Source organism: Elephas maximus, chromosome 26 (genome assembly GCF_024166365.1).
Source record: "Elephas maximus indicus isolate mEleMax1 chromosome 26, mEleMax1 primary haplotype, whole genome shotgun sequence".
Classification (NCBI taxonomy): domain Eukaryota; kingdom Metazoa; phylum Chordata; class Mammalia; order Proboscidea; family Elephantidae; genus Elephas; species Elephas maximus.
The window spans coordinates 655,314-787,762 of NC_064844.1; the positions used below are offsets into that span (position 1 = coordinate 655,314).

General features: G+C 41.7%; 1 protein-coding gene and 1 long non-coding RNA gene across 3 annotated transcripts; one reads left to right on the forward strand and one right to left on the reverse strand.

The window, feature by feature from the left end:
- Positions 1 to 70,369: 70,369 nt before the first annotated feature.
- LOC126068031 (uncharacterized) lies at positions 70,370 to 76,511 on the reverse strand. The gene is made up of 3 exons (XR_007515525.1): positions 75,872 to 76,511; positions 75,081 to 75,126; positions 70,370 to 72,080 (listed from the first exon to the last, which is right to left on the reverse strand). It is a non-coding gene; the product is annotated as an uncharacterized LOC126068031 (long non-coding RNA).
- A 1,354-nt stretch (positions 76,512 to 77,865) lies between these two features.
- Positions 77,866 to 121,247, forward strand: XPO1 (exportin 1). 2 transcript variants are annotated; one of them, XM_049870241.1, is made up of 25 exons: positions 77,866 to 78,592; positions 81,155 to 81,286; positions 86,107 to 86,208; positions 89,742 to 89,814; positions 103,517 to 103,578; positions 103,808 to 103,852; positions 105,866 to 106,047; positions 106,949 to 106,997; positions 107,080 to 107,199; positions 108,395 to 108,523; positions 109,219 to 109,377; positions 111,388 to 111,585; positions 112,735 to 112,873; positions 113,057 to 113,238; positions 113,323 to 113,479; positions 113,558 to 113,721; positions 114,004 to 114,138; positions 114,475 to 114,658; positions 114,966 to 115,072; positions 116,557 to 116,751; positions 117,588 to 117,756; positions 118,296 to 118,430; positions 118,511 to 118,670; positions 118,762 to 118,858; positions 120,213 to 121,247. In XM_049870241.1, exons 2-25 carry the CDS (start codon positions 81,161 to 81,163, stop codon positions 120,357 to 120,359), a joined length of 3,216 nt encoding a protein of 1,071 aa, XP_049726198.1. In that variant the 5' UTR covers positions 77,866 to 78,592; positions 81,155 to 81,160; the 3' UTR covers positions 120,360 to 121,247. The 2 variants fall into 2 exon arrangements, with proteins under 2 accessions (XP_049726198.1, XP_049726199.1); XM_049870242.1 differs by lacking the exon at positions 77,866 to 78,592 and adding an exon at positions 79,227 to 79,449.
- The last annotated feature ends 11,202 nt before the right edge of the window (positions 121,248 to 132,449 follow it).

A 132,449-nucleotide genomic window follows, 5' to 3' on the forward strand; every position in this document is an offset into this window, starting at 1 on the left:
TTCTTTGCTTAAAAATGGTTGACAAAAAAGAATGAACCCCCCAACATGAATGAACCTTGAAACATGCTAAATGAAAAAGACAGTCACAAAGGACCACATATCGTATGATCCCACTTATGTAAAACGTCCAGAACAGGCAAAGCTGTAGAGATAGAAGGTAGGTTATTGGTTGCCTAGGGCTCGGGAGTGTTGCAGAGAGTAGTGTGTAACGGCCAGGGGCTCAAGTTTTCTTTTTGGGGCAATGAAAACATTTTAAAATTGGTTGTGGTGATCGATGCTGAGCTCCGTGAATACACCGAAAGCTATTGAACTGTACACTTTCAGATGGGTGGGTTGTGTGTTGTATGAATTATATCTCAGTAAAGCTTTTGTTTTTTTTAAATGAACTCCCAAATCTCTGAAGAGAACAACCAAGTAGGCAGAGGTAAAATTTATTGAAATAGAAGCTTCCATTTCCAGTTAAATAACAGGCTATGTATCTAGACTGACCCTCCTGTTAACAACAACTAAAATTCCTTAAATATAAGAACCATCTTCTTAAAAGCAGCTTTAAGTATAGTAAGGAAAATATCAGGCTAAGATGTTAGTGAAGGCAGAAACCACAAGAGGTAAGTGGAGCACTGAAACTGCTTTTGAGGAAATTTGCCACAGTTGGCAAACTGGAACTTCAGTTTTCGTGGAAGACCAAGTCCAAAGTGAGCAGTCTGATAGGAGATCCTGCCCCAGGATGTCTGGATCAGAAGTAAACCTTCCCCAGCCCTACCCCAAGCGGGCAGCCAGGAGTCACCAAGCGGGGCAGGGAAACTGTCCCCCAAGTTACAACCACAGACCACCCTAGAGTGACTCGCAGCCCAAATTTACACCACCTGGGTAGTCCTATACACGTCATGCTACGAATTCAGTTCCAAGTGGCCTGTCAGTGACAGACGGTGGCAGGAGTGATACTGCGTCATTTCTGAGGCCAGATCACAAAAGCTTCCATCTGTTCCTCTTGGAACGCTCACCTTCAGGACGTTCCCTCTCAGAGTCCAGCTGCCATGATGTGAGAAGTCCCAGCTGAGCCGAGCCCTGGAGACATTCCAGCCTGGGCACCAGGTATGTGAATGGAGAAGCTTCTAGATGATTTCAGCTCCCAGCCAGCTGAGGCACTCTGGGTATTCGGATCTTCCCAGCTGAGGCCCCAGATGCCGCGGGATAGAGACAAGCCTTCTCTGCTGCACCCTACTCACACAATAAGCAAAATAAAACGGTTATCATTTTATATCACTAAATGCGAGGCGTTTGGGATCAGCAGTTATAATCAGAACAAATTTTTATTACCTGGAAATGGGATGCTGCCATGACAAAATCCTAAAACATGCGGCATCGGCTTTGAGACCAGGTGGCAGGCAGAAACTAGACGAGACTGAGATAACTGTTAGCAAAAGCCTGACAGGGCTCCAGCAGACCATCAGGCGAGGCTTAAAGGAAAATGAGAAAAATTCTTGGAAGCTGGAAGAAAAGGGACTCTTTTTTTTATTGTGGTGAAATATATGTAACAAAATATTCGCGAATTCAACCACTTTTACATGTACAATTTGGTGACATTATTCACCAAGCTGTGCAGCCGTCATCGCTCTCCATTTTCAAATTTTTTCATCATCCTTAATAGAAACTCAGAGCCCCAAAAGGGGCTCTTCTGATGAGGCGTTGGGCAGTCCAGCAATGCCGTTCCTGCAATAACACAGAAAACAGCAAACGTACCTAATAAACTCAGTGATCTCGCTAAGGAGATTTCTGGGCAGTGTTGAAAGTGTGATCTGGTTTATTTTCACTGTAGTGATAAGATCTAGAGACAGATGAGTGTAAAAAAAAGAAAGAAAGAAACAAAATCTGTAAGAACTATAAAGGAACCAGGACCTGCTGGGTTTGAAAAATAAAATCATTTCTTGTTCCCAGCTGCTCCAGGGGGCAGAATATTCTCCAAATTAAAAAATGATTTCAGAGCAAAGATTAAATCTTACAGGGTAGGCCAGGAAGATCCCTTCTTAAGACTTTAGAAAGACCGAAGGTGGCGCCTCATAGAACCTTTCAGGTAGACAAAAGAACTTCTGGGGACCTTAGCGGTGGGCCTTCTATACCTTCCCTGTTAACGTAAGCAGACCTTGTAATATCATCATGAGCATTGTTCTCAGCAGCCTAACTGAGAGCTCGAGATAGAGAAGGGCCTGTCCCAAGAGATTTGTGGGTGTGACTTTTATCTGATAGAGTGAACCTCAATAAAAATCATAGAGAACCCACAAAGCCGTGAAGTGGGTTTGACTAGTGGAAACACTGCACCCTAGCAAGGGGCAGAGAGACACGACAAAGACAGCACCCAGCTGTCATCACGCTGACGCTGACTCACGGTGGCCTCACAGAGTTTCCAGTGGCTGACTTTCTGGACGTAGATCAGCAGTACTTTCTTCCAAGGTACCTCTGAGGAGACTCAAACTGCCGACATTTTGGTTGGCAGCTGAGCACCACCTAGGGACTCCAAAAGAAGTAGCGATATTGCAAAAATGATGAGGCCTATAAATCCCCAAACTTCTATGGGTAGGAAGCAGGCTGAGAAAAGTTCTCAACTGAAAACACAGGCTTCTTTGAGTAGAAAAAGGAAGGGTCACTCTGGCGGCAGAGCAGAGGACCACAGAAAATCACTCCCGGGAGCAGGGCTGGTCTCTAATCAAGGAAATGGCAAAGAGCACCCAAATGGATTTCAGAACCACCTGGACTAAGACTAGGAGTCCCTGGTGGTGCCAATGTCTGGGCACTCGACTACTAACCAAAAGGTTGGAGGTTTGAATCCACCCAGAGGTGCCTTGGAAGAAAGGCCTGGCAAGCTGCTTCTGAAAGGTCATGGCCTTGAAAACCCTACAGAGGACAGTTCCGCTCTGATACACAGAGTCACCATGAGTTGGAATCAACTCATGGCAACTGGTTTGGTTTTTGGTTTATGGACCAAGACTGCTAGGCACTTCCCTTTCCCCCTCTCCGTCTGACAGGGTGTCTATTGGAGATATCCTATCACCATTGTATGCTGGGTACGTGTAGGGTCAGGTAGTTTGTCTCTGGTTCAGAGGTCTCAGATGGAGAGGAATTGTACTCAGGGAGATGTACCAGAAGACCCTCACTTGAGAGCCCAGCCACACCTAGACTTGATTTAAGTGATGAGATCCTGGGCTTGGAGCTGATGTTCTAATGGGGTGAGACTTTGGCGGGGAGGGTACCTGGAGGAGGAGTGACTGTATTTTACATGTTCCTTATGTATGTTATTGTTCGTTTTATAGGCCTGTCTAATCTTTGGTTGAAATGTGGACTTCGGGAGTGGCTTCGGTTCTGAGTTAGTAGGGTGTCCAGGGGCCATAATCTAGGGGGTTCCTCCAGTCTCTGTCAGACTAGTGAGTCTGGTCTTTTTTTGTGAATTTGAATTTGGTTCTGTATTTTCCTCCCGCTCTGTCCGGACCCTCTATTGTGATCCCTGTTCCAGATGTGAATTGTTGTGACCAGAGGGCACACTGTGGCAGAATGCATCTTCCAAAGATGTCCACAACAGTATCTCCCAACCCACAGGCTCATCTGCTATGTGGCCTTGCTGTCACTCCATCAAGAGGCGGAATCTACGACACCTAAGATGCATCTACTGGTCCCACCCCATCCCAAGCACAGGAGAATGAAGAAAACCAAAGACACAGGAAAATATCAGTCAAAGGACCAATGGACCACATGAATCACAGCCTCCACTAGCCTGAGCCCAGAAGAACTAGACGGTGCCCAGCTACCACCACCACCAACTGTGACAAGGATCACAATACAGGATCCCAGACAGAGGTGGAGAAAAATGCAGAACAAAATTCAAATTCACACACACAAGAAAGACCAATCTTACTGGTCTGACAGAGACTGGAGGAACCTTGAGACTATGGCCCCTGGACACCCTACTAACTCAGAACTGAAGCCACTCCCAAAGCCCACCTTTCAGCCAGTAATTAGGCAGGCCTATAACACAAACAATAACACATGTAAGGAACATACCTCTTAGATCAACCAAGTACATGAGATCAAAAGGGCAACACCTGCCCAAATCAGAGACAAGAAGGCAGGAAGGGACAAGAAAACTGGACGAATGGACAGGGGGAACCCAGGGTGGAAAGGGAAAGGGGGAGAGTGCTGACACATTGTGGGGATTGCAAACAATATCACATAACAATTCGTGCATAAATTTTTGAATGAGAAACTAATTTGCGCTGTAAATGTTCACCTAAGACACAATAAAGAGAAAAAAAAAGAGGTGGAGTGTGGCATGGCCCGATATCTCTCTTTAACCAACAGAATGTGGCAGAAGTGATGCTGCCTGACTGCCATGTCTAGGTCAAAAAAGGCCATGCTGCTCCTACCTAGTTCTCCTGGAATGTTCACCCTCAAAGCCAGCACCAATCTATGAGAAATCCAGGCCACGTGGAGAAGCCACACGTAGGTGCTCCAGTCGACAGGCCCAGCTAAGACCAGGCTTTGCATCACTCTTCTCAGGCCCCAGACATGAGTAATAAGGCCTTGAGATGATCCCAGTCCCCAGCCATTCAAGTCACCCCCAGACCCCCAGCATTTGTCTACCCGGCTAAGGCCTCAGACGTGGAGAGGAGTTGGTGATCACAATAAAATGGTTGTTTCACACCACTCCATTTGCTGTAGTTTGGCTTACAGCAATAGGAAACATGACGCATTCAAACACCTGAAAGAAGGTGCTGAGGCAGATAAAAGTGAGCAACTACTGTATACGGTCCACCACCGGCCTCTGAGTTTGCCGCACTGGGGGGCTTCGTGTTGCTGTGATGTGGAAGGTATACCAGCAGTACTGAAAATACCAGCAGGTCACCCGTGGTGGACAGGTTTTAGCAGAGCTTACAGACTAGGAAGAAAGATGGGGCGATCTACTTCCAAAAATCAGCCAATGAAAACCTAATCATTGCAACAGGATATTGTCTGATAGATTGCTGGAAGACGAGCCTCCTGGGCTGAAAGGCACTGGAAGAACACAGTGACCGTGAAGATGGTGCAGGACTGGGCAGTGTCTCGTGTGTTGTACTTGGGGTCACCATGAGTCGGAGCTGACTAGATGGCAACGAACAACGACAGCACTACTGTGTGCTTGAAGCAACAACCATCTTTGTCATTTTCTAACATGAGACATCAAAAATAAATTAAAGAAGAAATCCCAAGACTCCCTGAGACAGGTGTGGTTGGGAAAGTTATGGAGATGTGGCTCACACCTCCGTAAGTCCTAAAGAAAGCGGAGTGTGTCACTCATTTCAGTGTTCAGGTGCAGAGAGACATGCAGAGGCCTCTGGCCCCGCCCAGGTCTGCTTACGCCAGACTTCCTCACAGAGCAGTACCCAACCAAGGCAACCCCCAGCTCGCCCCGAGTGACACCCCAGCAGGTGTCTAATGTGGCCCTCTGCATGGCCTGGTCTGGCTCCTTGCTGAAAACAGACAGTGCTGCAAACCCTGAGGTGAGGGCTGTTCCATCCCACCACCAGCAAAGCCGTCTCTCCACTGGTGGCTCTAGTTGTCTGACCATTGTCAGTGAGAAAGGAAGACATTCTCCATAGTTTCCTTTGGCCCAGACATGGTTCCCCATCCCTGGGGCCATTCTCCTCCAGCGGTCACCAATTTCAGGGACACACTGCCATGGCCCACTCTGCCCTGCATTGATTATGTAGCCATGCAGGACTTGTAAACCAGGAAACATTAGATCTTTAGGTTGTTTGCACATGGTTTTTACTCTGGAATGCACTGGGGTGTAGGGCAAAATGCCTGCCGAAGCCGTGTTTATTTTTTCAGCTGGGAATTGAAGTTCTGGTCCAGTTATAATAGATGGAAATGCCAATGTCTGTCCATTTTCAGCTTTATTGCTTTATTTAAAGTTTTGGTTGCATAGGGGTCATATTTCTACTCTCAGCACGTAAAATAAAAGCTCTATGCCTGTTTCCAAAGTAAATATCATGTTTGCTCCCCGCCTTCACCCCATAGAACTATTTTAAAAAGACATGAATACATCTTCAAATTTCTGGGGAATATTATTAATATAAGGGTTTTGTTGTTGTTGTAAAGGCTTTCTAAATATTCCATCCCATAATCTGTGAGCACTATCCTGCTATAGTATCTTGTTGTTAGTTGTCTTCGAGTTAGCTCATGGAGATCCCATGTACAACAGAATGAAACATTGCCCAGTCCTGTGCCATCTTCATGATCGTTGGTATATTCGAGTCCATTGTTGCAGCCGTTATATAGTGACTTTCAACCTAGGGGGCTCATCTTCTAGCATTATATTGGACAATATTCTGTTGTAATCCATAGGGTTTTCATTGGCTAACTTTTGGAAGTAGATTGCCAGGCTTTTCTTCCTAGTCTGTCTTAGTCTGGAAGCTCCACTGAAACTTGCCCACCATGGGTGAGCCTGCTGGTATTTGGAATACCAGCGGCATAGCTTCCAGCATCACAGCAACACGCAAGCCACCACAGTACAACAAACTGACAGACAGGTGGTAGTGCAGTACCTGACACCTCTCTGAACCAGTAACAGTGTTCCTTTTTATACATATTTATTAAATCATTTAAAAAATTGATTGAGTGCCTACTATGAGCCAGATATTGGGGGTACAAGGATGATCAGGATAGGCAAAATGAGGTCCTTGCCTTCATGTGGCTGCCATTTGGGTTCAGGGAGACAGACAGTAAACAAGTAAATAAAGGGTAATTTTACAGAGGGAAACAGCTTTGAAGAAAATAAGAAGGGGCAATGAGCTACCAAGGAGCCGTGGGGCGCAGTGGTTACGTGCTCAGCTGCTAACTGAAAGGTCAGGGGTTTGAACACACCAGCCGCTCCACAGGAGAAAGATGTGGCAATCTGATTCCGTAAAAAAAAACCCAAAGATTCCCAAAAATCCATTGCCATCGAGTCAATTCCAACTCATAGTGACCCTATAGGACAGAGTGGAACTGCCCCATAGGGTTTCCAAGGCTATAAATCTTTAGGGAAGCAGACTGCCACATCTTTCTCCCACATCTGTAAAGATTACAGCCTTGGAAACCCTATGGGGCAGTTCTACTCTGTCCTATAGGGTCACTATGAGTCGGAATCAACCTGGCAACAGGTATACCTGTGGATATAATTCCATTTGGCAGTAGGGTTTTCTTCATTAGATTAGTGAGGCCATATCAGTATAGGATGTGTCTTAAACCAGTCACTATTGAGATATAAAAAGAGCAGATTAGACAAAGAACCAAGCACAAGCAGGGGAAGATAGACACCACATGAAGATCACTGGGAAACCTAGGAACTGAAGCTGACACAAAGATCTTTCCCCAGAGCCGACAGAGAGACTTCTAGAGCCAGCACCCTGAATTCAGACTTCTAGAGCTGGTGCCCTGAATTCAGACTTCTGGCCTCCCAAACTATGAGAAAATAAATATCTGTTCACCGAAGACACCCACCTGTGGTATTTTTATTTTTATACCTAGGAAACCTCATGAGCTTCCCTGTTTTACCAACAGAGTGATATGATCAGGCTCATCTTTTTAAAGTATCACAGCTGACTTTGGAGCCCTGGTGGTGCAGTGGTTAAGAGCTCGGCTGCTAACCAAAAGGTCAGCAGTTCGAATTCACCATCCGCTGCTTAGAAACCCTATGGGGCAGTTCTACTCTGTCCTATAAGGACACCATGGGTTTGATTTTTGGTTTAGCTGGCTTGGGCTGTGAGGAACGGACGGGAGGCTGGGTTGGGGAATAAGAGAAGCTGAAGGCCAGTTAGAAGAATAAAACAGTTCGTAAGTAGAGGCTTTTCAGGCTGTGGTCACAGATCCTTGATGGTTCATTCACATCCCTTGTGACAGAGTTGACCAGTAGGTGCTCAGTTAACGTGAGCAGGCTTCCCTTCTCCTGCCATCATTGGTTTTGTGTCTCACCTGCTGAACAAATCATCACCTTCAATGCCTGAAATGCAATAAACACATTAATTCAACGCATCAAATGTTTTTGAATACCTGGTATGTGCAAGGGACTGTGTTAAGATTTGAATATTCACAAATAAGTGACAGCTGGTTCCAGCTCTTGGGAAACCACAGTGTGAGAGCAAGTAGGCAACCTACCAAACCAGTTGCCATCAAGTTAACTTTGACTCATGGCGACCCCACGTGTGTCACAGTAGAACTGTGTGCTGTAGGGTTTTCAATGGTTGGTTTTCAGAAGTACTTCACCAGGCCTTTCTTCCAAGGCACCCTGGGTGGACTTGAATCTTTAATCTTCTGGATAGCAGCTGAGCACGTTAACCATTTGCACCACCTAGGAACTCCCGCAGCCTAGGAGAGGTGAACAAATAAGTGACGAGATGATGCTTAGCTTTCCTTGGGGACATGAAAAAAACCAACCCCTCAGAACCTCGGGAGCAGAATGGCTCTCATATAAACCTCTGCCTGGGTTGGGGAGAGAGGAATTAGAAAGACTGAGCTGATGTCAGAAAGGAAAACAGAAATTTTATCTTCAACGCCATTTAACCTCAGTAGCCCTCCCCTGGAGTGGACCCCCCTCAAGTGCTTTGCTGGCAGGATTTTGTTTTTACTTTCTGATATCTAATATGGTAGAAGCCAGTGAAAAGGAGGGTTTCTGGCTTCAAGGAAGGTTTAGAGTTAGATTGTTCATGAAAAAAGTGACTTCTTTGATCGAGCAAAATATTTCCCACAATGCAATACCACATAACCCTTCACTTGGAAAATTAAAACAGCTTCCATGAATCACAACATTTACTCCGTCCTGTAGGGTGGCTATGAGTCGGAATTGACTGGACGGCAATGGGTTTGGTTACAAATGTTTGGGAAGCTTCTTGAGAAACCAGGCTCCTCCCCGACCCACCGCAAGTGAGCTGAGATCTCGGGCGCCTCCACGTGCAGATCTCATGCAGAGCAGAGCCTTGCAGGGGTCTCAACCCTGGCCACACCTGGAATCACCTGGCAAGCTTTAAAAGAACTTCACATTCTTAAAGGAGCCAGACTTCCAGGACCTATTGAGGCTGGAGGAGTCCCCGAGACTATGGCCCTGAGTTACTCTTCAAACCCTGATTTGAAACTATCCCCTGAAGCAACCTTTAAATTAAGTAACAGTCTAGCTCAAAGAGTAAAGATTGTCACCCTTGAGGTGGGTTTTGCTGTGTCTATTTCCACCAAAAATAAAATAAAATATTAATGAAAAAAAATTGATGCCTTGGTCCCAGCCCAGAGAGTATTATTTCATTGGTTCGAAGCATGCTGGCCCTCCAAATGACAAGTTGCAGCCAGTACTGGGGACTACTGAGAGGCTACCTCCTTAAGGAGGAGTGTTTAGGGCAGTGCTATAGACTCACAATACAGTGACTTGTTTCCACAGACTAGATCTGGTTCACCAGTCATGCACTCCCATGGCTACTGTACTTTCCTTCATAGTATGTAGGTAGTTTGTGATCATAAGTGTGTGTGCGATTGCCTGACTAACGTCAGGCTCTCCTTTAAGTTTCATGAGGGCAGACGTCTGCGTACTGAGGCAGTATATCACTGCAGTTAAGAACAAACGTTCCAGAGTCAATCTGTATTGTAATCCCAGTTCCATCACTGGCTAGCTATGGGGCCTTGGGTAAATTTCTTAATCATCTATGTCTTAGCCTGCTCAGTTACAAAAGGGGACCATTAAAAATTAGGGCCGTCATGAGAATTATGGAGCCCTGCTGGTACAGTGATTAAGACCTTGAGTACTAATCAAAATATTGCCAGTTCAAATCCATAAGGTGCTCCTTGGAAACTCTATGGGGCAGTTCTACCCTGTCCTATAAGGTCGCTCTGAGTAGGAACTGGCTCGATGGCAATGGGATTGGTTTGGGATTGGTGAAAATTATGAAATGTGTGGTTGTTTTGAGATAAATTATTCAACACTCTTCCCTCCAAAACATGGAGTGAATCTTCCTTCCCTTGAGTATGGGTGGGCTTAGTGACTAAACAATCAAATACCACAGAAGTGATAGTGTATGTCTTTGAGATTAAGACATAAAATGTGTTGTGTGGGTTGGCAACCACTGTCACAAAACAATATATGTATTAAGTGTCTAATGAGAAAGTAATTTGCTCTGTAAACCTTCATCTAAAGCACACACAAAAAAAAGGCATTATGACTTTGGATCACTTGCTCTGGGGTAGTCAGCCATCTTGTTGTGGGGAGCAACTGAGGCCTCCTGCCAACAGCCCTGTGAGTGAGTCACCTTGAAAGTGGGTCTCCAGCCCCAGTCAAGCCTTCAGATGACTGCAGTCCTGCCGGCTTCCTGACAGCAACCTCGCAAAAGATCTGAAACCGGAACCAACTAGCTAAGCCCCTCCTGGAGCTCCTTACTCATAGAAACTGAGGTAATAACTGCTTGTTGTTTAAACCCTGAGTTTGGGGGCAATTTGTTACCCAGCAATAGATAATCAATACAAGAAGATAGTGTAACAGCACTTAAGGCACATAGTAAACTCTTAGTAAAGGTTAATCATTGTTGTCACTGCTATGTTTTCTTTTGTATCCTTAGCACCCAGCACCTGCTACCTTGTAGGAGCTCAATACTCAACATTCGAATGAATAAATAAATGAATGTGCACACATAGTAAAATGAAGGGCTGAGGCAATCATCCGTGGCAATTGTTTCTGAAGTTACTTGAACAAGGACTATTTGCAAAGGAAATCTCACCCCATGTTATCAGTCAGGGCTGAGTCAAGAAAACAGAGACTAGGTATTTCAGAGGAAATTTAGTGCTAGGAATTGGTTACACAGGCAATAGAAGAGCTGAGAAGCCAAACAGGACAGAGAGGCAATCAAGAGACTAGCCAGAGCAGGAAGTTGTCATTAATTATAGAGCTGAGCAGGCAACGGGACAGGGGTGCTACCAGAGCCCAGAGTTGGGGCCATCTGTAGCATGACCAGAGAAGGAGGGCTGTTGGGCAAGAGCCATGGAGAGAAGCCACCTGTCTTAGTTATCTAGTACTGCTGTAACAGAAACACCACAAGTGAATGGCTTTAACAAACAGGAGCTTATTCTCTCACAGTCTAGTAGGCTAGAAGTCCGAATTCAGGGCGCCAGCTCCAGGAGAAGCCTTTCTGTCTCTGTCAGTTCTGGAGGAAAGTCCTTATCGTCAATCTTCTCCTGGTCTAGGAGCTTCTCTGTGCTGGAATCCTGGGTCCAAAGGACACGCTCTGCTCCTTGTGCTGCTTTCTTGATGGTATGAAGTCCCCACGCCTCTCTGCTGGCTTCTCTCTTTTATGCCTCAAAAGAGATTGATTTAAGATACAACCTAATCAATCCTGTAGATTGAGTCCTGCCTCATTAACTTCACTGCCAATAACCTCACCTCATTAACATCATAGAGGTACGATTTACAACACACAGGGAATTCACACCATATGACAAAATGGTGGACAATCACACAATACTGGGAATCATAGACTAGCCAATTCGATACACATTTTTGGGGGGCACAATTCAGTCCATAACACCACTCAAGGCAGACACAGAGGGAAAGAAAAACCTTGGCTTCTTCCTTTCTCTTCCCCTACAGTCTTCCCATTGGCCAAACATACCTGGAAACCAGCTGGCAAGGGAGCCTGGGACATGAGTATAGTTTCCTGTGAAACAGAAGGATGAGGCATGGATCTGGGAGCAAAATTATATATACATAATTAATGTATATGATTATGTGTGTGTGTGAATATATAGAGAAAATGATAAAGTAAATATAGAAAATGACCAGCACATATCAATAAAGAAAAGAGATAAAACATTATTTTGTTTTTCTTATAAGTTAAATGTAAAGCATTTATACATATTGCACAGTTCATTGTGAAGAATATATGTTAATAAACCAGTAGTCTCTGGTGTGTTAAAATCTAATATGTTGCATATTTGAATGAGCATATAGCTTTATTTGGAAACCCCGTTGGTGTGGTGGTTAAGTGCTACGGCTGCTAACCAGAAGGTCAGCAGTTTGAATCCACCAGGCAGTCCTTGGAAACTCTGTGGGGCAGTTCTACTCTGTCCTGTAGGGTCGCTATGGGTCGGAATTGACTCGATGGGAACAGGTTTATAGCTTTATTTTTCAATAAAATCCTTGATTTTGGAAACTATTAACCTAGGCAATCAACCAAAACAATTTTACCTCTAAAATTATTATTTTTCTTTTGCCGTAAATGACAATGTTAACATACTTGATGAAATTTGAATAAACTCTTGATTAAAATAATAGTATTGTATAAATGTTAATTCCCTGATTTTCATAAGAGTACAGTGGTTATATAAAAGAATATCCTTACTTTTTAGGAAATATACACTGAAGTATCCAGGGGGAAGGGACACCATCGTGTGTGCATCATTTTTTTTAACATTTTATTGTTATTTAGGAGAAAATTTACATAGCGAATTAAGTTCTCCTTTAACAATTTCTGTACATATTATTCAGTGACCTTGGTTACACTTTTCACAATGTGTCAGCTTCTCATTATTTCCATTCTGATTGTTCCGTTTCCCTTAATCTAGCTTCCTTGTCCACCCTTACGGTCACATCTTTGGTCTAAAGTAAATGATGACCGTTAGGTCTCATTTAGATGATTGTTCAGAAAAGCACAGTACTCACGGGTGATATTATTTATTTTATGAGCCACTCTGTCTTTTGGCTGATAAGTGACCTCCAGGAGTGATTTGAGTTCCAAGTTTAAAGGATATCCCAAGGCCATATTCTCAGGGGTTCCGCTAGTCTCTAGTCGTCCATTAAGTGTGGCCTTTTTTAGGAACTTGAGTTTTGTTCTACATTTTTCTCCCATTCTATCCAGGATCTTCTGTTGTGTCCCTGATCAGAAGGACCAATAGTGGTAGCTGGGCACCATCTAGTTCTGGTCTCAAGGTAGGTGAGGCTGCAGTTCGCGTAGACTGTCATGTAGATTAGTTTCTTCTTTGAGTCTTTGGACTCCTTCTTTTTTCTCTTTTGCTGCAGACACAGAGACCAAAGTTGCATCTTAGATGGCTGCTCACAAGCTTTTAAGACCCCAGATGCTACTCCCCAAACTAGGATATAGAATATTATCTTTATGAGCTATGTTGTGTCAATTGACCGAGTTGCCTCCTGAGACTATAGCCCTGAGCCCTCAAACCCATTAACCCAATCCCACAAGGTATTTGGTTATGTCTAGGAAGTATCCATAACTGTGCCCCCATGTGCTTTATTTTATATGAATATATATGCAGCACACACAAACACGTACATACATTTGCCTACAAAAACACCTGTACATGTGCTCCCATACATTCATATATGCTTACCTATACAGATATAAACACACATATCTATCTATGTAACCACATCCATTTTTTTGTTGTTAATACTGTTGTTGCAAAATTGTGTATGTAGTGCATTTACCAAAATCATCCCTTATTCTCGTGTACTTCTTAGCGTCATCTTTTACCTTGGTCAAGCTGTGTTGACTTCACCCTTATTTGGTATTGCCTTACACATCACCAAAACTAACAAGTGTCTGCTATCTAGAAAGTGAATCCCCCTTCCTTTCCCTCCCATCCCTGGCAACCACCAAAGAATACTGCTTTCTGTATGTATACTTATTCTTATCTTTTTGTAACAGTGAGATCATACAGTATTTGTTTTTTGTGATTGACTTATTTCACTCAGCTTAATGTCCTCCAGGAGGGACCAGTCCCTGGAGAAGGAAACCATGCTTAGTAAAGTACAAAGTCACCGAAAAAGAGGAAGACCCTCAACGAGATGGAGTGACACAGTGGCTGCAACAATGGGCTCAAACGATTGTGAGTAGGTGCAGGACCGGGCAGCGTTTCGTTCTGTTGTGCATACGGTCACTATGAGTTGGAACTGAATCCATAGCACCTACAACAACGATGTCCTCCAGATTCATCCACGTTATAGTATATTTTGAGAACTCATCGTTATTCTTTATAGCTGCATAGAACGCATTTTGTCTATGCACCACATTTTGTCTATCCATTCATCTGTTGATGGGCAGTTAAGGTTGTTTCCATCTTTTTGCTATTGTGACTAATGCTGCAATGAACTTAGGTGTGCATATATCTGTTCATGTCAGTAGTTTTAGTTCTCTAGGTTGTATATGTAGGAGTAGGATTGCTGGATCATAGTGTATTTCTATTTCTAGCTTTTTGAGGAAGCACCATACCATTTTCCATAGTGGTTGAACCAATTTACAATCCCACTAGCAGTGGAGCACGGTTCCAATCTCCCCACAAACTCATTAGCATTTGTTGTTTCCTGTTTTGTTTTTTTTTTATCATTGCCATTCTTGCAAGGCTAAGATTGTATCTCATTGTAATTTTGATTTGCATCTCGCTAATGACTAATGATTGCGAGCATCTTTTCCTGTGTTTGTTGGCTGCTCCAAAGTCATCTACAGTGAAGTGTTTGTTCATGTCCTTTACCCATTTTTTAATTTGGTTGTTTGTCTTTTTGTTGTTGAGCTGTTTAAGTTTTCTATATATTTTAGAGATTAGACCCTTATCAGACATATCATTCCCAAAGATTTTTTTCCCTATCTATAGGTTCTCTTTTTACTCTTTTGATAAAGTTTTTTGATGAGCTTAAGTATTTAATTTTTAGGAGGTCCCGGTTATCTAACTTGTCTTCTGTTGCTCATGCATTTGTAGTCGTGTTTGGTAATCCATTACTGAAAAAAGTAGGTCCCATATTTCTGTTTTTTTTTTTTTCATATATATATTGTCTTCCAAGAACTTTATAGTTATAGCCTTAACTTTTAGGTTTTTGATCCATTTTGAGTTAGTTTTTATGTATGATGTTAGGTACGGATCCTGTTTCATTTTTCTACAAATAAGTATCCAGTTTTGCCAGCACCATTCATTAAAGAGACTGCTTCATCCCCATTGAACGGACTTTGACCCATTGTTGAAAATCAGCTGCCCATAGATGGATGGATTTATTTCCGTGTTCTCAATTCTATTCCATTGGTCTATGTGCCTGTCATTGAACCAGTACCAGGCCGTTTTGATTACTGTGGCTGGATAGTATGTTTTGAGATCAGGAAGTGGGAAGCCTCCTGCTTTGTTCTCCTTCAGTATCGCTTTGGCTATTCAAGGTCTTTCCATATAAAGTTCGTGATACGTTTTTCCATTTTGGCAAAGAATGTTGGAATTTGGATTGGGATTGCATTATATCTACAGAGCACTTTGGGTAGAACTGACATTTACACAATGTTAAGTCTTCCAATCCATGAGCATGGAATGTTTTTCCATTTGTGAAGGTCACTTTTAGTTTCTTGGAGTAGTGTTTTACAGTTTTCATTGTATAAGTCTTTTACACCCCCAGTTAGGTTTGTTCCTAAGTATTTTATCCTCTCGGGGCTACTGTGAATGGTACTGTTTTCTTGATTTCCTTTTTGTAGTTCTCCTGGTTAGTGTGAAGGAACCCAACTGATTTCTGTGTGTTGATCTTGTATACCGCATGTATGCATTATTTGTATCAAATTATTCAAGAAAAATTATCTATGAAGAGAGAGAGAAATGATAAAGCAATTGTGGTAAAGGGAATTCTTTGTAACTACTCTTGCAATGCCTGTGTAAGTCTGAAATTATTTCAAAATAGAGAGTTAAAAATAAATGAAAACACTTCTGCCTTAAATTGCATGTGACGGGGTTGGGAGAGATTTGGGAGTGAATGATTAATAAACTAGTTAAGAAAATAAAAGAAAAAAGACAAATTTCTGGCCAAATCTGAAAGTGTGCCAGCACGGTCTCACCCTTCTGGCAAGCTGCAAGGTGCCTGTAACCTGCAGCTGATGGCATCCGGGACGTGCCCCCAGGTGCGTGCATCTTCAGCTCTCCATTCACAAGCATCAGGCAGGTGAAGACGTGAAGTAAGAGCCTGCCAGGATTTGCAGAGTATTCTTACACAATCAGCTTCCCTCTCTACTGGCAAGTCTTGAAGTGAAAGACATAAGATTAGGAAAAGAATTTAGAAAAATGCAGGTTATTTGTAAATGTAAGAAAACGGAGGGAATACCTGAGAAGACAGCTACCTGGCCAACCGACTGGAAGAGATCTATATTTACGCCTAGTCCCAGGAAAGGTGATTTCACTGAATGAGTAAATTATCCAACAAGACCATTAATATCACACACAGGTAAAATTTTGCTGAAGATCATTCAAAAGCAGCTACAGCAGTGTATCGACAGGGAACTGCCAGAAATTCAAGCCAGATTCACAAGAGGATGTGGAACCAGGGACATCATTGCCGATGTCAGATGGATCCTGGCTGAAAGCAGAGAATACCAGAAGGATGTTTACCTGTGTTTTATCGACTATACAAAGGCATTCGACTGTGTGGATCATAACAAATTATGGATAACATTGTGAAGAATGAGAACGGCAGAATGCTTAATTGTGCTCGTGAGGAACCTGTACATAGATCAAGAGACAGTTGTTCGGACAGAACAGGGGGATACTGAGTGGTTTAAATTCAGGAAAGGTTGAAAAGCAAAGATCACCTTGAAGACTAAGATGCGCCTGACCCAAGCCATGGTGTTTTCAATCGCATGATATGCATGAGAAAGCTGGATGATGAATAAGGAAGACCAAAGAAGAATTGACGCCTTTGAACTGTGGTGTTGGTGAAGAATATTGAATATACCATGCCAAAACAATGAACAAACCTGTCTTGGAAGAAGTACAACCAGAATGCTCCTTAGAAGTGAGGATGATGAGGCTGTATCTCACATACTTTGGATATGTTTTTAGGAAAGATCAGTCCCTGGAGAAGGACATCGTGCTTGGTAAAGTATGGGGTCAGCAAAAAAGAGGAAGACCCTCAACGAGATGGATTGACACAGTGGCTGCAACAGTGGGCTCAAGCATAACAACGATTGTGAGAATGGCACAGGGCAGTGTTTCGTTCTGTGGTACATAGGGTCCCTATGAGTTGGAACCGACTCGACAGCACTTAAGAACAACAGCAATAAGCTGTGAGAGAATAAATTTGTTTGTTAAAGCCATCCATCTGTGATATTTCTGTTATAAGCAGCACTCGATAACTAAGACTTGGGTTTTTAGTAACTGTGGATCACCAAAAAGTATTATGTGATAAATTTGTGGCTTAAAACTCTGTTAATAAGAAATGACCTATCCTACAAAGGGAATTGATTCTAAAAAAGAAAAAAAAAAGTCCAGCGCATCAATATAATACTTTACCAGGCATGATGTCTTTCTCCAGTCCCTCCAGATAACACGTCCAAAGTACATGAGGCGAAATCTCGCCATCCTTGCTTCTAAAGAGCACTCTGGCTGTACATCTGCCCAGATGGATTTGTTCGTTCTTCTGGCAGGCTGTGGTATAGGCAGTATTCTTCACCAACACCGTAATGCAAAGGCATCAATTCCTCTTCAATCTTCCTGCTTGGCAGACAAGAAATTGACTTTAGTGAACACCTCTGGTGCTGCATCTATTTGTCAAAGCATCTCAATTAGTATTTCGTCAGCTCCTGAAGCCTTGTTTTTCACCAATGCTTTCAGTGCAGCTCGGACTTCTTCCTTCAGTATCTTTGGTTCTTGATCATATGCTATCTCCTGAAATGGTTGAATGTCAATCAATTCTTTTTGGTACAGTGACACCGTGTAGTCCTTCCATCTTCTTTTGATGCTTACTGTGTCTTTTAATATTTTCCCCATAAAATCTTTCAATATTGTAACTCAAGCCTTGGATTTTTTCTTCAGTCCTTTCAGCTTGAGAAATGCCTAGTCTGTTCTTTCCTTTCGGTTTTCTAACTCCCGGTCTTTGCACATTTCATTATAATACTTTACTTTGTCTACTTGAGCTGCCCTTTGAAATCTTCTGTTCAGCTCTTTTATTTCATCATTTCTTCTGTTCACTTTAGCTACTCTACATTCAAGAGTAAGTTTCAGAGTCTTCTCTGACATCCATTGTGGTCTTTTCTTTCTTTCCTGTCTTTTTAGTGACATTTTGATTTCTTCATGTATGATGTATTGATGTCATTCCACAACTCGTCTGGTCTTCAGTTATTGGTGTTTGATGCATCAAATCTATTCTTGAGATGGTCTCTAAATTCAAGTGGGATGTACTCAAGGTCAGATATTGGCTCTCGTGGACTTGTTCTAATTCTTTTCAGCTTCACCTTGAACTTGCATATGAGCAACTGATTATTATTTCCACAGTTGAGCCCTGGCCTTGTTCTGACTGATGATATTGAGCTTCTCCATCTCTCTTTCCACAAATGTTGTCAATTTAATTCCTGTGTAGGGTGAATAGCATTGCAAAATTTAGCAACCCTATATCAACTGCAATATTTGGGACACACTTATACTAAAAAAAATTATTCACTTTATCTGAAATGCAAATGTAACTGGGTGTCCTGTATTTTATCTGGCAACCCTTCACATGAAGATTTGCACGTGTCCATCACCCTAAGAACACACACCAAAACAATCTTAATTCGTCATCCTCCTCCAAGTGGTACTTATCAATCCCACCATGCCCAAGCCTCCTTCCACCGGAAACTGTGACAACAAAACCAGACCTACATCTCCTGTTGCCCTTGACAGCTGTGTTTGAACCTGGTGTGATCTGGCCCCTTCCTATCCCTTGCCACCTCCACAGCTGATTGGCCCTTATTCAAGGGTGGACCAATCCCAGGTTGACCCAAGGGCTTACTACAACTGTCACCTCTGATCCCAGAGCCTATCCACTCTTCCAGCTGAATTCCAGCAGCCCCACAGCTGCAGCAGTGTCAGTGGGCCAAGAGACCCAGCACCCGAGACCCAGGGTCCATCACTCTTGGTTACTCTGTGGTTCAAGGGTTCCTAGAAGTATTGAACACAGCCTCTGCTCAACGGTCTCAGCATTTCTCCTTTGTTACCCTGACTATCATGGGATTCATAAATGGGGGTGTAGGGGGACAATGACCTAGGGTTGCTGCCATAGCCAGTGAGGTGGGGCATTGTAGAAGTTCTGGAACAAGGGAGCTCATCCGGCATCTTAGGTAATACAGTGTTTCACATCTGTCTCTCCTAGACTTTAGAGCAGAAGCTATCACTTTTATGTGGTATGCTGAAAACTATGAATGAATGAATGAATGAACCAACAATCAAATGGCGTACAACAGGAGATAACTAAGCAAACTGTGACACTTCAGCTACATGGGATACTACATAGCTACTTAAACTAAAAAGTATATATACTATGTGGACACACAGAAATGTATATACGAAACTGTGTAAGTTATCCAGTGCTGCTACAACAGAAATAGTACAAGTGGATGGCTTTAACAAAGAGAAATTCATTATCTCACAGTTTGGGAGGCTAGAAGTCCAAATTCAGGGTGTCAGCCCCAGGGGAAGGCTTTCTCTCTCTGTTGGCTCTGGAGGAAGGTCCTTTACATGAATCTTCCCCTGGACTAGGAGCTTCTCAGAGCAGGGACCCTGGGTCCAAAGGATGCATTCTTCTCCTGGCTCTTGTTTCTTGGTGGTATGAGGTTCCCGTGTCTCTCTGCTTGTTTCCCTCTTTTATATCTCAAAAGAGATTGGCTCAAGACATAATCCAATCTTGTAGATTGAGTCCTGCCTCAACATAACTGCCACCTATCCTACCTCATTAACATCATACAGATAGGATTTACAACACAGAGGAAAAACACATCAGATGACAAAATGGTGGGCAATCACACAATACTGGGAATCATGGCCTAGCCAAACTGATAGATATTTTGGGGGGATACAACTCAGTTCATGACACAAACCAATTAAATTCAGGAGACAGTACACGAAATCATTTGTATTCTGGTGACAATCATGCTAGAATCTACGCACAGAGTGCAATCAAGACAGGCAGAAAATTTGGAGTCATAAATAGTTTAGAGGCTAGTACTCAGTAGGGGATTTTTCTGTAAGTCTGCTCCATTTCAAAATAAATGTTTTCTTACAGCTGAGAATCCAGAGGGACCTCAGCCTCTGAAGCACTGGAATAAATAAAACCACTGGCCTCAGAATTTGAGCCCCTATTAAAATTGGCTCAAACTGAAAGCTTTTTCTTATTGGAAGGTACTGTTTGCTCTCATGCCCCCCATACTCCATTGTGACCGAAACAGTATCTAGTCAACACAAATTAAAGGGAACACTTAGCCATGACCTGGTTTGTTTGCTGAGTAAAGACCCAAAGTATTTATTCTCATTCAACCAGATAATCCCTGTTGTCTCTGCATTTTATGTTTGAATCCAAACTGTACTTAAGTGCAAGCCTAGTTCACACAACTATAAACTCAGAGGTCCATATGAATTCATCTCAAGACTGAGTTTTCATCACAGTCCCCAGCTGAAACCTTCAGTGGCTCCCGGTTGTCCAATGCAAATCCCTCAGCCACAAAGACGCCTACAGAATCTGATGCCAACTGGCTTTTCCAGTCTTATCGTCCACTAATTGCTTGTGTCTGACTAAATTTGCCTCTGGTATTTTGCCTATATAAATGCCTAATTCAAGCCCCATTTTCTTGGTGAACTCTCCAGGTTCTCCCTATCAGAGGAGAGTTTTGTAGTTCATAAAAATAGCTTTTCTACATCCTAATTTAGTGAGTCCCCCACGTGTCTGTCAGTTTGTGGTACTGTGGGGGCTTGTGTGTTGCTGTGATGCTGGAAGCTATGCCAGCAGTATTCAGATACTAGCAGGGTCACCCATGGATGACAGGTTTCAGCTGAGCTTCCAGACTAAGACAGACTAGGAAGAAGGACCCTGCAGTCTACTTCTGAAAAGCATTAGCCAATGAAAACCTTATGAATAGCCGCGGAGCATTGTCTGATATAGTGCTGGAAGATGACCCCCCCCCAGGTTGGAAGGCACTCAAAAGATGACTGGGGAAGAGCTGCCTCCTCAAAGTAGAGTCAACCTTAATGATGTGGATGGAGCAAAGCTTTCGGGACCTTTATTTGCTGATGTGGCACAACTCAAAATGAGAAGAAATAGCTGCAAATACCCATTAATAATCGGAACCTAGAATATACAAAGTATGAATCTAGGAAAATTGGAAATCATCAAAAATGAAATGGGACGTATAATCATCGATATCCTACTCATTAGTGAGGTGAAATGGACTGGTATTGGCCGTTTTGAATTGGACAATCATATAGTCTACCATGCTGGGAATGACAACTTGAAGAGGAATGGTGTTGCATTCATCATCAAAAAGAACATTTCAAGATCTATACTGAAGTACAATGCTGTCACTGATAGGATAATATCCATACACCTACAAGGAAGACCAGTTCATACGACTATTATTCAAATTTATGCACCAACCACTACGGCCAAAGATGAAGAAATAGAAGATTTTTATCAGCTGCTGCAGCCTGAAATTGATTGAACATGCAATCAAGATGCACTGATAATTACTGGCGATTGGAATGCAAAAGTTGGAAACAAAGAAGAAGGATCAGTAGCTGGAAAATATGCCCTTGGTGATAGAAACAATGCCGGAGATCGAATGATAGAATTTTGCAAGACCAACGACTTCTTCATTGCAAATATCTTCTGTCACCAACATAAACGGCGACTTTATACACATGGACTTCACCAGACGGAGCACACAGAAATCAAATTGACTACATCTGTGGAAAGAGACAATGGAAAAGCTCAATATCATCAGTCAGAACAAGGCCAAGGGCTGACTGCGGAACAGACCATCAATGGCTCATATGCAAGTTCAAGCTGAAACTGAAGAAAATCAGAGCAAGTCCACAAGAGCCAAAATATGACCTTGAGTATATCCCACCTGAATTTAGAGACCATCTCAAGAATAGATTTGATGCATTGAACACTAGTGACAGAAGACCAGATGAGTTGCGGAATGACATCAAGGACATCATCCATGAAGAAAGCAAGAGGTCACTGAAAAGACAGGAAAGAAAGAAAAGACCAAGATGGATGTCAAAGGAGACTCTGAAACTTGCTCTTGAGCGTTGAGCTGCTAAAGCAAAAGGAAGAATTGATGAAGTAAAACAACAGAAGATTTCAAAGGGCCTCTCGAGAAGACAAAGTAAAGTATCATAATGACATGTGCAAAGAGCTGGAGATGGAAAACAAAAAGGGAAGAACACGCTTGGCATTTCTCAAGCTGAAAGAACTGAAGAAAAAATTCAAGCCTCGAGTTGCAATAGTGAAGGATTCCATGGGGAAAATATTAAACGATGCAGGAAGCATCAAAAGAAGATGGAAGGAATACACAGAGTCATTATACCAAAAGGAATTAGTTGATAGTCAACCATTTCAAGAGGTGGCATATGATCAGGAACAGATGGTACTAAAGAAGAAGTCCGAGCTGCTCTGAAGGCATTGGCGAAAAACAAGGCTCCAGGAATTGATGGAATATCAAATGAGATGTTTCAACAAACAGATGCAGCGCTGGAGGTGCTCACTCGTCTATGCCAAGAAATATGGAAGACAGCTTCCTGGCCAACTGATTGGAAGAGATCCATATTTATGCCTATTCCCAAGAAAGGTGATCCAACCAAATGTGGAAATTATACAACAATGTCATTAATATCACAACAAGCAAAAATTTTTTAATATAATTTTATTGTGCTTTAAGTGAAAGTTTACACATCAAGGCAGTCTCTCACACAAAACCCATATACGCCTTGCTACACACTCCCAATTACTCTCCCCCTAATGAGACAGCCCACTCTCTCCCTCAACTCTCTCTTTTCACGTCCATTTCCCCAGCTTCTAACCCCCTCTACCCTCTCATCACCCCTCCAGGCAGGAGATGCCAAGGTAGTCTCAAGTGTCTACCTGGTCCAAGAAGCTCACTCCTCACCAGCATCCCTCTCCAACCCATTGTCCAGTCCAATCCATGTCTGAAGAGTTGGCTTCGGGAATGGTTCCTATCCTAGGCCAAGAGAAACACACAAGCAAAATTTTGCTGAAGGTCATTCAAAAACGGTTGCAGCAGTATATCGACAGGGAACTGCCAGAAATTCAGGCTGGTTTCAGAAGAGGACGTGGAACCAGGGTATCATTGCTGATGTCAGATGGATCCTGGCTGAAAGCAGAGAATACCAGAAGGATGTTTACCTGTGTTTTATTGACTATGCAAAGGCATTCGACTGTGTGGATCATAACAAACTATGGATAACACTGTGAAGAATGGGAATTCCAGAACACTTAATTGTGCTCATGGGGAACCTTTACATGGATCAAGAGGCAGTTGTTCGTACAGAACAAGGGGATACTGATTGGTTTAAAGTCAGGAAAGGTGTGCGTCAGGGTTGTATCCTTTCACCATACCTATTTAATCTGTATGCTGAGCAAATAATCTGAGAAGCTGGACTACAGGAAGAAGAACAGGGCATCAGGATTGGAGGAAGACTCATTAACAACCTGCTTTATGCAGATGAGACAACCTTGGTTGCTGAAAGTGAAGAGGACTTTAAGCACTTACTAATGAAGATCAAAGACCACAGCCTTCAGTATGGATTACACCTCAACATAAAGAAAACAAAAATCCTCACAACTGGACCAATGAGCAGCATCATAATTGATGATGAGAAAAGATTGAAGTTGTCAAGGATTTCATTTTACTTGGATCCACAATCAACAGCCATGGAAGCAGCAGTCAAGAAATCAAAAGACGCATTGCATTGGGCAAATCTGCTGCAAAGGACCTCTTCAGAGTGTTGAAGAGCAAAGATGTCACCTTGAAGACTAACCCAAGCCATGGTATTTTCAATCACATCATAGGCATGTGAAAGCTGGACAATGAATAAGGAAGACTGAAGAAGATTTGACGCCTTTGAATTGTGGTGTTGGCGAAGGATATTGAATATACCATGGACTGCCAAAAGAACAAACAAATCTGTCTTAGAAGAAGTGCAGCCAGAATGCTCCTTAGAGGCAAGGATGGCGAGACTGCGTCTTACATACTTTGGACATGTTGTCAGGAGGGATCAGCCCCTGGAGAAGGACATCATGCTTGGCAGAGTACAGGGTCAGCGGAAAAGAGGAAGACCCTCAACAAGGTGAATTGACACAGTGGCTGCAACAAAGAGCTCAAACATAACAACGATTGTAAGGATGGCGCAGGCCCAGGCAGTGTTTCGTTCTGTTCTGCATAGGGTCTCTATGAGTCAGAGCCCACTCGATGGCACCTAACAACAACAACAACAACAATTTAGTGAGTAGCATCTGGGGTCTTAAAAGCTTGTGAGCAGCCATCTGAGTTACAACTATTGGTCTCTTCCCATCTGGAGCAAAGGAGAGTGAAGAAAACCAAAGGCTCAAGGAAGTAATTAATCCAAAGGATGAATGACCCACGTGAACTACAACGTCCACTAGCCTGAGCCCAGGAGAATGAGATGGTGTCCAGCTACCACTACCAACCACTCTGACCAGGATCATAGCAGAAGGTTCCAGTTAGAGTGGGAGAAAAATGTAGAACAAATTCAAATTCATAAAAAAGACCAAACTTCCTGGTCTGATAGAGACTGGAGGAACCCCCAAAACCATAGCCTGGAACTGAAGTCACTCCCAGAGGTCACCTTTCAGCCAAATAATAGAAGGGCTTATTAAATAAGCAATAGCACCCATGAGGAATGTGCTCCTTAAAACAATCAACTATACGAGACCAAAGGGGCAGCATTTGCCCAAAAGCAAGGATGAGAAGACAGAGAAGGGCAAGGAAACAGGACAAATGGAAACAGGGAACCCAGGGTGGAAATAAGGAGAGTGCTGACATGTTGTGGGAATTGCCACCAATGTCACAGAACAATGTGCATATGAATTATTGAATGGGAAATTAATTTGCGGTGTAACTTTCACCTAAAGCACAATAAAATGTTTTAAAAAAAATTTTTGAGTCTCTCCTCCACATTTCTTTGAGTAACATTCAATTTGCCTGCTTCCTTGCCTTTCTCAGCTTCTAGAGGTGCCTGCACCCCCTCCTCCATGTTCAAACCCAGAATGGGGGGCTGAGTGCCTCTTGGTCGCATCTCTCTGCCCTGCTCTTCTGTCTGTCTCCCCCACTTTTAAGAACCTTGGTGATGACGCTGGACTCACTGAATAACCCAGGACCATCTTCCCATCTCCAGGTCCTTTGCTTAATCCCATCTGCCAAGTCCCTTTTGCTACAAGGACAAAAGGTAACATGTTCTCAGATTGACCCATCTGGGGAGCCATTATTCTGCTCATGACAGTCAAATTTCTAAGAAGATATTAACGTGAAACCGACATACTGGGCATGAATTTTAGCACATAAGCAAAATAAGGAAGTATTACTTTTATTTTCACCTTTTGGCTCAGACTAAGGCGATAAGAAAGCAGTGATCAGTCACTTCTGAGGGGGCCTGGTGGTACCTACAGGGTCGCTGTGAGTCGGGATCGACTCGACGGCACGGGGCTTGTTAGGTGGTACCTGGGATGCCAAGGGGAAAGCTCAGATTTCTAGCTCATGTTGTTGTTGTTGTTAGTGGCCGTGGAGTCAATTCTAACTCATGGCATTGCCCTGTGCCCATAACGTCACAAAAATCTTCCTCAGGCCATGAGGTCCCTTAATGTACATGGTTCTCTGCTTTGTGGGGTGTGAGCATTTTTGCCCAAGAAGACACCTCGGGATGCTGACATCCTAGGCACCCCCTTCAGCTCTGAGGTTTTTACTCCTCCTAGGGGCCCTGGGTGGTACAAAGGGTTAACACACTAGACTGCAAACTGAAAGGTTGAAGGTTGGAGTCAACCCAGAGGCACCTTGGAAGAAAGCCCTGGCAATTTGCTTCAGAAAAACCAGCCAGTGACGCCTCTGTGGAGCACAGCTCTACCCTGCACACACGAGGCACCATGAGTTGGAATGGAACGTACTCGACAGCAACTGGTTTCGGGAGCCTCGAAGTAGTAAGAAAGTTCCCGGTACTCCAGGACCCTTCCTGTCTAGGACACTCTTCCCTCTTCCCTCAAAAAAAAAAAAAAGAAAAAAGAAAACCATTGCTGTGGAGTAGATTCCAACTCATAGTGACCCTGTAGGACAGAGTAGAACTGCCCCACAGAGTTTCCAATGAGCGGCTGGGGTGTTCAAACTGCCGACCTTTTGGTTAGCAGCCGTAGCTCTTGACCACTGCTCCACTAGGGCTCTTCAGGACAGAGTAGGACCACCCCATAGGTTTTCCAAGGCTATAATCTTTACGGAAGCAGACTGCCGCATCTTTCTCCCGTGGAGCAGCTGGTGGGTTCAAAACCCTGACCTTTCAGTTAGCAGCCAAGCTCTTAACCACTGCACCACCAAGGCTCCTTCTTCCTTACCTCCCCACACCCCCACACACACCCCATTACTCTCACAGGCAGGTGCCTCCCTCTGTCTCCCCTCTCCCTTTCACTGGGCTTGCACTTTTACAGAAGACCAGAAGAGAAGTTAGCTTTAAGCTGCTTTTGGCTTTCCCTTCTTACAAAAATTCCTAGAAAAGGAATTCCAAAAGACCTATACACAAAGGACCTGTGTGGAGCGAGGTGGGTGATGCAGATGCTGAGAAATAATATAATGAGCAAAACACACTGCCACAGTTAATAAATTAACATTTCAAAAAATAATCCTGTCACATCAATATAACCTCCTATTTTATGTTTTTCCACATAGGATTTATTTCTGTTTAGATAACTTCTTTCACGAGGAGTGAGGCATCTTCTTTACAAATTGTTCTGGAGAGGCGCTTCTGATTCTGACTCTCCTGCTCTTTCTTTTAGGATCTTTGCAAGCCATGAAGCTTCTGTTTACATTTGTCATTTACCTGTGGCTGTTCCTAGCACCACATTTCATCTTCTGTTAGCTAATTTAACCTGGCTGCTCCTTGAAGTCCAGCCAGAATGCACCTTAGAAGCAAGGTTGGCGAGACTATCTCACACTCTTTGGACATGTCACCAGGAGGGACCAGTCCCTGGAGAAGGACATCATGCTTGGTAAAGTAGAGAGTCAATGAAAAAGAGGAAGACCCTCAACAAGACGGATTGACGCAGTGACTGCAACAATGGGCTCCAACATAGCTACGATTGTGAGGATGGCGCAGGACCTGGCAGCGTTTCATTCTGTCGTACATAGGGTCGCTAACAACAAGCTCCTTGAAGAAATTTGGGGGTGTAACCTAATTGATTAGTGAGGGGTTTGTAAAACTAGGTTAGGATGGGTTGCTTCCGCCTGAAGATAACTAATCTTCGTGTGTGCGTTTTAAACATTAATTTTATTTTTAGAGTTTTTATATTTATTTTTTCAGTGGATGTGATCATACAATCACAGTCAATATGAAATGCACACACGATATAAAAAAGTGTGCAGATAAAGGTCTGTTCCCCACCCCTACCTCACCCGTTTCTCCAGAGTGTGCTTCATGGTTCGCTTATGGGTATAGAAGCAAATTTTCGCTCGTTTTTACATAGAATGTACAATTCTATGCTCCCTGCTTTTTTTCACTTAACAATATATCTTTACACAGTTATTACAGTAGCTTACATATAGAGTAATATAAATTCCGTTTTGTTTGGGGCAGTCCCTCTTTATGCCTGTTTGCTGGGTGTTTGGATGATAAATTACATGATCACCCTACTTACATGGAGTTTGTAGCTTCTTTTTTACTGTGTACAAATTACAAACAATTTTGGGATCTAGGTCCAATATTGACCAGTTAATAAATATTTGTTGATTAATTTATGTATTCCAGGTGATTCCTAACCCAGACTTTAAAATGGCTGTTCTCATGAAATTTATAATGTGCAAGTGATCCTTAACCCCCAAAAAACCCAAACAAATCCGTTGCCGTCGAGTCGATTTTGACTCATAGCGACCCTATAGGACAGAATAGAACTGCCCCATAGGGTTTCCAAGCAGCGGCTGGTGAACTCGAACTGCTGACCTTTTGGTTAGTAGTTGAGCTCTTAACCACTGTGCCACCAGGGCTCCACATTTACCTCACAGAAATGCACAAAAACAAAGAATAAATTATCAATTAAATTTGAAGGTGCTACTTGTTTTTTCTTTTTCTTTGGAAAGCGAGTTTGCAATATAACAAACGTAAATGAACATGTCTTCTGATACTGGAATTCCTCTGCTAGAAGTTTGTCTCACACATTTACGCAGAATCTATACTATGGTTGTTCAAAGGTGTTCGTTGTAACATTGTAACTGGTAACAACCTACATTTCCACCAGGAAGTTACTGGTTAAATAATTTAAAGTATAGTCACTCAATGAAATGCCCGGGCTTTCTTCCTAGGTGCCTCTGGGTGGGTTCAAACAGCCAGCCTTTCAGTCCAAGTGCTTAACCACCGAGGGACTCTACGGAGTACTATCCACAGGCATCGCTGAGAGACATCCTACACAAGACGGAGTGTTGGGTGAATAAAAGAAGTTGTAGCGCCATGTTTTATGGTCCTGTTGTAGCGGGGAAAAAAAGAGAATTAGAGAGAAATAGGTATGCTTATATAAACCCAGAACATTAATTAAGGACATAAAAGAATTTGCTAACAGAGTGGGTTGGGGAAATTTTACTTCCTTCAGTATACGCTGAAACTTTAAATACAAGCCCGTACTCCTGACAGTTTTTCCTTGATTAACTGCTTAGCTTTAATTATTTAAGTAACCAGTGGATACATTTTCTTTGCAAAATAGTCTAACAATTCAGATAAAGTAAAGTGCCCTTGACCTTCCTCCTCCCAACCTTACCTCTCCTCCCAGGAGACACAGGCAGTTGATGGTTTATTTGTATCCTTCTTTTATGATTTGAAAGTTTACGTAAATTCCTTTGAGCTACTTGAATCTCTGCGCTTATTATTAGTTGTGAAAGTCCCCAGTGACCACAGAAATGGTTCTTTTGGGGAAAGGGAAGTTTTAAAATAGGGGCACAACAATATTTGTCATAAACTAGCCCAGCAGCAGGGAAAACCCCAAGCCTTGTTTAGCTCTCTGAGAGCAGGAGAAAGACAGTTTAAGGTGACCGGCCAGGGCCTGAGAGTGGACAAAGAAAGGAAGCCCAGAACAATGGGGTCACTCCGCCTCTGCCCTTCTGGAGGAGGGGCCACGCCAGCTAGCGCAGGGTCTGCCTAAATCAGTGATTCAGGGATTAGAAAGCCACCAGGGTTAAATTTTTACATCTTGAGTTTGAATCCTAGGATAGACTGTGGAGAGAAGAGTGGAAAAGCTTGAGTGTCAGATGCTACTTTATATCCAAACACTGCGCTGAATGTAGGAAGGGCCACTGAGGACGGCAGCCCTCAGGCTCCATGGCCTGCTTTCAGTCATTGTTGCTGCTGCCATGGAGCCCCCAGCCCATGGCGACCCCAAGCACGGTCCTGCACCATCCCCATGACTGGTTGTTTTCATTGGCTGGTTTTCAGAAGTAGATCGCAGGCCTTTCTACCTTTACAATTGTTACGGGGATCAAAATAGGTGGGTGTTACAGAATGCTTTTATCCAGGAAGTTACTCCTCGGTGTCTTTTTTATTACTTGGCTATTTTCCCAAAATAAGAATTCATCTCCCTAGTCATCAAAAATTTTGCTGCTTTTTTCCCAACTTGGGCTAGAAGATGTATCTACAGAGCTGAGAAATTCCTAATCTGAGGCTCTGATTTGGTGGGAAAAGCCCCAGACTGGGCCTCATGTCCTGCCACTAACTATGGCCGAATCTCTCACTTAACTGTGTGATGCCTTGTCTCATCTGTAAAACAGAAGTGTTGGTACAAATGATCTCTGTGGTCCTATCCTTGAAAATCTGTTAGTCGAGCCTGTGTGGTTAAAGCTAGACTGTCAGACTGAACCACGCACTCAAAATGAAGTGGACAGTTAGATCAATTGTATGGATCACTCTGGAGCAACAAAAAATAAACTGGACCTCAATTAGCTATATTTCAGGCTGAATTGTTTATTCTGTTCTGTTTTTGGGGGGCTGTGAGACCAGAATCCTACCTGATGAATCAAGGTAGCTGGCTTGTTCTCATCTCCACTTCACATAAGTGGGTGCTTCATAGATTCAGGCACTTACATTTAACAAACCCAGACATAGTTTCTCTATCTGTGCTGGAAAAAAACAGAGAAATCTTTCAATCCCAGTGCTGACCACATTTCACAGGTAGCATCTACCACCATTCCGATAACCTGTCCTTCTCAAACTTTAAAGTACCTAGCAGCATCACCTGGAGCCCTGGTGGTGAGGTGGTTAAGAGCTTGGCTGCCTAACCAAAAAGGTCAACAGTTCGAATCCACCAGCTGCTCTGCGAGAGAAAGATGTGGCAGTCAGCTTCTGTAAAGATTACAGCCCTGGAAGCCCTATGGGCAGTTCTGCTCTGTCCTACAGGGTGGCTATGAGTCAGAATCAACTCAGTAGCAACAAGTTTTTTTCTGGAGACCTTTTAAAATGCAGGTGCTGCTACGGTAGGTCTGCAGTGAGGCTCAAAAATCTGCGTTTCTAACAAACTCGCAGGGACGCTGATGCTGCTGTCTGAGGTCTATACCGTGAGCAGCAAGGGACTAAACCACCAGCCCCTCACTGTCTTTTGTAATCTTCTTTTTCAAATGCATGCTATTTTTGATGGAAAATAGCTAACTCTTTAACTGATAAAAACCAAAGGCTGCTTTCCGATAGTAATTGTGAAATAAAGCCAGAATTAAGGTCATTCCCAAAATAAATGTGTTGGGTCTCAATGCATAACACTTTGCTAACAGGTCAGGAAACTTGCACGGTATGTTTCTTTCTTCTTTTTCTTTAAATCCAGAGATAGGTACAACAGCAGAAATTTATTAATGTACAAATCACTTGCTCCAAAAAAGGATTCAAGGTAGTAGGTTTTAAAGATTAACTAGATAACCTATGTGAAATCGCCTATCCCTGTGCCTGAAAAAAAAAACAACTGCCATCAGAGTTGATTCTGACTCATCACCACCATATGTGACAGAGTAAAAATGCCCCATAGGGTTTCCAAGGCTGAAATCTTAACGGAAGCAGACTGCCACATCTTTCTCCTGCAGAGCAGCTGGGGGTTCAAACTGCTGACCTTTCAGTTAGAAGCCAAGTGTTTTAACCACTGCACCACCTATGCCTAACCAAAAAAAAAAAAAACCCAAACCCAGAGCCATCAAGTCGATTCAGACTCATAATGACCCTATAGCACAGAGTAGAACTGCCCATAGGGTTTCCAAGGAGCGCCTGGCGCGTTCAAACTGCCAACCCTTTGGTTAACAGCCGTAGCACTTAACCACTACACCACCAGGGTTTCCGTATAACCATATAGGGCAAAAGATATGAAGAGGCATTTCACAGAGAGAAATCTTGGATGGTCAATAAACACAAGAAGATGTGTAACTTCATCAGTAGCCAGAGAATTTAAAATTAAAACCACAGTGAGTCACCACTTAATAACAGATTGGCAAAAAGGAAATCACAAAATAACACATGCTGGCAAGGATATGTTACATACTGCTGAAGGGATTTAAGTTGGGACAACTACTTTGGAAAACAAGTAGACATTGAAAACTGAAGACATACATATCCAACTACCCAGGGACTCCTCTGCCATGTCCTAGAGAAAATCCCACACTGTGCACCAGCAGACAAGAACAAGGAAGCTTCTGGCACCTCTGTTCACAAGAGCCAAAATTGGAAACAACTCAAATGCTCGCGAACAGAAGGATAAATAGCTTTATATCCCTGTGATGGAATATTATGTGTGAAAATGAATGTAGTACAGCTACGTACAGAACCATGGACGAATCTCACAAATACAATGTTGTGGGTGGTAGTACATGCCATATGGAAACCAAAGTGAAAACACGTGTTACTAGAGAATACACGTATATTTCATAAAACCATGAAGGAAAATAAGAAAGGTGTAAGAACAAAATTCAGGATAATGATTACACTGGAATGACAAGGTCGTGTGATTGAGATTGTGTAAATGTCAACTGTACCAACAAAGATCTATTTACGATTTATTTTCTGAAGTTGGGTACTGGGTACACAAGTTTATCTTTTATAATTCTTTAAACTGTACATGTACTTTATATGCATGTATATATGATATAACTCATAATAATACAACTTATAAGAAACATGTGTATAGCCATATTGTAAAAAAAATGGAGAAAAGAAAGAAAAATTGAATCAGTTTTAATTTTTGGTATTACTTTGCAATATTTTCTTTCATCCTTTTTTCAGATGCAAGTTGGGGCATCTCCTATTCTCTCTCTCTCTCTATAATTGTTATCGTAGTGTATACACACTTTTATATCCTGCTTTCTTCCTCTTAACATCATCTATGCTATGGTCTTCATAACCATATTTTAATAGTGATGTAATAGTCTATCATATATCAGGTAGAAAATTTACTTGGCTATTTTCATATTATTGAACACTTAGATTGTTTCCTCTTTTTTATTATTCCGGTTTCCAGTTTTTCTCTTCTTTTGGATAATCTCCGTATGATAAATTTCCTACAGAAAAATTATAAGGTCCAAGTGCTCGAACATTGTTGGAAACATGATTCTTCAGACGTGTCTGCAATGTAATTCTGACAGCCAAAAATACATCTACATTCAGACGTATTCCCACCACTTCAAATTCAGGCTTTCTAAAATAGAACTGATTATTCTCCTCTCGAGACTGCTCTCTTCTCCCGCGTCCGCTATTATGGGCAATAGAAACGTCAGGAACCCAGCCCCTGGCCAAACTCCTGCCCCTAAGATCTAGAAATATGCTCTCAGAAGAGACACTATCCAAAGAGGAGACAGGGTGTCCCTCAGAGGCCCAGACATGTGAAGTACATCTGAAAATTCCACTAATATTTTCAAGGATTCGTAGAGCTGTAGTGATTATGCCAAAGAAAATACACCACACTGGCTCCTTCAATTAGCATCACCATTGTTATTGCAAATTGGGACTCTGGTGGGCTTTGTTCTTTCTAAAAACTGTGTATACCTCTTTTAATTATAAAAACAATATATATTCATTTCAGAAAAGTCATAAACAAATGTCTCCAAAAACAAACACATGATTCCACAACCTTGAAAATACAATTCTGTGCCACCAAGAAAACCGCCGTGAACACCTTTGGTGGAATCTTCTTAACCCTCATCCGTGAGTATACAGGTACTCATAAAAAAAAAAAAAAAAAAAAGTTTTTTCCTTTCACTAAAATGAACTCATACTGTACAGCCTGTTTCGTAACTGTTTGTCTTACTTGAATATCTAGCATGTCAGTACTGGTGGCTGATACTAATACAGCAGTCTCTACGTGATGCCCTATTCTAAAACTTAACATGTATGCATGGTTTTATACATGTGTATATATGCTCATATGTATAATTACGTACACATATAATCTCAGCTCGTGTAATCGCCACAGCCACCCCTTGAGCTGGGTGTGATTATTATCACCTCCATTTTGCATATGAGGAGATGAGGCTCAGAAAGGATCAATAACTCCTGGAGTTTCGTGGTTAGTAAAAAGCAGTACCAGGGTTTGAACCTCTCTGAAGAGCTGAACTGCTGGTAGTTTCCTCCTTCTTGAAACTCTTCTCCTTTCACTTCCACACCGCCTTCTCCTGGCCCCCATCGCTCCCCTCTCACTGCCAGTCTTTCTTGCCTCTGTTTCTCAGCCTATGCCCACGGTTTTAGTATTCCTCAAGGCTGTCTTGGCAAGATTTCATTCATTCCATGATTCAACTCCTATGTACACCACCAAAGCAAAAACCATTGCTGTTGAGTCGATTCCTACTCATGGCGACCCTATAGGACAGTGTAGAACTGCCCCATAGAGTTTTCAAGAGGCACCTGGTGGATTAGAACTGCCGGCCTTTTGGTTAGGAGCCAAGCTCTTAACCACTGGACCACCAGGGCTCTGTGTACACCGCAGTGACTCCCAAATCTTCCTCCTTTCTGTTGAAGTCCAAATTCATTTTTTTGTTTGTTTACCTTCTTCCCGTCCGTCTCCACATCATAGACAGTATGTACAATATTAAAGTTATTATCCTCTTTTTTGTTTGTTTACCTTCTTCCCATCTATCTCAACATCACGGGCAGTATGTCCAATATTAAAGTTATTGTCCTCTTCCCTATTGTTCCAGGCCGGGCACTTTGCTGTCATTTGTTACTTCTCCTCCCCCCGCATCTTATCTGTCTCTTGCATTACCTGTCTCAGTTATTTCCACCATTAATCCTGTCCCGGAAACAGAAATGTTTGCATCATCCTCGACTCCTCATCTCACCTCCACTACCACATCAACCACCAAGTTCTCTCATCTAAGTGTTTGTCATGTCTCTGCCTTCATCTCCACCCTATTACCACTAACAGAAGTTAGGGCCTCCATTCCTCTTACTGTCAGAATCACCTTCCAACTGTCCTCCCATCTCCAGTCTCCCTCCATCCTTCCTGTCTATCCTCCACTGCTCCAATAATCTTTCCAAAATGAAATCCATCTTGTAACTCTGCTAGAAATCTTAAATGGCCTCCATTGTATTCAGGATAAAGAACACACCATGTCTCACAGAAGAAGACATTTTAATATTATGATAAAAAAATAATACTAATAAGTAACATTTGCTCATCACTTACTACATGTCAGACACCATTCAAAATGCTTTACATTTATCGACTTGTCCTCACAACAACCCCATAAAGTAGGCAGTACTATCATTACGTGCTTGGCTCTTAGCAAGTGTTCAATAAATATTGAATGAATGCACTCCTCCTTTACAGGTGGGGCAATGAAGCTCAGAACTTTGTGTTGCCTGAAATTTCACAGCTAGCAAATGGCAAAAAGCCACCCAGGGCAGTCTGGCTCCCATTATGCCTCAAGGCTCTTTAAGCCTGACCCTACCCTCCTTTTCTGGCCTCATCTCTGGATACTTCTTAGGGTCCATTTTCTGTTGTTGTTGTGTGCCGTAGAGTCGATTCAGACTCAGAGCAACTCTACAGGACAGAATAGAACTGCCCCATAGGGTTTTCTTGGCTATAATCTTTACAGGAGCAGATCGCAGGGTCTTTTTTCCTATGGAGTAGCTGGTAAGTTCCAACCACTGACCTTTCAGCTAGCAGCCAAGTTCTTAAGCGTTGTGCCACCAGGGATCCTTTGTTCATTTTCTATCCTAGCCAAGCACTAGTGACTGTTGTCAGAATTTACCAGGCTCCCTCATGCTTGCCCATCTTTATTCAGGCCCTCCTCTCCCCTCTCCGGCAGGTGAGCTCCTTCTCAGCCTTCAATACCCAACCCTCTTATTACCTCCTGTGGGAAGCCTCCTTCACCCCGAGGCCCAATTACTCCCTCTCTTTTTGCTCCCATGGCTTTATCGTGCCTTTAATTACAGCATTCTAGCATAATATTATGATTCATGTATGCCTCTGTCTCCACCGGGTTGTGCTCTCCTGCAGACAGAGGCTGAGCTCTACTCATGTGTGCCCCCAGCCTGCCATGTAATCAGGGTTCAATAAATACTTGTTAAATCAATGAGTATATGGATGTCTTTGATTTGACTTTGCAAAAGATATGGAAATATTTCTTTGAAAGGACTTTTCTTGTAATTACCTTTCTATAGGAGCTAAGGACATAAGATTAAATCTTAATTTAGCAAAGGCCTTTTGGTGGGAAACTATTTCAATATCAGCAAGGTATCTTGCTTTCTGACATTACTTAATAAAAGGGTGTCAAGGAATAGTTACAAAGACAAATCCTAAGTGTGCTTAAATGGAGGGGCCCGAACAAATAAATATGAATGGATTGCTGATACCAGCAATCTAAGAAATAATATACAGAGGACTTAAAAGCCAAAAAAAGCCTCAAATAATTTCACTTAGCTTTTAAATTTTAGACAGAGGAGTTGGGGATAGAGAAAAAACCACCAGGCACCCTGTGATAAGTCTTTTTTTTATGACTTCCAGTTTGAATGCCTTCTCAGAAGCAGTAGGGACAGAGAGTCCCTTAGCCTGTTGTCTCTTCTTTGTCTCTGAGGTGTAGATAACCCTGAGTTCAGTGCATGAGACCAGTCATTTGGGAGGTTATTCGGGTCCTTGGGTCTCTGGAAATTGTTAATTCCTGCCAACCTGTCTTGCTAACTACTAGCTTTGTGAGAGATACATCTGACTCATCGAGAGATCCAGGAGTTGGACCACCCTCTTCATTGTTATCCCAGTATAACACTTGACTATCATTCCAATATTATTTTCAGTAACTTGATGAAGTCTTTCCACTTTTTTCTTCCCCACCTTACTTTGTGTAACCAAGAACTCTCAAAAGAACCTCCTCTCTTCACTTCCTTCCACAAATATGGCCCAAAGCATCAACTTCATTGTGATGAAAAGCTTTAGAAGAACAAAATGTTTAGGGTTTTCTTCTAGCTACTTGGCACTGCTTATCCAGTAATCTAAATCTATACAAAATAAACGTATACAAAAGGAGCCAGAATAAGGTGAATAACACTTGGCCGCGTATGAGTGAAGCATCCCAGAAATGCCTGTAAATAGATAGGAGCCTTCCTGCTGATCTAATAGAACTGTTATATTGTAACTGACATTTCTAAAGACTAGTCAGCCAGAGCCTCAAGATTCAGAGAGGGTGATTAGTAACCCAAAGCCCAAGATAATGGTGTGTGTGAGTGTGTGTGTGCATGTGTGATCCACAGCATAGGTGGAAAAAATGGCCTTAATAGGAGGAAAGGAGGGGTGTTATTTTGAAGGCAGGAAGTCAGGGGAGTTCCTTTTAAAGCTTTCTGTTTTCTCTGAAGTAGGAGGTGAGGTCATTCTTGGAGGGTGAGGTGGGAGGGTCAGGGGTTCCTGGAGATTTGAAACGGCTGTTGTGGGTGATGGGAAATCTCCCTTTGCCTGGCAGCCTCAGGGACCTCTTTGCAAGGGGTACCCCAAAGGAATAGAGGAACGAGAGGTCGAAGTGATGGACCAAGAACTACAGGCTGGAGAAGGAAGAATCAAGGGCAGAAGGAATCTGACCCGAGGAGCAACCCAGGAAAGGACAGGATGGCGGAAAGTTTGGTTAAGAGTAGGGGTCCGATTATTATTACCATTTTAAATTTAAGAAATAGTATCAGCTTGAAACGTAATTAAATACTGTAATTTTGTTACCTACATTTGAACATTGGTTTTATTTTGGAGATTGTGGTTTTGAAGCTTTTTTTTCAATGAAATTTTACGCAGACCTACCTAGTTGGATCCAGGATGGGTGACCTAGAGCTGTGTCCACCAGTCCCTTCTGCCTGCCTAAAGGCCCCCATAGAACCTCTGGGGCACCCCCCTTTACCCCAGCGCTCCTCAGAATACAGTTTAAAAATCATCACTAGCCAAGTTTTGAGAATGGAGGAAAAAATTACATGAAACAAATGCAATGGTAGCTTTGTTCTTGATAAGATGCTGCGGCACACACTATCGGAATCATAAAGTCGTCTCGAGGCGTGTTCCTGTATCCTCCGTGTTTTCCATGGCGGACACCTGTGTGTTTACACCACATCCTAACTGGAGTCGGAAACGCAGGTGAGCCTGGATTCAGTTTCGATGATGCGTAAAGACACACCAACAGAGCTAACTAACCCGTTGTGGGGTCGATTCTGACTCACAGTGACCCTGTGGGACAGAGCAGAACTGCCCGTAGGGCTTCCGAGACGGTAATCTCTATGGAAGCAGACTGCCACTTCTTTCTCCCGCAGAGCGAGCGGCTGGGGAGTTCAAACCGCCCACCTTTCAGTTAGCAGCCGAGTGTTTAACCACCAGGGCTCCTTGCCAAAAGAGATTTAAAAAAAAAAAACAAACCTATTGATGCCAAGTTGGATTCATAGTGACCCTGTAGGACAGAGTAGGACTGCCCCATAGGGTTTCCAAGGAACAGCTGGTGGATTCAAACTGCCAACCTTTTGGTTAGCAGACAAGCTTTTAACCACTGCGCCACCAGGGCTCCCCAAAAGAGATCAAACCAAAAACCAAACCCAGTGCCATCAAGTCAGTTACGACTCATAGTGACCCTATAGGACAGAGCAGAGCTGCCTCATAGGGTTTCCAAGGAGCGCCTGGCAGATTCGAACTGCTGACCCTTTGGTTAGCAGCCATAGCACTTAACCACTACACCACCGGGGCTCCCAAAAGAGATAGCCCTTGGGAAACCCCAGGCACTGGTCTCCACAGCTGTGAAAAAGAAAGAGTAGAGCTACTTCTCTATGTTACCAGAACTACCATGAGTTCTCCGTCTGCTCAGTCCCCTTATTCAACTTGTTAGAAAATCAAGGTAGTCTGTCTCCTGTATTCAAATGCTACGATATATTTCCAATAAAGATTTAAACATAAAAAATTAAAATACATAATTAGAAGGAAATCTTAATATAAACTTAGTCAGAGAGGCCTAAACAACTCGGGAAATTTAGAAACCAAAAAGGAAAAGATAGACACATCCGACTGCACAAAAGGAGAAACAACAACTACGAAAAAGACACAAACAACCTAACTGTAGTCAAAAGACTAGTAAAACTGTGGAGACCCTGAGAGTATGGCTCCCGGACACCCTTTAGCTCAGTAATGAAGTCACTTCTGAGGTTCCCTCCTCAGCCAAAGATTAGACAGGCCCATACAACAAAACGAGACTAAAAGGGCACACCAGCCCTGGGGCAAGGACTAGAAGGCAGGAAAGGACAGGAAAGCTGGTAATAGGGACTCCAAGGTCGAGAAGGGAGAGTTGACATGTCGTGGGGTGGTTAACCAATGTCATACAACTGTATGTATACTGTTTAATGAGAAGCTAGTTTGTTTTGTAAACCTTCATCTAAAGTACAATTAAAAAAAAAGATTATAAATAAATAAAAGGCATTGTGTGTGTATAAAGACTGGTAAAAAATTTTGCAATGCCTAAGAAAGGCAAAGGGTTAACGTTCTTACAAATTGACAGGAACAAGACAAAGGAAGCAAGAGAAAGGAAGGCAAAGAAAGTGAACAGGCAATCCGTGGAAAATGAAATCCAAATAAATAGTCAACAAATATAGGAAAATAGAAGTTTGGAAAATAAAAAATACCCAAGCAATTCCCTTAAAATTAAAAAGTCAATAAGATTTTAAAAAATTACATACGCTTCGTTTTCTAACCTTTTATGTTAAATATTCAATCCTGTAAAGTTGAAAGAATAGTGCAGAAAACACACACCTTCATCTGGAGTCATCAGTTGTTAACGTTTTGCTGTATTCTCTCTCTCTCTCTATGTATGTGTGTACATATATGTATGTACATACACACATACATATGCACGTATATATGGATATTTGTATATATAATACTTTTAATATTAAAAATCAAGGAAAACATTTAAATAAAGATACTTTTATCTTGAGGTCCGCTAGGTCTGTGTCAATTTAAAAAATTAAATGGCCCTGCTAACTCAGAACTGAAGCCACTCCCAAAGCCCACTTTTCAGGCAAAGATTAGACTGGCCTAGAAAACAAACAGTAACACATGCAAGGAGAGTGCTTCTTAGTTCAATCAACTACATAAGACCAAATGGGCAACTCCTGCCCAAAAGCAAAGACAAGAAGGAAGGAAGGGGCAGGAAAGCTAGACGAATGGACGTGGGGGACCCATGGCGGAAAGGGGGAGAGTGCTGTCACGTTGTGATGATTGCAACCAACGTCACAAAATAATGTGTATAAATTTTTTATTGAGAAACTAACTTGAGCTGTAAACTATCACCTAAAGCATAATAAAGTTTTTAAAAATTAAATTGAATGGGACAGTATGCTGTGCACAAAGCAAACCTTTAAGACCCATGGCTCTGTTACGGTAATGGTAACAAAGCCCCGTGAAGGCAGGGATTTTGTCTCATTCGTAACTATATCCCTAGTGCCTAGAACAGTGCCTGGCTCTCAGTGAGTGTTTACTTAAATGAGTGAGTGAATTGAAGAAATTAATATGAAATTATTTTCATTCTTGTATCAGTCCTATATTTTCCATTTAGGTGGATATCTAAGACATCTAACTCAGGTGTCTCCATCTTAGCCGAATAAAATTTTACTTACAAATATGGTCTTAGCAAAACTATAAATTCCCACCATGATAATGGTGCTTATCAGAAATATTAAAGCTCTAAGTTTTGTTTGTCCATCATTTTTTCAGTCATTCATTCATTCACCAAACACTTATTGAGCCCAATTCTGTTCTCAGCAGGATGTTGGCTATGCCCTTGAATCAGAACCACAAAAGACACGATAGTGGGGTGAGGATGAGTGAGTAGACAAGTAAACAAAAATTTCTGATGGTTTTAATATAACTATGGGGTATTTTGGGCACATGGAGCAGGGAAGAAACTAAGCCAGCTTGGTCAATCAGGGAAGGCTACTCCAAGGAGGTGATATTTGAGCTGCCCTTTAAGGATAACTAGGAGTTAGGCAGATGAATGACATCCAAACCATAGGAAGTAGCATTTATTCCTTCATTAATTCCGTCATTTACAGAGCTTACTATGTGCAGTCAGTGTTCTAGGCCCTGGGGATGTGGCAGTGAACAAGACAGAGAAGGTCCTGCCCTCCTGGGAGGAGAGACAATAAACAAGGAAATTAGTGTACACATGAAGTAGGATATGAGGTGAGAGGAGGTCTGAGGTGGTGTGTACCATTCTGGGTAAGATGGTCAAGGGCAGAGCTGTTTGAAGAGATGGCACGTAAGCAGAGATCTGAGTGAAATGGGAAGAAACCATAGAAGGAAGAGCAGCAAGTGCAAAGGCCCTGAGGCAGCAGTGCGTCTAGAACTGAGCGAAGGAGTGAGAGGGCAATACAGCAGGAGACAAAATCAGAGAGATTGCAGGGGGAGATCATGCAGGCCTGGCACTCATCCACAGGGGGGTCTGATGAGATCACCAAGGGGAAGGGTGCAGAGCTAGCAGATAAACAGCCTCAGAACTGAGCTGGGAAACATCAATATTCAGAGATCAGAGAAAGAGGAAGATCCAGAAATAGAACCTGAAGTAAGAGGAAGCCCAGGCATCAACAATGTCCTGGAAGTCTAGTGAGGTGTGTTTTAAGACGGAGAAGACATGTGCTGCGTCAAAATGCAAGGACTGAGAAAGCAGACAATGCTCCAGGAGAGGTGAATAGTTCAGGCTAGAGGGAGCAGAAACCAAGTGTGGCAATAGCAGGAGGGGCGGGTCACAGGGCAACTTTGTCAGTCGTGGTACCTTCACAGCAATACTGATGAGGAGGCCTTAAACATAATAAGAGGCATTTGTGGAATGCTTTATAGTTTTAAAATACTTTCACTTATTTCAGCTCAGGTGTTCCTCCAAATGATGGCCCTGTGCTGGACAGTCTTAACTTATAGATAAGGGACCTGGGGTTCAAAAGGAGGCAGATGACCATTTAAAAGACACGCACCGACTGACGGCAGAGCCAGGCTCAACCCTTACTCTGACTCTACCTCCAGCGGCGTAGCTTCTACCCCTGACTGCCCCTCCTTTTAAGGTAAAAAGTTGTTTTTAGTTGCCATCAAGTTGATTTTGACTCGTGACGACCCCGTATATGTAGAGTAGAACTGTGCTCCATAGTGTTTTCAAGGCTGTGACCTTTCAGAGGCAGACTGTCAGGCTTGTCTTCCAAGGCCCCTCTGGGTGGGCTTGAACTGCCAACCTCTGGCCTGTAGTCAAGCACTTAACCATTTGCCCAACCCAGGGACTCCACAGGTAAAGAGTAACAGTATTCAAAGTAGGAGTAAACCTAATAAACAATCTATTGTTCTGTTTGTTTTTTTCCTTTACAAATTTTGCTTTTAAAAAATCTCCACAGTTAAGAAATCAAGAGTGAAATCAATTGGCAGGCAAAATGGCAGCTTAGTCAGACACACCACACCATCCCTCTATAGCAAAGACCTGAGAAACCAAATGAAACAGATACAGAGGACAAAATTCTTAACCATAAACAAACACCTTGAGGGGCTGAGTCACTGGGCCTGTGGGGTTAAGACTATAGTGTCAGTGGACATCTAGGTCAATCAGCATAACATAGTCCATAAAGACAATATTCTACATCCTACTTTGGTGGGTAGTGACTGGGGTCTTAAAAGCTTGTGAGCAGCCATCTAAGATAAAACTATTGGTCTCTTCCCGTCCAGAGCAAAGAAGAGTGAAGAAACAAAAGACTCAAAGAAGCTATTAGTCCAAAGGTCTAATGGATCACATGAACCACAGCCTCCACTAGCCTGAAATGAGAAGAACTAGATAGTGCCCAGTTACCACCACCGAACACTGTGATCAGGATCACAATAGAAGGTCCTGGACAGCGTGGGAGAAAAATGTAGAACGAAATTCAAGTTCATATAAAAGACCACGTTTACTTGTTTGATAGAGACTAGTGGAGCTCTTGAGACTATCTATGGTCCTTAGACACCCTTCAAACCTGGAACTGAACCCACTCCTGGAGATCACTTTTCAGCCAAACAATAAACAGGCCTATAAAGTGAACACAATCAACCAAACAATAAACAGGCCTATAAACTGAACACAATCAACCACACGAGACCAAACAAGCAGCATTTGCCCAAAATCAAAGTTCAGAAGACAGAGGGGGATAGGAAAGACAGGAGAATGGAAACACGGAACCCTAGAAGGAAGTGGGTAGGGTGCTGCCACACTGAGGGATTGCAACTGTCATGAAACAAAATGTGTGTAAATTGTTGAATGGGAAACTAATTTGCTCTGTAAACTTTCACCTAAAACACAATAAAACGTTAAAAAAAAAAAAAAAGTGAAATCAACCCATAAGCTTTCCAATATAGGTAAAAATGAAAGAGATGAATCTGTCACCACGCAAGTTTTTTCATAGGGACTTACTGGAATCAGAACTTAATGAGATTCAAACACAACAAAAAAATGCACAAACAGCAGACGATAAACTAAATAACAGGACCTCTTTTTTTTTTTTTTCCTAAAAGTTAAATACTTATGCTCATCAAAAGACTTTACCAAAAGAGTAAAAAAAGAACCCAAAGGCTGGGAAAAAGTTTTTGGCTACGACATGTCTGACAAGAGCCTAATCTCTAAAATATATAGAAAACTTTCACAATTAAACAACAAAAAGACAAAAAGGCCAATGAAAAAATGAGCAAAGGACATGAACAGACAGTTCACCAAAGAGGACATGCAGGCAGCTAACAAACACATGAAAAGATGCTTGTGATCATTAGCCATTAAAACCCACCCAGTGCCGTCGAGTCGATTCCGACTCATAGCGACCCTATAGGACAGAGTAGAACTGCCCCATAGAGTTTCCAAGGAGAGCCTGGCAAGATTTGAACTGCCAACCCTTTGGTTAGCAGCCGTAGCACTTAACCACTACGCCACTACAAAAAAAAAATTTGATTTGAGGGTTTCCCTAATAGAGCCATTAGAGAGATGCAAATCAAAACAACAATGAGATACCATCTCACTCCTGCAAAAATGGCACTGGTCAAAAAATCAGAGAACAACAAATGCTGGAGTGGTTGTGGAGAGATTGGAACTCTTATACACTGCTGGTGGTATTATAAAATGGTACAACCTCTATGGAAAATGGTATGGCACTTCCTCAAAAAGCTAGAAATAGAAATACCTTATGATCCGGCAACCCCACTCCTAGGTATATATAGAGATATAAGAGCAGTGACATGAATGACACATGTTCATTGCAGCATTATTCACAATAGCAAAAAAATGGAAACAACCTAAGTGCCCATTAATGGACAAAAGGATAAACAAATCGTGGTACATACATACAAGGGACAACTACGCAACAATAAACAATAATGATGAGTTCTGAGAAACATGTGTAACGTGGATGAACCTGGAGGTCATTATGCTGAGTAAAATACACCAATCACAAAAAGACAAATATTGCATGATATCCCTTTTATAAAGTCAAAAATAAGTATACACACAGAAAACAATGTTCTCTAATGGTTACAAGAGGTAGGAGGGAAATGGGGGGGACTCACTTAGCAGGCAGTAAAATGGACACGTGTTAATTCCAGTGCTGGGAAAGGCAATGCACAACATAGGGGAACTCAGCACAACTTGGCAGAGGTAAACTAGGAGACGCTGAGTGGTATGCAAGAACAAAGGACAACTATGGTACATGCCCTGGTGGTGTAGTGGTTAAGAGCTCGGCTGCTAGCCGAAAGGTCAGCAGTTCGGATCCACCAGCTGTCCCATGAAAACCCTATGGGGCAGCTCTACTCTATCCTATAAGGTTTCTATGAGTGGGAATTGACTCGATGACAATGGATTTTACGGTAAATGCTATAACATACACATTTTGCAACAGCAGTAATAAGAAGCAAAAATATGTGAGTGGTTACATAGGTAGATATGTGTGCTATGAGTGTGGGCTGGCGTGTAGGTATACATGTGTGTACATATACAGGTATATGTGTGGACCTGTTTGTGTGTGCTGCATAGGTAGTCATACATATAATACAGCACACAGAGGGCAGAGTCATGGATACTCCCTAGACATACCCACACACCTCGTGTCTTATTTATTGGATTTCAAAGCTCAGGACCATAGTCCCATGGGACAACCAGGTCAATTAGCATAAGTTAGTTTATAACATTCTACATCGTAGTTTGGTGAGTAGCATCTGGGGTCTTAAAAGCTTGAGAGTGGCCATCTAAGATACATCTATTTGTCTCTTTCCATCTGGAGCAAAGGAGAGTGAAGAAAACCAAAGACTCAAGGAAGTAATTAGTCTACAGGACTAATGACACACGTGAACCACGGCCTCATCTAGCCTGAGACCAGAAGAACTAAATGGTGCCGGCTACCACTACCAACTGTTCTGACCAGGGACACAATAGAAAGTTCTGATTAGAGAAAAATGTAGAACAAAATTCAAATTCATTTAAAAGAAAAAAAAAAAAAGACGACTTCCTGGACTGATAGAGACTGGACCCCTGGGATGATCTCCCTAAGACGCCCTTAATTTTAACGTGGAACTGAAGCCACTACTGGAGGTCATCTATCTGCCAAACAATAGGTCGGCCAATAAAATAAACAGTAACATCCATGATAAGTTTTCACTGGCTAATTCTTCTCAGAAGTAGACGGCCGGGTCCTTCTTCCTAGTCTGTCTTAGTCTGGAAGCTCAGCTGAAACCTGTCCTCCATGGGTGACCCTGCTGGTATCTGAATACCGGTGGCATAGCTTCCAGCATCGCAGCAACACACAAGCCCCCACAGTACGACAAACTGACAGGCATGTGTAAGGAAGGTTCGGGTCCGGGCAGTGTTTCGTTCTGTTGTGTACAGGGTCGCTATGAGTCGAAACCGACTCGACGGCACCTAACAACAACATCCTGAGGAATGGTGCTCCTTTGAACAACCATGAATATGAGACCAAATGGTCAACATTTACCCAAAAGCAAAGATGAGAAGGCAAGGAGGGGCAGGGAAGCTGGATGGATAGGGCCTGTAACCTCTTGCCTTTGAGTTGATTTCGAATCGTAGCGACCGTATAGGACAGAGTGGAACTGCTCCGTTGGGCTTCCAAGGAGCAGCTGGTGGATTTAGAACCGCTGACCTTCTGGTTAACAGCTGAGCTCTTAGCCACTGCGCCACCAGGGCTCCGATGGATGGGGCCTACAGGTGGAAAGGGGGGAGTGCTGACACATCACAGGGCTTTTAACTGATGTCATGGAGCAATACGTATGAATCATTGAAGGGAAATAGAGTTTGCTGTGTAAACTTTCACCTAAAACACAATAAAACATAAAAAAAAGAACTTAACGGGATTCAGCTGCCAGAACTTCCCTTCTCTCTGACGTGATGGAAGGTAAGACATTCTCCTTTTTCGGTGAGTCTTTTATCATGTACTTTACTCAGTTACTGAATGTTTTGACAGTCAGATACTGTTTTTAGAGACTTGAAAAAACACATGAATTTGACTTTCCCAAATATTTCCTCATTTATTGAAAATTCTTTCCCACAACTGAATACATGCATTATCTTTTTCATCTCAGATGTTAACAAGGGTCTACGCTGGAGCCTGAAGTTCTTAACGACATGGTGAGTGTGCAGGTGCTGGGCTGGTTATTATTTCAGCTTTGTAAATGGCTTGCTGCGAATTCTTTATGGAAGAGAAGGATGGCTAGGGGAGTGTGAGGAATGTGGCTAGAAATAAAAAATAAATAATAGTTACTGATAAATAAGCTTATGTTTCCTACCACCTAGTTATTTCTATTTTTCCTTTCTTGACACCGACGTTTTTATTCAACCTTTATTCAATTCTTCTTTTGGCAGAGTGACCTATTTTTAATGATTTCCATACACCTGGTAGGGCCTTATCTACACTATCCCAAAGTCAGAGGGTTAGGGAGGGGGGGGTCAGAGGGGAGCATTTGCCCCAGGCACAAGTCCAAAGCAGACGCCAGCCAGGCGAGGCTGGCAGGTGAACCATTCCCCCCAAACCCCCAGCCCTCCATCAACAAGAGGGGGCAAATTTAGAGATTGCACCTGGGCCCTCATTACCCTCTGCCCAAATTATCCAGATTCACAAGACTTATCTAGCCCGTTTCCACTCAGAGTGCACAGTGGGAGATCAATACAAGTGTTTTTTAAGTAAGATAGGAATGAGAAAGGATTGATCAAATATTATTTCAGCTGGATGACCAAGATGAAAAAAATAATTTATACACAGTCACAGACTTTTTAAAATTCAAAATATTCTGTTTATTTTTTCTTTAAATTATAAAAGAAGTACCTACTCATTGTAAAAAAAAAAAGCTCAAATTATATAAAGCAAAGCAGAGGTCTATATAAGGGAGGCTTCAAGCTGTTCTGTAGACTTCCAAATATGCGTAATTGTACAGTAAAACCTGCAAAAGCTGGAAACTGTGTAAGCCAGAAACCTGTCGGAGAAGGCAAACTCAAATGTTTTCCACTAGAACGAGCAATACAAAAGTGTTCAGACTGCACCCTGTGAAAGGCAGAAAACTAGCAAGACCAAGAAAAACAAGGCAGTCCTGTCAAGTTCCAGCTCTCACAGGTTTTATTGTGTTAGTTTTTGCCTGTAATGTTTTTTAAAAATTGTTTTCCTTTCTACAAATTGGTAACTAGTTATCCTAATTACAAACGGTTAAGACCACAGACTCTGGAACCCGACTGCCAGGGTTCAAACCCTACTCTGCTGCTTCTAGCTGTGTGTCTGGCCTTGAGCAAGCCTCTCCACTTCTGTGCCTTAGCTTCCTCCTCAGTAAAGCAGCATGGGACCTCAGAGGGTCCTGAAGAGGTTAACTGAGCTAACACATGTAAAGAACTTAGAAGAGTGCCAGGCAGAGAGAATATACTACATAAGCATTATTTCTTATCAGAAATATAATCTTCTTTTTCTAATTATTTTGTGCTCCCATTTACAATAGGGTATATATCCAGTCTGTCAGTTTGTCCTCCTGTGGGGGCTTGTGAGTGGCTGTGATGCTGGAAGCTAGGCCATCGATATTCAAATGCCAGCAGGGTCAACCATGGTGGACAGGTTTCAGCTGAGCTTCCAGACAAAGACAGACTGGGAAGAAGGACCTGGCAATTTACTTCTGAAAAAACGGTCAATGAAAACCTTATGAATAGCAGGAGAACACTGTCTGATACAGTGCCAGAAGATGAGCCCCTCAGGTTGGAAGGCACTCAGAAGATGACTGCGGAAGAGCTGCCTCCTCAAAATAGAGTTGACCTTAATGACGTGGATGGAGTAAAGCTTTCGGGGACTTCATCTGCTGATGTGGTATGACTCAGAATGAGAAGAAGCAGGGCAAACATCCATTAGTAATTGGAACATGGAATGTATGAAGTATGAATCTAGGAAAATTGGAAGTTGTTAACAATGAAATGGGCCGCATAAACATCAATACCCTAGGCATTAGTGAACTGAAATGGACTGGTATTAGCCATTTTCAATCAGACGATCATATGGTCTCCTATGCCGGGAATGACAAGGAGGAATGGCATGGCACTCATTGTTAAAAAGAACATTTCAAGATCTATCCTGAAGTACCATGCTGTCAGTGACAGGATAATATCCACACACCTACAAGGAAGACAGTCAATGTGACTATTATGCAAATTTACAGACCAATCACTGATGCCAAAGATGAGGAAACTGAAGATTTTTACCAACTTTTACAGTCTGAAATTATCAAACAATGTCATACCCAAGTGAAAGTTTGCAGAAGGTCATTTAAAAATGGTTGCAGCAGTACACTGACAGAGAGCTGCCAGAAATTCAAGCCAGACTCAGAAGAGGACATGGAACAAGGGATATCATCGTTAATGTCGGATAGATCCTGGCTGAAAGCGGAGAATACCAGGAAGATGTTTACCTGTGTTTTATTGACTGTGCAAAGGCATTTGACTGTGTGAATCATAACAAATTATGGAAAACATTGCCAAGAATGGGAATTCCAAAATACTTAATTGTGCTCATGTGGAACCTGTACATAGACCAAGGGGCAGTCACTCAAACAGAACAATGGGATACTGCATGGTTTAAAACCAGAAAAGGTGTGTGTTGAGGTTATATCCTTTCACCATGCTTATTCAATCTGTATGCTGAGCGAATAACCCAAGAAGCTGGACTATGCGAAGAAGAAAGCAGCATCAGGATTGGAGGAAGGCTCATTAACCACCTGTGTTATGCAGATGACACAATCTTGCTTGATGAAAGCAAAGAGGACCTGAAGCTCTTACTGATGAAGATCAAAGATCACAGCCTTCAGTACGGATTAAACTTCAACATAAAGAAAACAAAAATCCTCACCACTGGACCAATAAGCAACATCACGTTAAACGGAGAAAAGATTGAGGTTGTCAAGGATTTCATTTTACTTGGATCCACAATCAACGTCCATGGAAACAGCAGTCAGGAAATCAAACAACACATTGCATTGGGCAAATCTGCTGCAAAAGACCTCTTTAAAGTGTTAAAAAGCGAAGATGTCACTTTAAGGACTAAGGTGCACCTGGCCCAAGCCAGGATATTTTCAGTCACTTCATATGCATGCGAAAGCTGGACGATGAATATGGAAAATCAAAGAAGACTTGATGCCTTTGAATTAAGGTGTTGGCAAAGAATGTTGAATATACCATGGACTGCCAGAAGAAGGAACAAATCTGTCTGGGAAGTACAGCCAGAATGCTCCTTAGAAGGGAGGATGGCAAGATTTTGTCTAATGTACTTTGGACATATTATCAGGAGGGACCAGTCCCTGGAGAAGGACATCATGCTTGGTAAAGTGCAGGGTCAGCAAAAAAGAGAAGACTTTCAAGGAGATGGCTTGACACAGTGGCTGCAATGATGGGCTCAAACACAGCAACGATGGTGAGGATGGTGCAGGGCCAGGCAGTGTCTCATTCTGTCGGACACACGGTCAATATGAGCTGGAATCGACTCGACAGCACATGACAACAACAACATGGATCTAGGCTATTCTGTTTCAGTGGTCCATCTGTACAGTCTTGCACTGGACTGCATTGTTTTATTATTGCTTTGTGTTTTAATATCTAGTATATGTTAGTATCCAGTAGCATGAAATCTACCCTCATAACTCCTCTTCTAAAATTAAAAAGTATGTATGTGTGTATATCCATGATTTTTAATTTTTACATGAAATTAATATTTTTTAGCTTTAAAATTATATTAATTTGTTTTAATGGCATTAAACTTATGGAATAATTTTATAGGCAACCTTTTTCAAATATCTAATTTGCTCATCCAACAACACTGGCTGTGTTTCAACTGTTAATAGTTTTCCATTTTTCTTCATACAAGTCACACTCCTTCCTTGCCAAAATTATTTCTAGGTACTTTATAATATTTGTAGTTATTGTGAATGAAGTCTCTTTTTCATCATATTTTCTTATTGCTAGTATGTAGAAATCATTTTGATATGTGTATGTTATCCTATAATATTATCTTCTTATTGGACCTGGCACTTTTATCTGGAGTGACTCAATGAATTTCATTAATTTGAATTAATTTTTGAAATAGTTCAAATAATGACAGTTTGCTTTCTGCTTTGGAATACTTTTACTTCATATCTAATACATGAGGGTTTTTTTAAAATAATATTTTATTGTGTTTGAGGTAAAAGTTTACACAGTAAATTTGGTTCCCATTTAACAATTTATACAGAAATTATTCAGTGACATGGGTTACATTTTTCACAATGTTTCATCATTCTAATCATTCCGTTCTGGTTGTATCATTTTCAGTACTGTGGTTTCCCTGCCCCTTTACCTTCTCATCTTCGCTTCAGTGGAGTTTTTGACCGTTTGGTCTCATATAGATGATTTTATAAAGGAACTCATTACTCAAAGGTGATATTCTTTGTTTTATGAGCCAATCTGTTATTTAGCTAAAGGGTGACCTCAAGGGATAATTTCAGTTTAAGATATAAAGAGTACCTCAGGAGGATAGCTAATAGGTGTTTGTTGCGTTGGTCAGAACTTTTGAAACAACGTTACAGGAAAGCGACCACAGCTCACATCACAAAGAGCTCACCTCCCTTACTTATAACAGGCTCCTACCAAATACTGACAGAAAGACCAACAAGGGAAAAACTGAGAGAGGATATGAATAGACTATTCAGACAAAAGGAAATATATACTCTTAAAAGTAAGGGAAAAAAATGCTCCACCTCATTAACAGTGAGAAAAATGCTGTGATGTCATCCTTCACCCACTGGATTGGCAAATACCCAGAATCCTGTTAACACTGTGTGTTGAGAGGCTGTGGGAAAACAGGTGCTCTCGTCACTGCCGGTGGGAATGTAAATCGATTTCATCCCTGAAGAAGGCGATCTGGCAATATCTATCAAAATTACAGAGGCATACACCCTTTGACCTACTCATGGCACTCCCAGGAATTTATCCTGCAGATGTATTTGCACACGTGCTAATTGACCTATGTACAAGGTGACTCATTGCAGTATTGCTTATAATAACAAAAAACTGGAGACAATCCAAATGTCTGTCAATGGGGAACTTGTTAAATAAATTCCAGTATATCCATTAAATGGAATACTATGCCGCTAAGTAAGAACGATATGCCGATACAGAGATCTTCGGGAAACATCGCTAACTGGAAAAAAAAAAAAAAAAACAAGGCGCAGAACTACATGTATGGTGTGCTATCTTTTGGAGAAAATAAGAATACATATTTTTATTTGCTTATATATTCATAAAGGACTTCCGGAAGAATGCACAAGGTACTCATAACACGCATTACCATTGGTGATCTGGGGCGGAGCCAACGGGAAACTGGAGTGGAAAAATTCTCACTGGACTGACTTTTTTTTTTTTAACCATGAGAACATCTTGTCTGTTCAAATAGCCACGTGGTGGGGGGGGCGGGGGAGGGAAGCAACATTACATTACATCCCCAGCAATTTTTTTAATTTAATTCTATTTTACAACCGGCCATCGCGGGCCCCTTTTAAATTATTAACAGGGGGTGGTGGAGTGGCAGGACACGTAGCCACAGGGCCTCGCTGTGTCCGCTTTGGAGCCGGAAGACCCGGGTAAGCTGGATTCAAGTGCTGACTGTGGCCTTGGGCAAGTCCCTTAACCCGCCGGTAAAATGCACCAGACACAGGGATTGTCATGAGGACTGAATAAAGGAGACGATGTTGCGCAAGATTAGTTCAGCACCTGGCACGTGGCAAGTGGAAATGCTGGTTTTCATGTTTTCTGAGAGCTGGCACTTTCGCCTCCCCCCTCCCAGGTCACCTGGCACCTACTTTCGGTCAAAGCAGTATCATAGTCCTTGGTGGTGGTTTGCTTGCAAACCCGACCTCTGTGAAGGCAGGCACCCTGTTTTACTCATTTCTTTCTTCCCAGCATCCAGCGCATGCAGTAAGCACATAATAAACGTGGGTTCATTCACTTGACAAGTGTTTATTGAGCACCTACTGTTTGGCCAGGTCCTCTGCTTGCTGCAGAGCATTGAGGAGGCCCTTGTTGTGGCCCTTGTGGATGGTCTAGTAGAGGAGACAGACATCAGACAGGTGGTAACTACGGAGTGATGGAAAGTAGCACAGAGCACAGTGACAACCTACAGGGAGGGTCTTATCTGGGAGAGCCCCCGTGGGAAGTGACTTTCAAAGTGAGAACTAAGAACAGATGGGATTACTTTAGTCAAGATCACGGAGAAAGGGTTGCAAGGAGAGGAACTGCCTCCCCAATGTAAAGGGTTTTATGCCTCTCGGGGCTGAAGAGAGGCAGGTGAGGCTGACCCTCAGGAAGTGGGGAGGACAGACCCGTCTGCGGCGGCCCTGGAGGCAGACCGGGTAACGCTGATACCGCTGTTGCTGCTGTTAGTTGCCCTCAAGTTGCTCCCAACTCAGAGCGACTCTCTGTACAACAGAACGAAACACTGCCGGCCCTGCGCCATCCTCACGATCGTTGCCGGCTTGAACCCACTGACGCAGCCACTGCGTCAGCCCGTCTTGTTGAGGGTCTTCCTCTTTTTTCGCTGACCCTATACTTTACCTCTACTTTGTCCTCCAGGAGCCGGTCCATCCTGATGACATGTCCGAAGAACATGAGACTTAACCTTGCCATCCTTGCTTCTCAGGAACATTCTGGCTGTACTTCTTCCAAGACAGATTTGTTCCTTCTGCTGGCCCTAGTGGGTTTGATCCTAAGAACAACGGTTTTCCACTGAAGAAGAATGGGTTAATTAGCTTTTTTTTTTTCTCAATTGGGTTGCTCTGGAGAGGTGAGTTAGAAGGTTTTTGTAAGACTTGCAGAGAATGACAGTGACTAAGTGTTAAATTAATGAATACAGGCATCTCAAATAATTATTCATACACCAATTATCTTCAAATAGACTAAGATACAAATTTACTTGGTTTGCACCTATTTTACTGAGACTGTGTCCTCTTAAGGAGTCCTGGGTGACTCAGTTAAAAGTTCAGCTACTAACCAAAAGGGTCCTGAACTCAGGAGCCTCGGAAGAAAGACCTGCTTCCAAAAGCTCACAGCCGTTGAAGAGCCCATGGGGCCCAGCTCTGCTCTGCACGCGTGGAGTTGTCAGGAGTCGGAATCGACTTGACAGCGACTGGTTTGATTTTTGGGGGAGGGGTGGGGTGGGGTGGGGGATTACCTCTTTACTTTAGATTTAGGAATTTACTGATCTTCTCAGCTATAGATTATTAACCATTTTTAGGGTGATATCTCTACAGTTTTACCTTGTCCTATAGGGTCGCTATGAGTCAAAATCCACTCGATGGCAACAGGTTTGGTTCAATGGGTTCTCTACAGCTAGATCCTACTACCTGTTGACATAATTTTACTATAGAGGACAATTAAATCTTGAAACCTGTCTGTTAGTCAACTAGCAGGCCACGTAGTCTTCATTCTTGCTATCTCGTTTTAATTCTGTGCAAGCCTCAGGCAAGTGTACCAGATAGCTGTGGTTGCAATAGAAACTCCTTGATGATATTATAATTCTGATAGCACTGCTTTCTGGCCTGTTATTCCAAGTCAAAATTTTGACTTGCTAAGGTTGATGAGCGCCCTCTGTGACAAAGTTATTCTTTGACCCCAAAGGAATTATAACTACCCTGAGGTAATTATATAGAACTTGAATTTTAAACCAAGGAAAACACTGTATTTTGATAGAACGACAAATATTATATCTTACTAGTATCTGAAACCATCGGCTGCTCCTTGGAAACCCCATGGGGCAGTTCTACTCTGCCTTATAGTGTCCCTATTTCAAGTTGGAATCAACTTGAAAGCAACGGGTTTGGGGTTTTTTTGGTTTTTAATATCTAAAAACCAATTTGACATGGTTACCATTTATCAGTGAATAAAAGATAAAGAATCATAAGAATAGCGTGTCCTTGGAATGTTCAAGTATAGTTGGAAGTATACCTGGATTGATGTGGCTTTAGGTCTAATTTTGCAGATAAAACGAGACACCTATGATATTTTCCCTTTTTGGAAAACTGATTCTATTAGTCTCATACCTGTGACAATCAGGTTTTGTATTGTACTTTTTCATCTGATACAGTGTGGTAGATTGTTTTCACATTTTAAGAAAGAATTTATTCTCCTTTCCTGGTTTACCACCAAGAGTTATGCAAATAGAGATGAAATAGCCTTTGTGACTTTGCGTATTATTTGTGTGTGTGATTAATTCTGACCTTGTTCGAAAATGTTTTTGACAGGATAGCAGACTTTGAACTTTAAACTTTTGTCATCACTTCTTTGATTGTGGAAATAATTAGGTAAAGGTTAAAGAATGAATCAAAGCATCCATTATATACACTAAATATGTTTATTATGTTACCTGTAAAGGTTATTGGTGGTTCCCACTAATAGGTTATTGATTAACTATAATGACCTCCTGTACTATACCTGACACATCTCCTTGTGAGTTGGCTTACTCTATTACTTCAGGAATCATCGTTCAATATTTTACAAGTTACAAGAAGATTTTCAGAGGGAATCTGAAAACATACAGGATTTTCCTGTATAGAAAGCAAATAACTCTGTTTCTGACATTTTGGACATATCTGTGTGACAGGATTTCTCTAAACAGGTGTAGCATATAATAGCATACACTGTAGTTTCACAGAGCATTAGACAAGGCATTGCCGCGTAATGCAATTCTAACTGGCTCGTTGCACAGACTTTTCTCTTTGCCCAGATTGTGTAAAGTCAGATCCTTTTAGGCATCTGCTTAAGAATAAGAGTGTCCTTTCTTCCAAGTAGTACTAGGAAATTTTGTAGGTTGATTATATTTGCCTTTTTTGACAACAGAAACATCTCATCAGCCTAGCTTTTCCAGTTCTCTATCGGGTATAAGGTGACTGCCTTAATAAATATTTGAGTCTTTTGCAAATCTAAGTTGTATGTGTGTTTTCGTTTGTTTTGTTTTGTTTTTAAGAGTAAGGATACATTAGTTCTAGCTTGTGTGTAACTATAAAGTTTAATTTATTCATTCATCTATTAATTCAACAAATACTTATTGAACACCTGATCTACAGGTAGGCACCACAGGTAACTTAATGGAGTACAAAGGCATCTACTGCTGAGTTCTTGCTCTTCAGAAGTTTATCATTCGGCTGGGGAGGGAAGGCGTACAGCAAACAAACCACCAAACCAAAAAAGCAAACCAAACCCATTACCATCGAGTCGATTCCGATCCATACGGGCCCTATAACCCATCGCCATCAAGTCAATTCCGACTCACAGCAACCCCATAGGACAGAGTAGAACTGCCCCATAGGGTTTCCAAGGAGCCCCTGGTGGTTAGCAGTTGAGCTTTTAACCGCTGTGCCACCTGGGCTCCGCAAACCACCAAGTTCCGGCAGTTCTACCCCCCGAACATTTCTTGAATCTGTCCGCAGGCCATGACATTAGTTCAGGCCACCACCAGCCCTCCCCTGGCTATCCGCAATACTTACTCTAACATATCTGCTGGTCCCAGTCTTACTTGCTTCAGATCTAGTCTTCACAAAGTTTTTTCTAAAATGCTAATTTAATTACTCCCTTTCCTAAAACCCTTTAATGACTCACCATTGCCCTCAGGATAAAGACCAACTTGCCTAACTGGCTGACTCTACCCTTGCTTCTCTCTTTTGTCTCATGTCCAGCCATTTCCCTTCTTCAACTATGCCTTCTCACCATTCCAAATTGCTTCCAGAGTCTCACACTCACCACGTTTGTTTCCCCCCCCATGCTGTTCTCCCAGTTTGGAACGTCATCTGAAGATACGTGTTCATTAATTTATTTATTCATTCAAAAAATATTTTGTTAAGGGCGTCTACGTGTTTAGCCCTGTGCACCTCCGGGAAATTCTCACTGTTAGGAGACAGTTAGTACAGTGCAGTGGGCAAGTCCCCAGATGGTTGAAGACACAGGAGCTGTGGGGGACCTGGATGAGCTCCCCACCTCAAGTCCAGGGCATCAGGGAAGGTTCTGGAGTGAGGAAGGGGGTGAAGAACAGCCGGACTGAGCACGCTGAGAGCGCGTTACTCTGGTGAACAGCAGACGGGTTGGCCTATGAGGACAACGTCCTGACCTCAGAGCACAAGCATAACTGGGGAGGCAAGTCTCAGTCACCAAGGGCCTTGCCTGTTGTGCCAGGAGATGAGTTGTTTTTTTTTCTGTAAGGTAATGGGTAGCCACTGAAGGAGTTTTAAAAAGTGGGAGAAAGGTTAAAGGGAATAGACAAATCCCCTGAAACACATAAACTCTCTACTTTGACTCAGGGAAAAATAGTGGATCTCAACAGACTCATAACAAGTGCAGAGACTGAATCAGTAAACAAAAACCTCCCAAAAAAGAAAAGTCCTAGAACGGATGGCTTCACTGGAGAATTCTATTAAACATTTGGAAAAGAATTAACACCAATTCTTCTCAAACTGTTCCAAAAACTAAAGAGGAGGAAACACTTCCTAATTTATTCTACGAGGCGAGTGTTACCCTGATGCCAAAGCCAAAGGCAGCACGAGAAAACTACAGACCAATATTTCCTATGAATATAGATGCAAAAATCCTCAACAAAATAATAATACTAACAAACCAATCCAAAAATGTATTAGAAGGATTATACTCCATGATTACGTGGGATTTATCCCAGGAATGCAAGACTTGGCTCAACATTAGAAAATCAGTCAGTATTATACACCACACTAACAGGAGAAAGGAAAAGAACCGCATGATCATGCCCATAGATGCGGAAAAGGCATTTGACAAAATTCAACTCCCTTTTGTCATGAAAAGGGTACATACAGCTAACATCATTGTACTCAATAGGGAAAAGCTGAAGGCTCTCTCGTTAAGATCAGGAACTAGATAGGATGACCACGCTCACCACTGATACTCAACATAGGTTGCAAGTCCTTCCAGAACAGTTAGGCTAGGGGGAAAAAAAGGTATCCAAACTGAGAATGATGAAGTAAACTATTCCTTTTTGAAGAACACTTAATCCTATACAAAGAAAACCCCAAGGATTCCACAAGAACACTATTAGAACTAATAAAAATTCAGCAAAGCGGCAGGGTCCAATGTCAACACACAAAAATCAGTCAGGTTTCTGTATATCACCAATGAGCAAGCAGAAAGGAAATATTACCATTTATACATACAAGAGCATTTAAAAGAATAAAGTACCTAGGAATAAACTTAATCAGGGAGGTGAAAGACTTGGACACAGAAAACTATAAAACATTACCAAAAGAAACTAAAGAAGAAGACCTAAATAAATGGCTACCATGACCTGTGCAGCTGTGCACAGCACAGCTGCCACCAACCTCATCCCCTTGGTGGCTCTGCCTTATCTGCTTTTTTTTTTTTTTTTTTTTTGCTGCCACTGAGCCTTTATTTATGCCTGGAACTTTCTTTATCACCTTCTTGTACCTTAAAGAAGGAGTCTTGGGAGGGAGAGTGGGAGAGGGGTATTCACTAATTAGATAGTAGATAAGAACTACTTTAGGGAAGGGAAAGACAGCACACAATACAGGGGAGGTCAGCACAATTGGACTAAACCAAAAGCAAAGAAGTTTCCTGAATAAACTGAATGCTTCGAAGGACAGCAGAGCAGGGGCAGGGGTCTGGGGACCACGGTTTCAGGGGACATCTAAGTCAATTGGCATAATAAAATCTATTAAGAAAATATTCTGCATCCCACTTTGAAGAGTGGCGTCTCGGGTCTTAAACGCTAGCAAGCAGCCATCTAAGATGCATCAATTGGTCTCAACCCACCTGGATCAAAGGAGAATGAAGAACACCAAGGACACAAGGTGATTACGAGCCCAAGAGACAGAAAGAGCCACATGAACCAGCGACTACATCATCCCGAGACCAGAAAAACTAAATGGTGCCTGGCTACAACCGATGGCTGCCCTGACAGGGAACACAACAGAGAACTCCTGAGGGAGCAGGAGAGCAGTGGGATGCAGACCCCAAATTCTCATAAGACCAGACTTAATGGTCTGACTGAGACTAGAAGGACCCCAGTGGTCATGGCCCCCAGACCTTCTGTTGGCACAGGACAGGAACCATTCCTGAAGCCAACTCTTCAGACATGGATTTGACTGGACAATGTGTTGGAGAGGAGTGAGCTGGTGAGGAGTGAGCTTCTTGGGTCAGGTGGACACTTGAGACTAGGTTGGCATCTCCTGCCCGGAAGGGAGATGAGAGGGTGGAGGGGGTTAGAAGCTGGCGAAAAGGACACGAAAAAAGAGAGTGGAGGGAGAGAGCAGGCTGTCTTATTAGGGGGAGAGTAATTGGGAGTGTGTAGCAGGGCATACATGGGTTTTTGTGTGAGAGACTGACTTGATTTGTAAACTTTCACTTAAAGAACAATAAAAATTATTTTTAAAAAAAGGAGTCTTGGTGGTGCAGTGGTTAAGCGCTCAGCTCTAACCAAAAGGTTGGTGGTTCAAACCCACCAGCCACTCCACTGGAGAAAGCTGTGGCAGTCTGCTTCTGTAAAGATTTACAGTCATGGAAAACCCGTCTACTCTGTCCTATATGGTCGCCATGAGGTTAAATTGACTCAAAGGCAATGGGTTTAGGTTTTTTTTTTAAACAAATGGAAGGACATTCCATGTTTGTGGATTGGACAAATTAATATGGTTAGGATGTCAATACTACCCAAATCAACCTATAAATTCAGTGCAATCCCCATCAAAATCCAACAGCCTTCTTTGCAAAAATGGAAAAGCCAATGCCCAAATTTATATGGAAAGGCAAGGGACACCAAACAGCTAAAGCAATCTTGAAGAAGAATGAAGTAGGAGGACTCGCACTTCCTGATTTCGAAACATACTATAAAGCCACAGTAATTAAAACAGCCTGGTACTGGTATAATAATAGACATATAGACCAATGGAATAGAATTGAGAGTTCAGAAATAAATCCATACATGTATGGTCAACTTTTTTTCAATAAGGGGAATTGATTGGGGAAGGAAGAGTCTCTTCAATAAATGGTGCTGGGAAAACTGGACTTCCACATGCAGAAGAATGAATCAGAATCCCCGCCTCACACCGTACACAAAACCCAAGTCAAAATGGATCAAGGACCTGCATATGAAAACTAAAACCATGAAATTATTAGGAGAAAATATAGGGTTGTGGCTGCAGGACCTAGTTTTAGTGATGGATTTTCAGATATGACAGCAAAAGCACAAGCAGGAAGAGACAAAACAGATAAATGAGACCTCGTAAAAATTAAATACTTTTGTTCATCGAAAAAATTTATCAAAAAAGAGAATTGGGAGAAATATAGGATGAACTATATGCCCTGGGGAAACCCTGGTGGTGAAGTGGTTAAGTGCTATGGCTGCTAACCAAAAGGCTGGCAGTTCAAAGCCACCAGGCACTCCTTGGAAACCCCTATGGGGCAGTTCTGTTCTGGCCCATAGGGCCGCTATGAGTCAGAATCAACTCGACAGCAACGGGTTTGGTTTGGTTTTGGTATATGCCCTGGAGGCACAGTGGTTTAGAGCTCGACTGCTAACCAAAAGGTCAACAGTTCAAATCCACCAGCTGCTCCTTGGAAACCCTATGGGGCAGTTCTACTCTTGTCCTATAGGGTTACTTTGAGTCAATATCGACAGCAACGGGTTTGGTTTTTGGTTTTTATATACCTGATAAGAAGCCCAGGTGGCACAGTGGCTAAGCACTCAGCTGCTAACCAAAAGTCAGTGATTGGGACCCAATAGGCCCTTGGCGGAAGAAAGTTGTGGCAATCTGCTTCCATAAAGATTACAGCCTTGGAAACCCCATGGGGCAGTTCTTTTCTGTCCTATAGGTCATTATGAGTTGGAATTGACTGCAGTGGGTTTGGTTTCTTATATCTGATAAGTATCTAATACACAAAATGTATCTTGGTTTTCCAGGCTGAAACGTCTAAATACACCTATTGAAAATAGAATATATATATATATATATTTAAAACGTCTACAGCTTAACAACAAAAAGACAAACAACTCAGTCAAAAATGGGCAAAGGACTTGAACAGACATTTCAACAAAGAGATATTCAAATGGTCAACCAGCCCATGAAAAGACACACAACATCATTAGCCATTTGTCATCAGGTGCCGTCCAATCAGTTCTGACTCGTGATGAGCCTATGTACAACAGAATGAAACACTGCCCAGTCCTGCCCCATCCTCACAATCATTGCTATGTTTGAGCCCATTGTTGCAGCCCCTGTGTCAATCCATCCCATTGAGGGTCTTTCTCGTTTTGATGACCCTCTGCTTTACCAAGCATGATGTCCTTCTCCAGGGACTGGTCTCTCCCAATAACATGTCCAAAGTACGTGAGCATCGTGGCTGTACTTCTTCCCAGACAGATTTGTTTGTTCTTCTGACAGTCCACGGTATATTCAATATTCTTTGCCAACACTGTAACTCGAATTCCTTAATTCTTCTTCAGACTTCATTATTCATTGTCCAGTTTCACACGCTTATGAAGCAAATGAAAATACCATAGTTTGGGTCAGGTGCAACTTGTCCTCAAGGTGACATCTTTGCTTTTCAACACTTTAAAGAGGACTTTTGCAGCAGATTTACCTAATGCAATATGTTCTTTGATTTCTTGACTGCTGCTTCCATGGGCATTGATTGCGGATCCAAGTAAAATGAAATCCTTGACAACTTCAATCTTTTCTCTGTTTATCATGATGTTGCTTATTGGTCCAGTTGCGAGGATTTTTGTTTTCTTTATGTCGAGGTGTAATCTGTTCTGAAGGCTGTGGTCCTTGATCTTCATCAGTAAGTGCTACAAGTCCTCTTTACTTTCAGCAAGCAAGTTTGTGTCATCTGCACATTGCAGGTTGTCAATGAGTCTTCCTCCAAAACTGATGTCGCATTCTTCTTCATATAGCCCAGCTTCTTGGATTATTTGCTCAGCATACTGACTGAATAGGTATGGTGAAAGGATACAGCCCTGATGCATGCCTTTCCTGACTTTAAACCAGGCAGTAGCCCCTTGTTCTATGTACAGGTTTCTCATGAGCACAATTAAGTGTTCTGGAATTCTCATTCTTCAAAATGTTATCCATAATGTGTTATGATCCACAAGGTCAAATACTTTGCATAGTCAATAAAACACAAGTAAACATCTTTCTGGTATTCTCTGCTTTCAGCCGAGATCCATCTGATATCAGCAATGATATCCCTCATTCCACGTTCTTTTCTGAATCCAGCTTGAATTTCTGGCAGTTCCCTGTCGATGTACTGCTGCAACTGTTTTTGAATCATCTTCAGCAAATTTTTACTTGGGTGTGATATTAATGATATTGTTTGATAAGTTCTGCATTCTGCTGGATCACCTTTATGTGGATGGACACAAATGCCATTAGCCATCGTAGAGGTGCAAATGAAAACCACATTGAGATGCCACCCCGGTCCCATGAGAGTTGCAGCGATTAAAAAAAAAAAAGGAAAACAACAGGTGTTGGCAAGGTTGGGAGAAACTGGAACCACATCCATTTCTGGTGGGAATGTGAAATGATACAGCCACTGTGGAAAATAGTTTGGCAGTTCCTCAAAAAGTTGAATATAGAAGAACTACCATATGACCCAGCAATTCCAATCCAGAAGTGAAAGCCGGAATGCAAACAGACACCTGTACACCCATGTTCACTGCAGCAGTTTTCACAACATCCGAAACGTGGAAGCAACTGAATTGTCCAACAGATAGATGAATAAACAAAATGCAATACATACTTACGATGGAGCATTACTCAGCCATGAAGATAAAGGGAGTCCTGACGCATGCCAAGGCGTGAATGAACATTATGCCAAGTGAAGTAAGTCAGCTACAAAAGGACAGATACTGTATGATCTTACTTATATGAAGTTAGCAAATATATAGAAACTAAAGATTATTAGTAGTTACCAGAGGTGAGAGGGAGGCGAAATTGCTTAGTGGGTGCTGAGTTTATGTTAATGGTAAAATGATTCAGGAAAGGAGAGTAGTAACTGTTGGAAAACATGAAGAATGTAATCAGTGTCACTGAATTATACATGTAGAAATTGTTGAATTGGTGAATGTTCTGCTGTGTATATTTTCAGCACACAAAAAAAAGTGGGAGGAAGCGCTGGGGAGGCTGGAGAGGAGAGAGGAGAGCGGCAAAGTCACACTCATTTTTGGAAAATGGACACTCTAATACCATTGCGAGAAAAAGTGGCAATTTCTCACAAGTTGTGTTAGTAAGCAAACAAAGTCTTGAAGAAAAAAAAAATCACCTAAGAAACATCAGGGCCACCTTATGAAGCTGGGGCAAACGGCAAGCTTGCTAAAGAAGTTCGAATCACATAAATGCTGCCAGTTTAAATTTCTCCTCTTTTTTAATGGACCCGAGAAGATGAGTTCTTTGAGGGCAGGAGCTTTGCCTGACTTGTTGCCACCAAACCTTCAGCACCTACAACAGACCCTGGTATGGAGTAGATTATCAATAAATATTTCTAACCAAGTGACTCTGAAATGTCTTCAGAGACTTCTTCCAAGATCGTTCAATGAAAAGAACTTCCTGATATCAAAAAAAGTCAACAACACAACTAAATTAACCCCCACTAGGTAAGAATAATGTGTTCATATTTATGAAAGTATGTGTGATTACATAGAAGCTATTGTATGTAGAATTATAGAAAAAATCATATCGGAAGAAAATATTTTTATAATTTGGACTTTTTTCTAGGGAAGTAAAAGGTTTTTCTCATCATTGTGTCCACAGCCCCAGCACAGTACATGACACATAAACCAAAAAGAAAAAAAAAAACCAAACCCATTGCCATCAAGTTGATTCTGACTCATAGCAACCCTAAAGGACAGGGTAGAACTGCTCCATAGAGTTTCCAAGGAGTGGCTGGTGGGCCCAAACCGCCAATCTTTTGGTTAGTGGCTGTAGCTCTTAAGCACTGAGCCACCAGGACTCCACATGACACATAGCATGACTCAAAATATTTGTTAAATGAATGAATGAATACATACAGAGAACACATTCTAACGAAAAACCATTCCTACACTTCTCTTTATCTGCTCTAATCTCCAAGAAGAAAAGAGCACACACAAGTTAAGGATTGTCATTGAGCCCCAAGGGACCTCAGAAACCTAGTAGTTCGACTGCTTCAGAGACGGCGAAGAGTTCTATCTATCTATTCAGGACAGAACTGGAAGGCGAATCCAGGTCTCCTGATTCCAAGCATCTTTCACTGTCCCACTTTACAACACCAATTTGAAAAAAAAAAAAAAAAAAAGTGGTAGCATTTATAAAAATTTGGTTGGTCTTGTGAACTTCACTTTTGCAGCTCAAACCTATTTCCCCATATTGCGGAGTTACTCCAGGGTCCCGTATATCTCCTGTAGGAGCAGAATTTGGGATATAGATGTGGAATTCATAAAGGAAGGCACTCTTGGCCCTCGAGTAAGCCTTGTGTGTTTTTCTGTGTGCAGTTTTATTTCCAAAGTATAAGTTGTTTGGCTTCAGTCTTCAACAACCAATGAGGTTATGTTACACAAAAGAACTTGGGGATTTTGTGTTCACTCATGCTGTCCTACCAAGGACCCTGCTGCGACATTCTGCTCATTGCCTTCTCAGATCTACGTGTCCTTCTGCTTCCCTCTCTAGGTTCCAGGGCAGGCAGAGTTGGTCTTGAAGCTCTGTTTGTTCTATCCACCCTCACTGGTCCTCTCTCTGCCCCATTAGGTCCCTTTTGTGGCCTTCCTTTTCTCCCTTAGCCACCTTTCTCCCAGCCCCTAACCCAATCTCATAAGAAATGCGCTCGTAGATCTTCCATTACCACTAGGTTAAATGCCTGAACACACTCCCCATACCCCACCCCATTTGTTTGTGAGAGAAACTGGGAGGGAGCGGTAAGTCTTGCCCAGGGCCCTGCTCAGCTCCCCTAAAGGCAGAGCCTAGGAGACAGCACTTCTAGGATCTTCTCCTGATGGTCTCAGGGCCTGCCTACGGTCCTTTGGGTCCTCTCTGGAGAGAACTGTGAACAAAGCTGGACAAATTCCCAGGAGGGCCTGAGCGAAAGTGAGTAAGTCCTCTGACTTGCCTTCATCTGGTCTTTTCTAGCCCTGGCAATGGAAGCATGAACTCGGAAAACCAAGGCCCTTGAGGCCCACCCTAGATTTGGAAAATGCTAGGATAAGCGCAAGGTCTCCGGGCAGTGCAAATGATTTACACTTGACTGGTTGACAGTGCACAATGAAAAAAACTAACCAAAAGGTTGGTGGTTCAGGCCTGCCCAGCAGTGCTACGTAAGAAAGACCTGGCAATCTGCTTCAGTAAAGATTGCAGCTATGAAAACTTTATTTCCATTCTGTGACACATGGGGTAACCATGAGTCAAAATTGACTCAAGCAAGGGGTTTGGTTTTTTTTAGAATAGGCACAGGGATCTCTCCACAGAAGCGTGGTGGGACGGTGGGGCAGAAGGGGGCACTTACCCCCGGGGCACAAGTTCAAGGGGGGTACAAGTCCAAGGGGGTGACAAATGAGGCGCGAAATGACATTACCTGGTGCCACAAATATGAAGGGCACCTGACTGAGGCAGCCGGACAAGAGGGGGAAGGCGTTTCTGCTCAGCATCCCCTCCATCAACGTCTGTTCATCTTGAAATCGGAGTGGGGGGCGCAATTCAGAGATTGCCCCTGGGCGCTCCTATCCTCGCTATATCCTCGTACCTCCAAACCCCTGGACTAATCCCTGTACAGCATGGGCTTCTTGGCCTCCTGGACCACTCCCCTGCCCATCAGAAAACGGAAACCTTTGCATGTAATACAGCAGTTTGCGTCCTGGCGAGGGTGGAAGACGCTGGGACTGTGTACACAGGCTCCATTCATCAGGCCCCTTCTTTCTCCTTCACAGCCTCCCGGGCTGAGCCCATTGGTCTGCGGCAGAGACGCTGTGTCCGCCTGGAAGAGCGCAAACCCCACGTGGGTGATGAAGCCTGTGACGTGACTGTCCCCACCTCACTGCATCTGAAGACCGGCCCGGCACTGTGTTCTGCTTCCTCAGTCTGGCGCTCTGTGGGCTTGTTGTGACTCAGCCTGCTGGATGGCATATGGTTCCTGCGAAGCCGGTGCCTCCCTGTGCGGCGGCTCATCCCCAACCACCCTGCAGCCCCAGCGGGGGCCACTTCTGCCAGGGTTGCCACTGTGCGTCCTGCAGCTCCAGGCACGCTTGGCCGTTTTACCTGCTCACCCCGGGCTCTCTCCCCTCTCTTCCCAAGTTCACTGTAAGCGCCTTGTTGAGGGAATTCCATTGTCACCCAGCAGAGAAAGCAGCGCTGCTTGTCATGGTGTAAACACAATCTGGAAAGAAAAGGCTGTGTAGTACACTAGTGATGAGCACAGAATTATATTCAGGTTCCACAAAAAAACTATAGTTATTAGGCAAGCTGCTTGGAATGCGTCATTCGGTATAATTGGACTTTCGTAGGAAAGCCTTGAGAAATGTTTTCAAAATACTTCACTCTTCATCAGTCTCAGAATAGGTAAAAGAAATAATTGAAAAGATATTTAAAGCATTAAAACACTTTTCACGGAGTGTGTCCGATAGAGCGGCTGGCTGCAGGCAAAGAAAAGTGAGAAACAATTATCTAGATAAATCAGGAGAATTCGTTTCTGTTTAGAATTTATACTGACACACATCTTACTGGGTCACGGTATTATGCCAAAAAAAAAAAAAAGTTTTTTTTTTTTTTTTGCCACATATAAGGATTTCTTAGAGTCTTACTTTTTATTCTATTAAGCATTCAAACTTTTAAAAAGTTGCATTTACTTTGGCCTTATTGATGACTTACTTACGACTGTCTCTCTATATAAAGCATACTGGTAAGTGGTAACTTTATCAGGCAGTTTTCTTAAAAACGACAACCACTACTTGATTCCCAGCAGATTATTTCACTCAGACAAAAAAGTTAAGTCCCCAAGATTCAGCCTTGTAAAGAAGTCCCTTTGACAACCTTCAAAATGTGTCACAGAGGTTTGGGGTTATTTTTTGGAAAGTGTTGAGTAAGAAAAGAATTTCCAAAGATTTCTTCAACCTGAGAACCTCACCCCCGCACCTTTTTCCTTTCCAATTTTCCCAAAGTGAGAAGAGATGAATGTATGTCTGAACTCGAGAAAAATTCTGCACACACGTGGAGTTGAACGATTACTATAAAAGGGAGCATGGAGAGGGGGTCTTGCCATCTAGGGCTGACACACGTACGGTGTTCTCCATGTTTCCTAAGTAAATGGCCTACACTCTCTACAGAAGATCAGAATTATTGAACTTATGACTGTAATGGCCCATGTATTTATGACATTTTTCACTTTACTTTTCATGTGAAAATTGGTTTAAACAGTATTCATTTGAAAATCTTCAGATTCTGGTTATATTACAAGTAACGAGTTGTACTGGCAAATCACTTTAGACCATTCCTAAGAAAATATTCCTGGACTGTGGCGATTTTCAAAATGCCTGAGCAAATGTGGTACCTGTTATTTGTTTATTTTTTTATTGTGGTAAATACATAGGTAACAAAGCATTTGCCATGTCTTAGTTCTCTAGTGCTGCCATAACAGAAATACAACCAGTGGATGGCTTTAACAAAGAGAAGTTTATTTTCTCACAGTCTAGTAGGTTACAAGACCAAATTCAAGGCGTCAGCTCCAGGGGAAGGCTTTTCCTCTCTGTCGGCTCTGGAGGAAGGTCCTTGACTTCAATCTTCCCCTGGTTGAGGAGCTTCTCAGGCACAGGGAACCTGTGTCCAAAAGACGTACTCCACTCCTGGTGCTGCTTTCTTGGTGGGTGAGGTCCCCAACTCTCTGCTTGCTTCCCTTTCCTTTTATCTCTTGAGAGATAAAAGGTGGTGCAGGCAACAGCCCAGGGAAACTCCTTTTACACTGGATCAGGAAGGTGACCTGAGTGAGGGTGGTGTTAGAATCCCACCCTAATCCTCTCAACATAAAATTACAATCACAAAATGGAGGACAACCACACAATACTGGGAATCATGGCCTAACCAAGTTGACACATATTTTTTGGGGGACACAATTAGATCCATGACATGCCGTTTCGACAATCTTCACATGTATAGTTCAGTGACATTACGTTCACCCTGCCGTTCAGCCATTGTCCTAGCCATTCCCTAATCTTTCCATCACCCTTAGCAGAAGCTCCGGGTCTCCAAGCTTTGAGTCCTCCTTTCTCCCTCCCTCCCTGGTAACACTAATAATCTTTGGTCTCCATACACTTGCCTGTTCTAGGTATTTCATATAAGTGGGATCATACAAGATTTGTCCTTTTGTGACTGACTTATTTCACTCAGTACAATGTTTTCAAGGTTCATTCATGTTGTAGCATTATCAGGTGGTTCCTGTTGTCAAAATAAACACTTCTCTGGGTACAGATAATGGAATGGTTAAATATTAAATAAAGAGTTAACTTTTAGGATTTACGCTAAAGCTTTTCTTTGGAATTCTGACCATATCTCTGAAATATACTTTAAGAAAACTTTGAAGTTTCTAGTTTAGCCAAGCTAGATTAAAGCTTCTTTTCTTTTTTGACAGCATTACATCTACATGCTCCAGTCCTTCCAGTGGATATTATTTCTCTTTCTTTTCGTTCCCCCAATATTCCAGAATTTACATCCAGATGGAAAGGAATGAGATCTAAAAGAGTTTATTCTCTCTAGGAAACTTCTTCATACTTCATATGTTTGTTTCCTATCAGGGTATCCTTGTATTCTTTTAAATGACCTAAACTTTCTGTGCTTTAAAGTTTTCTTCTCAACAGGGTTTTGAACAAGTTCATTCCGGTTCGAACCCCTGCTGAGAATTTGCATGTCTAACAAGTTCCCAAGAAGTCATACATAAGAATCACCTGGGGTTCTTGTTAAAATACAGATTTTGATTAGGTTTATCTGGGAAGGAAATGCAAATTCCCAGCAGGGAACTTGTCAGACAGGCAAATTCTCAGCCGGGGTTTGAACAGGAATGAACTGGTCTGAAACCCTGCTTTCAAATTACCATAGCCTTCAGTCTGAATTCGGTTCCCGCATCTTAAAACAGCAATAACATTTGTTGTGAAAACTAAACGAATGAATATCACACAGACAGCACTTCGGAAGAGTTCAATAAATGCCAGTCCTTACTATCTTGTTGTTTTTGTTATTATCTTCACTCTCTGTTCTACTGGCCTTATAACCTACAGGCTCTGTTTTGATTCTGACATTCCTGGTAAGTATGTAGAAATCAGCTTGAAATGGTTTAAATGTAGTACCACCTGAAGGCAGGGTGAGGTACTGAGATTTTTCTACTACTGTGTTTATGATGCTAATTTGATCTCTTCAGAGGAATTTCTTCTGCTCTAGAAATAAATTTCAAAACTTTTCCCAGGAGTAAAGAATTACAAAATACAGAGTACCCAAAAATAACATACTCTTGTACGAGCCCAGTACAAACTTCAGTATACCATGCTCGGAACGTTATCCTGGGGAGGCCTTCACTGTACGAATTCGTACCCCACCAGACACCAGAGTAGCGTGATCTAGTGCCTTGTTACTCAAAGCGTGGTCCATGTCTGGGAGTTTGCTAGAAATGGAGGATTTCAGGCCCTACCTCGGACCTAAGGAATCCGGGTAGCACAAACGTTTAAGTGCTCCGCTGCTAATTGATAGGTTGGCAGTTTGAAGCGACCCAGCAGCTCCACGGTGGGAGAAAGACCTGGCAATCTGCTTCTGTAAAGATTACAGCTGCCAAGAAAACCCTATGGGGCAGTTCTACTCTGTTCACATGGGGTCACTACCAGTCCAGATCGACTTGATGGCACTTACCAACAACTTCAGACCTGCTGAATTAGAATCTGCATTTCTGTAGGATCCCCAGGTGATTCGTATATAAAGTTTGAGACGCTCTCATCTATCTAGTTGATATTTAGCTCAGCTGACTGAAAGGTTGGTGGTCCAAACCCACCAGCTACTCTGTGGGAGAAAGATGTGGCAGTCTGATTCCGTAAAGATTACAGACTTGGAAACCCTATGGGGCAGTTCTACTCTGTCCTACAGGGTCGCTACGAGTTGGAATCGCCTCGAAGGCAACAAGTTTGATTTGGTTTAGTTTAATGGGCCTGGATACCTTCAAACATTTTATAAATAGATCAGGGTTTCGGAGCCTCTGCACTACTGGTATTTTGGGCCGAGTAACTTTTTGTTGTGGGGGGCTGTCCTGTGCATTGTACGATATGTATGCAGCAGCATCCTGGCTTCTGCCCACTAGATGCCAGTGGCACCCTCACCCATACGCAAGCTGTGGCAACCAAAGAAGTCTCCAAGTTAGCCATTATTATACTTATTTTTACCTTCATCTTCTGATCTACCTGGACTATAATGTGCTGTTTGATTCTGACATTGGCTAACAATGTTAGTGGTTTGTGAGAAAACGTTCGATGGATAAATTTCTCCTGGGGGGGCAAAATTCCCGTGATTCTGAACCACTGAAATAAATCCACTAACTTCGCTTGGCTCTTCATTTCTTCTGAAGTCAGACTACGTGATAGAACAGTTGTTATTGTTGTTAGACTGTATTATCAGTTTATTATTTGAGACTAAGCCTGTGAAACGTAATTCTGATAGGAGATGATCAAAATTTGATAATCTATCCTACTCCTGTTTGCTTCTAACGCTTTCAGCTAATGGCAATGCCTGCCTTCCTGCTGGCAGCAGAGGGCTAGAGAGCCCGGCAGGCAGTGAGGTACAAGGCAGAGCCGGACAGACCTACTGTGGCGAGAATTAACGGAAGTGCAGCAGCCCTGTGGAGCCCTGGTGGTGCAGTGACCAAAAGGTCAGCAGTTTGAATCCATCAGGTCCTCCTCGGAAACCTCATGGGGGCAGTTCTACTCCGTCCTGTAGGGTCACCATGAGTTGAAATCGACTTGAGGGCAATGATTTGTTTCTTCATTTGTTTGTTTGGAATGGGCCTATGGAGTGGGATCTAACAGCTTTTCTCCTTTTGCTCAGAGTCACAGAATATCAAATCTGGTAGCATCTCATCATCAACATTAATTTCCAGGACTTCATCTTATTGCAAAACTTAAAACATTAACTCATGACATCAACAAATATTTATTAAGCATCACTAAGAACTTGGTGGCCAGCTAAGGTGGCACAGTGGTTAAGAACTTGGCTACTGTCTTGGTCACCTAGTGCTGCTATAACAGAAATGCCGCAAGTGGGTGGCTTTAACAAAAAGAAATTTATTTCCTCAAAGTAAGGTAGGCTTAAAGTTCAAATTCAGGGCGTCGGCTCCAGGGGAAGACTTTCTCTCTGTTGGCTCCGGAGCAAGATTCCTTGTCCTCAAACTCCCCCTGGTCGAGGAGCTTCTCAGGCGCTGGGACCCTGGGTCCAAAGGACAAGCTCTGCTCCTGGGGCTGCTTTCTTGGTGGCATGAGGTCCCCCCTCTTTGTATGCTTCCTTTTCCTTTTGTATCTTGAGAGAGAAAAAGTGGTGCAGGCCACACCCCAGGGAAACTCCCTTTACATTGGATCAGGGAGGTGACCTGAGTAAAGGTGGTGTTACAATCCCACCCTAATCCTCTCAACATAAAATTACAATCACAAAATGGAGGAAAACCATACAATACTGGGCATCATGGCCTAACCCAGTTGACACATATTTTTGGGGGTACACAATTGAATCCATCCATGACAGCTGCTAACCAAAAGGTCGGCAGTTCGAATCCACCAGCTGCTTCTTGGAAACCCTATGGGATAATTCTACTCTGTCCTATAGAGTCACTTTTGAGTCAGAATCAACTTGACAGCAACAGGTTTTTTCTTGGAAACCCTGGTGGTGTAGTGGGTAAGAGCTATGGCTCCTAACCAAAAGGTTGGTAGTTCGAATCCACCAGGCACTCCTTGGAAATTCTATGGGGCAGTTCTACTCTGTCCTATAGGGTTGCTATGAGTCAGAATTGACTTAACAGCAACGTTTTTTTTTTTTTTTTTTTTCGGTTTAAGTACTTGGCTCAAAGTCCCTACCTTTGATGTGGTCTGATGGGGCGTTGAGATCCTAATTCTACCCCATCCCCCAACCTGTTCCTTCTGCAGACATCCCCCATCTCAGAACATCGTTACTTCACCCTTCCCATCACTAGGGCTGAAATTCATGGAGTCCTCCCTATACCGTCTTTCTCATACATCCCACTCCAATCCTTTAGAAAGTCCTTTCGACTCCACCTTCAAAATATATGCAGAATCTGAACAGTTCCGTGGCTACCACCCTGGTTGATGCCATAACCAATTCCTGGATTGTTTCAGGGTCTCCTAACAGGTCCCCTTTTTTTTTACCCTTGCTCCCCCAGGCTATTCCCATTGCAGCAGCCAGAGTGACCTTGTTAAAAATTCAGTCAGGTCAAGTCATGTCTATATTCAAACACTTTGGTGGCTCTCCATGTGAAAGGAAAATCGAAGTGCTCACAATGGCCTACAAAAGGGCCTTCAATCGTCTGCCCCCATCTCACCTCCTTACTGCTCACACTTCATCTCCCACCTGCTCAGTCAACTCTGACCACAGCTTTGGCCTCCTTGATCATCCTTAACCCACAGTAGTGCACAGGTAAACGTTTCATGACCGGCTCTCAGGAGAAAAAGTTCCAATTTTTAGCTGACCCCCCTGGTGGTGAAGCTAACCAAATGGTCAGTAGTTGGAATCCACCAGCTACTCCTTGGAAACCCTATGGGGCAGTTCTACCCTGTCCTGTAGACTCGACGGCAACGGGTGTTCCACGGTGTAAATACTTTAGGCTACCGATGTGACGTCACAAATCGTGGAGCTGTGAAGAACTGCTCAGTAGCACACGGTGACGCACTATTTCCATCACGCAGACGCCATCACACATTGCCGCGGAGCTGATTCCAACTCGCAGTGACCCCGGAGGACAGATACAGCAGAAGTGAGCAACCTCAAGAGCGCAGGCGACGGGAAAACGTAACAGCTAATTAGGAAGTAGTGAATTTTGAGTATTTTTAAATTTTGTGTTTAATATCATTTATTTAATTGTATAAGTTAGTATAATTTAGCTTTATAACAACGATTGTGTTTAACAACCAGCTTGGAGAATTCCTGAAAATTTTAACAATTGGCTCCCAGGAGCCAGTAAGAGCTGGCTACAGTACATGTTTTGCCTCAGGGCCTTTTAACTTGTTTTTCCATTTGCTGGAAAAGTTCTCCCAAATAATTGCAAGGACTATTTCTCTCATCTCCTTTTCTCAAATGTCACCTTCTAGGGGATGCCTTCCCTAGCCACCCTATCTGAAACTGCAAACCGCCCCTGCCCCCCCCAACAGACACACTCCCTAAAAGGTCAAATTAAAATGCAAACATTGCTCACTTGAGTCATCAGATTCTGGTGTGACCTTAACAAATGGTATGTGCTGTATGCTGCCTCATTCTAATCTTAGCACTTACCACCATACGACACACTATTTCTCTAACTTATTTAGTTATTATGTCCTCCATTAGGCTAAAAGCTCAACGCAAACAAGGAATTTTTGTAGTTTTGTTTGAATCTTCAGCACCTAGAACAATGACTGGCAGACAGTGGGCTCTCAACGTAGTAATTGTTGAATGAATGGGTGAGCATCATCTCTTTTCCTTTCCTGTTTTACTTCTTTTTCCATTTCTCGTTTTTTTTTTTTTAGTACATAACGGGCTATCCCACACATATGCCAACACACCGCTACCAACTTTAGCTTCCTTACTTTTTACTTCTTATTTATGTAAACCTATAACCCCGGCTCATTTTTATTTTTAGCTTTGGCAAAAGCAGCTCTGTGACTTTCCTTGCCCTGAGAATGGTCCCGATTAAAAGGTACTTCATCTTTCACTTTGTAAGAAACTCTGGGACCTATTGTTGAATGTCACCTCATAGAAGGGTATGAATTTCTCAGACTATCAAACTATAAGTTCCAGGTTTTGCAGCCTTGCCAGATACTTGTTGGCTGTGTTCTCAAGAAGGCAGTGACTCACTTTCAGACAATTGCTGATTTTGTTCCTGGTTGACTTGAGGTTGGTAGAACTATCAGGTGGATAGTTCACTGAGGTCCTGGTGACAGAGACAGTAACGCACCATTTTCCGTAAACGTTCTCAACTCTGTCAATTGAGCTTAGTAAGAATAAGGCTGTGATATGGAGTACGCCTCCCTGGTCAATTTTTTCTTGAAAAGAGTATCTCTTCCCTCCCACTCCCGGGGCCGCCCCACCCCACTTCAGCATCCTTCACAGTTATCCAAGTTAGACTGGGAATATTTTTGAAATCTAAGGATGTGCTGTGATGTACTGTTTTATGATGTCTTTTTAAAGCAAATAAAACAACAATTTTCTCATTAGATATTTATAAAAAACATTTTGTCCAGTACTTCCCTTTAAGCCTCACTAAGTACAAACACGTCCCCTAGCTTATTGGAAGAAAAAGCCTGAGGAATTGTGAGTTTGAGATCAAGTCATGAATATGCACAGTGAATTAGACGATGCATGGTGTTTGCTCAGTCCAAGTGCTTGTTCTATGGTTTGTGGAAAGAAATGCGTGTTAGAAGGCCACTGCTGTATCTCTGAGAGCAAAGTGGTATTAATTTTCTTAAAAACAACGAAAAGACCAATTCTGTCATTAGAATAACAGATTTAATGTACATATTTATCTTATTTTTTTCCTACATTATATGGGCATTTAATGTTATCATTTGTGGATTCTTTGAGGTGCTCACAGTCAGTAGAGATTGTCTTCAGAACCAAAAGGTCAAATTAAAATGCAAAGATTGCTCATTTGCATCATCAGACTCTATGATGTGACCTTAAAGAGTGTTCTTGTAGGTATGTGTCATAATTTAATCATCTATCATATGGGAGGAAACCCTGGTGGCGCAGTGGTTAGGTGCTATGGCTGCTAACTAAAAGGTCAGCAGTTTGGATCCACCAGGCGGTCCTTGGAAACTCTACAGGGCAGTTCCACTCTGTCCTAAAGGGTCGCTATGAGTCAAAATTGACTCAATGGCAATGAGTTTGGTTTTGAGTTTGTATCATATGGGAATAACAAATACTGATGGCTTTTATAGGAAATAAACATATTGTTCACATATTGACTTAGGTATGTAATTTGCTACAATCTTTTCAGGGGACACCCTGACAGTACCTATCACAATAACAGATACACATACCCTTCAACACAGTAATTCCACTTTTGGGCTTTAACCTAGAGATAAAGTCACATTTAGGCCAAAAGATAAATGTGCAAGGACATTCACTGGAGCATTATCTGCAAGAGGGAAAACCAGGAACAGCCTACTGTCCTCAGTAGGGATACGGCTGAATCATTTATGGTACTGAAATCACGGGGAAGACTAAGGAGCTGTTAACAAGGATGTGGTGGATTTATACATTCTCACCTGTTAAGTAAGAATCAAGCTGCTGAACGATACGTGTGGTATGTCATACATGTTGAACAAAACACAAAAGAAATACGTTCGTAAGTGCATAAAAAAAATCTCGAAGTATACACATCATCCGGGAGATGATGGTTATCTCTAGGCAGAAAGGGGGGGGTTAGTATGTGAAGGAAGACTCCCACTTTTTACTGTAGATATTTCTGTATTGTTTGAATTGTTAAACATGACCAGGTATTTTTTTTTTTTTTAATTTTTAAAATAGTAATGAATAACAAGTGGTGAAAAAGGAATTTGTGGACTTCTCTTATTTCTGATGAATGTTATTTTGTGAAACAATGTTAACTAGTAGAAAGACCAAAAACATGGGTTCTAATATTGACTCAATCACTGTGGGTGGTATGTTTATGGGAATAAAGAGAGAGGAGAGAAACTAAGAGCTACATATACAGTAACCATCTCATATCTCATCAGGCTGTGGTGAGAATTCAGTGAAATATTGTACCAAAAAGTCTTACAGCTTGGTGGACTCCAAGCAGACATTAGAGTTTACTTACATTTTCTTATCCATATTCCACTCCAGGGTTTGAAATCCGTTCAATTCTAGCAAATAAAGGTAATAAGACAGTATTAGACAAATAATATCATACCTCGTGTTCTGATTTTGATCCTGAAAATACCGTGATGAAAGGTAATCATCTGTCCGTCACTCCTTTTTGCAGTTGTTAATGAGATAAATTTATAATGAATACTCCATCTTCTGCAGAGAACTCTCTGGCTAACTCTAAGCAAAATAGACAGGCCAAATATTTATACCTCATTCACTACAATCAGACAGATATGATCCTTTCAGGGGTGTGATTTAAAGATGGGATAAAAAGAGCCAAAGGAGGGGACAGCAGACTATTTTAACTTTACAAAATGCTTTATGGTTTACACTGCTCCTTCAGAAATATTATCCCATTAGATTCTTAACCCCAGTCTTCTGAGGTGGGCCTGGGCCACATCAGCCTCATTAAAAGCGTAAGAAGAAAACTGAGGCCCAAAGAGGTGAAGTTATTTATCCAAGCTCACATTCTGAGCAAAGCCAGGTCTCACTCCTCACTATTTTTATTCCTACTACATGGCTATCCAGAAAGTCAGTACCAGTGGCCTGGGGGGAAAAAATCTTAAAAAAAAAAAAAAAGAGGAGAGCCCTCATTTTCCTGTTAATACAACCTAAGTATCACAAGTGATTAGTGTATAACATCTTGTATGTCATTGCTGTTGTTAGGTGCTGTCACTTCCCACCCATACCAACCCTGTGTACAACAGAAAGAAACACTGCCCGGTCTTGCACCATCCTCACCACGGTTTGCTATGTTTGAGTCAACTGTTGCAGCCACTGTGTCAATCGTCTCGTTAAGGGTCTTCCTTTTTGCTGACCCTCTACTTTACCAAGTATGATGTCCTTCTCCAGAGACTGGTTCCTGCCGGTAACATGTCCAAAGCACTAAGATGAAGTTTTGCCATCTTTGATTCCAAGGAGCACTCTGGCTGTGCTTTTTCCAAGACAGATTTGTTCATTCTTCTGGCACCCCATGGTATATCCAATATTCTCTGCCAACACCATAATTCAAAGACATCAGTTCTTCTTCAGTCTTCCTTATTCATTGTCCAGCTCTCACATGCATATGAGGCACCTGAAAACGCTATGGCTTGGGTCAGGCACACCTTAGTCCTCAAAGTAATACCTTTGCTTTTTAACACTTTAAAGAGGTCGTCTGCCACAGACTTGCACAATATACATCATTTGATTTCTTGACTGCTCCTTCCATGGAAGTTGATTGTGGATCCAAGTAAAATGAAATCCTTTGCAACTTCAGTCTTTTCTCCGTTCAGCATGATGTTGATTATTGGTCCAGTTGTGAGGGTTTTCGTTTTACGTTGAGGTGTAATCCATACTGAAAGCTGTAGTCTTAGACCATATAAATGATATAAAAAAAATTTTTTTTATCATGTATTATACATATTTAATACTATCGTTAAGCAACGAACAAAAATCCTAGGTCTGAAAGTCACCCACTGTCATTTTCGTAAATCTAAGTCTTGGGTTGTTACCGGGCTTCTTTACTGGCTGGGGAGAGTTATTCTTCAGCGGTGCTTCGGTGTCAGCTATCGTCCATCCTGAGAGCTGCTGAAGAAAACTGCGTTGATTTAATAAGCCATTTATCAACCTCTTGTTGGCAGAATGGGCCTAGTAAGTTTTGGTGGGCTGCTGTTTCTTAAGCATAGCAATCGGTAAAGCTGATTTGGAGGGCACTTGGGGACAAACGACAGGCAACCATGTAAATTGTTACAGGCAACCATGTAAAAGAACATATACCTGTGACTTTCACAGAAAATACTATTTGATGATGACGTACGTAAAGGGCAGCTAAGCTGAAAAGAAAACCGAGAGTGGGGGCAGCCCAAGGGCACCAGGTGGGAGGCGGTTGGCGTGCAAGCTTACCCAGCAAAAATACTCGTGGTTAAAGCAATTACAAGGGTTACAGGGTTTAGTTCTTAGGATCACCCAAATGGCAGCCCAGGGAGGCACAAGTAAGATTTTAAAGAGATTCCTGCGCAGGAGCCGCTCGGCCATCTCCTCCCGGGCTCTGATCACGAGGCGCAGGGAGAGCACGCCCCAGCCTCTCCCAGCTACTCTCACCCCCAGACTCAGGCCTCTAAGGCGAACTGGAGGGGCTCGGGGCCACGACAGGTCTTCCCGCTACCACCCCGTCCTCGACTAGGAAACCGCCGGGGGTGCCCTCCCTTTTCGGGGCGCAGCCCCCACCCGAGGCCCCCGCAGCTTGGCGGGAGCAGCCGGGGGCGGGCCAGCGCGCCGGGAAAGCAGAGCGAAGCCGCCGCGCGCCGCGCTCAAACTCGCGCCGCCACCAGCTCCGGAGCGGCGCCCCACCCTCTCCGTCACCAAAGGCGCCCAGCCAATGAGCGAGCCGGAAAGGCTGAGCCTGCGGGCTACGCACGGGGAGGGGGAGCGGCGGGAGGGGGAAGGGAAGTGGGGGCGGGCTGCGCTTGATTGACAGCTCGCTGGAGCCAATCCTCCACGCGGCTTGTCTTGGTTCTCTACTCGGCTCAGCTCTTCGCCCCACCTCCCTCTCCTGCGGCCCCCCCCGCTCCCTTTCGACCCCCCCACTTCCCCTCCCCCACTCTGCGGGCAAATCGCGCTGGAAAGAGGCGGGGGCCGAAGCGGCGGGCTCGTGTGGAGGCTTGAGGCGGGACTGACGGCTGCACCGGCCAATCGGAGCTAGGCTGATGGCGCGGCTGTGGCGGGAGCCGGCCAATGGGCGGGCGGGCTGGGGGCGGAGGCCCAGGTTCCAAACGCTCCGCGGCGCCATGGGCTGAAAACTCAACCGAGATGGAATCTCCCAGTCTGAACCGGTTGAAACCGGTTCCGAGTTTGAGGCACTAGGAGGAGGGGGAGAAGCGGCTGCAGCGGCCGCGGCAGGAGCAGCGGGAGCTACAGCATCAGCAAGAGCCACAGTAGCGACAGCGCGGCGGCCGTGCCTGCTCCGTCCTCGCTGCCGCAGTCCGTGCCGCCGCCCGGAGGGGAGGGGGGCCCCGGTCGCTGAGGAGAAGGGGGGAAAGTTTAGGCGAGCCTCGGCGGGGGCCCGCGCCGGAGCCGCGTGAGGGAGCCGCGCTTCGGCAGGGGGAGTCGGACTGCACCTGGCAGCGGAGCGTCCCCCGCCGTGTGGACTCTGCGCCCTCCTGCCGCCGCCCGGGCTGCGGGGTCCCCGGGGCTGAATCTGTGGGACTCGACCGCTCCCCTCCCCCTCCCGACTCCCCGCGGGCGGGAGCGCCGACTCCACAGACTAATTCCCTTCTTTTTGGGGGGCGGGTGGGTGTGTGTGGGGGGAGGTGTCCCGGAATTGTAAATATTATTGAGCCTTTTTTTCGCCCTTTTCCCCGTTTTTTCGGTTTCCCTTTTTAAGGTGGGAACACTGTGAATCCCACCTCGGCCCCTCTCCCCTCCCGCCTCCCCTGCCCTCGCCCCGACAAGGAAGGAAGCAGCAGTTGGTTCGCTCCCTGGGTAAGTCGGCCGGCGGGGCGGCGGGCGGGCGGCGGCGGGCGGCGGGCCGGGGCCGAGCGGAGCCGCGATGAATGGAGGCGGCGGGGCGGCCGCGTGTGCGGCGGCGGGGAGCCCGGGAGGGGAGCCCGGGAGGGCACGGCCGCCCCGGCCCCGCGGGCTGCGCGAAGTTGGGGGACTGCGGGAGGACCTCCGTAGGCTCTGAGGCGTGGAAGTTTCCAGAAACATGTAGTGCAGCAGCCCTGAAGCGTCCGCCCGCGTCACGTGGCCCTCGGCGGAGGCTCGGGATCGGGAGGGACGGAGGGAGGGGCTGCGAGTCCCGCTTCTCCTGGCGGAAACTCGGCGGCTTTGTGGCTCTGCGGAGCGGCCGAGGGCGGCTTCGGGGCCGGGCCGCGGCGTCCCTCGTGGGGCGCGGCGTCCCTCGTGGGGCCGCAGCCTCGCGCGCCCGCTTCAGGGCCGGCGGGGTACCATGGGGGATGCCCTGCTTCTGCTCCCTTCCAGCAGCCGAGTGTGGGGTGGCGGGAGGGGGGAAGTGGTGTGGGGAGGAGGCCTCAGGCTGGGCCCGGCCCTGCTGCCCTCCCGCCGAGGCCGTGCTGCGGAGGGCCCGGGGGGCCTGAGGCGGGAGGCTGGGGGCCCGGGGGTCCGCAGACCTCAGCGCCGGGCGGGCCCTTTGGGCACCTCGCTCTTCGGCCCCGTGTGGGCTTGTCACTGCCGCCGTGACGGTGTTCGGGGTCTGGGGCGGGAGCTGGCGGCGAGCTGCCCCTGTGGAGCCTGAGGTGGCGGTGGAGGCATTTTGGCAGTCACTCGTGGAGTCACAGCTATGTCGGCTGATCCCTGCGACGTGCCATCTATGCCATCTAGTGAGTGGATCTTAGGGTCGCGGCGCCCCAGGAGAGGAGAGAGCGTCTGGGGTGTCTGTCCTTAGGCTCTTGCTCTTGGCTGGCTGCGGGATCGTGTATCCTGAGAGCGGGGCGCCGCTCTCAGTGGAAGAGTGTTTGGGGAGCCGGTGGACTTGGGGGACGGAGTGCCTGGCATTTCTGTCCTCCGACGGCTCGGGAGTAGGCAGGTCGCTGGGAGGACCCCGCCGGCTGAGGGCGGCAGCTGCCCGCTGTGAACACGGGTCTTCTCAACCTGCTTGTCCGCCCGGGGGCGCGGGGGACTCCTCGGGGACGGGAACCTTGGGAGGAGTCGCTTCATTCCTGTAAAAATACCACAGGTAGAGCTGCATAGAAAAGTAAAAGTTTGGTTTTCAGCCCCCCCCCCCCAAATTAGAAAATTTATCATGTGTAGAGTTTGGTACTTTCTGGGCAGTGCTTTCAGGTCTCGATTTTTAAGATATTTCTGACCTAAAGTGGGGGAAAATTTACGCATTTCTTTGTGTAGTGTTCTGTTTTTTTATGTTACGTGTTGAGTTTTAAGACTTTTTTTGGGTATGACAGGTATTTTGCTGTTTCAGAATTGTGTGTGATACCTGTTATAAAAAAATATGATGTCCCGTCAGTTTTAGTTGTCAATAATGGGCCAGAAGACTTCAGAAGAATAAAAATGTCTTGGAACTCTTAATATCTCGATGTTTACATTATGTCTGACTTAAATGACTTCATATTTTAGACTAATAGTTGTTGTAATTGAAATTGCTGTTATTGTTGTTAAACGTTTTTTGAACTACTGTGAAAGAGCCTTAGAAATCACACCTTTCCCCCTGTCAAACTAGTTTGTCTAAATATAATGCCATCAAATTATCCACTGTCTCCTGATAATGGAAGGTTCCTAAGAGGGGAAGAAGTGGAAGTGGCCATCCGCCCTGGTTGGTTGTAAATACCGTAAACCAGGGGTTCTTAACCTGGAGTTTTATGGATGATTTCGAAGTGTTCTGAATCCTCTAATTTTATACAAAATTGTGAGGTTTTTTTTTTTTTTTAATTGGGCAAGAACTATAGTGTTCTCTGATTCTAAGGCATCTTGACCCAAAAAAGGCTATGGAGTTGAAGGGCATTAAGTTTGAAGAAAGCAAGCTAAGATGTTCTATAACACTGAGCAACCAAAATGTGCCTGAGTTCCAGCATGGTGGAGTAGAATTCTCTTAAAAGGGTAATGTTGCGAATAAACCAGTAGGTTTTAGCCAGTGCGTTTATTAGAGGCCAAGTAATGATGTCTTTGTTACGGTATGGTTTGTTTTCATTTGGAAAATACATAGTTGGTGAACTGAATACCTGGACGTTTTCTCAAATCTCACTTGGCCACAAAGTTTTCTTTTTCCTAAACCATGTATTCAAGGATTTTATATACTTGTAGTATAATTTTAACCTTTAAATTTGTGTAGTCTTTAACACTGGAGAAGTTGAATGGGCCCTAATAGCAATTCTGCAATTGTGTAGTAGCTAAGTAATTTCAGCTTTTGTTGCTTTTAATTTCTCGGTAGTTTTATAGTAATTAAAGTCTGTATAAAATATTTGTAAGAACGTGGTTGAAGTAAAATAACTTTAGTAGAAAGTTTTTGATTGATCAAGTCAGAACTTCATGGGGTAGCGTCAATTTTTTTGTTTGTTTTTGTTTTTTTTCCAGTAATCTATGCCAGCAATTATGACAATGTTAGCAGACCATGCAGCTCGTCAGCTGCTCGATTTCAGCCAAAAATTGGATATCAACCTTTTAGACAATGTGGTGAATTGCTTATACCATGGAGAAGGAGCCCAGGTAAAGTAGCTGACCAAAACTTTATAACATTACTCCAATGTCAGAGTGTTGCTGGATTTAGAATAAAATTTAAATTATCTTTTTAAAGGGTATTCCATAGTTTGTTAATCTTGGCATTATGTATTAACTGTAATGAGAGTTGGTCTGGAGGAAGAAAGGGCACAAAGTTTTGACACGGTTGGAGTGGGATACTTGGGGTATTGTGCTTATTCTCCCTTTAATTTCAAACACTTTTATATAGCATTTGGTAAAAGTTGAACCCAATACATTAAATGCTTTGTGGACTTTAAAGGTTATGTACAACTTTATATATAACTTAAGATATGTTTGGAGATGATATTCAATTTTTGGAACATTTTAAGTTACAGAAATGCTTCACTTATAAACTTGTGAAAAAATCCAACATTACTGAGCATCCTGTGCCACTTGAATTTTAGCACTTGTAAAAGTAGTATTGTTAATGTAGAGAATTGCCTCAAACATAAGCCATGTTTTTGTGAGTTTAAGTTTGGGTTTTTTTACACCTGATTAAAAGATAGATGAAACAGATGTCTGTAAAAATTTTAGTTAGTCGTATATGTCACAGGAAATTGGACAATCCTTAAATCTTCACTTTGAGGAACTAAATACGTAGAAAACTTGGATGAGCAAATCTTTTCAGGTGATGGGACAAATATAGGAGTGCAGTTTTGTTGCCAAAACATTACATCCCTGGTTAGGTAATGTTCAGCTAGTACATACAACATTATATTGTCAAAATATTTTTTTATATTTGCTAGTTTAAAAAACCTGAGTGCTGTCATATTTTTAGAACCTGAAAGGTGGATGAGGTAGGTACCTTTTATAGATAGGCCAAGATGTGATGTATCATGTGTATAAATATTAACATTCTTCTGTGAAATCCAGCAATACTGATTTCTCTATAATAAAGACAAAATTAAGAAGGAAACAGGGCCATAGAAGTTGTAAGAGTAGGAGAAATAGTCTGCGACTGTTCTGTAAAAGCTTGTTAGTCCAAGCTTATCGTCCTAGCGACTTTTTGTCGGCATGTACTTGTGTCCAGAAGCATTCCTGAAAAAATTTTTCCGTGAGTATTTATTACTCATGTAATATGGTTGTTTCCTCATGCTGCGCATGGAACACGGGGCTTTAAGCTTCGTCCGTTTTTATCCTAACACAGATGCAGCTGCTTTTGGAAGAAAGTATCAAAGTAAGGTTGAAATGCACGAAGTAAGGCTGGGCTCAACTTTGAGTATGTTATCAGAAACACAGGTCTGTAGCCATCAGGAAAGGTGGATATTGAATTTTTCTCATCATTCAGCTACTACTACTGATGAATCTTTGTTTTTAACCTAGTTCGCAGTAGTTAATAAGCCGACATAAACCAGTGTTCTTCTAGGCTTGTAACTGAGAAGTAGCAGTACTTCTTGTCACGAAGAATAGGCTGTAGTAATAGTGCTTTTATTAACGTCTCACAGTATAAAGATTTTATGATTTGTTTTAAAGTTGACTTAGAAAAGCGTTTCTAAATATTTTCTGTTTATAAAGGCAATAGGTTAACTTTCCCAAAAGGAAGAATTTTTTGTGAGTTACATGATCAGTAGACTGATGTTTGTTGTAGATGAAGCTGAGACTTACAGGCGAAGTGGGTTAAGAGACCCTCCTGATCTCTAAAAGTCATGTTTTCAAACTCCTAGTTCAGTCAACATTTTATATAGCACCTCCTTGGGGGCCTTATTTCAAATGATACAGGGTAGAGAGCTACAGTGGAAAATAGTTATTAGTGTTAAGTATCTTAACTCCATTCCGTTAAGATCTCCTGTACTAGCTCGAGTCCCAGTTACATTGCAAGAGGTTGGGGGATTAGTGGTGGAGTTTTTAAGTACCGGGTATGCAGAAACAATATATAATGAAAATTTAGTTTTTGTGATATAAATTTGTTCAAAATGGTTATTAGATTTGGTTTTTTGCTAATCTCATTAAATGTTATGATGAATTTATGCAAATTAAACTTTTAGATTAATTGTGGGTAGCCTAACTTTTTCAAAAGGAATACTTTGGAGGGAAAGACGTCATTTACAAGGGTAGTTTTTAATCTATAGAAAGAACTTTTGCCTAGATGGGTAGGATAGGATATTTAGCATTGCAGCATTGGGACTACCTTCTGTTATTATAAGCGTTTTTCTATTTTTAGCCAAGTAGACAGCCAGGAAAAAAAAATCTGAGTATGGCAAAGAGTTGGATGTTTTTTCCAATATTGTGTTCTGTTAAGTATCTTGAACTCTTTAATCTGTTGCTTAGCAACTAAAATGCTTTCACCATTCAGTTAGTAGCACAGGGAGATGCCAGATTTTCTCCCTCTAGTTTTCTTTTGTGTTCCTTTTTTTTTAACCCCTCCTGGGCTTTTAAATTGATAAGAGCATTAGTAAGGCTGGTGAGATAAGGACAAAATAAAGAAGACATTAGGATGCAAGTATTAGAAGTAACTTGAAGTAAGGTAAAATTACGACTAACCAGGAATGACCATGATTTATGCAAAGATTGAAATGAGTGATGAAATAATGTGGGATATACTTGGTGGAAAGTATTCCCTTATAGACACAATTCCCATCATTTCAGAAGACTTGGCAGTGTGATATCTTGACCAGATAACTTCACTAGGCACGAATCTCTGATACGCCTCAAACCAGTCGAGCTGCTTTCAGCCACAGCTGCGCCATGTTGTGTCGTGGGTGACTGTTCTGAAGTAGATCACCAGGCCTTTCTTCCGAGGCACCCTCTCAGCGGCCAAGCACAGTAACCATTTGTACCACCAGGAGAGTCCGATATGCTTTTTCTTTTTAGTATTTGTTAACTGTCCTATGTGCAAGCCTGTATCTAGTTTGCTATGGATAGCTAATTAGATATCCTCCGGAAGAGTTACCAAACATCTAAAATGTGCTTTGGCCCTAGAATACACCACTATTCTTTTTTCTGCCTTTTGTCGTTTTTTGTATGATTCATTTATGCTTATTTAAAGGTATTATCCTTTTAATAAAATTAATTGCAAGATGTATATAGTGGTAGTTAAAGATCTTAACACCCTGCAATACCACCAGGGTAGGATCACAGTGGTTCTGGTGGTATTTTCAGAGTAGAGAACCACTACATAACTTAAAGTAATAAGATCATAATGCAATAAACAGTATGTATTGCTGGTTTGATTAGAGGATAGTCATGAGCTTGATATTGTATTTGCTACCTACGGGGGAAAATGTTAAGATCAAAGCCAAAATGGGTATATGATTTTTTTTTTTAGTTGGAATAAAGACCTGAGCTAAAGAAGATTATGAGGTGTCTGTCAGAGATGGCTGAAATAAGAATGCCTTTTTTTCTTTCTTTCTTTTTGATGCATGCTTGTTTATAACCCATAAAATTAAACTATTGATCCTGTAAATTAGAGTCTAAGAGAAGGGTAATCGACAAATTTAAAAACCGTCAAACTTTGGTGCTTACAACTTGTGATAGAAATAGGTAAAAGAATACAGAAGGAAGGGTGCAGTTAAGCTTACATCATCAAGAGAATTTAAAAGCCTTTGGTAGAAATGGGGCGATCATATCATGAAAAACTGTAGGGTAAAATAAAACTAGATACATACGTCAGTATGGCTAGGTCTCAAAAATTATGTGAAATGAAAAAAACAGATTGCAGAACAACTTCTATAGTTCACTATATAAAATTTCATGGTCACAAAACTATTGTGTATGAAATTCATACATATGCTATGCAGATAGTGACAGGAAAAGACATTAAATTCATGAAGGTGATTCTCTTTAAAGAATAAAGGAAGGAAGTGGCACTGGAAAGAAACAGAAGCAACTTCCATAAGTTTTAGGTCTTTTCGTGTTAAAAAAAAAAAAACTGACACAAGTACAGCAAAATGTTAATTCTAGATGATGTGTACATAGGTGTGATCTTTTTGTATCTGCATTAAAAAATTGAAAGCAAAAGGAATAATTTTCATATAAAAACCCAGTGCCGTCGAGTCGATTCCGACTCATAGCGACCCTGTAGGAGTAGAACTGCCCCACAATAAGCTAGGGTTTGTTAATATATGAAATTAGTGGAATTGTGGAAGATGAATGTTCACAGCAAATTGTAAGAGACCTTTTTTAAAAGGTCTAAGGATCTTGGGGAAACCCGGGCAGCGCAGTGGTTAAGTGCTACGGCTGCTAACCAAAAGGTTGGCAGTTCAGATCCACCAGGCGCTCCTTGGAAACTATGGGGCAGTTCTCCTTTGTCCTGTAGGGTCATTATTAGCCGGAATCGACTTGACGGCAATGGGTTTGGTTTCTTTTTGGTTAAGGGTCTTGGAGTTTTGTATGTATCTACAGGTATTTGAAATGTGTAGCCTTACTTAGGTGTAGTTTTTCATCAGTTTTCCCAGAAAATGTATTTTTGTAGATTATTTAGGAATATCTTGGTGACTCTTGTTGTCTGAGTAGATTTGAATATATGTTGGTTTTGATGGTGAGTGCTGAGAACTCATTTCAGAGTAGGTTTTTTTTTTATTAGCATTGATAGAACTTAAGTTCAGTTTTGATCATATCAGATAAACCAGATTGCAAACAAAGCTTTTGTTTTTCTAAGGAATAAAACAGTCCCATTTTTAATTGAAATTTGAGTGATGTTTAACATTTTTTTAATTTCTGTAAAACCTAATCATTTCTTGAGTGTTGCCAAAAGTCGATAGAAGACCTGTCACAGGATTTTTGTCATTTTAATGAATGATTCAAAAGAACAAGTGAGCTTAAAATTTTTCTTGTGTAATATTTTTTAGCAAAGAATGGCTCAGGAAGTACTGACACATTTAAAGGAGCATCCTGATGCGTGGACAAGGGTTGACACAATTTTGGAATTTTCACAGAATATGAACACGAAAGTAAGCAAGTGGTGGTTTTAAAATCCATTATTTCTTCTTTTCTTCCAGTCATAAACTTTGAGGAAGGTATCTCGTTTTCAGTATTAGCATTTGTTATTTAAAATCATTTTAATATTGTTAGCTTATTTCAAAATTTAGTGTTTAGACGTAGAATTAATTCTTGCAAATAGTCCTAAGAATTATGAAAGAAGTTTTGTAATTGGGACTAATATGCAAGTATGCAAGGTGGCTTTTTTTTTTTGTTGTTTGTTTTTTGCTTTTTTTCCCTCTTTTTAAGAATATGTATACAGGTTTAAGTCGCATAAATTCTGAATGTTATTCAGACATGAAACATCAGAGGAATTATTTTGGGCAAGTAATCAATATAATACAGGCTAGGCACCTCCAACACCAAGTTGTGTGGACAGCTTAAAACCCTATTCCATTGTACCAATGCTTTAATGGGACGGCACTCAGTTTTTATTTGCAATTGAAAAATGTTATAATTTGGGTCCTTTTTTAAGTTTGAACAGAAGGGTTGATCAAAATGTGTTTTGACTGTTTTAGGCTTGATGATTCACGCTTCTCTTTAAACTGCCTTAAAGTTATAAAATACCGTGCATGGCCTTCTGTTGGGTACACACGAGGTTTCCTCTTGATGTGCACGTGTTAAAACAGAAAATAGCCATGTTCACATCTGTTTCTGAAATCAGACTGTGTTAATTAACAGTTTAAAAATATTAATTAGTTTTGACATTTTGTAAATTTTAGAGCAAAAATACACAGACCAGAACTTCCTCAAAGTGCTAACCATAAGTAACATAACAGTGTTTGCCTGTTTGCTTGCCTGGTAAATTTTGCTTTTTATACTGACAGACATTACTAATGTGTAAGTTGATTTATCAACAGTATTTTTAAAAACTCAAATTTGTCTTGTGAAAAATGAGATGATTAGAGGAACAGAAAGAAAGCAACAGGTAAAGAATTCTTCAATTTCCATAAATTACGAGTGATTTGGTGCCGACTTTATGCACTATGACATTTGGCTTTTATGCAGTCATTTTTTTTTCTTTAAAGATGTTAACACTACCTGATATTAATCATAATGTTCCATTATGTTGATTGCTTGTAATAGGAAGAAAAGGGGTGTCTTCCTGTGCAACTGACACAGCTAGGCTTTGACGGCAGGCCTCCACAAGGTCTACCCTTTTGATTCCCTTTAACTGAATTCTGTTCATCAATTGTTTTTGTTTCATGGGTGGTGGGAGGGGAAAGGGGCATTCAATGCATAAAATAAGTATTTCTTGAGGGCTCAGTAGAAATTTCTACCATAGGGATCATTTCATGCCTTTTTTCCTTTCTGTTTAGTCTTTGCTGTTATCTGCCCCTCATCTTCGTAACTCAGCACTGGATTTCTCAAGTCCTGAGATCATAAAGCAGAAATGCAGCGATTTAGAATGATGCTGGGTTATTTGTGGATATTTCCAAAATTGTCATTTATCATTGGCTTTCAAGATTTGGCTATCACTTCAGGTGTTTGAATTAAAATACTTAACCTCTTCAAAGAATGTGAATTTTCTTTTTTTCCTTCCCATATGCATATTCCTATTATCTAGGTGAGTGGGTGGGTTTTAGGATATATGGTGATGTACATATTCTTTGACCTAATTTGTGAAAAGCTTTTATTGGGCTCCCTGCCTCAGCCCGCTTGGCAGACAGATTTGAAATACGAATTATATTTCAGCAAGCTTTGGCTACCTTTTTACAGTTGGAGATAAAGGACTAGAGATTAGTAAATTAGGTGATTTAGGTAACAAAGTATCAAACAGTAAGGAAGAAATAAGTGAATGTGATGATACGAAGGGGAATACCCTTCTGTTAAAAAAATGAAATGAAAATTTTTGGTTTCAGAGGTGAGGTTCTTTACCTTTAAAGCTATTTTTATTACGTTCTACTGGTATATTTTGTATAGTGGTTTTGGTTCTTGGTGGTTTTGTTTTTCAAGATTTTTTTAATTCATTGGGAATTAGCGAAAGGGTGTGTTCCATGTAGCAAAAAGTACGTTGCTTTGACTTAAACTTTTTGACAGTCTGGTTTTATGTCTATTAAATTAATTTTTAAAAAAAATTTAGAGTAGTTTTTTTTTTTTTAAGTTAAAATTTCAGTGAGTCAGAAACTTTTGTCCTTTTTGCTTATTTATATTTTTTGAGAGACCTAAAGCTACAGAGACAGGTATTCTTAAAAATGAAGAGGCTAGAAGCTCCACTATTTACTGCTGATTATGAAAAATTAAAGGCATCAAATTTATAATTTTGGAATTTTGCCTTGGACTTGTTTTTATTTTGGAAGGCTTTTTAAGGAATGTTCTGCAAATGCAGGATTTGAGTTGAAATGGCAAAATTTTCCTAAAAAGTACAAAATGTTAAAAATGAAAGAAAACAGCAAAAACATTGACTGAGCACAATGTGGTTTGGGACAGTCTGTATTGTGCTTTGAGTAAAACGAGCATTCCCATGATCCCTCTGGTTGAAATACTAGCGCTCCTATTTGATCGTGTCATGACTAACCGTTTTAAAGATGAACTCTTCTTCTCAGCCAAAACGTGCAATCTGACATTGTCTCTACATGAATGAGTTTACCTTTCAGGTATTGTAGTGGATTCTTCCCTAATTGTCCAACTTGAAAAGAACCACAATATCTTTGTCCCTTTTCTTCCTCCTGCCTATCCACACTAACTGGTCATGGTAATATTCTTTGGGTAATAACTGCTGGAGCGTTAAAGACTTTTAGAACCACTGTTGACTACTTAGAGTGAGTAAGCAGCAGGAGGGACAGAATGGCTTGTAGAGTGGTATCTCTATTTTTTAACTTTTCTACATTTTTAGTTATGACTTATATTTAGGAAGGAATACCTGAAAGATAGACACAGATTGCAACATGCGTTTGTGCGTTGTTTTGACTGTGCACAAAAGTTTATCTTTAAATTAGTAGAAATAGCAACTATAAGGGTGGGGTTAAAATGTAAAGTAAACCCGTGCTTTGTCTTGCTGATCCTTAAGTAACACACCAGTGATGCTTGTAAACACTTCCTATAGAAAATCTGTGACAATACTTTAATACTTGACAACTCTTAGAGGATGGTAGGAAGCTTGACAGTATCCAAGCTGCTAAATTCTTAGGAGCCTGGTCGTGTTAAAGCACATGAGCCTATAAGCAGTCATTTATGCTGTGAATTCATATCTGGCTGCTACTTTTTCTTCTACAGATAAGCCCATTTGGCTGCTCAAGGGCTTTTTATTTGTTTTTTCCTCCTGGTGTGAGCATGTATAAACAGCAGGACGTTATCTAGGGTAGTAAACAGTGAAATGAGGAAAATGCATGAAAACTCAGTATATGGGTGAATAGATTCTTGTTTCATCTATGTAATTAAACTTGGTAGCATAATGTTTTTGAAGCTTTAGATGTATACATGTGAATGTCTGTCCGTCTGTGAACCCTGAAGTTTGCCCGTCCTGCAGCAGTGTGTTCACATGCCTCTGCTCTCCGGTTTTCAGTATTACGGACTGCAGATCCTGGAGAACGTGATAAAAACACGCTGGAAGATACTCCCCAGGAACCAGTGTGAAGGTAGGAATTGGAAATTTAGAATTCTGTTATTCCTGCCATTTTTGTCATAGTTCATTATCGTGGGGGGTAGAATATACTGAATTTTTAGGAATTTCTTATGCTCTAATGAAGATAACTACTTTCATCATGTAGCAAGGCAGGTTCTATTTATATTTTGGAGGAGTGAGATGAGGTTACCTTTTGGGGGAAAGACCAGCCTGGACAAACCTTTTACAACGAAAAATACTGTGGTGAAAAGTGTGTGTCAACTGGAGTTCATGACTTGTTTATTCCTAGTCATTGTTTTTACAACGTACAAATTCAGTATAGCAAAGAATTTGTACCACTGTTTGAAGTGAATAAAATTCGATACATGTGCTTTTACTCGTTAAGTTCACCTGACAGTGATGGATAAGCGATCAATATTACAGCATGGAATAACAGTTAAATTTAACATGGCAAAGGAAAAACCAAGTACTAAAAATCACAAGGCATTGCCTTTTGTAGTTTTGGGGATGCTTCTGAGAGGTTGACTTTTAAATATGGAAAGAGATCAGAAATGAAGGTGTGGGGTGCTTGGTATTAATGTCTAACTTTTCCCTCTTGTGAAAGGTAGTCATCATTTAAGAGCCTGGGGCAAGGTTAGTCTCTTGAAATTCTTTGATTCAGTTATTTCCAGTTATCGCATACTGCATTTATTAGCTGCTTTATGTCACTTGTTTATCTTTGAAAAGAGATAAAAACCTAGACTTTATAATAGCAGTATGTTACTTCTGTGAGGATGAGCCAGGACTGGGCATCGTGTCTTTCTGTTGTACGTAAGGTTGCAGTGAGCCAGCGTCTTGACAATAGTATCTGCCTGTGTTACTTCTGGTAACATTTTTGTCTGTCAACATATGCCCCCTTTCTTTGGTTCGGAGCCCTGGTAGTGCAGTGGTTAAAGCATTCGGCTGCAAACCAAAAGGTCAGCAGTTCAAACCCTCCACCACTCTGCGGGAAAAAGACTTGGCAACCTGCTTCCTTAAGGATTTATAGCCTGTCCTGTAGGGTTGCTGTGAGTTGAAATTGACTCAATGGCAATGAGTTTTGGTTTTGATTATCTTTAAGTAGTTATTCTTCTGCTTTCCTGTCATCTTAATGGTGATGTGATAGTGACCTGGACTTAAATCCTGGCAGCTTTCTAGCACGATTAAAGATGAACGAAACACTTTTTAATAGCAAAATCTTTAATACACCGTGAGCCATAGATTAAGAATGGGCAAGAGGAAATGGTGGTCCCCAAAAGAGGTTCCAGCTTCTTTCAATGTTTTATTATGGGTTGAAACTGTTTTAAATCACGTCTGTGACCTTTTGAGAAGTTGTAGTTTGAGTATGTGACCAGAATAGACCCTTTATCCTTTATCTCCATCTTCAGGGACTTTTGGCATAGCCATTTTCTTGTTCTTTTGCTACTGTTACAGGTTTAACTTCATTCTCTACCATTTTACTGTAGTGTAGTTGAAGTCTCTGTTTTTGAACACCTCTGGACCTCTGCTTCTCACTGAAGGATTATTCTCGATGATCTACATCTTTTCCAGTTTGAAAATTAGATGGCAGTGCTAGTTTATCAAGGTCTTTGGTTGTATCTGTTTCTGAAAATTTTATTTGAGGCTAAAGACCTTCATGAGAATTTAACATGTTTTTGCTTTCTACATGAGTAGGAGTGGTGTCCTCTTGTTTATCGTAAAGTCATGGTAGCCCCCCATGTATTTTGTACATAAGTGTCAAATATACACGTACTCCAAGGCACACAAAACTGTTAACTTTTAAGGATATGTCATGTTTGAAAAAACTGGAGGGCTGGGTAATTGTTCAGCCTGGCCTAGGGGCGCCCTGTTTTACTCTCGTGTTCCTTTTCTGTATTGTTGGGAAACTTGATTTTCTGGAAAGAATTTTTTTTTAAAAAGGAATATTTGTTAGAATCACAGCACACACCCCCCCCACCCCCCCCACCCCCCCCCCCACGGAGCAGTGCTAAGATTCAGGTATAAGCTTTGCAGAAGTACCTGAAGTTACTTTGATGTCACCCACATATGGTTGCCATTGATGGGGAGTCATTAATGGATGGGGGAAAGTGTGTGGGTTAACTCGTAGGGTCTTCAGAGGCGTGTTGTTAGAGAGCACGGAAAGTGAACTCTAGGTTTAGATGTGCAGCTACCAACTCTGATTTTTGCACCTAATGACCCGTGTTTTGGTTTAAGGTATACTTGGTCTCCTTTGTAAAACCTTGAGAAATAAGTTCAACATAATTATATTAATTTTATACTCTTATTTAACATTGTTAATTCTAGGAGGCTTCTCTAATTTTGAGATTTTGTATCCCAGAATGTACTAATATTTCTGAATGTTAATTTTCCTTCATCTTTAAGTAACTTCGATGTTGGAAATAAATAAGTATAACATCAAAAAGAGTGTATTCTCTTTGTCTGTAATCATACCTTTTTAAGTCACTGTCTTCACTTGCCAGCTTACTACTTGTCCATCTTCCTTGAGAAGATGAAACATGTATGTTAAGAAAAGGAATATGGTAACATGTGAGGATTAATCCCAATCCAAACCTATTGTCATCGAGTCAGTTCTGACTCATAGCAACTCTATAGGACAGAGTAGAACTGCCAAGTCCCCCCCACCCCCCCACCATAGGACTTCCAGGGCTGTAATCTTTATGGAAGCAGACTGCTACGTCTTTCTACCCTGGTGTACTGGTGGCTTCAAACCACCAGCTTTTCAGTTAGCAGCTGAGCACTTAACACTGTACCACCAAGGCTCTCTGTGAGCATTAAATGAGGTATATATAATGAGTGCTGCAGATACTAAAAGAAGGGAGCAGTGACTAGGCTGGGCCTTTGGGCAAGCTTCATTCTCACAGATGGCAATACTTTGATACATTTTTAAGGAAGCATAGGTTTGGCGGCACAAACAGCATGCCAAATTAAGTTTACTACTTCCCCCCCCCCCCCCCCAGTATAGCATTTCTTTCATCTACTTTCAGATTCTTGTCTGTAGGCATATGTTAATTTTTACATGTTCTTTTCGATTACCGTATTTTCAGTTACTTACCCTTGTGTCTAAAGCACTTTGCTGGGAAAATCTGACCTCCCCATGCTGAGTTAAGTATCCTTGCGGTGTGTTCTCCTAGTGTAACCTGCACCAGTGGGTTACAGAAGAATACGGTTCCAAAGAGCAAAAGATATTTGTAGATAAAATGGGGCAAGTAAAGACATTTTTAAAATTTTTAAGACATTTTAATAACAAGCATGGGAGACATAACTTAATAAAAGACTTAAATAAATTTCGTTTGTGTTATACAGCATTTATCACGTTGTTCTGAATTTTCTTATTTTGCCTCCCTACCCTAACGTTGCACTTAGCTGTAATTGTTTTTCCTACTCCACTTTACCCACCTTCCCCAGACTGTAGTCTCCATGAGGTCAGGGGTCAGAGGATGCCTTTGTTGCACTCCGATTTGCTGGCATATAGGTTCTCAATGTGTAATTACTCGATTAATGAGTTACTATTGAGTTAGTGCTTGCCACGTTATTACTTTCAGGGTCTTAGGACTTCCTTGATATTTTTGCTCTTAGAATATACAAATAGTCCCTGACTTGGTGCATACTTGAGTTACGACTGTCTGGTTGGTTGGTGGTTTTTTTTGTTTTTTGTTTTTTTTTTTTTTGCGGGGGGTGTGTAGCATCTTATTAGTCATACGTACTACATACAATTTTTGCAGCTCATAATTTCATGGTGTTATTCTCAGATATTCAAAGGTTGGATTTATGAAGATACCGGTAATAAAAAAGGCAATAATAATCGAAACAAAAAAAAAAGTTATTCAGCAGAGTCGTCAAAATGGGACCCCGTTGTAAGTGGGGGACTGTCTGTGTTTTTGCCTTTGGTACGTGTTATACAGTATTGAATGTCTTTGAAGTTAAGTTTTGAAAGGAACATTTTCTTAAGGATTGGCGTTATTGTAGACCAAGGGCTGTAAATATTCCTTAGTTAAGGAGGGTGAGTAGGGGTGGCTGGGTGGATTTTAATATGTAAAGTGGAAGCGTTTATACATAGGTGGTGGGTGCTGTTCACTGAAGCCTTAAGGGTAGGACTAGGGCTACCGGTGGCATTGATTGTCCATCTTAGCTACTTGTTGGTTTCACTACCGAAGTGGCCTGCCTCCATTTTTAATGTGATTTGTGTACTTGGTGAGAAAATTCAAACCATAAAGGAAAAAACCAAAAGCCTCCTTTGTCCCTTCCTTCAAAATAGATTTCTTTTGGTGACGCTATCTGTATAAAGGTGCCCTGGTATTTTCATTTAAACCAGAAGACCATGTTATAATCATTGTTAAGCATGTGGCTTACAGATGATTGCGTAAGGTAGATACGAACTTGACATTGAATAGCATAGTGAACAACTGTGAAAATAATAGTTGGAGGTGACAAAGTCTTCTAGAGGTTAAACATGTAAACTTAATTGGGTTATTCAAGTTACTGAGTATGAATAAACAGCATGTGTGATGCCAGCCGTTTTCCAGTGTTAACGTCTTCATTTCTCTCCATTTCACCTGATAATGATATCCTTATCTCAGGTTATCATTTTCTCTTGCAATAGCTTCCCAACCTGGCTCTCTAACCCACTTTTGTGTGTCCCTTAAAGTATATTCGCCATGAAATATTTCAGATGATATTTTTAAAACACAAGACTCTTCCCTCCCCTGCTTAAGATTTCCCATTGTATTGAAGACCAGACTTTTAATATGTTGCGTTTAAGTGGTAGTGATTTCTTTTGGGGGGGGTTGTTTTTTATTTACTTATTTATTTAGCATTTGCTGTTTTTCAGCTTTACTAAAGTGTAATTGACATACACAGTAAACTGCCTACGTTAGGAGTGTGCAGTTTGTTAGGTTCTTGACTGTATACACCCGTGAAACCATCGCTGTCATCAGTGTCTGTCCTTTTGTGATTACTTTTGCGTTCATTCCCCAGTCTTCTGTCATTTATTAGATTAGCTTTCATTTCTCTTTGCATAAATACCTAGGAGTGGAATGACTGAATCATATGGTAGGTGTGTTTAAATTTTAAGAAACTAGCCAACTGTTTTCCGAAATAGTTGTGTTATTTTACATCCTACCTGCAGTGCGTGAGTATGCTTCATTCACATTTCCACCAGTACTTGGTCTGAGCAGTGTTTTCATTTTCATCGTTCTCGTACGCATGTGATGGCATCTCATTGTGATCTCAGTTTGTGTTTCCCTGATGACTGATGCTGTTGTGTGTTTATTTTCCATCCCTGTATGTTCTTTGGTGAAGTGTCTGTTCACATGTTTTGCCCATTTTTATTTGGGCTGTTTCCTTACTGAGTTGTAAGGGTTCTTTATAGTCTAGATATGAGTATTTTGTCAAACACATGTTTTGCAAGTATTTTCTCAGTTTAAAAAATCTTCACCAAATCCAAGGTCACTAAGATTTTCCATATTTTCTTATAGAAGTCTTATACTTCTAGCTCTTAGGTTAAAGTTTATGATCCATTTAAAATAGCTTTTGTATGTAAGATTAGGGTCGGATTTATTATTTTTTTTTTTTTTTGCCTATGGTATCTGTCTTGGTCATCTAGTGCTGCTGTAACAGAAATACCACAAGTGGATGGCTTTAACAAAGAGAAGTTTATTTTCTCACAGTCCAGATCACTAGAAGTCAGAGTTCAGGGTTCCGGCTCCAGGGGAAGGCCTTCTGTCTTTGTTGGCTCTGGAGGGAGGCCCTTGTCACCAGTCTTCCCTTTCTGAGACCATCTTGGTGTAGGAGCCTCAGATCCAGAGGACAGGGTCTGCTTCTGCACTGCTTTCTTGGTGGTATGAGTTCCCCCTTATCTTTGCTCGCTTCTCTGTGTTACACCTCAACAGAGATGGGCTGAAGACTTTATCTGTTCTTGGAGATCTCATCACCCATGGGACCCCCAGTCCATCTCATTAACATCACAGTGGCAGGGAAATCACATCAGATGACAGGATGGTGGACAGTCATAACAGTGCTGGGCGTTAGGACCCCTAGCTAAGTCGACAGACGGTTGGGGAGGACACAGTTCAGTCCGTGACCTTCTCCAGTTGTTCAGCACCGTTTGTTGAAAGGCTTTTTTCATTGTGTTCCATTGATCTGTCTTTAAGCCAGCACTACCCTGTCTTGATTACTGTAGCTAAGTCATAAAATCGTTTAGTCTTTGAAATTTTCTTCCCAAAGTTTTAACTATTCTTGATCCTTACCTTTCCAGGAAGTTCTTAGAAATAGCTGGCCAATTTCTACGAAAATCTTGCTGAAATTTTGTTGAGATTACACTGAACCTGTAGATGAATTTGGGAAGAATTGACATCCTAAAAAAGTAGTGAATCTCTAATCGGTGAACCACAGCATAGTATATCACGTCGTTTATTCAGGTGTTCTTTAACTTCACTGTTTTGTAGTTTTCCGTTACGTAGGTCTTTCATATCTTTTGTGAAATTTCTCCTTAAGCATTTTATGATTTTCATGCTCTTACAAGTGAATTTATTGTTTCTGATTATTCACTGGTAGCATGTAGAAATGCCATTGTTCATTTCTCTTGCACATGTAGTTTGCTCCAGCTGTTGAAAGCTCAGTTCAAATGCTTGTGGAAAGTTAGCATTTGGACCATTTACTTATTAGATTGTGCTCTTTTAATTTTTATTTTTCTGTTGATTTTGCTTGTGCTGTTCAAGTTTTTCATACCTCATTAGGTATTTAGTTCACAGCAGAAACCTGACCTGACTTAGTAACTTCCTTATTTATAGGACTAGGGGAGATAGGTAAGTCTCTTTATTGGTCATTATTTCAGTGATAATTACATGGTAAGTGTTGCCCTTAATATATAACACAGGTGATTGTTCTTGCTTCCTTTGTTGGTGATTTTGAAAAGAATATTTAAGCTTTTGGGCCCTTAGGCCCTTGTGTCTGAAGAGAATCCATGAGAAATTCCACAGAACGCAGCGTTGGAGAGCGAATACTTTTCCTCAGTCTGCGAGTTGACAGGCAAGCACTCCTGCTCATTTGTTTTTGCCAGTTTATACCATGATGGGATGATAAAGGGAAGAAAAGTATTTACAGGATGTTCTACATTTCAGCGTGAAGTATAATTGACAGGAACTTTGTTACTGTAGGTAAACATATCTTTCTACTTGTGGTTAAGGCAACACTTTGGCCCCTCCCAAGTATCCTGATCATGTGGAATTTTCAGAGGCCTAAACTGCACAAGAGACCTGACAGTGCTTAACGGCTATCGTGTCTGCATTGCAACAGGAGACAAGCTTTATTAAAGGGAGTGGATTTTGTTCCAAGGTCATACAAACTTGATGTTTTTGTGATTTGTAGGAAAAATTTTTGAATTTTTAAAATATTGCTACATATCCTTTAGATTTGTGTTTAGTATGTTTGAAGCCGTAAACCCTTTTAAGAATGATAAATGTTCCTTTAGATACTTTCCTCTTAAGTAAACATGCAGGCATAAGTTATAGTTTGATTGTAACCACTGTGAGCATCTAGGTGAAGAACCCGTGTTTTAGAATTGCTTTTGTTTTTATTTCTTAAAAGTATTTCAGTGAGTGAGGATTGGAACAATAGTCCATATTCCCTTAGATGTTAAGGTAGAGAGGACAGATAAGTAGTGACCGTCTTTCTGAAGCTCAGTGTTGGCGATTTAAATAGACAGGTGTCTGTGTTAAGTGTATGGCAGAGTTGGTGAGCAGTCCCCAGTGGCGTTTTTGGAGCGTATACCCACTTGGCATATAGAGTAAGCAAGTACGTACAGTTAGGTTGATTGGTTACTTGTGGTATTGCCCATTGGTTGGGGCCGGATTGAGGTCAGTTTTTCCTTTGTAGTTTTACATTTGTAGTATCGTTTTCGTGCTTTTTGTTTCCTGTGATAGGTGAACATTAGCAACTGTGAGAGAGAAGAGTTGGAATGTGCGGCTCTTGTGCGCATGTGTTTTACACAGTTCATGTAGGAATGCATTTTTCTCTTAATAGAACACTATTTGGTTGAAAACTGACTGCGTGACGGTGCATGACTGACTATGTAAGATGCTACCGTACAACTTTGTGGACTTAAACTTGGAAGTCAGCCTTTTGCTTCCATGAAAACATGGCACCACCAAAATGTGGTTGTGTTAATTTGTTCTTACAAAGGGCTTTGGTGAATCATCTTTATATAAAATCAAGTTCAGTAATGCATGATTTTAAAACTATGATTAACCAAAAACCCATTGCCATCAAGTCAGCCTTACTCTTAGCAACCCTATAGGATGGAGTAGAACTGCTGACCCATAGGGTTTCCCAAGCTGTAATCTTTGCGGAACAGACTGCCACATCTTTCTGCTGTGGAGCAGCTGGTAGGTTCAAACTGCCGATATTGCAGTTAGCAACCAAGCACTTAACCACTGCACCACCAGGGCTCTAAGCTATGATACTGAGTCCAACATTTGCAAGGAATTCCTGAGGGGGTAAGATGAATATTACTGTGTAAGTAACTTAAAAGATGATAATGTAGCTTCCACATACAGCATGGGGTTTATTTAAATCTCATCTTTTTAGCAAGCTAAAGCTGATGCTATCCAGTTGGAAGTTTATACTATTTAATATTAGGCTTCATTTGAAATGGGTCTGTGAAGGACATTTTTCTTGAGATTAATTGAGAAAATCAATTTGGATTATAAAAGATACATGCATTGACTCTTGGATTTAGAAAATCTACATGTCATAAGCTGCCTGCCAATGACTAATTTGGGTATTTTTTTACTCTAGTGTATCTTGTTTTAAATAAATGACATATGGCTGGCATTTTGTTGTTGTTAAACGCTTTTCAGTGACCCTGTAGGACAGAGTGGATACCCTGGTGGTGTAGTGGTTAAGTGCTATGGCCGCTAACCAAAAGGTCAGCAGTTCTTCTCTGTCCTGTAGGGCCTCTGGTATGAGTCGGAATCGACTCCACAGCAATGAGTTTGGATTTTTTATAGGACAGAGTAGAACTGCCCCATAGGGTTTCCAAGGAGCGGCTAGTGGATTTGAACTGCTGACCTTTTGGTTAGCAGCCAAGCTCTTAACCACTTAGCCACCAGGGCTCTCCAATAAATTGTCTAAAAACTTTGGAGATGAACTTTTGTTCATATTGACAAGAATTTGGTTTGGGGGGAGTATGATTACAGGAATGCTACAGCAGTGTGTGCATCCACTGGGAAACTTGATGACATAGTGACCACGGGAAGACATGTAAACTTTCATGAGCACTCTTCACTAAAATGTTCCTGATTTTTATATCAAGTTTTCTTGATTTCCAAGGAAGAGTGTGGAAAGCTCTAGTGGAAGGAATATCTCAACTTTATGTATGCTTTCTGGATAATTGGAAATGAGTAATTACAAATTAATGTGGTTTTTACTGAATATGAACCTCTCCAAAAGTATAGTAGTAGTGCCTTGTTTTAGGAAACTTGTTTTACATAAATGGCAACTTTGCAGTTGACAGACATTAATTCATTTGGCACAAAGAAAATTGATTCTGGTAGCTGAAGCATGAGAGACGTTGGAGTATGTTGTTTTCTGTTCAGATCTCAGAAGCTGAGCTATCCCTGCTACTTGTAAACATTTTGGCTTTTTTACCTTGATATGTACGGCACCGTTGATGTATGTTTTTAAAGGAGCAGTTCACAGTCTGTAAAGCAACCACTTTTATCCTTTTTAGCATGGGGCAGACTACAAGGAAGGGACTTGGGGAAAAACGGCGTTCAGATAAGCCATGCAGTTAGCAGTAAGAGGTTGTAAACAGACATGTTTATGTGGAGTAGTACTTCAAAAAAAAGTGTTGTGGGTTATGATTCTGATGTTTTGAAGGGTATTGGTACTGAGCTACAAGTATTGATCGTTGTATAACCTGTTGCCGTCGAGTCGATTCCAACTCATAGTGACCCTGTAGGACAGAGTAGAACTGCCTCACAGAGTTTCCAAGGAGCACCTGGTGGACTCGAACCGCTGACCTCTTGGTTAGCAGCCGTAGCACTTAACTACACCACCAGAGTTTCCTGATCATTGTATAAACCCAACCCACTGCTGTCGAGTCAATTCCGACTCATAGCGACCCTATAGGACAGAGTAGAACTGCCCGATAGAGTTTCCAAGGAGTGCCTAGTGGATCTGAACTGCAGACCTCTTGGTTAGCAGCTGTAGCTCTTAACCACTACGCCCCCAGGGTTTCCGATCATTGTCTAGTGGCTTTAAATTGAGGATTTTTTTTTGCTTGTTAAGGGACCTACCAGCTGTTGACTACTTCACTTTTCCTGATTTCATGTTTTGTTCTTCTCCCCATCTGCAAGCGAATCTCAGTAGCCTCTTGAAAGAGGGAGAAGATACTTAATTTGATTAAATTGGTTACAGGAGAGTTGAAGGATCTGTCTGATCCCATTTTCTTATTCCCTAAACCTGAGAAAAGCCTCCAAATGATCCATGCTCTGAATAGAGGCTGAACTGGTGGTTTTAGGTACTGGCTTGTTCCTTGTGACAGACCTGGAGTAAAACTACCAAGTCTCTTGTGATAGTTCTGTTCTTGTTAAATTGTTTGAAACAGTGTGTTGCCTGTATCAAGAGGTTTCAGAGAAGTGCTTTACTTGTAGAAGTCATCCTCTTCCTTTTGTGGGAGGACTTTGTGATAGTAAATTACCTGTAAAGAACAGAAGGGTCGATGGTGCCTGGTTACCACGACCCACCACTGACCAAGGACTCAGTAGATGGTCTCTGATAGAATGGGGTAAAAATATAGAACAGACATCAAATTCCTAAAAAAAAAAAAAAAAGACCGGATTCACTGGACCAGTAGAGACGAGATGAACCTCCAAGACTCACTGTGAGATACTCTTTAAACTTGCAACTCCATCCTCTCTCAGAGGCCACCTTTCAGCCAGGTGACAGATTGTCTCATAAAATAATCTCACCCATGAGTTCTGTGCTCCTCAAAGTAATTGGTCTAGAGGAAACCAAATGGTTAACATTTACTCTAGATCAAAGATGATAAGGTTAGGGGGAACAGAGAAGCTAGATTAATGGAAATAGGACAACCAAAATGGAAATAACGAGAATGCTGACCATATCGTGAAGAATGTAACCAGTGTCACTGAACAATATGCCTAATTTCCTGTGTAAACTTTCACCAAAGACACAATAAAATAATTAAAAAATAAAAAACCAAAAGGGGTCAGTACTACCAGAACTAATTTTCATTACCTCTAACGTATATTGAGGGCGCATGGCAAGAAATTTTTCATAAGATGTCATTGTAAAAGTGAGATGATTGTGTGTGGATTGTCCTAAGTAACTGGTAAAATGTAGTGCTCATTTTAAAATAACTTTGGTTCCCCTAATTGTTGCTTTTTTAAAAATCTTCTTATTAAAACTAGACTTGACTGTTTTTGTATCTGTCCACAAAGCCTCTTTTGTTATTTTGAAATAATTTTAGGCTTAGAGAAAACTTGTAAAAAAGAGTAGAGTTCACGTGTATCCTCAGATAGCTCCTAGTACTGACAACTTACATAACCATAGTAAAATGATCAAAACCAGGAAATCAGCGTTGATGTAACAGTATTAACTGAATTACACTCAGATTTGATTCAGGCTTCACAGATGTCCTCCCTCATATCCTTTTTTCTGTTCCATGATCATCCTACATTATGTTAGGTTTTTGTGTCTAATACATGAGACTTTTTAATTGTCTTCTGTGTCCCTGATACTTCCCACGAGTTCTGGTCAGGTTTGTAGAGTGTGCTTCAATTTGGGTTTGTCTCTTGTTTTGTCGTGATTTGGTTGAGGTAGGTTTCACTTTTTTGGGTTTTGGGGAGGTGAGAACACCACACGAGCGTGTCCTCAGTCCCTCATACCAGGGGAACATGGTATTGCTGTGTTTTACTACTCATTGTTCACGTTGATGAGTTAGTTTTTGTGGTATCTGCTTGTTTTCTCCTTACAGAATTACTGTTTTTCCCCTTCTAGTTGATAAATATCTTGGGGAAATAATTTGGAATTATGCAGGGTGATAGCACACTTTTCCTCAGACTTTTTCCCATTGGTTTTAGTATTCATTAGTGGAGCTTGTCTACAGTAGTTATTACTGTGATCTTTGCCTAAAGTAGACCTGACTTTTTAAAATGTAAATGAAGTTTACATAAGGCTGTTGTTGCTTATATTTAACAGTCAGTAAAGATATTTTTGGCACCTAGTAGGCAGTTCTTTAAACTTTCCTCATACTGTGGTTTAAGTGGTTCAGTTTAGGCTACTAACCCAAAGGTTGGCAGTTGGCTTCTGAAAGGTCACAGCCTTGAAAACCCTGTGGAGTGCAGCTCTGTAGGGTCACCATAAGTCAGAGTCCACTTGATGGCAGCTGGGGTTTGGTTTTTTTTTGTTGTTGTTTAATTGGGACGTGGGAAATGGCCAGTTTTGTCTTAGGTGATAAAAGTTATATTTTCAAATACTGATGAGACGTAACCATAGTTTAAAAAGAGTGAATTTAACTCTGTAGCTCATGAAGATGATTACTGTGACCCCTCTCATTGGTTCTGAAGATGTGTTATCTGCTGTTACATGTGTTATTAAGGTAGTTTTAGAATCAGGTAAGCATTTCGTTACCTTTGAGTTGGTGTATTTCTTGAAAATTCTTGGGTAAAATTCATAGCAAATCCCTTCTCGTTGTAAAAGTTGAGTCCAGCGTTCCACATTTGTTAGGTGAGCCTGGGAGCACACAACTCCACAAATCCTTATCTGCATTTTCAAGTTGATAAAGCTCTGCGCACTGAAAATCTTTGTAACTGGTTTGGCTGCAAGCCTTAATGAAACAGATGTGATAGAATTTATAGACTTCATTCCACATAGTCGGAAATATTAATTTGTTCAGTTAGCAGTGTTGCCTCATTAGTTTTTTCAAAAAAAATATAAAATTCTGAAACATGTTTGCCGCTGAAGAGTTTTAGATAAGGGATGCCTATAGATCTACTGTAGATGCTCAGCAGATTCTGAACAATGCAGATTAAAATCAAAGGCATGAAGTCTTGAGAGTTTAAAGACCAGGTTGTAATAAGTGTTCCTAAGGGAAGACCATTAGAACCAAACATGTCATAGGAGAAAAAAATTAAAATTATTATATTCATGGTATTAGTGCTAGAATTACAATAAATTAGAAAACTGTAACATCTGAACTTGATTTATAAATATTGCACATAAACTTGTTTTTTTTTTTTTAATACTTAAAAGTTGTATCTTCAGGGTTTTTGTAGTTTTAACCCATAAAAATAAATTGACGTGTATCTGTTAATTTAAGAGAACAATGCATAGTCTCTTACAGTGTTCTATATTTAGAAATCACAGAGACTCAGATAAGCGATTCGGTAAATTGGTTGGTGTGCCTTAGTTGTATAGCATTGAAAAATATTAACCTGTATTCTGTTGTTGATGGAAAATGAAAATTTAAAAAGTAAAGAGTATTACAATAAAATGATGGGCATTTTTTTAATGCCAACATTGGTGATGGGTTTGGAGCCTGTTTTAATCTGACTTTACCCTGACCCCCTGCCATTGGTCCTGAAGATTTGTTACCATATTGTATAGTGTTAAACAATTCTTTTTATCCCTTATGTGTGATTTTTTTTTAATAGGAATAAAAAAGTATGTTGTTGGACTCATTATCAAGACATCATCTGACCCAACTTGTGTAGAGGTAAGAGTGTTTCAGAGATTGTTTGAAGAGAGTAACATGGTTCAGATACCGAGTCTTTGGCTAGATTTACATTTGGTTTCCATGGCAGACGTAGGTAAACATACACGTGTGCCCAGTCATTTACGGTAGAGCTGAAATTACTTATCACGGGGATTGCCTGTTGCTTATATTCTCATTTTTTATACCTAGTTGAGGTTCTTGTTTAATCTAAACTTTTTTCTCCCCTTAGAAGGAGAAGGTGTATATCGGGAAATTAAATATGATTCTTGTTCAGGTAAGCCTTAACTTGATTCACTGTTTTCTTTAGGAGAATTAAATGTTTCAGTTAGGCTTATTACTCAGACAAAATGTCCAAACTTAGTTGTTTATTGAATAACTAGACTAACAGTTTCCAGAAGTACCGGTAAACCCATTGCCATCAAGTCAATTCCGACTCATAGCGACCCTATAGGACAGAGTAGAACTGCCCCATAGGATTTCCAAGGAGCAGCTGGCATATTCGAACTGTCAGCCCTTTGGTTAGCAGACGATCTCTTAACTACTGCGCCACCAGGGCTCCCAAGTACTGATAGTAGTCTAGTAATAACCGGAGCTTAGAACCTGTTTGACTTAGGTCAGTCATGGCTGACGAAGTGAAAACAGGAACAGACCTGAAGTTTTACGATTTGATTCACCACTGTAACCGGAACCCTGGGATGGGTGACTCGGAAGAGGTGTCGTGAGCCCTTTCAGGATCTTGATGCTTGAGATTGGGTTGTTGGCAGGAGTGCTGAGAGGGGGACACACCCAAAGCTGCATGGTGAGATGTCCACTTGTAGATGGGACGCGCTGTTTCCAAATCTGCTGAAGATCAGAGGGCAAGAGATTTGGTTGCTATGCAGCGTGTATGCCGTCCCTGTTTTCTGAGAGGGAGATTAAGTTTCTAGCTGGGCTTCGACTCATAATTTTTCCCGTTCTGGGTACCATGGCGAATCACCCAAATTTTTAAAATTTGAACCTGTTGTAGTGACGCCTGCTTAGCCATGATTAAACCAGGCAGAACCGGTTAGAAGCCCTGGTGATAACTATGATATTTAACCTACTGCCTAGTGTTTGAAATTGTTAATTTGCCATGACAAATATTATAAACCTATCCTTTATATTGAGTTGTTCGTAATTTTGTCATTTGCCTGGTGTTGCGTATGTGTTCTTTATATGAGATCTGTCAAAACCCTAATTCAAATGTCATTGCCTTAGAATTCTTCATTCTTCTAATTTGTCTGTGCACTTAGTTTGCATTTTTATATCTACCTGTTTCTGTAGTGGTACATAAAGAAAATTCCCAGAGAAAATTAATGGGTATGCAAGGAGAAGAATGTTTTCCTGTTTAAACAAATTTGGAAACATTGAGTTTCCCAAAACAGTAGGGCTTTCACTAGGTTGAACTGGATTCTTTATACTTGAGGGCTTTCTGGGGAGAGAGAAGGGGAAAAAAAGTAGCTACTTAACCACTTATAGCCCTTGGTGGCACAATAGTTAAGCATTCATCTGCTAACTGAAAGGTCAGCGGTTCAAATCCATCAGCAACTCCAAGGAAAGAAGACCTGACAATCTGTTCCCATAAAGGTTAGAGCCTAGGAATCATTATGGGGCAGTTCTGCTCCGTCATGTAGGATTACTGTGAGTTGAAACCGACTCAGTGGCACACAGCAACAGCATTAGTGAATGATCTGTTTGGAAAATCCCTAGTCCAAGAAAACATACAGTCCAGACTTAATAAATAGCATCTATAAACCCTTCAGTCTGTTAGGCTCTTGGTCAAAGATGACTGTATTCCTGGTTGCGGTACCTCCTTTCTTCCAAATTTGTATGTCCAAGCTGTACTACATTTCAAGGCCTGGGCTCCAGCCAATGGAAATGTGTCTTGTGTACCTGCGTACCACCCTTTACCATTGAGAAAAAATAATAAGGAAGTATTCTTTTGCTCCTATGAAGTTGTCCTAAGTTTCTAGCTTTCTTTTAAGAGTTAGTCTTTGAGATTTCTAGGATAATATGCACATACCTACCAAGCAAATGTTGATATCCTAACACATTGTGATCCTGATTAGACGATTAATTAGGATAGGATAAAGGGAGCTTATGAGGTATCCACGGGCTGTGTTCTGGTTTCTCTACCCAGTGTGCATAGGGGAGTGTGGCACCTTTCCTGTTGAAGAGTGAAGCATGGAAAGTGGCTGGTATTTATGCCTGATGTGTTGTATTTGCCTTTGACAAGTGAAATGAAATTACATTTTGTGTCTTATTTTAGATACTGAAACAAGAATGGCCCAAACACTGGCCAACTTTTATCAGCGACATTGTTGGAGCAAGTAGGACCAGTGAAAGTCTCTGTCAGAATAATATGGTGATTCTTAAACTCTTAAGCGAAGAAGTGTTTGATTTCTCTAGTGGACAGATAACCCAAGTGAAAGCCAAGCATTTGAAAGACAGGCAAGTAAATTTACTTTGTTTCAGAGTTTTCAAGTCATTTCTCAAATGATTTTAAGTATTTTGGTGATAATTTTAAATATCGAAGGAACTGATCAGAAATTTCTTACAGTGGCTTTGAACTACAGGTTAAATGGCCCCAAAGGTGGGGCTGATGATATAAATCTGGAGGGTTGGAGAGTGTGTGAGGGGCTAATAGTTATGAGCTCATAAATTTCTTACATCTCATGCTAAAGGATTATAGTTCAGCAGGTCCCAGGAATGACCTTGTGACCTATTTTATGATGCAGTGACCGTTTCCAGGGAGGTGACTTGTGTCCAGACCCCTGCTGAATTCTGAGTAGGCCTGCTCCTTGTCAGGTCCCCTGTAGGCACCACCAGAAACAGAGCACACTTGTCTTTGTAGAAAACAACCAGGGTGAACTATAAGTGCACTGTTTTTTCCCACTTAATAAGAATTTGCTCTAGTCATTGGTAACCCAGTGAAATTTTACCTTTATATATTCACACCATCAGAATTCACCGTTTTTCCTCTGGTTTGGTACTTAAGCACATTTCAGGATTTGGGTACGTCATGTTCGATGCCATTTCCCTCATTCTGGAGAATTTTGTTGCAGTTGTTTCATTGAAAGATGCTGGCTGAAGTGACTGAAGTAAAATAAGGATGGCCAAAAAAACCCAGACTCCCAAGAAATGAAATGAAATGCTCTTGCAGCAGTCAAACAGAGTGACACAAAGCCTCGTTTTGATAGCTTTGTAGATTTTGATGAAGTTACTGATGTGCGTAAATAGAAGTCACTAGAGTCTTTGGTAACCAGATTGTTCCGATTTTAAATCATTTTTGTAAGTATATAATCACGATGTTTATTTCTGTGTCTCCTGAATCTGATCACTTTTTTTGTAGCATGTGCAATGAGTTCTCACAGATATTTCAGCTGTGTCAGTTTGTGATGGTGAGTGCTTTCAATTTCATTTTGAAAACTAACAGTTAACATTGTAGGAAGTTAATTATTTACAAGTCTGTGTTTGTCATAGGAAAATTCCCAAAATGCTCCACTTGTACATGCAACCTTGGAAACGTTGCTCAGATTTCTTAACTGGATTCCACTGGGGTATATTTTTGAGACCAAGTTAATCAGCACGTTAATTTATAAGGTACAGTAAATACATTTCAGTTATATTTATCACTAAATAGTCACGTTATTCTTTTCATTTCAAAGCTCTTTCATATAGAAAAACTTTTCTGCATTTGTAATCAGAACCAACTTTGTTTCTGAAACGAGGAAACTGCTCGGAAACCTTAAGTACTTTTCCACAGTTACAGCTAGTAGTTGTTTGAGATGGGTCTCCATACTGGCTTCTGCCACTTGCACCATGTAAGTCAGGAATTCGGTGTGAAAAATTCACGGATTTGATTAATATGGTCATCTTTTAGTTGAGTATATGTCACAGTGAGGTAAGTCAAGTTTCTACAGATTGGAAAGTCTTTTTTTTTTTTCCCCTGATAATTTTAAAGTAGCAGCATGTTATATCAAGACCTGTAATTGTTCCTTTGAGATAACTACTGTTACCATTTGGTTGTATTATCTTTACAGATTTTTTGGGCAAATTATAATAAATTATGTATTTAATTGGGACCTTATAAAAGCAGACTGTATTATAACTTAGTTTTGAACTTTGTAGTTCAAGGTCGATAGTGTAGTATTCTAATATGGATTTACAATATAATCACAACAGAGCCGCCGTTTTATTGATAGACAATTAAGTTACACGGTTCTGCTATCGTCAGCAGAGCTGTGGGAGCGTTTTTACACGTAGGATATTTCTGCACTCGTCTGAGTATTTACTTCATTTAAATTATACATGCAGTTATCAGCTCAATAGGTTTGTCCATTTTTAAGGTTTTTTGAGGCTTACCGAATTGCTGTCCACAAATAGTACGTCATTTTTGTGCTTTTTCAACAATAATAAAGAGCCAATTTTTCCACACTGTTACGTATTCTAAGTATATTATCCGTCAACTAAAATTCTAAGCGGTTGTAAATCTTGGGTTCTGTTTATACAATACAGAAAAGGTCACCTCCCTATTGTGTTGTAAGTTCTGGGAAAGCCACTGGGCAACTTTGAGGACATCAGAAGAAAGCACAGTTTGCTTCCACAGTATTCATTGTCTGTTGGGTGAATGGTGAAATTCCTCAAAAAATGTGTGCAAAATAAAACACTCGTCACCCATTTCTCTGTATCTTTTGCATCCCTGTGTTCTTGATTGTTAAATCCCCCTCCTTTTTTTAAGTTAATTTTAAATTGTGTTTCATGCCACTGAATTTCATGTTTTTTTTTTTTTTAATAGTTCCTTAATGTCCCAATGTTTCGAAATGTCTCTCTGAAGTGCCTCACTGAGATTGCTGGTGTGAGCGTCAGTCAGTATGAGGAACAGTTCGTGACGCTGTTTACACTGACAATGATGCAGCTCAAACAGGTAACGCGACGCTGTCTCCAACAGTTAACGCCTCAGAAAATGTTAGATTGGACTTGAACCATTTTAGCACAAGTTACAGTAGATTTGTGATAAGGTTATTGTATGTTTATACATAAAATCAACAGTAAGCTGTGAGTTTTGTGAGCACTCTGAAACTCCTTCACGTACAGGTTCTGGGAGTATTGTGGCAGTTCATTTCTATAAAATTCAGAAGCTGGACAGACACTGGGCAGCCTGGGATCTGATGATCAGCTCTGCTGCCGACCTTGATTCTTGAAGTGCAGGAGACATTCCCTGCACTCACACGTTGATGTTGTACTCTAGACTCTTGTTTCAAACAGACTTGTGAACACCAACCACTGGATAAAAATTACCATTGGTCATACCATTAGTTTGATTCCTTCTGTCAAACCCGTATTGATATAATTAAGATTCTTGGAAGAGAGAGACCCTAGAGACGCCATTGATTTACTGCGAGGGAGGAAGCTGAGAAGTTGAGGCTCAGAGTTGCAATGAGTTGTCACTAAATCCCACCAAACTGTACTGTGTGTAGCAGACCAAGGGGCTCTAGTGAAGAGTAAGCTGTTCTGCTCTTAACGCTTCAATGTTAGTAAAAGGATGATGGAATCATAGCTCTTATTCCTGCCTTTTGTTTTAATAAGATGTAGACTAATGGTTCATTTTTAAACTTGCAGATGCTTCCTTTAAATACTAACATTCGACTTGCGTACTCAAATGGAAAAGATGATGAACAGAACTTTATTCAAAATCTCAGTTTGTTTCTCTGCACCTTTCTTAAGGAACATGGTCAGCTTATAGAAAAAAGACTAAATCTCAGGGAGACACTGATGGAGGTAGGCTTGGTGGAGCCTTTGGTTCCTGCAGTTCTTCTCTGCATGGTAACTCTTAAAGTCTGCCTTTTCCCCAGAATGTATGTACCTTCTGAGATGCCTTGTTACTTGTCTGTGTATGTTAAATAACAAGTTGTCAGTACTGAATTACAGTTACAAGCCAAGTTTCCTGATTTTGTGTTCTTCGTAATGCCAGAGCCAACAATTTATAATCAAAATTGAAAATTCCTAAGGGATGTTGACAAGGAAGATAGATTGGTCTTCAGTCTCATCATACGCTGTGATGTGATGCTCCCTGACTGAGTGGAGCTGGCACGTTAAATCGAGGCCCGGTTTTGTTTCTGCGTACATGTCTGTATTTCTTTAAATTAAGCACTATATTTCTATAGTGCCTTTATGTAGTAAAAACTTATTTTTTTGTCAGTTAAATTGGATTTTTTTAATATGGGGCATAATTCACATAATAGAACTATTCATTTTAAAGTGTACAATTCAGTGGCCTTTAATATATTCATAATATTGGACAACTATCATCTCTGGCTAGTTCTGAAACATTTTATCACCCCCAGGCAAGACCCTGTAACCCATTAAACAGTCCCCATTCCTCTCCCCGCAACCCATGTCAACCACTAATCAGCTTTCTGTCTTTATAGATTTACCTATTGTAGGTATTTTATATAAGTAGAATTATAAAATATGTGACCTTTTATGGCTGGTTTCTTTTCATTTAGCATAAGGTTCCCCCCCCCTTTATTTAGATGAAGGTTTACAGAACAGACTAGCTTCTCGTCAAACAATTGGTACACATACTGTTTTATGACATTAGTTACCAACCCCCATGATATGTCAACACTCCCTTCTTGACTTTGGGTTCCATATTAGCAGCTTTCCTGTCCACTGCCCTCTAGTCCTTGCCCCGGGGCTGGTGTGCCCCCTTAGTCTCGTTTTGTTTTGTGGGCCTGTCTAATCTTTAGCTGAAGGGTGAACCCCGGGAATAACTTCATTACTGAGCCAAAAGGGCAGCCGTATTCTCAGGGTTTCTCCAGCTCTGTCCGGGACCCTCTATTGTGACCCCTGTCAGAGCAGTCAGTGGTGGTAGCCGGGTGCCATCTAGTTGTACTGGACTCAGCCTGGTACAGGCCGTGGTAGTTGTGGTCCATTAGTCCTTTGGACTAATCTTTCCCTTGTGTCTTGGGTTTTCTTCATTCTCCCTTGCTCCCACAGGGATGAGACCAGTGGAGTATCTTAGATAGACAGCTGCTCACAGGCTTTTAAGACCCCAGATGCTACTTACCAAAGTAGATGTAGAACATTTTCTCTGTAAACTATGTTAGGCCAATTGACTAGATGTTCCCGACACCATGATCCCCACAGCCCACGGCGCAGCAGTTTGGTCCCTCAGGGAGGTTGGATGTGTCATTCCATGACCTTGCCTTGTACAGGTTGTGCTGGCTTCCCCAGTATTGTGTACTCTCTTACCCTTCACCAGAATTACAACTTACTATTGTCTATTTAGTGTTTTTCCATCCCCACACCTCCCCTCCCTCATAACCATCAAAGACTGATTCTTCTTACGTGTGAACCTTTTGCATAAGTTTTTGAGGTTCGTGTATGTTGTAACGTATATCAATATTTCATTCCTTTTTATGGCTGAGTAATATTTCATTTACGAATATACCACATTTTTTAAATCCATCCATTCATTGATGAACGTTGGGGTTTGTTTCCACCTTCGGCTATTTCGACCAAAGGCCTTTAAACTCCATACTTCCATAAGAGATTTGATTAAAACATGTGTTTATTAACAGCTGTGTGAGAGGTGTTTGAGATGTTCTGGTGTGTGTCAGAAGAAAGCACAGTTTACTCCCAGAGAACTTAGAGTCTATTGAATGAATAATGAAATCTCAACAAAACATGGATTTTTATTTCCCATTGAAGTAGCAAGTGGAAGACAGTTTACGGTTGGTTAATAGTGTCTAAGGATTATTTTAATAGTTTTGGTCTTATGTGTAGGCCCTTCACTATATGTTGTTGGTATCAGAAGTAGAAGAGACGGAAATCTTCAAGATCTGCCTTGAATACTGGAATCACCTGGCAGCTGAGCTCTACAGGGAAAGCCCGTTCTCCACGTCGGCCTCCCCGCTGCTGTCCGGAAGTCAGCATTTCGATGTTCCTCCCAGGAGACAGCTCTATTTGCCCGTCTTGTCCAAGGTAACAGTAAAGCATAGGTTTGAATGCTCTTCCTGCTGCTTACTTTCGGGGTTTTGAGAGCTAAATGCACATATTTGCATTTATTTTTTGGCTAATCAGTCCAAATTCATGTGTTAAAAAAAAGAATCTGACAACTTCTTCATGAAGGTTAAAAACTAGAATATGAAAAGGATTGGCTTAAGAACCAAACGAAACTCACTGTCTTGGAGTCAGTTCTGACTGCTTGCGAACCTGTAGGACAGAGTAGGCTGCCCCATAGGGTTCCAAGGCTGTAAATCTTTACAGCAGCAGACTGCTACATCTTTCTCCCTCTGAATGGCTGGTGGGCTTGAACCCCACCCATCGTTGGGTTAGCGTCCCAGCGATTAACCTCTGCATCACCAGGACTCCGGTTTAAGAACCAAAAACCAAACCAAACCCACTGCCATCAAGTCCATTCCGACTCAGCGACCCCGCTGGTTTCCCAGGCTATAAATCCCTATGAAGCAAACTGCCCCGCCATCTTTCTCCTCTGGAGTTGGTGGTGGTTTCGAACTTCACAGTTAGCAGTCAGTTGCTTTAACCACTGCACCACCAGGACACCTTGGTTTAAGAACCAAAAAACCAAACCAAACCCAGTGCCGTTGAGTTGATTCCGACTCATAGCGACCCTATAGGACAGAGTAGAACTGACCCATAGAGTTTCCGTAGAGTTTCCAAGGAGCGCCTGGCGGGTTCGAACTGCCGACCTCTTGGTTAGCAGCCATAGCACTTAGCCACAACGCCACCAGGGTTTCCAGTTTAAGAACAGTGGCTCCCAAAGTGTGATCCTTCTACCAGACGTTCTGGCATCACCTGTGAGTTTGCCAGAAATGGATGTTGCAGTCTGGTGAATCGGGTTCTCTGCGGATGGGATTCAGGAAACTATTTTAATTTCTCTAGGTGATTCTTATTCATAGGAAAGTTTGGGAGCCATTGGTTGTAGGCTTACCTTTTAAGTGTTTGTTTCTTTACATTTTATTATTCTTAACTTGGGAGAATCATTCTGTTTGGTACAGTGATGGTAAGTGCATACCTTAATTTTGAGGGGTGGTTGCATTTCTAGATTTGATGTGGCTGATTTAAAAAAAATCTTAACACATTTTTATTCATTGGTTTATTGTCGAATAGGTCCGTTTATTGATGGTTAGTCGCATGGCTAAACCAGAGGAAGTATTGGTTGTAGAAAATGATCAGGGAGAAGTTGTGAGGGAATTCATGAAGGATACGGATTCCATAAACTTGTATAAGAATATGAGAGAAACATTAGGTAAGTTAATCTCATTCTGGGGTGATGAGTGATTTTTAGAAAATACGATAGACGTAGTTTCTGAATCTGTTAATGGCCATCTTTATATTTAATAATGTACAGCTGTTCCTTAGCAGTAAATCATCTTTTTGCCTCATCAGTTCGCATTTCAAACATCCGGACCTTTTTGTTCCCTTTCTGTAGTTTATCTTACTCATCTGGATTATGTAGATACAGAAAGGATAATGACTGAGAAGCTTCACAATCAAGTGAACGGTACAGAGTGGTCGTGGAAAAATTTGAATACGTTGTGTTGGGCAATAGGCTCCATTAGTGGGGCAATGCATGAAGAGGACGAGAAGAGGTTTCTTGTTACCGTTATAAAGGTATGCAGGGGGCACGTCTGAACGAGAGCCTTTATATTGGTGCACCTTGTTACCGTACGTGACCAAAATTTGTCTGTTCTTCAGGATCTATTAGGATTATGTGAACAGAAAAGAGGCAAAGATAATAAAGCTATTATTGCATCAAATATCATGTACATAGTAGGTCAATATCCAAGATTCTTGAGAGCTCACTGGAAATTTTTGAAGACTGTAGTTAACAAGCTATTTGAATTCATGCATGGTAAGTCTTTATTTAATATATATTATTATGATAATTATGTTAGTTGAACAAAATAGATGAATGTTTCTGTTTTGTTAGAGACCCATGATGGAGTCCAGGACATGGCTTGTGATACTTTCATTAAAATAGCTCAGAAATGCCGCAGACATTTCGTTCAGGTTCAGGTTGGAGAAGTGATGCCGTTTATTGACGAGATTCTGAACAACATTAACACGATAATATGTGATCTTCAGCCTCAACAGGTGTGTGAAACACGGCGGGTCTTATTCTCCACCCCCCAAAAAAAAAATCACTTTTTCAGTCAGCGGTAAAGATGGGAGTGGAAGGAATGCCACTGCTGGGTTCAGGCCAAGTGTCTCTAGTTAGATAGGGAGGCAGAAGCTTTACCAGAGGTTTGTCAGGCTGCTGTCTTTGCTCATATAACATGTCCCTAACACATATGTAAATGGCGTGTGTGTGTGTGTGTATATATTTTATCAGCATGAATAAAAATATGAATGTAAAACATCTGCCTTTTAAAATAGGTTCATACATTTTATGAAGCTGTGGGGTACATGATTGGTGCGCAGACAGACCAAACAGTACAAGAACATTTGATAGAAAAATACATGCTTCTCCCTAATCAAGTGTGGGACAGTATAATCCAGCAGGCGACCAAAGTAAGTTATTACTGCTTATTAAAGTTTTAATTGGGTTGGAGAAGGCAGTGTTACTTAAAAAGGTGAATTTCGTCCTTTTGATAAGTATACCTCATCTACAGGTGCCTTTCTGTGTGGTTTTGCCCATAATAAAATTGCGTGTAGTGTGTTTTTCTTTTGTTTTTTTTAGGTGATAAATTAAGACTGTTGCACTCCATCCTTGAGTAGGTGTGAGCGATAAAGACACCTGTGTTTTGTGATTTAGGGTTATAAGTGTGATGGTAGTTTGAGGCATGGGAAGTATTTTTTGTTTCAGCAGTTAAATTTGGCAATTGGAATTTGTTTCTTCCTTTGCAGAATGTGGATATACTTAAAGATCCTGAAACGGTCAAGCAGCTTGGTAGCATATTAAAAACAAATGTGAGAGCCTGCAGAGCTGTTGGACACCCCTTTGTAATTCAGCTTGGAAGAATTTATTTAGATATGCTTAATGTATACAAGTGCCTCAGTGAAAATATTTCTGCAGCTATCCAAGCTAACGGTAGGTACTGCTGAGTTCTCAGAGTGGCGTGTAACAGGCCAGCCTACCTTCAGTGACTTCGTTCAAGCACTCGGTGTTTTTCACAGATTTAAGTTAATTCTTCTGTTATTCCACATAACCCTTGACTTTTTTTTTTTTTTAATCACTTGTATTCCCCTTTGAATTAGTGTTAAAGTTTGTTTTCCGAGTAAGTTCACCTTGGCTCTAAGTTTTTAACAGTAAATGGGAATAATGGCCCCTGAAGCACACATAACTGCCACTGTACGGTTTTAGGTGTCGAACTAGATTCCGCTGGATTGTTTTTCAGGCGAGATGGTTACGAAACAGCCGCTGATAAGAAGTATGCGGACAGTGAAAAGGGAGACGTTAAAGTTAATATCCGGGTGGGTGAGCCGCTCCAGCGATCCACAGATGGTGAGTCAAAGAGATCGTCAAACCCGGGCTTCAGACCCGCGCCTTTGGATCCGGCCCCTGCTGAGGATTTGCCTTTCTAACACGTTCCCCAGAAGTTATACATAAGAATCGCCTGGGGGTCTTGTTAAAATGCAGATGCTGATTCAGTATATCTGGGGGCAGGTGCAAGTTCTCAGCAGGGAACTTGTTAGAAATTCAGAGCCTCTCAGCTGGGGTTCAGACCTGACCAAAATGGTTCAGAGACTCGTGTCTGACTTTCTGTTGTGTTTTTTTTGAGTTGATGCTGCAATAAGCTGCGTCTGTCTACACGTTTAGATGATTAAAAGGCGATGTAGGCGTGTACGTATGGGGCTGTTCTGTCGCACTCCGTCTTACGGAAGTTCATTTAGGCGTGTACGTACGGGGCTGTTCTGTCGCACTCCGTCTTACGGAATTTCATTTAGGCGTGTACGTACGGGGCTGTTCTGTCGCACTCCGTCTTACGGAAGTTCATTTAGGCGTGTACGTACGGGGCTGTTCTGTCGCACTCCGTCTTACGGAAGTTCTTTACCAGTAGTTAGGTGCTGTCTTCTGGAGACGTTGCTGTAAAGTGGGTGCTTTCCAGCTTGAAGTTGTGAACGCGTTTAGCTCTTGCTCCTTTTAGTCGTAACATGATTTCCAGAAAGGGAAGTACGCGTCAACTTGAAAAGACATGAATTGTTTTTAGCTTTGTTGTTGTTAAACCTTTTCCTCCACTTGAGCCTTGGGGCTGTTGAACCAAAAATACCCTGTTCTCTTATCACTACTGTTTTTGAAGTAGTGGCTGACAGGTGTGCTGTTTGCTTGGATAATTTTGAATTTTTAATATCGTTCCTTAGGAAATACTTTTCAGGGAGCTTGTTCAGAGTACAACTCTCATGCCGTTCTAAAGGTTGCTTGCATAAACATTGAACACTTTTGAACATGTCGTGGTTTGACTGTATCTAAAACTTGAAAGTAGAAGGTCAGATGAATTGAAAGAATTTTGAAGTCAGTAATTTACAAGAGTTATTTATTAAAATATTTTCCAGTTAGAATTCATTAAGTTACAATTCTTTGAGCAGGTGTTGACTAGTGTTTGATTGAGTTCCTTGGTTCCTATAGATTTTACCATCCATATAAGAAATTCTGCTCTCATGGTTTGAGAGACTTCATCCCGTTTTTTAGGTTATTATCCCACATTCACAGCATTTTTAGAACCTTGGGACCAGTCACTTCATGTTGGGCCTCAGCTTCCTTACTGTAAGAGGGATTTGAACCTCGGCTGTGTCTGTGGCATTTTCCAGCCTATGAACGTGATTTTCTGGTTTCTTTTTTGATTAAAAAGTGTTTATGTAGGAAAGCCTAATCAAAGCACAGAGTTTTCTCATTTTCTTCTGATGGTCAGCCTAAATCATACAGGCAGCAATGACCTAGTTGCTTACGATAGTAAGTGCGTGCCTAGCTTACAATTTTTTCTTCAACAGGTAGCTGAAAATTTTGTTCCTCCTTTGTTGGATGCAGTTCTCATTGATTATCAGAGAAATGTCCCAGCTGCCAGGGAACCAGAAGTCCTTAGCACCATGGCTATTATTGTCAACAAGCTAGGGGGACACATAACAGCAGAGATACCTCAAATATTTGATGCTGTTTTTGAGTGCACGTTAAATATGATAAATAAGGTATGTGGTTTACATTTCGGTTATATCATGGAAATTTTACGGTATATCCTTTCAACTCCTGAACTCAAAAATAATGTCTACTAATGTAGCAGAATTTTAAGCCCTTAAAGTTAAATGTTTGAATATTTAGATCAGGAAAAGACTGGTTTTTAAATCTACTACATAAAGATCTTCACAGCAAAAAAGAGTGAATTTAGATGGTAGCAGGTTTTCGAACAACAGCTAGCATTTATTGAAAACTGTACATCAGATATTTTTCTAAGAACTTAATGTTATTAATTTGTCTAAATCAACAAAAAGTTAGGTCTACTATTTTCATATATAAAAGTGTAGTGTATGCTCGTAAGAAAAATTGAAAAACACATCAGCCAGGAAGAAAAAAATGTAAATGTGAAGTGTACAAATTTACACAATGGTTAACATCTTGCTGTATTTTTTTTCTGGTCTGTTAGTAATCTCAAAGTCACTGTAAAAGAGTGGTAGTGTAATAGGCTTAGAGTTAGGAGAAAACTGGAAGTTCTTCTCTGTGAGTTTTGATGAGTTCTTGACTAAAAGCTTGGCCATAGGGGGTTTATGTTTCTCATTTAAGTTACACGTGCCAAGTCATCCTTTTATCAGTTAAGGTGACCTTCTCTTCCTTTGATTTGGTGATTCATATATGTCACAGTAGGTAGCTTCCCATTCCTTAATAGGTGAATTAGATTTTCTTTGGGGTAACCCTTCAGGAGGCAGTATATCTTGGAAGGTCTTAGGGCTGGCTTGCTTTTTACCTCTGATTTAAGCTCCGGAGTTAATGGTATTGAAACTCTTGTTTTGTTCCCACCACTTATTTTTAGGACTTTGAGGAATACCCTGAACACAGAACAAACTTTTTCTTACTACTTCAGGCTGTCAATTCTCATTGTTTCCCAGCATTTCTGGCTATTCCACCTGCACAGTTTAAACTTGTTTTGGATTCCATTATTTGGGCTTTCAAACATACGATGAGGAATGTCGCGGATACAGGTAAATACGTGGAAACGGTGTTGGGTTGACATTGCCTGCCAATTCAAGAACCGCTTGTTACAGACAACATAGATAGATGTGTGTAATTGTACATAGGTAGGTAACACTTCTTTTTTTTTCAGCATTCTGATTGCGGGTACCAAGTGTCTGAGTGTGTCCATAGGCAAGATCGAGTTACGGGAGGCGGGCCTGGGTTCAAGGTAGACGGAACATCACTGAGATGGAGTTCCAAGTCCTGGCCGGTGACTGAAGTGTTCCTTGTCCCCAACTGTCTTGTTTCAGGAGGGGGCATGAAGTAAATTTTAACTAAGACTTAAGAAATAGTAGAAAGGTGGCAGTAGTCATTAATTAGATGATTATTTGTAAATAAGCATCGATTTTTAGTGGATCTCCATCACTAACGTAGGCAGATTATTGTGTTAGTTGTCAGCAGAAAAGAGGGAGAGTGGGCTTTGAATGTGGCTAGCTTGACGAACGCTGAAGTCTTCTCGTGAATGTTATGCTTCTGTGACACCTTTTCCGTGTTCTCTGTCTCTTAGGGTTACAGATACTTTTTACACTCTTACAAAATGTTGCACAAGAGGAAGCTGCAGCTCAGAGTTTCTATCAAACCTATTTCTGTGAGATCCTTCAGCACATCTTTTCTGTTGTGACAGACACCTCACATACTGCTGGTAAGAATATCAGCCATCAGGGTGTTGGTATTCCAGCCATTACCACATCGTGTAGTTAATTCTTTTCTTCACACCGACAGGTTTAACAATGCACGCGTCAATTCTCGCGTATATGTTTAATCTGGTAGAAGAAGGAAAAATAAGTACACCCTTAAATCCTGGAAATCCACTTAACAACCAAATGTTTATTCAGGAATATGTGGCTAATCTCCTTAAATCTGCGTTCCCTCATCTACAAGAGTAAGTATGTTTGATAATCAACTTAAATATGTTTTAGTTTTAAAAAGAAATCAGTACAGTGATGATTTGATGGTTGTGTTTTGATTTGCAGCGCTCAAGTTAAGCTCTTTGTGACAGGACTTTTCAGCCTGAATCAGGATATTCCTGCTTTCAAGGAGCATCTTAGGGATTTCCTAGTACAGATAAAGGTGTGTATTTGCAACTGCAGAAATCTTAAGACTACTGTGATCACTTAATTGTTGCGTGGTAGAAAATCAGTGTCTTTTTATACTGTACAGTGTACTACTCAGTGACCCTGAGACTGGTTATAGAATGAAAAACTAAAGGCCAGGAAGAGGTTAGGTTTGGGATGTTTTTGGAAGCTTGTTATTAATGTAATTCATTTAGATCATCTAAATGTCTGTTTCAGAACTGGTAGGTGAAGAATCCCACAGACGTTAAGGAATGGAATGGGGGAAAGAAACACATTGGTAGCTCCTTTTAGGATTTTTTCTCCATTTTGTTACTGTTCTACGAGAGTGAAGAATTCATTTGGGAAACATGAGAGCAGAAGGCAACCTGTTTTTGGCTGCAGTGTTTTATTTACTCAGGCTTAACGGGAAGAACCTTCCTTGTATCATCTTGTTTTAAAGAAATCAAAAAGTCTGTAAAACCCAGAAGTAATTTGTGAATGATCTTAACCATGACTGTTGAATAAGAACTGGTCACATAAGATCTTAGGGCTGTAAACCTTCGAGTTTTTTCCTCTAAAATACAAATCGTTTTGGTTTTTACTGTAAAAACGGTTAAGTGTAAACCCATTTAATTCACAGAGTGCAGAGAGAATGCAAAGAAGAATGAAAAATTAGACGTACTATACGAAGGAGCCCTGGTGGCGCAACAGTTAAGCTATCCAAAAAGTTGGAGTTTCAAACCCAGTGGCTCCATGTGAGAAAGAGATGGCTCCCATAAAGATTCCAGCCTAGAAAACTTGATGGGGCAGTTCTGCTGTGTCACATGGAGTTGCTGTGAGTCGGAATCGACTGGAGGGCACAGCGGTGTATGAAAATGGTGATGATACAGCCAATTTCAGTTTAACAGCTGTCGTTAGCCTTAGGAGATACATCTCGCTGGAATCTTTCCTTAAAAAACCAAACCCGTTGCCGTCGAGCCAGTTCTGACTCATAGCAACCCAATAGGACAGAGTAGAACTAGTGCCCCGTAGGGTTTCTGATGCTGAAATCTTTATGGAAGCAGACTGGCTGGAGGGTTCAAACTTTTGGACCTTGCTGTTAGCAGCTGAGCGCTTTACCACTGCACCACGGGGGCTCCTCATCTTTACCTACCGGCTATATTTCATACATGTCTCTTCCACAACCTATTCGTTCAAGTAACACCTTTGGTTTTTAATTCAGCTACGTAGCATTGTGTCAGTGTACCATAATTTAAAACCCAGCCGTTTGATGGATAGTTTCTGTTTGTCTGCATATGAGGCTAGTGAGACAAGCCATTTTCCCAAATTGAAGTTGATCATGGCGACATTCCAACTGTGTGTCTTCACAGGAGTTTGCAGGTGAAGATACATCGGATCTGTTTTTGGAAGAAAGAGAGACAGCGCTTCGACAGGCTCAGGAAGAGAAACATAAGCTTCAAATGTCTGTCCCTGGCATCCTTAATCCACATGAAATTCCGGAAGAAATGTGTGATTAAAATCAGAAGTCTTGCTGTTTTTTGTTCTTTGTACAACTCTTGTTGGCAGAAGAAAGCAGCATCTGGATATTTGTCGACCAAAATGATGCCAATTTGTAAATTAAAATGTCACCTAGTGGCCCTTTTTCTTATGTGTTTTTTGTATAAGAAATTTTCTGTGAAATATTCTTCCATTGTTTAAGCTTTTGTTTTGGTCATCTTTATTTAGTTTGCATGAAGTTGAAAATTAAGGCATTTTTTAAAAATTTTACTTCATGCCCATTTTGTGGCTGGGATGGGGGGAGGAAGCAAATTCGATTTGAACATATACTTGTAAATTCTAATGCAAGATTATACAATTACACAGTTTTTCCTGTAAACTACCAATTTTTAATTAGGGAGCATTTTCTTTCTAGCCTGTGTTTCAGTCTAGAAGAAAAGGTAATGAGTAAAACAAATTGCGTTGTTAAAAGGCTACGGTGCTGCCTCGTCTGAAGCTGGCACCCTTTGGACTGAATGGTTTGTCGAGACTTCACGTTCTGCAAGTCTGTACGGCAAGATCATGTGCATATCATCCCATTGTAAAGCGACTTCAAGAAATATGGGAACACAGTCAGTTATTTTTACACAGTTGTTTTGTTTTTGTGTGTGTGTGCTGTCGCTTGTCGACAACAGCTTTTTGTTTTCCTCAATGAGGAGTGTTGCTCATTTGTGAGCCTTCATTAACTCGAAGTGAAATGGTTAAAAATATTTATCCTGTTAGACTAGGCTGCATCTTTTTAACAACTCATTAAGAAACAAAACAGAACTCTGGCTTTTGAGATGACTTGTACTAATTTACACTGTTTACCAAGCTGTAGTGCTTTAACAACACTACTTAAAAAGCAGAATAAACTTGGTTTACATTTATTTTCTCTCTTTTGGCTCAGTTATTCCTATATTAATGGAAGTGGTTATTTGTGTTTAAGCATCAGATAACATTTTTAAATGAAGTTTGACATCTTGTTGATTCACAAATAGAATTTTACGCTTATTGTTAGGGGTGAAGGCAGCAGCTGTGTAAAGTGAACATGCTTCTAAGTTACACCTTTGGCCCCCAAGAAACAAATCCCTTCTGTGACAGTTTGACTTTGCCTGTATTTGGGATTGGAGGCTACATTTTATCCTTGTCTGATCTGGTTAGGAGCTGAATGTAATAAAGCCTAGGGACTAGCTTCAGAATGAGAACAGAGGTCCAGGAAACCATTCCAGATACTCCTGATTAACTGTATTCTTTTAAAATGTGTCCCTTAAAAGTCAAACCCTTTTTTAAGGTGGCTGGAGGGACCGGGGTAAGATGTGTGGAGAACACATAAAACATAGAGCTGAGTGGGGAAAGAAACCAGCTTGGATGATGTGACTTCTAGGGGATTAAAGTAGCCCCTGACCCTGGACAAATCGAAGCATCTCAACTGCTGCTTCATGTGTTTGGGAACCGGTGGCTTTGTGGTTGCCGTGCACCTGATTCTGTGTGTTCAGCAGGAATGTGATTACAGTGAGGCGCTGGCGGCTGGTGGTGGAATTGTCACCGTCCCTGCCGAAGACCCAGGTTGAATTTTTTGTTTTGGGCTAATGCACCTCATGTGTAGTCACTGCCTGTCAGTGGAGGCGTATGTGTTGCTATGATGATGGGCAAATTTTCAGCTGAGCTTTCAGGCTAAGGCTAAGAAGAAGGTTCTGGCAGTTTACGTCAGACAGTTGGCCGGTGAAACCCCGTGGATCACAACTGCCTGTTCCCGTCGTGCACGAGGTCACTGGGAGCCCGGGGGCCGGCGTGATGGCAGCGAACAGACACACCTGATGGTGGAGATGACTCGGGATCCAGCAGTGCTTTGCTCCATTGTGCGTAGGGTCACTGAGTCAGGCCAGCTTGGGGTAGTTAAGAATAACATAGTGGAACTTTCTGCATCAGCAAATGAGAATTTAAATACAACTTGAGAATTGGAAACAATTTGCTTCTCAGAGGCCTGTGGTAGACCTGATGTTTTTACAATTTCAGATCAGAGTTGGGCTTACTGATTTATTATTGGGTCCATACCTAAAAATATCTTTTAAAGAGGTTTTCATTGGCTTTTTCCTTGATAAATTTAACCAAGAGTTTAGGTCCATATTGTTGGTTCTAGTTGCATTAGCTTATAAAGTCCAGATTACTAGCTAAGAAAAGCTGTAACTGTCTCTCCTTCCACAGTGGCCTTGGATGGTGGTCCCTTCCTCTCCCCACTCCCCAGACCCCTAGTGTTGTAAGGAACCAAGCTTTGGCTTGGGAACCAGGCTAATCCACTTTGAATTAGAATTGATTGGGAACTCAATCGCTGCTAAAAGCAAGTTTACACCTTCCACCTAAAGCACAATAAAAATGTTTTTTAAAAGGCGTTTTTTGGTTGCTAATGACCTCTTCTGAAATCAGATGTCTGAACCTTGTTGTGTTCCATCAAGTATACTCCAACTGAGCGACCCTATAGGACAGAGTAGAACTGCCCTATAGGTTTCCAAGGAGCAACTGGTGGATTTGAACTGCTGACCTTTTGGTTAGCAGCCTGAGCTCTTCACCAGTATGGCACCAGGGCTCCATCCGAGCCTTAGACTTAGCCTGATAATCCTGACCTAATGTCCATGTTTTGAGTAGGTCAGTGTGAACTCTTAAGACTGACAAAGAGGCCTTAGGAAATCCTAGCTTGTCGCTTGGACTGGGAGCGTAGGTATCTGACCCTGCGGGTCTTGGCTTGGATGCTGCTGAAGGAAGTCCGAAGACCGCTGGCTTTTTGGGAATCCCGAGTTCACAGACTTTCATTGCCTGTTACTGTCTGCTATGAGCTGTTTCAGCCCCAACATTAGTGCCAAACTGAAATCGCCTGAAACTGCTGCACCCAAAAAACAACAGACTCGGGCTCCTGTGATTGAGGAGATTCCTCTGTGGGACGGTAAACGAGGAACATGCCATGGGTGCTGCTGGGCCTTCTGGGTCACATGCAGATAACCACGGAAAAGAGTTCTCTGATTAAACCATCTGAAATTGAGCGGCTGATAACTGTACTCATGTGATTCTCCCCAAAACTGCAAGTTGGGGGGCATGTCACTGGGAGTGACTCCCCCCTCCCCGACTCCTGACAGATGGGACTCCGGACCCCTAGGGTGGATGTCTCGCTGCATGTTGACTGGTATCTGGCTTTCCAGATGCTGGAATTGGCAGCAGTGAACTCAGAGACACGTCCTTGGCCTTTCCCCAGGTTTAATTTAAAAAAAAAAGTTTACGTTTGTATTAACAGGGTAATTACAGCTATAGACAAAATCATTCCCTCAATGTTTAAAATATAGAAACAATAGAAAAAGTAATTCAGAAGTGAACTAAATTCACTTAGAGCACAATAAAGATTTTTTTTAAAAAGAACTAAAATATCGAATTTGCTAAGTGTTTTATATCTTTAAAGTGGATCTCATCAGAGGTAAACTTTCAATTCCTTGAGTGAGGGTTCTTTCGCTGGAGTAATGAGCAAACAAAAGATAACGGCTAAAAGTGGAAAAAAGACATTAAATTTAGGGTGGGAATTTGCTTAATTGAATGTTAATTGTGTTTGGGCGAATCTCCACGTATTTGGCAGGAAAGCATTCCAATAACGGCCATTTTAAATGTTGAGTTGTATTCAGTTTTGAGATCTAAAAAAAAAAAAAACCCTGTTCCCATGAAGCTGATTCTGACTCAGCTATGCTGTAGGAGAGGGTAGAACTGCCCCATAGGGTTTCCAAGGAGTAGCTGGTGGATTCGAACTGCCAGCCTTTTGGTTAGCAGCCGAGCTCTTAACCTCTATGCCACCAGGGCTCCTTTTAGAAGTAAAAGGATCGTTTGTCACAATTGATTGTCATAAATTGTGAGAAGAACTGGCATTCCCTTCCGTGGTGAATAAGTCAGTCTTAGTCTAGATATACCAATTAACTATGGACTCTTGGACAAATCATTTGAACTATGAGTTTTGCCTGAAAAATGAGATCCTAAAGCTATATTCCAGGATGGTTGCAAGAATGAGATATAAATAAATCTTTGCAAACATGCCTCTTAGGATTTTTTTTTTTTTTCATATTTTGTTAGCTGCCATCGAGTTAGCCCCAGCTCACGGTGACTCCACACACCACAAGATTGGACCTTTGTGATCTGAAGGGTTTTCATTGATTTTTTGGAAGCAGATTGCCTGGCATTTCTTCCTACTTTGCCTTAGTCTGGAAGCTCCACTGAAACCTGTTCGGTATCAACACGCAAGCCTCCACTGACAGATAGGTGGTGGCTGCACTTGTGAACCTGGTCCCCCGCGTGGGAGGTGGGAATTCTACCACTGAAAGGAGGAAGAAATGAAGGAGGTTTTAGCCCTTTTCAACAGGGTGCCCTGAGAGGGCCTCCCTGAAAAGACGAAGTAAAGGTGCATTGGCTGAAAATTGACACCAGGTCTCCCACATAGAAGGCGAGAATTCCACCACTGAACCCTGGCTGCCCTCCTTCATGTCTCACGATGTATGAACTCAGGGTGTATCTTACAATCCATGGCATCTTACTGTTCCCAGGGGCCAGGCAGAACTCCTGACAAGTGTCCTTGCCTGTCCACGTGTGAATTTGGCCATTGCTGCTTGTGTGCATTGTGAGATTAATTGCCACTTGAAAGGTCTTCAAAATGATGGCTCAGCGACAAAATAAAATGTTACTGTCTGTGAACTAAGGCACACAAAACAGGACATTAATTTGATATTAAGGAAGCAAATAAATGTTCCTTGTTGGGGGATAACCACAATTACATATTTTCTTACAAAGCGACAACCAAATTTTTTATGGGACCTCAGCAAAGAAGATGTCCACAAAATACGTGCAAAAGAATTGTCTACCAAATATCAAGCAATTCAGTTTTATTCAGGAGAGATTGTGAAATATCCCTGAATAAGTTAAATTTCAAAAAGAGAGAGGCTGCTAGAACCAGTTGATGCGTTTTGTGGGGCTGTCGTAAACATACTGTGTCAGAACTGGCAGTGTTTCCTCACTCTTAGTGGTACATAAAAAAAAGGGACATTTTGCAGGCCATGCGAGCTTTGACGAAACAAAGCAGTAAATAACCCGAATGAGAGCTCAGTCTTCACAGACTGCCCTTCCTCCACTTTGAGTCTAATACTTTGAGGGACTGGTTTACCCAGGACACAGACGTTGGTGGCTGGAAGCCAACATAGAGATAAGCAAGGGTAGAGTTGGGAAAACTGATTCAAAATTTAATACTGAAAGCAATTAGTTGGTTAAATCGGGTGGTCTGCTGTAGTGGGAGTGGGCCTTCCTCCAAAGATGTTACCAGCTGAATCCATTCTACAGAGTGTACAGGCCTAAATCTTCATGGAAAAGAGCTTCATATTAAATAATAACAAGGATTTCAGTGCTTAGAAGCACCAAAAGGTCTTTGGATTACAAATAATTATATAAAATTATATTTAAATACTATTGGTAAATATGGAGCCACGGTGGCACAGTGGTTAAGAGCTCAGTTGCTAAAAAAAAGTCAGCAGATCGAATCCACTAGCCACTCCTTGGAAACCTTGTGAGGCAGTTCTACTCTGTCCTGTAGGGTCATTATGAGTCAGAATGGGCTCCATGGCAATGGGTTTGGTTTGGTTTTTTGGTATTGGTGAATGTATTTTTTTGTAATCTAGGTTTTATTGTAAAATTTCTCAGCATTTTTTGCACTTTGTCTTTTTGTCTCGGGTTCATTCTGGGTAAATTCAGGGAATTGATGTCTTGTGCATACTCAAATTTCCTCAATTGTCCTGAGAATGTTTTTCGTGACTTAAACATTTTTCCAAATGAGAATCCAGTGTAGATTCATGCTTTGCATTTATGGTCATTGAGCTTCTAATTTCAGTAGGCATTTTCACCTCTTAAAAGTCCTATTTCTTTGTTTTTCAAATCTTTTTCTTAATAGTATTTTCTCATGTTTATTGAGACATAGTTTATATTCACTATCTTTGGTTACTGAGGTTGGCAGAAACCCCTGCTACCTCCCACTGGCGACCTTGGCTTCAAAGCCCACTTGTTTTGATTTAAACTTTCTCTTCATTTTGGGGGCTTTGGTGCATTCCCTAGGGTATTTCTTACTTGCTTCCAAAGTAGTTATATATTTAAGAGAACATTTTTATAAGTGAACATTTTAAGGTTGGTGTGGTTATTTAGGGGGGTGAGGGGCTTCATATAACAGTGACTTAAGTTTATCCCACTCTCATGTCGATGTTAAGTTCAGAGTTAACCAATCCAGAACCTATGAAATGTAGTTTTATGATATCACTGGGAGCCCCAGAAAAGTAGGAATTTTCTGCCCTATTGTTCTTATACCTCACGGTCGAGAATGGCTCAGTAGTTCCAGCCACGACATCTGCATTGCAGGTAGCAGGAGGAAGAAAGTCCCAGAAAACCTACATTTTCCAGTACATCTCTCCTGGCCCCACCCAAGAGCTGAGAACTGGAATCTTGAAGCAGAAAATTAGTACTTTATTAAGGAGGAAGGGGAAGTTGATTAAAGAAGAAACTAGCAGTCTTAACCAAAAATTGACTGAACAGAAACGAATGACTGAAAATAAAAAGCGAAAAGGCAAGCAACTCCATGCAAAGAATAAAACAAGCCTTTTCTAAGTGTTAGTACTGATAACGGCAATGGACCTGCCCTGTGGCAGTGACAGCTACCTTGGAGTGATTTCACCATCCAACATTTGAAAAAGAAAATCCATTTATACTGAATGGCAGACAAAACCGTTAACTCCTCGTCTTTGTCACCAGTTACTGTGTGGATCATCAAGATGCGTAAAAAGAAGCTACTGAAACCAATATCCTGACTTTACAGATGAAAACTTTCAAACCTACAAAACAAAAACTAAAACAGAGGTTGAGGGGATGAGGGAAAGGCTATGCCCAAAAAGAGTTGGAAAAGTTTATATAGGGAATCTGTCATTTCTGGTGGAAGGAAGGTCATTTGGAAAAAAGTTAGGGGCTGTGGGGTCAGCTTTGACTCATGGCAACAACAGAAGGAAACACTGCCCGGCCCTGCACCATCCTCACAATCGTCGTTATGCTTGAGCCCATCGTTGCAGCCACTGTGTCAATGCTTCATACTGAGGGTCTTCTTTTTCACTGAACCTCTACCAAGCATGATGTCCTTCTCCAGGAACTGGTCCCTCCTGATAACATGTCCAAAATACATGACATGTACTTCCAAGGAGCATTCTGGTTGTACTTCTTCCAAGACAGATTTGTTCATTATTCTGGCAGTCCATGTATAGTCAATATTATTCGCCGACACCATAATTCAAAAGCATCAATTCTTAGGTCTTCCTTATTCATTGCCCAGCTTTCGAATGCATATAAGGCTACTGAAAATACCATGGCTTGAATCAGGCGCACCTTAGACCTCAAAGTGACATCTTTGCTTTTTAACACTCTAAAGAGGTCTTTTGTAGCAGATTTGCCCAGTGCAATATGTCGTTTGATTTCTTGACTCCTGCTTTCCTGGGTATTGATTGTGGGAAAATGGCTATCAAAAATTCCAGAGTCCCTTCACACAAAGATTAGGCTGGACTATAAGACATAAAATGATACTCGTGAAGAGTGTGCTTCTTAACTCAGTTCTTGGTCTCCCTCGCTTTGGTCTTAGTATACTAATGAGGCCAGCCTTATTCAGTGTGCCCAATCAGTTAAGACCAGTGTAAACCATAAGGAAATATCATTCCTAAATGCGTTTCACCTTTTTTAGGATTTTGCTTGCTCATAAACACAGAAAGAAGCGGCGTGCCTCTTTACCTTGTTTCCTGGCCTATGGTAATGGTCCACAAGAAATCCTTGTGTTCCTGAGTCCACCTCAAGTTTGGGCCTTCATCAGGAACACTTTCACAGGTGGAATCAGTACCCCGAGCATTAAAGTTAAGCAGAAAACCCTGGAGGCGTAGTGGTTAAGTGCTACAGCTGCTAACCAAAGGGTCGGTCGGCAGTTCGTATCCACCAGGCGCTCCTTGGAAACTCTATGGGGCAGTTCTACCCTGTCCTATAGGGATGCTATGAGTCGGAATCGACTGGATGGCACAGGGTTTGTTTTCTTTTTTTTTTTTTTAACCAGCCTTTTTTTTTCAAGGAGCCCTAGTGGTGAAGTGGTTAAGTGCTTGGCTGCTAACCAAAAGGTCAGCGGTTTGAACCCACCAGCTGCTCCATGGGAGAAAGATGTGACAGTCTGCTTCCATTAAGATTTTATAGCCTTGGAAACCCTTGGGGAAGTTTGACTCTGTCCTATAGGGTCGCTATGAGTCAGAATCCACTCAAAGACAATGAGTTTGGACCTGCCCTTCTGATTGCCTCAAGCATTCCAGATAGTGGGTTTTTTTTAAGGACCTCAGAACAGAAATAATTAGAGTTATTGTTGTTAGGTGCTGTTGAGTTGGTTCCCACTCATAGCGACCCCACGTAAAACAGAAGGAAGCACTGCTCAGTCCTGAGCCATCCTCACAATCGTTGCTATGTTTGAGCCCATTGTTGCAGCTACAGTGTCAATTCATCTCCTTGAGGGTCTTCCTCTTTTGTTGACTCTCTACCAAGCATGATGTCCTTCCCAAGGGTGGATTATCCCATAAGCAAGGTAAGCACAGGCTTACTTGTGCTTACTTACTAATCTGTAGTGAGCAATTTCACATGGGTTTCACTTTGATGTTTTATCTTAAAGATCTTATAGGTCTCTGTGCTTCCTGACAGCCAAGGTAAAGACAAAAAGAGCTCTCTTAGAACTTAGATCGCTTTTACTACAGGGTTCATTTTTAACTCCTGGAAATGCAAACTTGAACCCCAAAGCTTATATTAATCTAAAACTTACAAACTTTGTTTATATAATTACATGAAGCCATAATGCATATCTAGGGTGGGAAATGATGTTAGTTCATAAATGTATCTGTTAACATTTGCTTAAATTGTCCATTAACTCTCTAATTTGTTGTTGTTGTGTTTGCTTCTTTCCTTTCTTAGTTCTTCAAAGCTAAAAATACTCAGGGTAACCTCTGAGGCAATTGCGTCTTGTCTCCATGAAGCACCTGTATGAAAAATTGAAGGAGCTTCCAGAAGTTTTCTAAATTTGCTCATCACAAAATAAGTTGGTTATTAATATTAATGACTTACCAGCTTCACTGGAATCATAACTGTTTAGTAGATACAGAGTTACTTAATAGATGTAAAGTCACAACTTCAGAAAGGATTTGTAGAATTTGGTAATTCTGAGCTATCCTTCTAAATTTCTCAGGTTACCTTTGGAAAGCAAACTTCACAATGTGCCTGGACTGTGGCTTGTTTCAGAATGCCCATGGAATTTTGGAGACATGGATTTCAGAATAACCTTGAAAAATATGCTTTCAAGCACTGAGCAAAGCCCACCTGTGGTCCTGTGAAAGTATATGGTTTTTATGAAATGCCTGGAAGAGGAGCTGAAAGCCACGAGATAAATTTGAAAAGTGCTATTTCTTCTCAGTCTCACCTCAACAATTCCTTGGGGCTTAGACCTGGGCCTTCTCATTTCACTCCTGCGTCTACTGAAGTAGTCTCTACTCTGTGGCTTCAAATACCATACATAGCTGCCTTTTCAAATTGGCAGCTCCTGCCCAGACTTCTTTTCTACCTCCCTGATCCACACAGCTTAGTATCTCAAGCGCAGCCTGAGACTGAACCCTGCCCACCCCAACCCCTCAAAAAATCAAAACAACTTGGTTCTCCTTCAGTGTTTCTTTTATCAGTGCGACCAACATCCCTCGTTCATCTTTCTCCCGTGACGCAGCTGGTGGCTGGGACCCGTGGACATTTCGGTTAGCAGCCAAGCACTTAACCACTGTGCCACCAGGACTCCATAGTGTGAAGACTGCTGATGCTCAAATCCCTCACGATTCAGGCTACGCCGACTGCCTTCCCAAGTCTGCCATGCGCTAAGAGGAGGAGTAGTGTGGAGCTTGACACGAAGCTCGTGAAGTTTAAGCTTCAGGGCTTCTCCTTCGCACAAGCACCTTCCAAGGCCGTGGACAGATCTTAGCTCTGTGCGGTGCCTGTAGTTTTTGTCATCTTGTCTAAAATTTGTGGTGGTTATGATTTTTTCATTCTCAGTAAGTATTTGCTTTTGTACCTAACTTTTAATTTACAGTTTTGTATTCTTTTCCTTAAAGTGCCCCCCCTCCGCCCTAGGTTGTCTAAGCTTCAGACCCCACAGAACCTGGACCCACCCCAACACATACTATTTTACATTTACTTTTTTTCCTCTCCCGATCCCTGGCTAGTGCGAATTGTTAACATGGTTAACGTGCTTGGTTGTATCTGGAACATTGGAAGTTCAAGTCCACCCATAGGTACCTGAGAAGAAAGGCCTGGCAATCACCATGAGTCCCCATTGACTCCATGGCATAGCTAATTTGCATGGTTATATGGACGTACATCAAGTACTCAGCATGCTCCCTGGACATAGGAACTCAAATGTTAATTTCCTTCTTTCCATTTCCTATTTGTCACCAGCAGGAGACAGCACAGCGGGCTTCGGGCCCACGTAGTGAGAAAGCTGAGTGTCTTTGGGCTGAGGCTTGCCAGCAGAGTGGGGTGCCTTCATTGATGGGGCTAGGTTTGCTGACCCATGGAGCTGGAGCTGAGTGCCTTTGGGCTGCAGCTTGCTGGTAGAGTGTGGTGCCTCTGGGCACTTATCAGCAGAGCTGAGAGAGCTTCGTAACACTTGCCCTAGCAGGGCAGAGGCCAAGGGGCCAGAGAGAGGCATGCCTGTGGACACAGCTGAGGAGAGGCTGTCCTGGTGGAAGACCTGTATCCTGAGCGTTCCTGAACCTGAAGGTAACCTGTTACTTTCCCTGCAAACCCCGTAATTGTGAGTATGGTCTACGAACTCTGTGCGGCCATTGCAATGAATTATCGAACCCAGCAGAGGAGTAGACAGTGCCGTGGGAGGGAGGGTTGGTGTCAGAATTGGTAAAAAGGCTGGGAGGTGATGTCAGGATTTGTTAACAAGTTTGGAGGGTGGAGGCATGTCTGACCTCCACCTCACAGGACTCAGCTCAGGCTCTTGATCTTGATTTCCCTTCCTTCCTGTGAAGTCAGAGGTGGTCAGATGCCACCCCCAAACATGGCCAGCCCCCACCTGAGTCAGGTTATTAGCATAAACCCTCAGGTGTGATCTGGAGCTCTTAGAGATGAATTACTAAGGAATTTCCAGGGTTTTTGAGAAGACCAAATTCTCTGAGAGAAGTTAAATTCTTTACCCCACACCCATTTTTTTCTATTGGATTATCTTTTTCTTTTTGATTTTTGCTAGTTCTTTACGTATTCTGGATGTTAACCTTTTTTTCTTTTTTTAATAATTTTTATTGTGCTTTAAGTGAAAGTTTACAAATCAAGTCAGTCTCCCACATATAAACTTATGTACACCTTACTACATACTCCCATTTACTCTCCCCCAATGAGTCAGCCCGCTCCCTCCTTCCAGTCTCTCCTTTCTTGACTGTTTTGCCAGTTTCTAACCCTCTCTACCCTCCCATCTCCTCTCCAGACAGGAGATGCCAACACAGTCTCAAGTGTCCACCTGATACAAGTAGCTCACTCTTCATCAGCATCTCTCTCCAACCCATTGTCCAGTCCCTTTCATGTCTGATGAGTTGTCTTCAGGAATGGTTCCTGTCCTGGGCCAACAGAAGGTTTGGGGACCATGACTGCCGGGATTCCTCTAGTCTCAGTCAGACCATTAAGTATGGTCTTTTTATGAGAATTTGGGGTCTGCATCCCACTGATCTCCTGCTCCCTCAGGAGTTCTCTGTTGTGCCCCCTGTCAGGGCAGTCATCGGTTGTGGCCGGGCACCAACTAGTTCTTCTGGTCTCAGGATGATGTAGGTCTCTGGTTCATGTGGCCCTTTCCATCTCTTGGGCTGTTAGTTATCTTGTGACCTTGGTGTTCTTCATTCTCCTTTGATCCAGGTGGGTTGAGACCAATTGATGCATCTTAGATGGCCGCTTGTTGGATGCTAATCTTTTGTAGTTAAATTAGTTACATGTGT

Bases quoted from the DNA above. Each gene is read 5' to 3' on its own strand.
- XPO1 (XM_049870241.1), top strand. From the start codon at position 81,161: ATGCCAGCAATTATGACAATGTTAGCAGACCATGCAGCTCGTCAGCTG. The intron at 114,659-114,965 runs GTAGGTACTGCT...ATTGTTTTTCAG, and splicing joins TGCAGCTATCCAAGCTAACG to GCGAGATGGTTACGAAACAG. The intron at 117,757-118,295 runs GTAAATACGTGG...TCTGTCTCTTAG, and splicing joins GAGGAATGTCGCGGATACAG to GGTTACAGATACTTTTTACA.